This window comes from Rhinolophus hipposideros (genome assembly GCF_964194185.1).
Source record: "Rhinolophus hipposideros genome assembly, chromosome: 20".
NCBI lineage: Eukaryota > Metazoa > Chordata > Mammalia > Chiroptera > Rhinolophidae > Rhinolophus > Rhinolophus hipposideros.
The window spans coordinates 48,466,058-48,575,692 of record NC_138066.1 but is presented as its reverse complement, the minus strand read 5'-3'; the positions used below and the strand labels follow the sequence as shown (position 1 = coordinate 48,575,692).

Below are 109,635 nucleotides of genomic sequence, written 5' to 3'. Positions count from 1 at the left end.
CTCCCAAATTAGGGGAGGGAATAAATGTCTTTAAACCTTACATTATTTTTTCTTCCAAGTCTTATAGTAAAGGTGTGCTCCGTGCGTGTGTGTGGATTATTCTGAGGCAGGTGTTAGAATAGGCAACAATTTAATTTGGTGGGCTTAACAATGAGATGAGACCTAGCCTTTTTTTTCCTTTCACAGAAAACACTGAGTTTTTCTTTTGCAGTTACTCTCGACTTCGGGTCAGTGACTTGGCTAAGTTTGGAAACCAGAGGGCTAAGAATATGTGCTTGTTGGGAATTTCACAAATCAGTCAGCGAGTGAATCAGTCAAGCAATATCTAGGATATTGGATAATAATACACTAATTCTTGACACTTGAATGTGGAAAGTGCCCAGTTAATAGAGATAGGAGTGACCTGATTAATGGAGATGTTATTACAAATCAGTAGGAAAGGTAGACTCTTTAGTAAATGGTGATGGTAAAACTGGTTTTCTGTGTAGTTAAAATCAACCTCACCTAGTAACCATGGAAATGTAACATAAAACAGAATGCAATAACATGTTTCACCCATCAGTTTGGCAAATATTACAGTGAGGTGGTTATCAAATGGTGGATATGCAAAGATGTAAGGAGAGCAAATTCTGACATGGGTTGTGGGGTAGAAAGTGGCACAGCCAGTTGGGAGGGTGGTGTATAGTCTCTGTTCAAAATGAAGATGTGGCACACGTTCCAGTGTATATGTGTTACTGTGGGCACACGTTCCAGTGGACATGCGTCACTGTGGGCATACGTTCCAGTGTATATGCGTTAACCTGGGCACACGTTCCAATGTACGTGTATTACTGTGGGCATACGTTCCAGACTATATGCATTACCGTGGGCAAACGTTCCAGTGTACATGTATTACTGTGGGCATACGTTCCAGACTATATGCATTACTGTGGGCAAACGTTCCGGCGTATATGCATTACCGTGGGCAAACGTTCCAGTGTATGTGTTACAGCTTTGTTTGGAATGGTTGGGCTGGTTCCAATTTATTGCTATCAGTAGAAGATTGGAGAAATATATACAAATTATACACACACACACTATAAAGCAATTTAATTAAGAAAGGTGAATTGTGACCATGTGTATAAATATGGGTAATTTTGCAAAAGAGTGAAAAAAAGGAAGCTGATATCATTTATGTTAAATACAACAAAACAGTATTATATGTTATCTGTTGGAAATAAAATACACATAAAATATGCATAAAACAAATGGTCTAGAAGAATACACAACTAGCAGTTGGGGCCTCTGGGAATAGAAAGGAGAGACCCACATAGAGATGGGTTGGGGGATCACGGATCTAGAGCTTATCTGTAATGTTCCAATTTAAAATATTCATGTCTTCATATATTAGTGTAATCGAGAAAACATATACAGGTAAAGGTCTGGGGACAAATAATGGCAAAACATGAACAGTGGTTAAGTCTGGGTAGTGAGAACATGGTTGGTGACTGTTTTCTTTATATTTCTATTGTGTTTTGAACCATCCTCAAAAGAAAAAGCATCGATTCCATCTTCACACAAGGCAATAGTTACTAGCCTTAATTTCATTCTGTTTTCCTAGAAAATGTGGACACAGACTTGCAGGCTGGCCTGGGGCAGAGTGAGGACAAGCCCGTGCCCGCTGCCCCGGTGCCCAGCCCAGTGGCGCCAGCCCCAGTGCCGTCCCGAAGAAACCCCCCTGGTGGCAAGTCCAGCCTCGTCCTGGGTTAGCTGCGACTGTCCTGAACTGTCGTTTTGTCTGTTTGTTTTCTCCATGCTTGTGAACTGCACAACTTGAGCCTGACTGTACATCTTTTGGATTTGTTTCATTAAAAAAGAAGCACTTTATGTACTGCTGTCCTTTTTCTTTTCTTTTTGAGGAACAGGTTCTCTTTATCTGTCCTGATTCCTCTGGGTCTGTAGGCCACGGCATGAGTGTTTCTAGTACTAGTAGATTGGAGGGAAGGCTTTGTGACGCTTACTACCGTGTTTTGAAGAACAAATCATTTGGTTCCAAATGTGTTAGCGGCTCTTTTGTATTGAGGTTTTTAAAACCCTTTTCTTGTCAGCTTTACTTGGGTTTACCAAGCTTTGATTGGACGGGCCAGTAAAGAGGCCACAGGCACCATTCCTGCAGGCCCCCAACACGGGGTTGTCTTTACACTGAATCTCCTTGCCATTGCCCTCACTTGTCAGTGCCCTTTGCGAAAAGCGTCTTCCTGTGCCAAATGGAGTAATAGAGAGGCCTGTGCCTCATGCCTTGCTGCCTGCAAAGCAAAGAAACTGCCTTTTATTTTTGAATCTTAAGAAATAAGCCAGATGCTCACGTGACTGGCTGAGGTGCAAAGCCTGCTCTCGTGCAGGGGAAGCTCATGTACACGGCAGCTGGCCGGTTCCACATGGCGAAGCAAGCGGGGCGGTGACCACACAGAAGTGGGTCTTGGTCTGGAACGGACCCCGCAGGGGCCGTGCTCTTAGATAACCTGATGCCGTGTGCATGATGCTTGACCATGAAACAAACAGTCTCATCCTTACAATGTGTGTTGTACTTCACAATCCTGGACCTTTGCTTAAGTAAACAATGTACAAATTTTGAAACAGTGTGTCCTGTGTGGTCTTTTTGAGATTGTTTCAGTGTTCTAGCTGTTTAGTTGCTGTTTTCCTTTGTAACTAAATCCTGCTGCCCAGTGATTGCAAATCCTTAAAGTTAAAATTGACTAATGAAGGCCCAGAGACAAGTGGGCTTCTCTTAAAAGAATACAAGGTTAGAGTCATAGCGTGAGTTAAAATGCAAAATGATAACTGACTCTGACATCTGTGGTAATAAAATTCGGAAATATGAGTAATTGATATCCCAAATAGCTATTAGCCAGTGTATTTTAAACTCCTACCACCTACGCTTTGTGCTAGGTAGTAACATTTAAAATTTTAAATCCTTTTATACCTGTAAGGTGTTCTCATTGATGGGTGGTCAAAGAAGAGTGCTCCAAAGGAAAAAAGGGCCTACCTAATTAGATGGGGATGGGGGGGGGAACCTCAATCTGAGTCCCCTGAACTAATATGGACACAGAGGACAGGAGAAAGCTCTCTGGGTTCTAGGCAGAAAGTTCCAGATCAATATGCTATATGTCTTAATTGGGCATTATTAAGACCTGGTTCTGACGTCTAGCTGTGCTGCTGACCAGTTGTGTTCTGTTGCCTTGTCATTTGGTACTCAGTTTCCTAAATTAAAAACTAGGTCACCTCTAAAGCCCCTCCTTGACTGAGATGATTCAAGCTGAGTGTGTAACCACTGACTCATCTGAACTATTGGGCATCTTTGGGAAGAATAAGGGATTTATAGATTGTGGAGGTGTTAAGTTTTTCCTCCAGTGTAAAGCACTTTCAAAATGGAGACAACAGCTGTGGTATAGGATCCTTCTAATTTTACTGAAACAGGTTAGCCCTACAAATACATACTAGCCTGAGTTACAGTTTCTATTAGGACTCGTCGGAGTTAGGGAACCTGGGCCCTTCCCTCAGTGAAGGTGGGGCTCCTGGGAAAGAGCTGTCCTTGATTTGTGTCACGACTTGTAATTTGGGTTTCTTTTATTTTATGAAGATAAGTGCCTTGTCAAAATTAAGGTTTTCTGAGGGGAGGGACAGTTCTGCCTGTCATTTTGATACTATCAACAGATTTTTAGGAAATTCTATGTAAACATGTTTGCTCGGGGTGTTAAATTTTCCAGTTAGAAAGCTTAGGGTCTAGAAAGTGAAGTTGAATGATCTTAAAATATTGACGACGATAGAGTTGACAGTTTGAACGTTTTACCTAGTTTGTGTGACTTGGCTTAGTCACACAAAAAAAGGAGGGAAAAAAAGTAGTGAGGACAGCTGATTCTACCTGTTTTTTTTTTTTTTTTTAATAAATTTTATTGGGAACTATTTGGGGACAGTGTATTTCTCCAGGGCCCATCAGCTCCAAGTAGTTGTCCTTCAATCGAGTTGTGGAGGCCGCAGCTCAGCTCCAAGTCCAGTCGCCATATTCAATCTAGTTGCAGGGGGCGCAGCCCACCATCCCATGCGGGAAATGAACCGGTCAGTGGCAGCTCCTTCAATGTAGCCCACTGGCCCATGTGGGAATTGTACCAGCAGCCGTCGGAGTTAGGAGCACGGAGCTCCAACGCCGGCGCCCCCAGGCCGGCCCCATAACTGCTGATTGTAGAGGTCTCAGTTGCACGGGAAGAACAGCCCCGCTTACCTGGGCTTGATGGAAGTCTCTACCAGGTGGAAATGGATGCTCCCTCGTTTCAAGCCACCTGGTTTGTGGGTTCATCTCTTAGGAGCTCGACTCACACGAACCAGCTGCCTTCAACAGATTCATTCACTTCAGCTACTGGGAGCCTTCAGGATCCGGGTCTTGGGTTGGTGCTGCCTTCACAGGAGCTCTGGCCCCTCCGCCCCCTGTCCCCACGAGCAAGGAGGACAGAACCAGCCAGGCCTCGAGGTGTGGCTTCTAGGAAAGGCGGAGCGAGCCGCACAGGTTTAGGAGCCTGGACTCCTCGTGAGAAGGCTCTCCGTATTTTGGATCGCCCCTCTGTCGGTCCCCTGGGAGGTCTGCCCCTATTGACGTCTGCAGCAGCTGAAGACGAGAAAGACGACGTGCTAAGGCATCCCCACGCCGGGTCCTAGGTTAGGCCTCCTGGTCCCGCGTTCCGGTGGGCGGGGCTCCCCGGCGCCCATGCAAATTAGCCCGTGTGGCCCCGCCTCCCCGCGGCTCCGGAAGCGGCGCCCCGCGCACCCGCTCCACTCACTCCCAGCGCCCGTCTGCGCTTCCGCCGGTCCCAGCGCTTGATCGACGGCGATGGCGGCGCGGCGCGCGCGGCCGGTGAGGGTGCTGGTGGATATGGACGGCGTGCTGGCCGACTTCGAGGCCGGCCTCCTGCGGGGTTTCCAACGCCGTTTCCCCGGGGAGCCGCACGTGCCGCTGGAGGAGCGCCGCGGCTTCTTTGCTCGGGAGCAGTACCGAGCCCTGCGGCCGGACCTGGCGGTAGGGAGTGGGGGTGATGGGCGCCGCGCGGGGCTGCCCCGGGAGCGGGGAGCCCAACCCCATAGGAAGGACACCACCGAGTGAGGAGCCCTCCCTTGGGCAGCATGAGCTCTGTTCCATCTCCCAAGACACCCCTTACTGTTTCAAATTAACAAAACTCACTTCAGAATCCACAGTTCACCCCAGGACCAGAAGTCTCCCCAGGAACCTTACTTTGAGCCTTCCCTGGGGCCAAATCTGCTGGCGTCAGAAGCCAGGACCGGAACTCTGTGTCTTTCAGGACAAAGTGGCCAGTGTGTATGAAGCCCCAGGCTTTTTCCTAGACTTGGAGCCCATCCCTGGAGCCTTGGAAGCCATGCGGGAGATGAACGCCATGCAGGAGTGAGGAAGGGTGGGAGGGAGGGGCCGTGGGGCGCCAGGGCTGGCACCATCCGAACTGTCTAACCCGCCCCTTCCCTGCAGCACCGAGGTCTTCATCTGCACCAGCCCTCTGAAGAAGTATGACCACTGTGTGGGCGAGAAGGTGTGGCTGCCCCAGCACCTCCTAGGCAAACCTAGCTTCCTAAATCCTGGTTTTTAAAATAAACCAGCAGAAACAAAGGAAGTGCCCGCTGGGGAAGAGGGGAGGCCCACCTCGAGGGCTGCAGAACCCACTACACCTACTTCCTCATTGGTCTTGAATGCGGCCCCTTAGGCCCTACTGACAGACCTGTGCCCCCTCCACAGTTTCGCTGGGTGGAGAAGCACCTGGGGCCCCAGTTTGTGGAGCGCATTATCCTGACGAGGGACAAGACGGTGGTCTCGGGGGACCTGCTCATCGATGACAAAGACACCATTCGAGGTTGGATCTGTTTTCCTTGGCAACCTCTAGGCATCTGGCCTGCTGGGATTTTGGAGAGGGAGCAAAAATAACCAGACTATAGATTGCATATTCGCTGTCTTTTCCCCCCCGTGTCCTGTCCCAGGCCAAGAGGAGACCCCAAGCTGGGAGCACATCTTATTCACCTGCTGCCACAACCAGCACCTGACCTTGCCCCCGACAAGAAGACGGCTGCTCTCCTGGAGCGACAACTGGAGGGAAATCATAGGCAGCAAGCGGGGAGCCATGCAACGGGACAGATCGGGCCTAGGGCCTCTCCAGGAATAAGCCGAGGGGCCAGGGCCGTGGACAATAGCTGAGAAAGGGAAGGCAGGCCAGCAGGGAACCCCAACACAGCTGAGTGACAGGGCATCATTGTGGCGATGAGCCCTGGCACCAGGGTAATCTCTGCTCTCGCAGGCCAGCCCCCTGGCAGCTCCCAAGATGGCTGGCATGGAAACATGGTGGGACATTAGTCAGGAACCTTTTAATAAAACACTCTGGCTTGATGCTCTTTTCAGACCCTTTATTTGGGAAAGTCAAGGAACAGGAGTCCAAGCACAGCAGTTGGAAAGGTGGCTGATGAGGCCTTCCCTTTATCTCCAGTGGCCCCAGAACCTGCCCCACCTCCATGCCCACCTGGAAACCATTCCTCTTACATCTGCCTTTCCTTGGCCATGTAAGAGGTCAACCATAAACGAGTACAGATGGCCAGGACTCCCCATTGCTCCTGAACCCCAGCTTTCCATGGGGGTCCCACATCCCTACCCGTGCTGACCAGTGTATACTTGGACTCTGAGCCACACACTGTCAGTATCTGGTCCTCCGTCTCCCTTGAGCACATTCGTGTTGTGTCCCTGACGCCCTCCTGAGCCTGACGTATTTCCAGAGGCAGAGGAGGGCCAGGCTCTTGCGTGGGCGCCATGGGATGGGGAGGGGAGAAGATGCGGCTCCAAGGGTTTGTGCCTGTATTCTGATGTCATCACCCTCATGGCATTGGTATTAATGCCTAATGGCATCACTCAAGAGCAGGGACCACATCTTCATCTTTCAAGCCCTAACATGGTACCTGGCAGAATGGCCTGTGGGGATAAAGTTAATCCTGGGCCATAGCGTTCTCTAGGCCAGCATTCACTGTGCCCAGTGCCCAGCCTGGAGAGCTTGTGGGGCAGGTACCCAGCCTCCAGAGCCCTGGAGTGGGCAAGACAGCTTCCCAGCTTCCCACAGCTCTGAGATACTTTTAATGTGGCTTCTCACTTCTGTTCCTCAAAATGACTCCCCACCCTTGTGTTAAGGGATAATGCTCATTTCCTCAAGCTCGGGCAGCACTCCTAAGCCCCAGGCCCAGCTGCTCCTCAGAACCACCTTCTGCCAAGCCTCTGGATCTAGGGAACCGGTTGCTTCTTACAGGGGGTGACAGCCTGGCAGTGGGGTGGGTCAGGAAGCAGGACCTTCGCCTCCAGTTGATCAAGAGTGCCAGCCTATGAAAATGGCACTACCGCTGATTTCCTCCGTGTGTCTCAAAGTCTGGCTTCTTCAACTCATCTCCTAATGCCTTTCATAGTGTAAATACCTGTCCTGCTGAGAAAACTCACCTGTAAAATGGCTGAAAAGTCACCATGGGGGGAGAGTGCTCCGTGGGAGCTATGCTGCTCCTGCTTCCTCAGTCCCCACCAGGATTTTGGTCTTGGCTCTGGCAGCAATGGTGCCATGGCCTCGAGGTCTCCTTGGTTCAGGGCTGCTGTGGGACCTCGGTCTTTGGCAGTGGGATACCCAGGGCAGAGTGAGCCGGCCGGCGGCGGGCTTCAGCCACTTGGCTCGGGGAACAGAAGTCTTCCAGGAAGATCTGGGCCAGGTTCCGGAGCCTCGTGTTGGCTGAGAGAGAGAAGCGCAGCATGCACTGGACCACGGGCGTGGCAGTGAGCTCGGGGTGGGAGCCAGGGCCCGGTGAGCTCAGGTACATGATGGTGGTGACAGCGGACAGCACGGTCTCCTCGTTGGGACTGGACAGGCAGTTGATGATGAGCGGGAGGCCTCCTGTCTGCAGGATGTGTTCCTGGTTGGCCCTGTCTGAGCACAGGTTACAGAGGCCTCCTGGAACAGAGCAAGGGAAGTGATGCTTCAGCCGGGCCTCCTCCCGTCTCCCCTCCCAGCTTCTCTCTGCCCACTGAGTCCCAGGTAAGGGCCCAGGCCTGTGAGAAGGTGGCCCATAGATGGGATCCAAAGTGCATTCTGGTCTCCAGCCCTTCCTTTCAGGGTTCCAGAAAGGCCTGCCTGCTGCTGCCAGCTACCGCCTAGCCTTCTGGAAGTAGGAACTAATCCCTTCTCCTCTTGGCTCAGCCAGTTCAATGGTTGGTAACACTTCCCCCTTTTTTAAAGTCAGAAACAGAACCTACAATATAGCTTCACTTTAGAAGAATTTTAAAATATAGGTACGATGATGGTTTCGTGAGTATATACATATGTCAAGACTTAGCAAATTGTACCCTTGAAACGAACAGTTTATTATACCTCAATAAAGGTGTTAAAAATTAGAAAGCCAAAATGTAAACCATCTTAATCCATCTCGACATTTAACTTTTTTTTTTTTTAAAGGAGTGCAGCTCACTGGCCCATGTGGAAATCGAACTGGCAACTGTGGTGTTATGAGCACTGCACTCTAACCACTGAGCCAACCGGCCACCCCCCCGTTGGTTTTTGTTGTTGTTTTTTACTTTTGGTACATTATAGAAATAATTCTCTTTTTAAAAAAATCTTTATTTTTATGTATTTGTTTTAAGGAGGGTGCAGCTCACAGTGGCCCCTGTGGGCTATTGAACTGGCAACCCTGGTGTTATTAGCACCACGCTCTAACCAGCTGAGCTAACCGGCCACCCCCCAACATTTGCTTTTCATCCACAATTTAAATATGTGAATACATATATTAAAAAAAAAATCAGATACTCTCCTTACTGTTCTATAAGCCAGCTTTTCTCATTTTTCATTTAACAGTGTATTGTGAACATCCGTACGTGCCAAGAAACCTACAATCGCAGCATCATTTAATGGCTATGCAGTGTACCATTTTACACAGTATAATTTATTAAAGGGTTAGGTCATTGTAGCATCATTTCCACATCACTGTTACTAGGATTCTGGGAGCCAAAAAAAAAAATAAGCCAGAATGAGAAACCTGTGGTTCTGGATCAAAGTACCCATGGCTCAGGTAGTGTGGCCAGACCCCGCCCCCCATTCTCTCACATCAGACCCGTGAGCACCGCCCCCTCGATTTAGTGGTCTCTCGGCCCAGGGGACAGATGCTACTTGGCTTGGTGGTCACGGCCTAGCACTGGCTACCCGACGCAGGAAGGTGCCATTCTGTGCATCCACTGAGCTTCCTGCCCATGGCACCCGCACCCTGAGCTTCCAGCTCCGGGCACAGGAAGGGCTTCCAGCTCATTTGCATAACATGGCAGGATCAGTCCTGAGAGTCCAATCAAGAGTGAGTCTGCCCACCCACTTCCCCTGCTTCTCTAGAAATGAGAATTTCCCACAGACCCAGACCTAGCTAGGACATTTTCCCCAGCAAGAGGGGACAGGTGCCTACACGGTCCCTGTAGGGACACTTCTCCAGGATCAGGGGTCTGCCCAGGGTTGGCACTGCCGCCCCTTCCCTGGCAGTGCCTGGGTCAGTGTGAGGCCTGCTATAGGGAGACGTTTTTCAAGGTTTCATCCCTTCAGCCTCTGGGAACTCCCCACTGCCTTTGCCATAAAATCCACACTCCCTTCCGTGGTCTTCACGGCTCTACACCAAGTGGTCTGGTCTTTCTCCTCCCTGTCCCTCACGCCAGTCACCAACCTGGGACCTTCTGGCCCCCGATTTTCACAAGCTGCCCCCCTCTTGCTGGTAACCAGTACTTCACTGCTCCCTCACCAGTGAGAGCTCCCTGGAGCACCCCACTAGCCACTCCCCACACGTCCAGGCACTCCCCTCAGCACCCCGGTTCATTTTTTTTATATGCTCAGAACACAGAAATCATCTTCACGGATCTGTTTTCTTGCTCACTGCCCACTGCGCCCCACTAGAGAGGACGTGCCTGAGGCCGAGACCTCGACTGTCATTCCCACTACGTCTTTGGTGCCTGGCACAAGAAGCCTCCACAAATACTGGCTGGAAGGGTTTGAAAGCAGTGGTCAGGGGTCGGGGGGGCGAGGGTTGAACAGCAGAAGGTTGAGGGGCTACACGGGTGGGTCCTGAGACCGTGCCCACCTGGGACCTTTGCCTTTCTGGGACCGGGGCTGTGGCTCGCAGACGGTACAATCTGAGGGAGGGAAGGGGCTGAGCGGCATTCCTGAAGTCACAGGAGAGGGAGACACTAAGACTCTGACAGACAGGTACCCGGGCAGGTACCTCCCCACGGGACACTCACAGGCCTTCCCGGTCAGTCTTCCCTCAGCATCCAGTCGCCCCAGTGTGGCACTCAGCACAACCCCGGGCACCACAGGGCAGGGCCCTACTTTCTGGTTTTCCTCTGTGTCCCAGGCACCTGCAAGTGTGGCAACTCCCTGGATACATGCTGAACACACAACTGGACTATGGGGCCAGAGCCAGGGTGCAGTTTCCGGGCTCTCGGCCTCACGTGCGAAGGTGCTGGCTCAGGTAGTAGATGGCCATCAGCTGTGATTGCCGTCAGCTGTAACCAGTGAGCCATTGGCCACTCATATAACTGCCGTGGCTACGCTAGCAGAAAATGGGGGCTCGCAAGAAGATGGGGGCTGAGCTGGCAAGAGCGGGTTGTAGTTAGGACGGCGGGTTGCAGCTAGCAAGTGGGGGTCGGTCGGCTGGCAGAAAAGCGGACAGCAGGTTGCAGGCTGTGTGACTCCAGTGAGACTCCAGTGGTGTGACTCCCCTACCTATGGCTCGGTGTGTGTTCCTTTTTGGCCTAGCCACATCCTGCGATCTTATGTGGGGAGCAGGAGCAGAGACCCCGCAGGCTGCTCCTCACAACAAATGGCGCAGCGAGCAGGGTCTCCCGCATGACTCCCCGCACGACATGGACCCCACAGTGTTACCATTTTAGTGAAAGATGCCAAGGCTATTGAGTAACTTGCCCAAAGTCCCAGAAGATGGGGAGCCTTTGCCACTCCCATAGGAAAGGGTGTTCCTCTAGAATCAATAAGGACAACTAATCCTGCTGTGGGCAGATGCCAGGCTCAGCCAGGAACAGGGACAAAGGGAGACGCTCTGCGAGGCCCCTGGTTTCGCAGACACACTTATACCATCTCTTTGAAGCTGAGAGTGGTGGACCAGCCTCCTATCCACACAGACTCACGTTCAGTGGGGGATGGGAGATGGGACTTCGCTCTGCTGTGAAGTACAATAAAACGAAGACGAAATCATTCTCTAGTGAATTAGTCATCATCACAGGCAGGTGTGCCTGGGCGGGACCCTGCCAGCAAGGCCAGGGGATAATCAGATGGCAAGAGCTAGAGGGTGGGGGCAAGACAAGGCCACAGGGCAGAAGGCCCCACCTGTTCCCCTTGAGCAGGCCTGGGAAGCCTCCAAGGACAGATCAGGTACCTGCCAGGGCTCAGCAGCTGCCTGGGCCCTAACCGCAGGGAATTCTTGAAGCCCCTCTGCCTTGCTGGCAGTGACCCTCAAAGACAGAAAGGGGAGTGAGGGCCTGGAAAGAAAAGGGCTCCGGCGGTAAAAACGCTGAGCTGGAGCTCTCCAGATCAAGCCAGAGACCCATGAGAAGCCAATGCTGCAGCTGCCTTGAGCTCTCGTACCTGAGTCCGCCTCTGTAAATGTACCCCGAGAACTAGAGAGGGCTGCAGAAAAAGAGCAACACAAAACCCAGAAGCTTTCTCAATGATGCCCAGAAATAGCAAACTGGTTAAATAAATTACAGTAAATGTATACGATGGAAAATTGTACAGTTCTAAAAATCATGTTTTCAAAGAATATTTAATGTGGGAAAATGCTTGCAACATAAGGTTAAGAAGAAAAAATGGACATCAAATTGTATCTATAACTACAGTTTTAAAAAAGGGTGGGGGAAAAAAAGGTCCAAGAAGATGTCACCTCTGCTGAGAGCTTTCCATGATCCCCATAATCAGCTCTTCTCTCCAGCACGCCCTCCCCTCGTTGCCTGGTTTTGTTTCATTTCTTCCTATTTAAGTTATTTGTCAACATGTTCCTTGGCTACTGCCGAACTAAACGACAAAGTCCATGAGAATGGGGACTTTGTCTTCTCCCAGTCTGTATCCTTGCATATAGCAGGGTCTGGATAAATAACTGTTAAATTAATAGATACATTAAAAGACAGGCTATAAACACACCAACATGTTAATAACGGTAACTATCTCTGTGTTAATTTTAATGTTCTTGGCTAATTTTCATGTTCTTTATTCTTTTCTTTATTTTCCAAGTTTTTCTCAATGAAAATGTTATTTTTACAACCAGGAAAAAGAACGTATTACCTTTCAAAGCGGAATTTCACTCAGAAAGCAGTAGAATTCATCAATGGATACCATTTAAGAAAAGGAAAAATGAGAAAATATTCATAGAATATATGACAGAGGATTTGTATCTAGAATATATGAACCTCTGCACATCAATGAAAGATAAACAGCACCAAGAAATGAACAAAAGCACTTGAACAAGTCACCAAAGGGCAGATATATATGAAAATGTGCTCATCATTATGTATCAGAGAAATGAAAATTAAAACTACAGTAAGAAACACTCCCGTCATAATGGCTGAAACAAACAAAACTGACACTACTGGGTGTTGGCGGAGAGGCAGAGCTACTGGAACTTCCATGTGCTGGGAATGGGGAGTGTAACATGGTATAATTATGCTGGAAAACTATTTGGCAGCAGATAAAAGTTAAACATGTATCTACTCTGTAACTCAACCACTGCACTCCCACCTGGGAAAAATGAGTACCTACGTACATAAAGAATCTACCCAAGAGAAAGGAGTACGTCTGTCTGGATACAGGACTTGTACACAAATGATCTTAACACCTTTATTCATAAAGGCTCCAAACTAGAAACAACTCAAACCTCCTACAATAGGTGAATGGATGACAACATTGTGGCATATTCACACCAAAAACCATGAACTAATGATACTGCAACAATTTGGATTAATCTCAAAAACGTCACTGAGTGAAAGAAACTAGACATGAGAGAACATCTGTGTGATTTACATGAAGTTCAAGAACAGGCAAAACTAATCCCTAGGGGAGGGCTAGTGGTGACCTCATGCAGGGAGCTACTGACTGGGAAAGGGTCTGAGCGGCCTTTCTGGGGAAATGGGAACATTCTGTATCTTGATTTAGTTGCTGGTTGTAGAGATGTACACACACCCTAACGAACTTAAAAATACATCAAACTGACATTTAAGATATGTGCATTTCACTATATTAATCATGCTGTAATTTAAAAAATGGTTACCAAACAAAAAAAGAGAACAAGTTCTGACAGGCTGATGAACACGTTTTGGACAAACCAGACAGGACAGAGTAAAAGAGAACAAGAAGCAAAAGCAGGGCCCTTCTAGACACAGGGAACCACAGAAACCCCCGGGAGAGGCAAGGGAGACCCCCAAGTGCAGCCTGGCATGGGCGAGCTGGAGGCTCAGAGAGGTCAGGTACGTGACCTGGAGTCACATCAGCAAGTAGGGCATAGTTGCTGGGAGTGACAGGAGGGTCTAGGTATTGTCCCAGGGATTAAATGAGGTCATGCTGACAAGTGCTTAGCCAGCACCTGGCGCCTGGGGGCTGGGTGAGCCCAGGGTGAGAGTCGCCCAAGACTTTATGGAATCTGAGGACCCGCCCACCCCGAGCACTGGGCTGGCCAGACCATCCCATGTCCAAATCTTTTTTTGGGGGCTGTGTTCTTGGGTTTTACTTTAGCCTCCTGAAAATGGTTTTCTGAAGTTTCAAATTTGAGGGACAGAACAGTGTATTGAGAAAGCTACCATTATGTATAAGAGGAGGGGTGGGGGAACATATATGTATATGTACCCGCTCACATCTGCTGGCTCTACATGAGGGGGAGCAGTGTGGAAAGGGCAGGAATGGAAGTTGAGACTTCTCTAAAAATACCATACAATGTAGTTTTGACTTCAACTGATGGATGTTTCATATAATGAAAAACATCAAGTCAAGAGAAAAAACCATCTTGGCTTTTCATACTTGTGACCCAGATATTTCACTTCTAGAATTTATCCTATAGATACACTCTCAAAAGTGAAAAAAGAAAAAAAGACACACAAGTAAGGTTATTCACTGCAGCTCCGCTTGTGAGAGCAAAATGAACCAGCTAAATGTCCATCCCCAGGGGACCGGCTAAATGTCGTCCCTCCATGCCATGCAGTACCATACAGCACTTACAAAGAACGAGGCAGCTCTTTATGAACTGATACTTGCCTGTGTGTCCAGATATGTTACTAAGTTTAAAAAAAAAACAGCACAATATAGATATACCACCACATAGGTATAAGATGAAAAAAGTACTCATCTAAATATATACGTTTGTTTGTAAATCCAGAAACTATCTCTGGGAGGATACACAAGAAACTAGTAACAGTGTTTACCCCCAGAGATGGCTACAGAGGGAGTTACCTTTCACTTCACACCCTTTTGAATTTTGTACCATGTGAATCAATTGGCATGCACATAAATTAATAAAAGAAACACATGTACCCTGCTTGTGCCTAGAACTAAGAGGAAGGAGAATTGGTCTTTGCACGTCAGGGAGGGATGGCTGCGGCCACCCTGGTCCAGGGGAGAACAGCCGGGAGCCAGCCTTCTTTCTGAGACAGTGACGAAGGAAGTGACATCACCTCCTTCTTATAAAGGGAATCCTGCCACAGGTGGGCTGCTGAAGCATTTCTTTTTAAGCAGAAAGATGTATGACCCCAGGAAGCTAACTGATCAGGGGGAAGAGGTACAGGGGAGCCCCAGAGTATGGAGCGAAGGCTCTGTGGGGGGCAGATCCAATTAGTATGCCACTGAGGGCTTAGGGGACTAGAGTAAGCAACTCAATTTCTCTACATCTCAGTTTCTTCATCAGTAAAGTGGGCAGAGAATTAAGTAATGTGATTTAGGTTCCTTCCTGGCACACAGTAGATGTGGACCAAGCATGCACCTGTTTACAGCCCCAGAGGCTGGCACAGGGCCATACCAGCAACACATACACACACAGAAAAGGGCTGATACATACAGGTAGAGTTTAAGAACAACAAAGCCAATGTCTGTGGAACCAGCACCGACCTCAAGAACCGAACACTGACGGCAATGCAGAAGCCTTCTCCCTGTGTCCCTTCCTGATCCAATTCCCTCCCTCCCTCAGAGGTGAATACCTTCCTGATTTGTAATAATTTAATAACAATTTTAATAAGCAGAAACATTTAGATTTGAATTAAAAAACCATTTTTATGCACACATTCCTAAATACTATAGTTCATTTCTGCCTGCTTTTGGACTTGATAGAAATGGAATCACACCGTACCGTACGCATTATTATATGACTAGCATTATTTGCTTACCATTATGTCTGTACCATTACTGCATGCAGCTGAGCTGTAGATTGTTCATTTACCTAGCTAAATAGTATGTCCTACACTGTGGGTATTCATTCTACTGTTAACCGTTTCCGATTTGAGACTGTTACAATGTTGCTACCGTGTTTTCCCGAAAATAAGACCTAGCTGGACAATCAGCTCTACTGTGTCTTTTGGAGCAAAAATTAATATAAGACCCAGTCTTATATAACAACATTATATAATAATATAATACTGGGTCTTACATTAATTTTTGCTCCAAAAGACGCAGTAGAGCTGATTGTCCGGCTAGGTCTCATTTTCAGGGAAACAGGGTAGTGACATTTTTGCACGTGTCCAGATGTGCATGTGCCCTAACCTTATGAATGTACGCATAACTGCTGGGTCCTCGGAAGCTTCTTCAATTTTACTCAATAATGTTTTCCAAAGACAGGCTCTGAGGCTTTGTCTACCAGCCTTTTTCTGAGCACCACCACCATCTGGTGGCAGCTAAATGTATTACAGGAAATAGAACACAGGGAAAAGGATTTAACCTGAATGCTAGGAGGCAACCTACTTGAACCGTGTTTTTTTGTTTTGTGTTTTACTTTTATTAGCATTTATTTGATGCTGAATTTACTCCTGGGCCATAAGTTTTTGTTTCTTCAGTTCCCTCTGGGAGATCTTTTTCTTCTGCGCAACCTCCTCTTCTGGTTTCGGAACAATCTGCTCTTTTTTAGTGAGGATCCTCTCAATGTGGCAGGAGAAGCTCGTGTGCGGGTTACTCCGCCCGTGAGCTCTCTAAGTTCTGCGCCGCATCTTGGGAGCTCTGCTCACCTGGCTCTGCTCAATGACCAGAGAGTCGACATAGAAACCCTTAGGTTCAGCATTCCTCTCTGCATTTGTAAGCACGTGCAGTAAAAAGTCTGCTCTCTTTTTGGGCCACCGACCCTGAGTCCAACCCCACTGTTTGGCCTGGGCACAACCTCCCAAACTCCACCATTGTAACGATGGAATGGGACACACTGCTTCTTTGACGTGACATTCTTTAGCTACTCGGTGGCTTTTCGGATATGCATACCCTCGATGGCCTGGGCAGTTTCATGAGTGTTCTTAAAATGAACCTGTAGATCTGAACCTCTCAATTTACATGATTTTGTGGGGTTCTCTGGGTCAAGCGAACCATTTCCAGAGGTCGCCTCAGGCCGTTTTCGAGAAGAGCTTGAACCCTGTTTTAGTAACAAGACCGCCAAGTATTCTCTGATATTCTAGGATTCAACCAGCTTTCACAGAAGTCAGGAATTCTCTTCTGGTTCCTTTGTGTCTCCATGCAGCATGCAGGATGGGGCGGGTGTGCACAAGCAGCATACAGCACACCTGAGAGCCAACCAATGGCGCTTTGGACAAACATTTCCAAATTAATGCCAAAGGCTGCCAGAGTTTTTATTTGGGGCACGAGCTCCAAATACTCATTCAAGTATTTGCTGAGATTCTTGCTTTACATCTAGTTCCCCCAATTCACCCGCTTCCCACCCGTCTCAAACAAGGGCAGCCAGCGCCATCTCCCAGTGGGTTTCTCTTAGACACCAATGAAACGTGGCCCTGGGCCAGGGAGGACTTCTCACCAGAACCACCTCATGGATATTTTGCAGGTGGAAAGGTAACAGTGGAAACAAAGAACCAGGGAGGAAGACACATTGGACTCCGAGCCTTGGCTCTGCCAGCTGGGTCCCCTGGGCACTGAACCTGGATTCAGGCAGACTGCGGCCATCTCCTGGCTCCAACTGTCACTAACAGTGTGAGCTTCAGGCAATGGACCGAACCTCACTGAGGTGTTGTTTCCTTACATGTAGAGGGCTTAAGACTGACTACCTGCCTTGCAATAGACAACAGATCCAGAGACCTCGCAGGCAGCTCTGGTACAAGGTAGACCTGAGCTTGGTGAGTAGTGGGAACATGGTGGGCATGGGGCAGGCATCCAGAAGAGGTAGTTTTTATCATAACAGCTCCCAAACCACAGCCCTGGACCCTGAGGGGAGAAAGCAGCTAAGACTGCAACCAAAGGGTAAATAAAATAGTTCTAAACTTGTTCTAATGGGCAAATCCACAAAAGGCCAAAAAAGGGCCTCTGTACCTTCGCACAGAGGAGACTTGAAAACCCCTGTTTGTTATCTGTAATTAGGGTTGCCAGGCGGGAATTCCCACCCGTTCTCAGGAATTTGTTTCGCTTTCCTGTTCCCGAATCCTGAGAAAAGTTGGTCGGGAAATCAGGGAAAATTGGCTCCTTGAACCCAGTAATACCCACAATGGGAAATAAACGTACTATTCACAGTGTATCTCTTAGACATTTTTCCTATTTATCGCTAGGGTTTCCGGGCAGGAATTCACCCGTTCTCGGGAATTTATTTCGCTTTCCCGTTCCCGAATCCCGAGGAAAGTTAGTCGGGAAATCGGGGAAATCGGCTCCTTGAACCCAGGTGGTTGGTAGTATCGGCCGTCATTCTGTGGAAACGATTCATCATGGAGAACAGAAAACAGTTTGTATCTCGGGATTCAGGAAAGGGAAAGAGAAAAAAATTCCTGAGAATGGGCGGGAATTCCTGCCTGAAAATCCTATCTGTAATTGCTATAACTAGATTCTTCTTCAGGGCTGCAGCTATATAACCAGGGTGTTTCCTAGGTCACAGCAAGATGACCTCCACAGAGAGACAACCATCGGGGACACCAGCTCACCACTGGCAAGTGACTGCCGTGGCTTTCAGGCCAGCTGCCACAACGGACAGACATAATTGCAGCCAAACCCAAGTGCTTCAGCCCTCAGAGAGCAGGCAGAGCCGCTTGACAAGAGAAGTCCTACCTCAGAGCTGAACCATCAGCCACCATGGACGTAAGGAAGCCTGCGACAGTGGGGGGCTTCAGGGACAGATGGAAGGAAGCCTGCATTCTGACCTTGGCCTGCCATTAACCAGCCGAGGGGCAGCTGTCTGTGCCTCAGTTTCCTCATCAGTAAAATGAGGGGTGTAGAATTTTCTAGCTTTCACAGTCCACAACCCTAGAAATTAAGAACTCCTCTAAGGGCAGGAAAGTGGCCAAGAAAACAGCTTCTAGAATCTGACAGCCTTGGGTTTCAGTCTCAGGTCCCACACTCTTTATACGTTTGACCAACCCACTGACCCTTTCTAAGCCTCAGATTCCCGATTGGGAAATGCATGCTATGAGGATACCGCTTTTAATGCCATCTCAGGGTCAAAGGCGATAAGGCACAGGAAGTCGGGGCTGGCATACAGAGGGTGCCCCATAAGTGCAGCTATTGCTACAGGTCCTAGCAAGCGCGACAGCACCAGTGCACACCTGACAGTCAGGCTCACGTCACCTAACACCACCTGGACACCTGCAGAAGGCTAAGGATCAACTTTATCTTTTCCTTATTTGATGATGTTTTTCCAGGAGGAAGAACCCCTGGAAGACAGGTGGCTCGTGAAAAGACAGGATCTCATCCCACCTCACCTCTCTGGGAGAGCAGGGAACCGTTCTCCTCTAAGGGGCTCCGGATACCTGGGGATCTTGCAGCAGCAGACATTTTATCTCATTTAACTCTCAACAATTCTGTGAGGCAGGTACTGTTATTGCCCACCTAACAGATGATGGAAGAAGGGAAACCACGCACCCTGGGTTAAGTGGGGGAGCGAGGACTTGAATCCAGGCCTGCCTGACCCCAATGCCCAGCTCTTACCACACTCACTATGTTCCTTGCCAATAAACGGACATTGGTTTTGGCTCTGTGAGCCACGGCCACGGGCAATCTAACACAGCTCTCCTCTCTGCCAGTTATTCCGGAACCACCCCGACTCAGGGCTGCAGTGCCAGGTCAGGGCCAGTGCTCTGAACCTTGTGGGCCCTTCTCTCACCTTCCCCAGACCAAAAGGCCAGAGTAGTGAAGACATAAGAGATAAGCAAGGCTGGGCCCTGCCCTCAGAGAGATCACAATCTCAGGCCTGCCACCAGAGATAAAAGACTCCGAGCTACAAAGCACCACACAGAGCCTTGTAACAGCAGAACAAGTGCCTGACAGTGTTTTCCATTTCGTGCCAGAGACATTAAGAGGAAAGAAAATGACAGCAGTAACAAAATATGCTTCTAAGTACCACTGGGGCTCTCCTTTTAAGTTATGCACAATAAATGAAAGAGAAATTTAATCTGCAGATGATCCCACGGAGGGATTCAATGCTAAGAAAACTACTGCTCTTGAGATTAGGGACCTTGCTCTAGTGGGAAGAAAAAAGAAGAGAAAAAGAGAAAAAAAGTGGCTGGGAAAAGTAAAACTGGGAAGCTGCCCAGGAGAGCAAGAACCCAGGCCAGACCCAAGTCTCCCCCATAGCTCCCAGCTCAGTGGGCCAGGATCTCAGTGCTCTGCCTTAGGAAAGTTGCTTCCTGGTTCCATAAAAACTTTTCTTGGGTGACTGCTCTTTTTAGGCAACTTTTCTCCGGAGTCAAAAGCTTGTGTAGGAGGAACTCTATTACCCCCAGGTGACATTTCATGCCTCTGCAGGGGCCACCATCACCATTCAGATGGCAGAAGCTTTGGAGCCGAGGTACAAAAAGTGAGGGGATAGAGGACTTCCATTGGAGAAAATCTTAAAGGGACCCATTTTTGAGAATACTTATTTAGCATAATAATGTTCTGGAGGGGCACAGATATGAGCTGGCACCACTTTACTAGACCTGGGCAACTGGGGCTCCCATCTCTGGCACAGCTTTAGAGGGCTTCACTCTGGCCCTCTCCACAGGTTGAAAAATCCAAGGAGCCTTCCCAAAGCACATGCTCCCTTCCCCACACCTGGAGCTCCAGGCCTTGAACTTGCTCCCACAGCTGCATGGGCCCCTTTCCTAGATCCTGACTCCCAGGGCTGAACTCCATTATTGGTGTCTACACTCCTAAGTCCAAGGAATTGCCCCAGGGCAGGTGTGTGTGTGTGGGGGTGTGAACAGAGCTGGGATGTCCACACAATGTGTGAGACCTGTCATGGTTAGAAGAGAAGGAGGGGCGACCCCCATTGGTACGGTAGTACCAGGTAACACAAATGTTAGGGGCAGACCTGGATGGCTTTTTAAAAATTGAAATCACACTTATCTATGATGTACTCAGGGAAAAAAAAGTGTTACTTGATTCTATCAAGGCTTTTGATCTAATTTCTAAATTACAGGAAATAAAGGGGACAGAAGACAACAGAACAAACTAAATGACACCATAAAGAGGCAACTGTCTAGACAATTTGGGGAGGAGCTTCTGCAGAACCGGTCTGGATCCTTCAACAATTAGTCTTATGAAAAAAGGGTCTACTAATGAATAAAAGATAATTTATGCAGTGACTTATCTCTGAAGAGTCCCATATGGAAAGATAGGGAGTGGGGTAGAGTAACCTTACAGTAGAGAGACCTAACCGACACTACCTCAGCCGAGTGATCAAGGTCACCATCAACAGTAATAAGTCATGTTGGTAGCATGTCCCTTCGATATGATGTGAAGAGAATGGCGCTTTACCTCCACGGTCATCCTCCCCAAAACCCATAAGCCAGTCTAAGCATGAGAAAGAAAGAAAAATCAGGCAAATCCCAACTAAGGGACAATCTACAAAATACCTGACCTGTATTCCTCCAAACTGTCAAAAAAAAAAGGGAAGTCTAAGAAACTGGCACAGCCCAGAGGAGCCTAAGGAGATGTGACAACTGAATGTAATGTGGCATGAATGTAATGTCCCCTGGATGGGATCCTAGAACAGAAAATAGACAGGGGAAAACTAAGGAAATCTGAATAAAGTACGGGCTTTAGTTAATAAGAATGCATCAATATTTTGGTTTATTGATTATAACAAATGTACCATCCTAATGTAAGATGGTAATACCAGGCAAACTGGGTGTGGTATTTATGGGAATTCTCTGTATTATCTTTGCAATTTTTCTAAAACTGTTCTAAAATACAAAGTTTATTTAAAAGAGAGAGAGAGAGAGAGAGAGATTGAGATTTAAGGGTGCAACAGATTAAATGCATGGGTCCTGAATTGGATCCTGACTCATACAAACAACAACAAAAATGTCTCTTTGGGAACTATTAGAGAAATTTGCATAGGTGGGTGACAATGGAATTATTATCGGAGGTTTCTTTCCCTACATACATAAGATTCCTTTCACTATATAAAGAAATGTTATTTTTGAAAGATGCATGCTGAAAAAATAATTGTTGTTTGCCCTTCGAAGAATAAATTCCAAACTCTTTCCCATGGCCTAGATCTAAGACCCTATAAGTTCTGGTGCCGCCACCTCTCTAACCTCACTTTGTGCCACTCGCTGCTTCACTCACCGCAATCCTGCCCCAGCAGCCTTCCTTCTGGCTCCTTCTGCCTTAAGGTCCTCGCCTAAGATGCACCTCTGCCTAGAATGCCTTCCCATGACCGCCAAAACGGAAGTTGCACCTACCTCTGTCTCATCATCCTGTTTATTTCCTTAAAAGCCTCAGCCTTTTGGGTTGTTTGCTCACCACCTGTCCCTCCCTACTAGAATGTAAATTCTCCAGGGTAAAGACCTTTCTCAACTCGTTCACCATCTCTCCAGCATTTAGAACAGCACCTTGCTCACACAGTTCGGGCCCAGTAAATATATGTCCAGTTAATGATTCAACAGCTCTTAGACCATAACAAACACAAGAACCATAAGCCATTCCAAGTCACGTCTACTCCTCCTGATATTAAAACATTAAAATAAAGATGTTTAGGGCGGCCGGTTGGTTCAGTTTGTTAGAGCGCAGCGCTCATAACACCAAGGTCACTGGGCCAGTGAGCTGCGCCCTCCACAACTAGATGAAAAAACGACTTGACTTGGAGTTGATGGGTCCTGGAAAAACACACTGTTCCCCAATAAAAAAATTTTTTTTAAATGAATAAATAAAGATGTTTAAAAGAGCACTCAACTTTTTTCCCTCCGAGTGGCTTCAATCCATTCCCCCACTTATACTCTCATCACTCAGCCGGCAGGCGGGAAGGCAGACATGAAGAGGGAGTCCTGGGCTTAAGTTCCAGACCTGACTCCAGGTAGCTGTGACGTGTGCAATCTGTGCACCGCGAAGGTGGCACAGCTGTCGCCGAGGTCTGCCATCGCAGCAGCTGAGGGACTCCGAGATTCCTCTCCCAACTATTCATGTCTAAGTGACTTATGTCACCACAGCCCATCATCAGGCATCTGGGAGGCCGGTCCCATCCTTACCGATCGCAAACTCCACCAGGGTCTCGTTCTCCTCCGACAGCGAATCGAGGAATAAATCGAGGACCTGCAGCTGTCGCAGATACTGGTAGTTGCCGGGGTCGTAGGCGAAGTTGGCGAGGTTGGCCAGGACTTGCTCCTTGGCGTCTGCAAGGGAAAAGCGACACTGGAGCCAGGCCCGGGGTGCGGGCACGCCGAACCCCCGGCCCGTCGCCTGGCCCCCCGGCGCTCACGTGGGCTCTCCGTCTCCTGGAATTCCGTGACCAGCGCCTGCAGGTACCCCAGCCGTCCCACGTGGGGCTCCACCTTCGGCTTCTGGGACATGGTGGGGGCGGCGGGGTGTCCCCGAGGGACACGCAGGGGAGTGTGGCAGAGGAAGCCGGAAAGCCCGGCGAGACCCTCACTGGGCCTCCACGGGTGCGGGCAAGGGCGGACCGGGCCGGGAAATAGGTTCCCTTCCTGGCTTCGGGTTCTGCGGAAATTTGCAGCTGGAAGTGAGATGCGGGCAATGGGGCGGGTTATCAGGATCTTGTAAGAGTTGGGCGTGAAAACCGAAATTGGGGCGCGGGAGACTAGGACACGACTGCGCGCCGGCGGAGGGAGACCAGCCAGCCCCCGGGCGGTGGGCTCGACTCTCGGTTCGATTCCGGGTTTCCGGCGGAAGCGGCGCGCACCTCCGCCCGGAGGGCGGGAAGGGGCGGGGCCGGCGCCGAGCTCGCGCGTGCGCGCTGCGCTGCTGCCGCGCGGCTCCGGCTCGTGGGGGCTGCGTGTGTCTTGAGCAGCCCCTGTAGGACCCTTAGCGGCTCACAGGCGCCGGAGGGCGCCTATGTGGGGGCGAGCCATGCAGAAGCATCTCCAGACCCCCTTGCATCTGACAAGGGGACGCAGGCCAACCTCCTCCACGAAGGGACGCCCCTCCGGAGTGGGCGTCGGCTCCTGTGCCCCCATGTGGGTCCTTTGACGGTACCTTCTGGTCGGCTCTTCCAAAAAGCCGGGCGAACCTGGCACCCCCGGTTCCCCAACCCTGAGCTGAGTCCGCTATCTCTATCTCTGGCCAGAAACAGCGGGAACTGAGTAAAGCTCTTTGTCAGGCGGGCGAATGGAGAGCGCTGCGGCGGCACCGGCAGGCAGTAGGAGCTTCCGTTCACCTGAATATTCCGTTTTGGCGGCTTGCTGGGTCGCAGGGCCCTGACTGCTGAAGCCCTTTGGCCCAGTTCTCAGGAAGGTGGTGTGTGACTGAGGCCGCGTAGGCGCGGGGGATAAAGGACCAGGGAGGGAAGTGGCCCTGCGCACTCCCATCGTGCTTGAAATGAAGGGGTAAAGGGGGCTTGGGCTGTGAGCTTCCTGAAGGCAAGGACCATGTTCCTTTGGTCCTGGGCCTCGCCTGAGGACAGAGCGGCCACCATATTCCAGCTTGCTGTAGCCCCATTGGGAGCAGGCCCCACCTTCGTGGGCTCCGATCCCTGTGGTCAGCCCCTGCCCTATACACACCCCCTGGGGCAGGAGTTATGACCACGGTCTGGTGCTTGGGTACCATGGCTGCTTCGTGAGGGCGGTGGCCACTGATGGCCTCGCCTGGCCCTCCTGCTTCCTTGGGGAGCTGATGCAATCTGGGGAAGTACATCTCAGCCAGGGAGCTTCTCTGCCTCTGGATGGACAAAGGCTTGAGGACAGGATGGAAATGCTTTCCACCCTGTGCTGCGCAGGAACTGCTCCAGATCCTCTCTAGAGGATTCCCAGAAAATCAGCTGTGTGTTCTGGAATCAGATGGGCCACCCATCTCCCTCATTTGTTCCTAAGGGCCCTTCTCCTTGAGGGAGAATTCTCAGTCCTTGATTCTGTGCGCAGGGCAGCGACCAGTTCTTATTCCTCTCTGCCCAGTCCCTGGCACACAGTAGATGCTTCATAAATATCTGTTGAAGGAAGTTTGCCTAGAGAATATTGCGACTTTTGCCCAGAGGCAGATGAGGTCAAAATTCCCTATGCTGAATGTTCACGGATATAATTTTTCCTTAAAAGAAATCTGTTTTAAGTAAATGGGCTTCTAGGGGATGCCCATTTCGAAGCCTGGTACCTACTAGCATCAAAAGCATTCACCGACTCACCAGCCCCAACTACCTCCGTGTCCACACCACTAAGATGGAGGAGGTAGGACTTGGTAAAATAATGAAGCTTTCCCCCTTCAGTGCACAAGCTGTGGATGGTGGCCAAGCACAGGACTAGAAGAGACTAGCTTATCCATGTCAACCTCCTCCTTTTTCAAAGCCCAGACACGATGAACAATTTGCTCCAAGTCACATAGCGAATTGTGGCGGAATCAAATGCGGACACAGACAGGTCTCTCTGTCCCAGCCTAGAGCCCTTTGCTCCGCTTCTGCACTACGTTCTGTGGCCATAAGGGGGCACTCACGGCAGGGTCCTGCAGAAGACAGGACGTCCCCAAGGATGCTTACTCACGCCAGCTGGACCCGTGGAGGAAGGCTAGAGTTGGGTCATGAAAATAAAACCAACCCTCCTGATAAGGTTTTCTTGTTGGAGCCTGGTTGAGCCTGAATCAACAAGGCTCTGGGTGTGAGCAGCCTCTGCCAAGCTGGGAGAATTGAAGTGGGGGAGGGGACTGTTTTCCTGCTTCATTAGTTCTCAGGGTTTGTAACTTGCTGGAGGAAACATTTTTTGTGTATAATTCAAACTGTTTTTCCATTCCCTGGGTTGGTACCCTGCTAGAACAAACTGGGCTGATGACAGCTAGCCCCCAGGGGGTGACCTCGGGGAAGGGCACCAGCAGAGTGTGTGTGTGTGTGTGTGTGTGTGTGTGTGTGTGTGTAGCTCTGGCCTCCAGGCCACAGGCATAGGCCAACAGGGAGCAGGGGTGGACTGGCAGCTGGCCCAGACAGCTACTTACTCCACCCTAGGGTTGATACCTCTAACACAGCGGGGAGAACAGGGTGGCAGGAGAGGGGAATAGAAGGGCTTCTGTTGCAAAAGCAGCTCCATTTTCAGAGGTCCTTGGGCCCTGCCTAGCAATCCTTCTCACCTAGTCAGTCAAATGTCTGGTTTTCCCCATGCCCAGCATTAATCTTCCCAGCCAAGATATGGCGGGGGGGGGGGGGACAAAGGAGGGAGGGAGACCCTGGAGCAGGATCTGCTGGGGGCCCCTCGACTTCACTGATTCTAGGACCCAAGTCAGGGGCTCCCCTCCAGTTCTCTGCACAAATGACAGGACAAGTACTCCACCAGACATTTAATCTGTCTCAACCCTGGATCCAGGCCAACTCCTCAGCCTGGCCTTCCACCACTACAGGCCACAAGGCCCTTCTTTCCAAGGTTCCAGTCAATGTGAGACCCAGCAACCTGTCCTGGGGGCACCCTAAGGGCAAGGGCTGGACCACTGGGAAGAAGGGCAGCAGGAGGGCTTTGGAGGACAGGCAAGCTCTTTGGAACTATCTGGAGGTCGGAGAAGGGCAAACAGATCACATCAGAGGCGTATAGACTGAACTTGAGGGTCCAGTGTGTTAGTTGTAGCAGCAGCAGTGGGCAGCCAGCTGAGCAGAGCCGCCATGATGGACCCCAGCAGGGCTCAGACCCACTTTCATCGGCCCCAAGTACTCTGGTGCCCAAGGAAAAGTCAGGAGGACCTGCTCCTGAATTCTGCTCACTGGAAGGCTCCAAGGTCCCAGCTCCTGGCTGAGTCCCACAGTGCAGAGTCAGGATGGTCTTTGGTTCAGGCTTTCTGAGCAGGACTTCATCACCCCAGCTGCTGGAGAAGCAGCTGGAGATCCTATTCCCGGGCTGAGGCAGTGGTCACTCATTGACCTCGGGGCTCAGACGCTGGTCACATACATGATTTCGGTGCACGGCCGCTTCTCAGATCCATCTGTGCCCTCCACGGTGAGGGCCCGCTGTGGGGCAGCCTCCATGGTGGCTGCTTCCGCCTTAGCCTGCCTGTCCTGCTTCTCCTTTTTTTGCAAGGCACAGAAGCTGCCACCCATGAAGAGAGCAGCTGAGATGAGGAAGAAACTTGACATGTAGAAAACGTAGCTGAAGTTGTTGTTAGTCGTGTCCAGGAGAAAACCTGGAGGATAGAGAGCGAGTTAGGCCACTGTCTGGGGCCACCAGGCCTCCCCCTGCCACTAAACTGTGTGCTGTGAGAGAGCGGGGACTTTATTTTTGTCCCTGCTATATCCCCAGTTCTAGGAATTGTAGTAGGCACTCAATAAATAACGGTGAATGAAAGGAGGAGAGGAAACCCTAAACCTATTCTGGTCCAGGCAGAAAGAGTCCTTAGGCCAAAGGGAACTTAAGGCCATGTCTCTCTTCCCCTTGGTGGCAGGAAACCAAGGAGACAAGGGCCAGTGGAGTCTAGGATATCTGCTCGGCCACGCCCTGGGCCCACCCGTACCTCCTCCTGGAAAGCTCTCTCTGCTTGCTGGCTTAGAGAATGCCCTTGGAAACTGGCACTTCCAACTCCACACTCAGGGGAAGAGTCCCCATGGCCTTAGGGTACTAACCGCTGCCTCGTGTTGTCTGTTGACTGCCTCCCTCACACAAAAGGGAAGTGCTTCATAAACCTTCCCTTTTGCTCTGAATGTCACGCTCCCAGATGCCCAGCACGCCCTCTCATGTGGGGCTCTGCTTCCATAGCTGTGCATTTTCCACCCGGACCAGTCACCAGTGTGACCACCACTGTGTCTCTTTGCTTTAATTCCCGACTCTTTTTCCACAAGGTAAGTCTTTGCGTCCAGCTATGCGCACCCAGTAACTGGCACAGGTGAATCAACGACAGGTATTGTTTTCTGCATTTTGCAGATGACACTGGCTCAGAGAAGGAAAACCACTTCCCAGGTCCCACAGGCAGGAAGTGGGAGAACCAAGATGTTAACAACAGCGGACCCCGTGCATCACACCTACTCAGTGCCAGCTTCTCTACTAAGCTCTTTACTGTACAACTTAAGATCCTCACCACAAGCCTACCAGGTAGGTTCTATTAACATCCCCGCTTTGCTGATAAGAAAACAAAGCGACAGAGAGGAGGACGACAAACTCAGGTCAGTTTAGTACGCAAACCCCTACTTTCAACTGTTCATACCCTGCGCGCCAGCTGAGGAACACGCTGTAGCCAGTTCCCCGGGGTGCTTGGGAAAGTCACAGATTCCAAGCTCTGACCCCCGTGATGTTGGCCGGGGCCCACCCCTGTCCACCCCTGACCCTGCCTGCCCAGGCCATACTCACGCCCACCTGGCCGCCCTCCCTCCCGGGTCTCACCAGCCAGTGGAGGGGAGATGAGGATGGAGATACTCTCCAGGATGGTGCAGAGGCCCAGGGCCCTGGAGAACCGGTCCATGGGCACAACGTCCATGAGGACCTGGAAGAAGAGGGCACCAACTCCACTCATGGACACGCTGTACACCAGGCAGTAGCCTACCAGCACCCGGAAGTCGGCCGACACCACGCACACCAGGTTGGTGAGCCCGTTGAGCAGGACTGCCAGGCTGAACAGGTACTTGCGGTGGCTCGCAAAGTCCTGCCGTCCTGCCACCAGCCCGGCCATGGGTCGCAGGAAGATGTTGCTAAAGCCAATGATGGAGATGAGCAGGGCCGCCTTGTGCTCATCCACGCCGTGCCGCATGGCGTATGGCACCAGGAAGACGTGCGGCAGCGGGAAACCCAGGATCATCCACGCGACACCCAGTGTGAACACGCGGTAGCCTGCATTGTGCCACAGGATGTCAAAGGCCAGGTGGCGCTGGACGGCGCGGCCACACGCTGCCAGGCAGCTGGGCACAGGCGTCTTAGAAGGTGGAGGGGGGCCTTCTCTGGTTTCAGGAGGCACGCTGGTGGCCACAGGCCTCAGGATGGCCCCGCAGACACAGCAGTGGAGAAAAACCCCACCGAAGACAAGAAAGGTACCCCTCCAGCCCAGGTCCTCCAGGAGGTAGCGGGCGAGCAGCGGCCAGAGCGTGATGCCCAGGGAGACGCCCACCGAGGCCAGTGCGTTGGCCATTGCCTGCCGGCGGGTGAAGTAAAAGCCCAGCACGGTGATGGTCGACTGGAAGCTGAAGCACATGCCCAGGCCTGTGGGTGGAGAGGGGAGACCAGCTCGAGGGTGTTCTGGGATCTCCCATCGCACCCACAGTGGGGGTCATGGGACCATGTCCCATCTCTGTCCTCCCTTTCTAGCCCAGACCCTCCTCCAGGTCCCCAGGGATTAAGATGGAATCAGCCTGCCTTGCCCTCTCTGGAGAAGCGTCCCACCCCTCAGATCTGCCCTCTCAAAGCTGCCAGGGGCACAGCCGTCCTCTTGGCACAGCACCTGGGTGATCTTCAAAAACCTAAATCAAATAGTCTTTCCCCTGCTTAACACCTTGCAGGGACTTCCATCACACCTAGAAAAAAACCTAAGTATTTACTGTGCCCCGGAAGACTGTACAGTCTGGCTCCTGGCCACCTCTCGGGTGCATACCTCTCGGGTGCCATCTCAGGCCACTCTCCCTGTCACTCACCAGGATCCAGCCACATCAGCTTTTTCTCCTTGGGCTGGACACCTACCTAGGGACACTTGCAGTTGCCATTCCCTCTGCCTAGAATATGCTTCCCCAGGATTTTCCTCTCCTGACTCAGCTCAGATGCCACTTCCCCACCCACTCTTTGCCTGTCCCCACACAGCTGAACATGCTGGAGAGAAAGCTCACAACCCCCATGACCACTGACCACCTGGGTTGTCCGTGACGCCACTACGGGTCCCTCGTCCGTTTTCTCTCCCACCTCCTAGATGACCCCTGGGCTTTTTTCCTCTTTATAGTCTGACACCTAACCTCTCCTCACTCCCAGCTGACCGTCTGCCTTCCCGCCTATGACAATGGACTGTCCGTACTCCCAGTCAAGGCCAGCCCTGTATCTTGTCCACTCAAAGATATATCCCCCCAGCAATTTTCCTTTCTCCTGCATCATCCATTTTCTCCTCTTTTCTAGATCATTCTCCTTCATTGTTTTTTTCTCTCCACTGAAAACAAAACAAAACCCTCTCTTGACAGCACAGCCTGTTCTGGGTCCCGGCCCATTTCTCTGCTCCCCTTACATCAAAATTTCTCGGAAGTGTTGTTTATCTCAGCTGTCTCCCATTTCCCTCTTCCGTTCTCTGTTGAACCTATTCCAGTCAGACTTTCACTCCACCTCTGCTCCAGAATTACTCTTACCAAGGTCACCAACCTCAGCTTTGCCAAGTCCAAAGAGTCTGGTCCTCCCCTCCATCTGACCTTTCAGCAGCTTGAGAGTCAATCATTCTCTCCTCTCAAACTTTCTTCAGTCATTTTCTCGAGAAACGCCACCTTCTTGATTCTCCTTCCTCTGTCACTTCTTCCACTCTACACTACTAAACACTGGAGTGTCCTGGGGCTCAGTCTCCCTCCTTCCCTTAGTGACACCAGGGTGACACCTCATCTCAAGACTTGAAAACCAGCCCCCTCATGATACTCCAACTGCTCCTTCCAGCTCAGAGCCTGTTCCCTGAACTCCAGACTGGCTGCATCCAAACCTGACCTTCCCATCTTCCTGCAAACCTTCTCTCATCCACTCATTTCCCCATAGTACTTAGGGGCTATTTTATTGTTCCAGTGGCTCAGGGCAGAAAGCCCTGGTGTCACCCTTCTTGGCTCTTGGGGCCTCCTTAACTCTTTTCTGTCCCTCACGTGCATTCCTGAACCCAACCACTTCTCATCGCCACCCTGATTTCAGGTACAACCTCTTCATGTCTGCGTGATGACCACATCTCTACCTGTCCTCCTGTTTCTAGCTTAGCCCCCTACCGTGTATTCTTAACACCATGGTGGAGTGGTGCTTTCAAAATAGTGGTCAGATGATGTCACTCACCCACCGCCTGAACCCCTCAAATGACTTTCCATCTCACTCCAACGGAACCCCCACCCAGCCTCCACCCCGCCCACTGACCCCTGTCCATGCCCCTCTGCCCTGCTGGCCACTCACTGCTCCTGGACACCTCAGGGCCTTTACGCTCACTGTGCCCTCCGCCTGGAATGCTCTTCCCCAGATCCCTCACCTCCAAGCGCTCCCCGCCCAAACATCACGGTTTCTGCGAGGCCTTCCCTGACTGCCCTCCCGCAAATAGCAACCTCCCCCAACCCTGCTCTATCTGGAGCCTTGGCTGGTCTAGATAGTCTACCTTATCACTTGTTTAATCTCTGCCCACCACCACCCGAGCCAGCACGCGATCACATCAGCTCTCCTGTCGTCTCATGCACTTGTCACAATCAGAAATGACCCTGACTTATCTGTTCATGGTCCCTCTCCCTCACATAAACAGCCCCAGCAGACTAGGAGCCGTGCCTGTCCTGTTCACTGTGCCTGGCACTTTGTAGTAGGTGCCCAGTAATTCTCAGGATGGAATGACAGTCACCTGTGATGAATCCTGCTGCGAGGTAGAGCTGGCTGAGGGTGCGGCAGAAGGAGCTCGCCACCATGCCCAGGCAGGCCAGAATGCCCCCAACCATCACCGTCACTCGGCAGCCAAAGCGTCCCACCAGGACGCTGCACAGGGGGCCTGTGGGGTAGAGGCAGGGAGAAGGTGCCAGTCAGCAGGTGGCAGCTGACTGAGGAGGTCTGGAGGGAGGGGGACAGTGAGGCTGAGAGGGGTCCAGCAGGAACTAGCCAGGAGGATAGAGGGCATAAGCCCGGGAGCTCGCAGGCCTGGATCTGATGCCCACCCTGCCACGGACTGGCCACGTGGCCCGAGCAAGGCTGATCCCACTCTGTGCCTCAGTTTCCTCCCCTACAGAGGGATCAGACTGGGTGATGTGTGACCAGGTGTCAGGTGAGGTGCTACAAATGTTCAGTTTGACTCAGACAAGGCTCCCCAGAGGTGTTCCACAAGGCCCTTTGCTGCACTGACCTGAGGCTTCCATCCAGGTGAAACAGGATTGGCTAATGACCTAGGTGGGCACTCCTCACTGGGGGGTCTGTCTCCGAGGGCGGGGGCCCCAAGCATCTAAATCATGGTGAGCCCCTGCTCCTAGCCCATCCTCAAGACTGGCCACAGCCCTTTCTCCACCCTCCCACCTCTCTAGGGTGGGCAGCTGGGGCCCTGGGCCACTCTGCGCCCCCTGGCACTGGCCTCTGGAGAAAACTGGGTGGTTACCTTCTCCCCTCCATCACCTCCAGCCACCACCAGTCTTGCACCCAGATGTTTGGCTCCTCGTGGAGAGGGGCCTGTTCTCCTCCATCCCACCCCCCTGAACAGCTTTCTCAGCAGCCCAGACCCAGACAAGTAGAAACAGGCCAGTCCTGGCCAGCTGCTCCTCACCTTGCAAGGCCCCTTTCACTGAACGCCCTACCCCCAAGTACACACATGGAGTTGCTCCACAGTTACTCTCCCAGCCTGCAGCCACAGGGACAGGGAAAGTATGTGTGTGCAGGCAGTTTGTGGAGAGGGGTGGAGAGGGGATGTGTGGGTGTCAGCCAGTATGAGCATGCGAGTGACAGAGGAAGTGAGCAGCCCATCCTCAGAGATAATCAAGCAGAGGCAGCTGCAGAGGGAGGCAAGGCTTTGAAGGAGACATGACCACTGACCCACACATCTTCTCTACCCTCATACTTTGACCTGGGGAAAGCCCCAAGTCATCGAGTTGGGGGGGCTGGCTGGGATATGTGCCAGCTTAGCTAAAGTACTGGGGTGGAGCGCTGGAAGGCAGAGCTTTTCTTTGGCAGGGACACTAGTTCTGCCCTGAAATTACTGTGCAACCTTGGGCAAGCCATGTACTTTGTATTTGCCTGCTTTCCTCAGAGAGAGAGAAAGGCAGAGAGAGAGAGAGAGAGAGAGAGAGAGAGAGAGAGAGAGAGAGAGAGGAACACTTAGGATTAATGATACGAGGTCTGATAATTAAGTTCACGAACTTGTTACAATGCTGTTGCTAACCTTTTTTGGTATCAGAGGGATTATTCATTATGAATTTGTACCAACTGGACAAACAGTTAACCAAGTTTACTGTTTGAAGTGCTGAAAAGGCTGCATGAAAAAATCAGACGACCTGAACTTTTTGCCAACAATTCATGGCTCTCGCATCAGGACAATGCACCAGCTCACACGGCACTGTCTGTGAGGGAGATTTTAGCCAGTAAACAAATAACTGTATTGGAACACTCTCCGTACTCACCTGACCTGGCCCCCAATGACTTCTTTCTTTACCCGAAAATAAAGGAAATATTGAAAGGAAGACATTTTGATGACATTCAGGACATCAAGGGTAATATGACGACAGCTCTGATGGCCATTCCAGAAAAAGAGTTCCAAAATTGCTTTGAAGAGTGAACTAGGTGATGGTGTAGGTGCATACCTTCCCAAGGGGAGTACTTCGAAGGTGACGGTAGTGACATTCAGCAATGAGTTATGTAGCACTTTTTCCAGGATGAGTTTGCAAACTTAATTGTCATACCTCGTACTTTCAAGTTTCTACCATACTAACGTTAAAGGTGTGTGTGTACGTGAGACAGACAGATAAGACAGACAGGAGTCCCAAGCTGAGATATTATAGCGTGGAGCCTGAGTCTAAAGCTGGCTGGGGAGTGGAGGTCCCCACTGGATGCCTGGTTCCCAGCCCCTGGCCCAGACCCCTTTCTGGCTGCATGGAAGGAACTATCTGAGGGTGCCACTTCTGCCCCAACCTTGCAGGCCAAAGGTCATGAGGTCTGGACTGGGCCAGGCCTTTCCCCTTGCCCTGAGCCCACACCTCAGGTGGCAGGTTCAGGGGTCATCCCAGCAAGGATGGCACCTACCCCAATCTGACCACCCTCCTAATTCAAGGGAAGCACCTGAAATAACAAGTAGGCTGCTGGTGCCATGTGGAGGAGTGGTAGGAGATAAGCAGGGAGATGGGGTCAGCTAAGGCAAGCAAACCCCATGTGGAGAGCCCTGCGGCCCTGTCAGACCCTGTTCCAGTTGACTCGGCCCTCCTGGAGGCCTGTCTGTGGCGTCTCCCTGGAGCGCTCCCAGAAGCTAAGAAGAGGCCCCTGAGGCCCAGGCTGCTGTGAACTCTCCTGGGCAGCTTCTGACCTTCATCTATTGCTGGGGTCAGGGTGAGGTGGTCACATTTCTGGAGGCACCAACCAAGAAATGAGGAGGGCTGCCTTCCCTCCATCTCCACAGCCCTTGAAACCCACTCTCTGCTTCTTGGTGAGAGACGGGGCTCTTGCCTTGCCCCCATCTTGCTCCGGGTGTCTTCCTCAAGCCCCCTTTGCAGTCCCAAGCCCCTGATGGTCTCCAGAATACTAATACTTCACAGCTGCTTCCATTTCCCTCGCTCAGCTCTTGCGGAGTGTCCTGTGATCTTCCCTATGATCCCGTGTGGGAGGTGGGCAGGATATTGGGTGTTACCCCCATATTGCAGGGGAAGAAACTGAGGTTCAGAGTGATCGCCCAGCTGGATCCCACGCCGCTCCTCTGCCAGTCTTGGCTGAGCGTGACACTCCTACAATCTGGATGTGTCCCTCAGTAGTCACTGACAACTGGCTCTGCATCTTAGGCACCTCCCCGCCTCCCAGCTTTTACTCCTCTGCAGCGCAGCCCAGCCCAACCCAGACAAGTGGGATTCCAGCCATCAGGGCCGGGCCCTGCTGAAATCAGGTGAAATCTTAGCCTTTCAGCCTCTGAGAGAGGGACGGAGCAGGCCAGGTTCTTTCTCATCCCTCCCAGGGCCCGTCAGGCTGCTTACCCCCCGCGTGGAGCATGGCCGTCAGAATGGAGGGGAACCAGGAGGTCTCACTGTTGCTGGCCTGGAACTCATGCTGTAGCTCAGTAAAGAAGATGCCGATGCAGGTGGGGAAGCCCAGGGTGAGGCCCTGGGTCATCATGGAGGCCAGAAGGACCACCCAGGCCCAGCTGCCCTCTGCTCGCTCCAGGGCCTGGGGCATCCTCTGCTAGGAACGCTGCTGCCACGGTGTCAGGCCGCACCGCCACGGCTACCACTGAGTGGGCTGCCTGGGGAGGGGACAGAATGGAGCTGCTAGCCCTCTACCAGCCCATGTGCCACCTTTCCTGGGCGGCTGACACCATCCCTTCCTCTTGCCCCAGCACCAGGTATCCGAGGAGCACCACCCCCTGGGAGGTGGCCAGAGGCCCACATATTGGCCTTCTTATCTCCCTTCATGCACTTCTCAGAGCCAGCCGAACAGGAGGGGCAGGCAGGTGAGTGATCAGTGGGACAAGGCAGGGGAGTGGAATTCTCTCTAACCTAGCATCACTTGGTGGTCAGCAGATGGCACATCCTGGCCCAGCCTTGGCCCCCGACACAGCAAGCACTCAGTGATTGCTAGTGGAATGAGGCAGGTCTCTAGAGCCAGTGAAGTCCCACTGTCCCCAGAGGCACACACAGATACATTTTCAAACATTCACAAGCAGGCTTCCTGCACACAAACAGACTTTTGAAATACTACAATAAGAGCAAAGTTCACTGTCAGTATTGTTGTGAAAGCCAAGGTGAGCAGGTCCGTGCTAGGTACGGCCAAGGAGTGTACACCGAGCAGCTTAACAAGGGCATCAAACAGCTTTCAAGGAGAAGGCATGGGTCGCATCCAGAGGCCTCTGAAAGCACCTGAAAACACTCCTTTTACAAGGCGTCACGGCCAAAAATCAAGTTGTACAATCACGATGAATAACGACCTGTCACCTACAAGGGCTTTTCTGAGTACCCCCACCACACACACACACACACAGGCACACAAATACATACACTCACAGATACGACCAGTCACACATGGAGACATAGCAAGACAAACACTTACAGACACACACTTACACAGACACATGCAGGCAAGCCCAGAGACAGACAGACACATGCTACACAGACATACGGACACACACACCCTTACATTTTTGGCTCAGTTCCTGCCAGCACCAGACCACTTGCCCTCATCACAGAAGCTGCCATAACCAGGCCTTGAAGCCCCAAGGCCTCCTCCCCAAATGCAGACAGCCCTTTTCCAGACCCCTCCATCCTGGCTCTCCCGGTCCTGCGCCCTCAGACCTCACCCTCACTCAGGGCTCCAAGCTCGGCAGGCAAGGGGAGCAGCTTTCGTTTCTGTGAAGCCAAGGGTCCCATGAGCTACTGTTCCCACAGCCTTCCTCTGTTTAGCCCCAGGTCCAGGGAAGATCCACGGAAACTCAGGAAACTCTCAGAAATATGAAACCCCTTCTTCCTGCCAAGCCCAGCACCCACACCTTTCCCCCAGGCCCAGGAGCTTTAAAACAGCACCTAAGCTGGATCCACCCTAAAATGTTCCTTCACATGCTCCAACCCTTCTTTGGGGCATAGTCCTGCCAAGTGAGCAAATCCCATTCATCCCAGCCTCAAGTGTGAGTGTGTGTGTCCCTGAGCCCCTTGTGTGGACCAGGAGCGCCTCCTGACCACTCCTTCCCGCCCACCGCCCCGGGCTCCTCCGGTCAGTGACCCTAGAGATCCCGTCCCTGGCCTAGCTCCAAGCTCCGGCAAACCTCAGATACGGTGCCTCCAGCAAACTGGCTCTTCCCCTTCCAGGATTTCTGTTCCCTCAGCAAATGGAAAGGCCACCAACACCACCTGATCCTCTCTACAGTGACCTGAATGTCAAGTCTCCACACCCTTCTCCATAGCTCGCCCCTCCTCCCCAACACATCCCAGCCCCTCAACCTTCCAGGACCTGCCACGTTCCCCTCTTCCTCTAAGAAGGGCCACCAGCCTTCCTTTGCTGCCCTCACATCCTCCTGTGCTCCCTCCACTGCAGCCCCACCCTTGGCACTCCCAAGTCCCGGGAACCTGCAGGCTTCCCTTTAGAGCAGCAGGCTGTCACTGACTGAGAGGTGGCAGGGAGGAGGGGAGATGAGAAGAGACCTGCAGGAGGGCCTGGCAGCTGGACCCCAACCCCCTCTCCCCCCCAGCTCTGGTCCCCTGTGGTTCATCCTTGTGCTGCCCCTCTGTGGAGAGGTCTCTTTAGTGTCCTTGTCAGCAGCCACTTCTCTGGGTAGGAGCTTTGGGGACTTTCTCCAGGATTCTGACCTTCACTCTGCACCCATTTTCCCTCCAGAAACTCCCAGTGGGGCTAGAGCTTCACAGTTTCTCTTCCCTTAGGCCGCCTGGGACAATCAGAGCCCAGGAAACCCTAAGCACCTTTGCACGCTCTGCTTCCCAGGTCTGGGAGCCCCGCTCCCCTGCAGACTCAGCCTTCCATGAGAAGGCCACCCCCTCCCACACCCCAGCAACTCCCACGTCACACACACAGCTTTTATGTCCAGTTGGTCCTCCAGCCCCTTCCCCCACTAAGCTACCCCCACCACACACACACACACACCCAGGAACTTGGCTGCAGCCATGATTCTGAAATCTTTAGCCAGAGAGATGTCTGAATGGCCCTTCAAGATTCAGCCCTGGCAGAACTCCTAGGAAGCTACCCTAACCTCCAACCCAGGCTGGGCCCCCATCCTGTTTTTCTCTCCTTAATAATGGTTTTCACACCATACCGCAGTGATTTATTCCTTTATCTTATTGCCCAGTCCCTCCCCCCCCTTCCACACGATAAGCTGGGACTTGTCACCAGCCTCTGGCAGAGCTCAAGATAATATTAATGTGACCCACCTGTGTTCCCCAGTAGGCAGGCAAGCCCAGGAAGACCAAGGGTGACCCAGCTTCCTGGCAGGCCAGTCCATTCCAGAAGAGTTAAGCAGAGCAGAGAAGAGATGGGGTTGGGGGCTCCTGCCTTGCCTCTGCCCCAGGAGAGAAGTGGTCTTTCCTTCGTACTGGGAACCGTGAGTCATGATCACTGCCTGGTGTGTGGTTGGGGCAAGGAGGGAGATATGGCTGGAGACACTTCACTCACTTCCTGGGACTGGAGGTGAGCCACTTTCCACAGGAGCCACTGACCTCCGTCCTCAGGGACTCCTCCCGTCACCCCCAGAGTGAGACTATCTTCATGCCCAACTGACAAAACCAAGATGACATTTCGTGTCCTCCCATCATCACATAGCCCCTGGTCTGTTTTTAGGGCTTCCTAAAAATCTGATGACAGAGGCCTTGCTGGGCTCACAGAATGCTTTCCCTGCCCCGTCTAGCTTGCAGATAGGGTCAAAAGGGCGAGCAGATGCTCTCTCATGCACAGGTTTGGGATTACCGCGCTGGTGTGCAGGTGAGAAGAAAAGGAGGAACCACAAGCCCCCGAGTGGTGAAAGCAGGGGCAGGCCCTGGGGACCCGGTCCCTCACCAGACCCCGTATCAGGTGGGACCTGGCCCGGAGCGCAGGACACAGGACAGGCAGCAGCAGGGCTCCCGCTGGGCAGGAGAGCTGCAAGAGCCAGCTTGAGCTTGTGGCCTGACAAGCCCTCAAACCCCTGCACCTGGCAGGGGCCCGGGAAGGAAGGAGGCAGTTCCAGCGATCCGCGAGCGGGGGCAAATCACCGGCTCCCTTCTCTGCCCCGCAACGTGCCCCACATTCCCCGCAGGGGCCGGCTGACCGCAGCCTGGAAGGGGGATGGAACAGGCAACAGAACTTCATGACCTCTTGTCACCCTGGCCACGTCCCTGCCATCCAGGATTTAGTTTCCACTCAGCTTCCCACTTCAGCAGGAAGGATCTCCTCTGGGTAAGGCTTCGGGGACGTCCAGGCGGCGCCTGCGTACAGATCAGGCCAGGCCGTGGGTGGTGCCCGGCCCCTCACCCCCCAGGCCGTGGGGGGCCAGGAGTTGCTCTGGGGAGACCCCCTCCGTGGGACAGCTCAGAACAAGGACAGAAAGGCTTTTGCGGATCCTCACCCCCGACAGGCGGCAAGGGGCCCGGGAGGCCCCGGGCGAGGCGGGTCTGCGACGGCGCTGACGAGGACCCCGGCGGCAGGACCTTTGGGGGCCTGACGGGCCGGCGCACCGGCTCGCACAGGCCCAGCGGACCCGCGGCTCCACTCCCGCCGAGCGCGGCTTCCTGCGGCCCGGCCCGCCCGCGGTGGAGGCGCCGAGACGGCGGGGCAGGCGGCAAGGACTAGCCAGGAACCACAGCCGGGGGGAGGCGGGCCACAGGCGCCGGGGGGCGGAACCACCTCGGAGCCGCCTGCGAGTGGGGAAGGAGGCCTCGCTCCGAGGTGGGCGGGCGTGGCGAGGCGTGGCCAGGGCCCGCACCCCTCATCTCAGCCTGGTCCCTTCCTCTGAGTGACCTGGACGGTGCTGCAGCGGGGCCCCGCTGCGGACGCCGGCCGGGCGGGTGCATTTGCATGTCGTTAGCATGTCATTTGCATAGCCCCCAGGCACACTCTGGGGCTTCTCCATATTGGCGCCCGGGCTTCTAGGGCCCCAGGAGTGGGAGGGAGAAAGGTGATTAAGAGACTCCACCTCCCTGCGGGAGTGGGTGGGAGGCCAGGGTGGAGGATTCCTTCTTTGGGATCTTTAGCTGCCCAGAGGTCCTTCCAAAGAAAGCCTGGAGTATTGAGGGCCACACCCAGGGGAACCCAGGCAAGCAGCTGTGGGGAGCAGAGACGAGGGGCGACCCGTCAACCCTGGGAGCCCGTCAGAGGACGCCCACCACATCCGCACGCCCCCCTCAGAACCTGAGGCCCTTTCATGTTTCTTCCCAAGCTAGCCAGCCCTTGATATGCATTGTTTAAAATGTGTTCAATTACTACAAAGTTACAGTAATTAAGATAGGGTGGTACTGGCGTGAGGATAGACACATATATCAGTGGAATAGAATTGAGAATAAACCGTTACATTTATGGTCAATTGTTTTCCACAAGACAGTGCAGTGTGGGAAGAATAGTCTTTTCAGCAAATGATGCTGGAACAACTGAATATCCACGTGCTAAAGAAAAAGGTGTTGGACTTCTACATGCATCATTTAAATGAAAGAAAATGATCATAGGTGGAAATGTAAGAACTAAAACTATAAAACTCTTAGAAGAAAACACAGGAGTAAATCTTTATGACCATGGATTTGGGCAATGGATTCTTAGATACAACACTAAAAGCACGGGGACAAAGGAGAAAACGCATACATTGGACATCATCAAAATAAAAAACTTGCACCAAAATAAAAAACTTGCATCAGGAAAGTGAAAAAAGAACCCTCAAAATGGGAGAAAATATTTGCAAGTCGTATGTCTGTTAAGGGACTTGTATTGAGAACCCCTACAACTCAATAATAAAAAGACAACTCCATTCAAAACAGGCAAAGAATCTGAATAGACATTTCTCCAAAGAAGATATGTAACTGGCCAACAAGCACATGAAGAGATGCTCAACATCATTATTCGTCAGGGAAATGCAAATCAAACCACAATGAGATACCACTTCTCACCTACTAGGATGGCTTAACTTCTAGGTGAATCGTGTAGGAGATACTCATGTCAAATTGTAACGCGTGTCTTAGCCAAAAGTCATTGCTGTGCCTATAGTTCGTCTTTTTGCAACTGCCCCAGTGCTGGCATTGACTCTGACATGGGGATATTCAGCTTAGCCTGAGGTTCCCTGAATATAAACATTGGGAGGAAGGGATGGGATGCATTAAGCTTTATCCCATAGTCCTACAGAGATGGTACCAGGCCTTGGGAAGTCCTGTGTGGGAGACAGAGGGGATTGTACGTTGGGTCTGCACTGCACCATGTTGGCACTTCTTAGCGTGGCCCAGTGTGAGTGGCAGTACCTGCCCTGGGTACTCAGAACAAGCTGGATGCAGCCTTCCACCCCATCCCGAGGTACTCCGGCAGGAGCTCAATACTTAGGGTTTCCTGGAGGCTCCTACCCTCTGGAAAAATCAAACAGAGTTTCCTAGGACCCCACCGTCCTCTGGGGAGCCCCACCCTAATCTTCAACTTCTACTTCATCAAGATGAAATTGATAGAGTTGTGGGGACACCCCCTTCACCGTCCTGGACTCTCGGAATGAGGTTTCTATCGGCCTGGGGCATGGTCACCGTGGCTGTCATGGTCAGAGCCAGAGTCTGTGGCTCCCACAGGCCGTCCCCAGCCTTTCTCTGTGACTCTGTCGTCCCCCAGGAGCACCTCTGAGCACACAGCCTAGTCACCAGGCCCAATTTTGTTAGGGCCTATGACGGTGGACAGTGAGAGGTGGGTGCCCAGGAACCCAGAGTTGGAAGAAGTCGTCATCCTACAGATAAGGGAACTGAGGCATCTCCTCAAAGAGAGAGGGAGGCGCCTGCTGGAAATCATGTCTTTAGGAATTAATAGTACGGAATTTGTAGTTAATAGCACAGTTGCCATACATCATTAATAATAACCACCACCACGTTCTATTGCTGGTCTGCCGGGCCCCCTGAGATCTGCACATGCGTGGTTCTCTCTCCCTGGGACACTCTGTCCTGAGGACCCTGTTTACCTGGTTGGCCACTGGTTGTCTTTTACATGTCAGCTTAGAAGCCCCTTCTTCCAGAAAGGCCTCCCGTACCTCCCAAGTTGAGGCACTAATCCTGCTGAGTGTTGTGTGTCCCCCACTAAGCTCCCTAAGGCTTAGGAGCTTTCTTGACTTGTTAACCAATGTCTCCTCATTACTTAGCACAGTGTGTAGCACAGGATGGTAATAACTATAATAATCAGGGTCAGCAGGTCCAGAGTGTGGTTCTAAGTGTTGTCCAGGTACTGACTCATTGGCTCAATGAAGGAATGGAGTATTGCCCACCCAAGTCGCTCCCCCATTTCTGGGTCTTAACACCCCAAGCCTAGAGCCTGGGATCCTTTATAAATATTTAATGAATTAAATTAATATTAAATATTTACTATTCCAAATTACTTGAAAGTTCCAGGATAGGCTCCTGGTCCCTCTGTCCCTTTTCTCAGATTTTGGCCTTTGCTGTGATTCCCTGGTGTTGCTGGCACGGCCAGAGTGCCCTCTGCTGGGACAATGGAGACAAGGTCTATACTGGCTCTCCTGGATGCTGCTGGCAGCTGGGCCCTCAGCTTCCTTTTCACAGCGCCCTTCCTTCTCTGCCAGCTGAACAGCTTCTCTGTCCTTTCTCTATGTCGCCCCCCCTCTGCCTCTTTACCCTGCTCTGCCCAGGACAGGTGGTAGCTTGTCGGCTGGCCCCAGAGATCTAGGCTGAGCCACCCCGCTGGCTATTTTCCCCAAGATCCCCTTGGACTCAGACCTGATGGGCACAGTCTGTCCCAGGGCTGGCTGTAGATGCTGGCTGTGATGTTGGGGGACCCACTACTTCCACCCCCACTCCACTCCAGTCTCCACATCCTGGGGGGCAGAGATGTCCTGATCTCTCCCATTCGGGGGCAGCAGATTGCCTAATGCTGGGGCAGGGCTAGGGAGCAGCAAGAGAGAAACCGCAAGGTGACCTCATAGCCTCTGATTTGGGATTGTCCTCGTGCTGAGTCCTGCCCTGATTTCAGGTGTGCAGAGAGGGGCCATCCTAGAACTATAGCTTGGGCACAGCCCATGCTCCAAAGTCCCTTTTGCCCCATCCTAGCCCAAGAAGAGACTGTTGGAGTAGGACTTTGGGGCCACCCTTCATCTTGAGTCCCCTCTTCCTTATCCTGCTTCCTTCTTCTTACCTCTCTTACCCAGACTCTCTCCTTCAGCCCCCTCCCTCTGTATGAAGCGCCAGGTCCATCTGCTTGAGATTTTCTCGCTGTCACCCCAACTCAGCCTGCCCTTCCTCTTCCTCTTCAAACCAGGCCCCACCTCCATTCTCTGACTCAGACAGGGGCCTCATCTTCATATCCAGCTGGTTGTCAGTGCTTCCCTTTGCAGCCTTGCTCATGTCTTATCTCTTCCTGATGCTGGGGCCACTTCACGCCCACGTGGCCCAGTCGCTGAGCCCTGATAGGATCTCTCTGCTCGGCCTCCCTGCCTGGATCCCCAGACTCATCTTCCAAAAGCACCTGCTTTACAGGTGCTGCACTGGGAAACCTCCCTGGCTCTGAGCTCACAGACCATTCCGCCCACGCTTTGGCAGGGCTCTAGTCTGCACACCCATTTCTCAATTCTATCAGCCCACAAACCTGACAGCTCACCAGTGAGATTCTTCTCCCCACCCACTGCCCCCCCACATGTGTTCTTGCCCTTACCTCCCACCTTGTGCCCTCACCTCACCTGAAGCATCCTCTCTCTCACTCAGCCTGACCCTGGCTCTCAGACCACACATGGTCCTCCCCACTCCAGCTACCCTGATGCCCTTGAGACTGCCCCCAAATAAAGTGGATCGTGCCACTCCCCTAAGGGCCTCCCTCCATGGTGCCCAGAACACTCCAGAATCAAGTCCACCTTCCTCCAGTGCCCTGTCTCCTGCTGGTCTTTTCCCTTCCTCTGCTGAGTTTGGATCCACGTTCAGTCACCTCCCTGCTTTCACACAGGAGCTCCCTCAGCACCCTGATATCCCCCACTATTTGCAATGACAAAGGCCAACTGCCACCTCCTCTGGGCAGTCCTCCCTGGTGTCCCCTGGTGTCACAGCGTCCTGAGAGCCAGGACCACTCAGAGGATTATCTGCTTCGGTATCTCCAGCCCCTGGCAGAGTCCCAACACAAACATTCAGCAGGTGCTGTGGTGGGTTCCAGGGGCTGCCATAACGAAGCACCGCAAACCAGGGGGCTTAAGACAACAGACATTTTTTCTTTCACAATTCTTCAAGCCTGAAGTTCAAGATCAAAGTGTTGGTGGGGTGGGCTTCTTCTGGATGCTCAAAGGGAAAATCACGTTCCATGCCTCTCCCCTGGCTTCTGGTGACACTGGCAATCCTTGGCGTTCTTTGGCTGGTAGATACATCACTCCAATTTCTGCTCCACCTTCTTTCTGTGTATGTTTCTGTTTTCTTATAAGGACACCAGTCACTCGATTAGGATCCACTCTACTCCAGTATGACCTCATCTTAATTAATTACATCTGCAAAGACCCTATTTTCAAATAAGGTCATATTCTGAGGTTCCCAGATGGACATGAATTTAAGGAGGACACGATTCAACTCAGTGTAGGGGCCCAATGTGCACCTGTGGCCTGGTGGAGCCACCTGTCCTCAGAGTGCAGCTCCAGGCCTACCTCCTCTGAGGGGTCCTCTGTGGTGCTCTGACCAGCTTTCCCCCCCTGAGTCTCCTTCCTTAGGAGCTGTGAGGGTTTTGGCTTTTCCTGCTAAATCTAAAATTTCTGCTGGGCACAGATCTACCCAGAGGAATTCCAAATCATCATCCAAGCAGACAGTTGTATAAGATTGGCCTTTAAACAAGCTCAGGTCTCTCCTAAAATGAAACAAAAATGAAATCTACCCTCCTTCCTCTCATCTCCCCCTCCAGCTCCTGCCCCAGCCCCCTCCACAGGCTGACTTGCTGTGAGAGACGTTTCCTCTCACTGGGTCCACTTCCACACCGCCCGCCTCCCTCTACTCTCTAAAGCCAAACTTCTGTCTTTTCTGCTCATTCCCATGTCACCACATCCAATGGACACGTTTGGTCCTCATCTGCCTAAAGCTCTGACCCCATCCACCCCTCTCTCCTTGAAATTCGCTCTTTCCTTGGCTTGGAGGACACAATTCTCTCCTGCGTTTCCTCTCACGTGTCTGGCCCTTCTTGTTGTTTGCTCCTGACTTTTGAATGGCCGAGTTCCATAGGCTCTGACCTTCTCCTTCTCACTTCATACCCATGTCTGTTCAGCCTAGCTATCTAGCCTCACACCTTCACTTGTGTGCCTCCAAGGTCCCCACACCCAGCATTGCCATGGATGCTGTCCCCCACAGCCCCCTACCTCACTTCCGCTAAACCTGGTCTGCACTCAGTGCGCTGTTTCGGTCAATGGCAGTGCCAGCATCCATTTAGGTGCCTGAGCCAAATCCCCTGAGTTTCCTTGACCTTTCATTCCTCTCACGTCCCATGTCTGACCCATAACCAAGTCCTGCTCACTTGACCTCCGACTATTTCTCCAATCCGACCACTTACCCTCATCTCAACCACCACCCCACCAGACCAGCCACAGCCAAAGCATCATCCTGACCTTCTTTGCCTGAATACCCCTGTCATCTCAGATTGCAGCTCAAGTACCACTTCCTCCAGGAAGCCTTCCCTCATTTCCCTGCTGAGGCTGGTCCTTTCAGTTCTTCTCCTAGCACTCTACCTCTCCTCTTGGCCCTTTCCACTACTGTGTGTTTACATTGATTCAAATCAGGAGTTGGCACACTTTTTCTGTAAAGAGCCAAATGGTAGATTATAGGTTTCACAAGCCAGACAGTGTCTGTCATGATTACTCAACTCTGCCATCGTGGGCAAAAGCAGTCCCAGATAATATGTAAGCAAATGAGCATGGCTGTATTCCAATAGAGCTTTATTTATGAACACTGCCTTTTTTAAAAAAAAAATTGGGGGATATTGGGGGACAGTGTGTTTCTCCAGGGCCCATCAGCGTCAAGTCATTGTCCTTCAATCTAGTTGTGGAGGGCGCAGCTCAGCTCCAAGTCCAGTTGCCGTTTTCAATCTTTAGTTGCAGGGGGCGCAGCCCACCATCCCATGTGGGAATTGAACCGGCAACGTTGTTGTTGGGAGCTCACACTGTAACCAACTGAGCCATCCGGCCGCCCCAATGAACACTGACATTTAAAAGTCATATAAGTTTCATATGCCACCCACTATTCTTCTACTCTTGATCTTTTCCCCCCTTAAAAACGATGAAAACCTTTATTAGCTTACAAGCTGTACAAAAACAGACAGCAAGCCGTAGTTTAGTGACTCCTGACTTAAACGATCTGTTATTGGTCTCTGTCTCTTGCCATCACTAGATCATTAAGCTCCATGAGGCAGGGACTGAGTCTGTCTAGGCTCCCTATTGTGTCCCTACTGCCTGATATATGGGAAGAATCTTCTTCTCTCTTTTCTACCACCCACACCCCAGCTTAATGAATATTTGTCGAATGAGTAAAAATAAGCAGGTGCATAGGTTACTTCATGAATGAGGTGGATACTATTATTACTTTGCTTTTTTCAGATGAGGAATCTAAGGCACAGAGAGGTTAAGTAACTTGTCCAAGGTCACACAGTTGTAAGTGGCAGAGCCATAGTTTGAACCCAGGCAGTCTGGCTTTGGAGTCTATGTGCTTAACCACCACATGGTGTATATTGAGGACAGTCATGGTGGCCAGGTCAGTCTGATGTGGCAAAACAATTTGTCCCCACCCCAGCCAGCCACCACCCCCCTATCCTGCTGGCACACCCTCCATGTTTCAGGTCAACTTCTCTTCTTTAGAGACACCTGGTGTGGGATGGCTCCTTGGTCATCTCTCCCCTGAAGAGCCTTTATCTCAGTGTGTGGCTAGAAGTTAGGGTCTGTCCCCTGCACCCCCCAAGATACTCCGGGGTGGAGACTGGGTCTATCGTGCTTCCTACCACATCCCCCATGGGGAGCCCTGTGCCTGGCCCACAGCAGCCACTCAAGGGACATTTCTGGAACATTGGAGCATCTGCAATGTGTGCAAACCCCAAAAGCAACAAGGCACTTGTCCTCTAGCCATAAGTGAGGAAGATTCAGCTTCCAGAAACACTTGGCAGGGAACCAAAAGCCTTATTAATGGGTGCCCCTGGGCTTCTGACACTATGGTTTATCTTGACAAGGGTGAGCAGCTGAACAAACATCACTTAACTTTTCACTTGGAGTGTGGGTGAACATACACATTACTAACAACAGGGGCGTCTGGGGCATGACTGTTCTGAGCGTTGCAGGACTCTTGGCATCCCTGACACCTCCCCCTGGTCCAGCTCCTAAATTCTAGTAGTGCCCTCCCAACCTGTGACAGTCTCAGCTAAGGTGAGGTGAGTGACGCAGTTGTCTGGGGCTCAAATTTTACAGAGATGCCAACCAACCAGTAATCAAGACAAATGATCATTTAATGCAATATTTTTAGAAAATGGACTCAACAAACTATGGCCAGTGGAGCAGTCACCTGGTTTCATGAATAAAATTTTGTTGGAATCAGGGCCATCTTTAGCGCGAGGGGCATGGGACAGACAGTGCAAGCACCGAGTCAGATCTGGTCTTTATTTACAATTTTGATGTTCTGTCCCTTGTGGATTTTTACATTAATTTTGATTTTGTAAAATATTGCATTAAAATATGGTCTTGAATCCTAAGTTTTGTGGCATCGCCCCTTAAATGTTGTGCCCGAGGTGAATGCCTCCCTTGCCTCACCCTAATCCCGGTTCTACCTGAAACACATGACATTTCCTAACGAGATGGCTTGAGAAATACTGGGAGTGTATAATCTTCAGCAAATATGATATCCCTACCTACACCATTTTACAGATTAGGAAATGGGTTGAGAGAGGTCTGTGTCTCTCTCCTCACATACCTGCTGGAGGGTCCACAGCTTTAAAGAATCTTCAGGCTGGAGGGGAAGCCGAGATGGAAACAGAAGGAATAGGCAGGGCCTTTGCACTCACCTGGATACAGCGAACACACAGACTTAGCTTTAGGAGGCAGCGAAGGGAGAAGGAAGTAGATGAGCAGCCATGCTTGGGCCACAAGCACCAGACTGACCTGTCCTAGGAACAATCTGAGTGGCCTCTTGCCCTCCGATCTTTGGAGGGTTCCTGCAGTCCTTGGGTCAGTGTTTACTAAGCACCTGCTATGTGGCAGGCATGGAGACTGAGATGAAATACCCAGCCTGCCCATCAGATGGAGAATTCATATATGAAAAATATGAGTGCCTGGAGGGACGTATGCAGAGGGTGTTATGGGAGAAGAGAGGGGGCAACCCCACCTGGCATAGGGAGAGGAGCGTTCAAGACCTGCTTCCTGGAACACAGCCCACCTTAGCTGAGTCTTAAGGACTGAGTGGGAGGAAATAAGTAATGAATAGGAGTAAGGAAGGGGTGAGGGTGGGAGAATGCTCCAGGCGGAGGGGACGGCATGAGCAAAGGCCGGCAGGTGATAGAGCCACCCATCCTCAGGGTGCAACCTGAAGGGGGCAGAAAGAAGTGGGGGCTGGTAAAGTGGGCCCCTGAGAGCTCCTGGGGACTGTTTGTACAAAGGAGCTGGGGTGGGGTGGGGTGGGGGTGGGATAGGGCCAGCGGGGCGGGTTGAGATGGTCCACCGTGCCTTAGCTGGTAGGACTCTGCCCAGGTCACCATCAAGTGCCTTCCTCATAGGAAAAGCACAGAGTTGAGCTGATGCTGTCTTGGGTGAGACGCTCCTGACAGCCATCAGGTACCCACTATATGCCAGGCAGGGCCTCTGCCAGAGGCTCCCACAAACATCCTCTCCCACTTCCATCTGAGCACACCATCTTCTGGGGAGGGAAGGGTTAAGTCTCATTCCCTAGGCTCATTCCCTAGGCTCCTGCCATCTGGGCTGGCTTCCCCTCTCCCTGACCTGTAGGAGGAGATGATAAGGATGGAAACCACTGAGGCTGCCAGCATCCTTTGGCCCTTACTTTGACCCTCCTGAGTTTGAGTGGATCTTGGGAGTAGTGTGGAGGAAGCAACATCTGTGGCTTTAGCTGGGTTGCCACTTGCCACCCACCTCTAAGGGGAACCAGAGAAGGAATGCAGACAAAACAAAGCTATAGGACAGATTTGTAGGATATAATATTATGCAGCCAGTGAACAAGCCATTTTTGCATTTTGAAAAAGTAACTTTGGAAAATGAGCACAGCGTGAGATTGATGGCAAATGTGCAATGTGAGTTGTAATTCTATCTTCTAGCTATCTACATCTTCAGCTGATCTGTAGCTTTATCTGCATAAGAAGACTGGAAAGAAAAGGAGAGGTTATTTCTAGGAGGGTAGGATTGTGGGAGGTTTTATTTTCTTTGTTTCCATATTGTGTACATTTTTTATAATGAACGTATTGTAGGAGAGACTATACAGCATAGTGGTTAAAAAAAGCGACTACCTGGCTCCCCACAGTGTACAACTGCGTGACCTTGGACAAGTAATTTAACTTCTCGTCCTCAGTTTCCTTATCTATACGATAGGGAAAACTAATACCTGGTTATAGGGTTGTTATGAGGATTAAACGAGTTCCTGTTGCCAGGAACATTTTGCCATGAACGGTGGCTGCCACATAGGAGGCATTATGTATTTGTTAAATAAAAGCAAAATTACTTTTATAGAAAATGCAAAGACTAATTTTAAAAGTATCCAATATAGGAACACAATCTTTTTGTAAAGAATAACAAGGAAATTTTTAAGTGAAATAATCCACAGAGACAGATTAGGTTACAGCCTGTTTGGACTCATATTAAAGTATTCCTTGCAAGCTAAGGCAGGAGCAGGAAGGCTCTGGCAAGTGTGTGGGCGGCATTCCAGGGACAGTCCCCTCCCTGGTTTCTCTACAGTGGGGGAAAGGGGAGGGGTAGGGTTCAGTGATATGGTTTATCCAAGAGCACTGGCTGATCGTGCACCCAAAGGTCCCCCTGTATGATATTTTCCCCACGAAGCAAACGCTGAGTCATGAGCAAACAACCCTGACATTTCAGTTTGATGGCCGACCTTACTGACATGCCTGTTTGCCATTTGGCTTTTTGAAATACTAGAAAGTACTTGAGGCCCCTCAGGACTATCCTTGTGGCCCCCTACGGGCCTAGGAACTCTAAATGAGGAACTATTAAGAAAGTCAATGATATTCCTCTTACATTCCAATGTGGTTTTGTACCATGTGCCTGAGGGTGTCACAGTTCCAGAATCACACACCACCCCACTCTGGAACTGCATGTTCCTCAGAGCCAGGAGGAGCTGGCCAGGGTAGCCCCTCCTTGTCAGCTCCCCAATGGGGAAGCACTCTGAGCCCCACGCGCTAGCCAGAGCAGGTCCCTGTCCCCTTGGATCACACATTCACCCCCTCAGCATCATTACCTGCCTAGAAGCCTGCAGCCCCTCCAGCTGGGAAGAATGAAGATTGGGGGTGGGGTGCGGTGGGAAGGCAAGATTTAGGCATTTTGGCGTGAAAGTTTTCTCCTGAATATCAGGGAATGGTTTAGATTTCATTCCTAGTTATGAACACAGGTAGCAGCCCATGGGGAAAAGAGGTTGGGATTGCTGCTGGAGTCTGCAGGGAGGAGAGTCAGTGGGAGACCCCAGCCAAGGCTTGCTCAGAGGAGCCAAAGAGTGCCCCTGTTGTGTCCACCCAAAACACCACCTCCTGAACAAAAAAATGAGGGTTACTAATCCACCCAGAACGGTCCCCATGGGGATGGAATTCAGGCACACCTCCTTGGGGTGCTGTTTGGCCTGTGTCTGGGACTACGTTGCCCTAGGGATTTTCTCCCATGGTATCATTTCCTCATCAGAGCCAATCATTAACCTTACTGAGAGCCCCCAAATGAGAAGCCACAGGAACAAATGGCTGGTTGAGGCTGGAAATTCGGAGGCAGCTTCCCCAGAGGGGTGAGTCCACAGTTATGCTCCTGCCAGGGTGGCAGGGCAGTGGCCTGGCCAGGGTCCAGCCTCTCCCTCAGATTTCCACACCCCCTGCTGGGCAGGTGGAATAGGAGAGGCCTGGATGAGGATGAAGCCCCTTTGTCTTCCAGCAGTGTTACCCTCTGGGAGCTGAATGGGGTGGGCGTGTGGCTGGGGCAGGGAAAGCCGCTTTCAGGAACACTGAGGAGGGTACAGAGTGGTTTAAGGTTTGCCCACCCAGGATCGCCTCAGTTCCACAGCACCTCTGGACTGTAAAACCCCAGCTGTGTGAAAAGCTCAGCAATGGGCAGTAGGGCGCAGCTGCAGCCAGGGCCAGCACCTAGGCCCTCAGCCTTTCTCTTTTGGTCTGAAATTGGCCTGCGTTCTTCCACTTAACCTCTAGCCCCCAGTTAAACCAGTAACTCAGACCGAACACCCCCTACCCCAATCTGTAAGGTGCCACCTCTCAGTCTGGCCATCTGAGTGGGAGGAACCTGAGAGAAGCCACCTGGTCCAAGCCCCGTTTACTCTCAGATCACAAGACCTTAGGGGACAGGTATCTACCTGGTGCTGAGTGGCCAGGACCAGCCTGGATAACCAAGGCCAGTGGCCTCTGACTGGTTCTGGACAGTTGGGAATGGGGATGGGTTGTGCACCTGGGTCAGAAATGCCCCCTCCAGAGGCCACAGGACTGTCCCCAGTCCCAGGGAAAGTCCAGCGCCTTCTGTAGCTGTGGGGACAGACGGGCCTGCCTGTTTTCTGGGATTCCCAGGGCCACGGGGCAGGCAGGTGGGTACCGCAGGTGGAGTCTAGACAGCAGGTTGCATGGCAGGTTCATCGCCCACCCCTTCACCCCCAGCCAGGTGACCCGGAGGGCCGGCCACCCACACGGGTGCCCCTCCCCGCAGCGCCCCAGCCAGCTCTAAAGTCCAGCTTTTATTTGCCGCCGCCTCCACCTGCTTGAGTGTGACCATGACCGATGGGTCGAGAGGCTCCAGGAAGGAGGCGAGGAGGCGGTAGATGAGGCTGACGCCGTCGGCCACGCTGTAGAAAGACAGGCAGCGGGCGCTACAAGCGAGCACCAGGCCAAGCGTGCGGTGGCAGCCGCCATGCAGCACGTTGTGCCACACGGAGAACTTGAGCAAGTCCCACTCCAGGCACCAGGAGTAGGGCTTGCGGCCCAGCAGGTAGACGATGTTGCGGGGTGGGCGGCCGCTGCGGGGGGCTGCGGCGGTGGGTGACACCCAGGCACACCCACGAGTTGGCCACCTCGGCCTCCCAGTGGTGGCAGCGAGCACAGCACCCCCGGCCACTGCTGGAAGCTGGGGGAGGGGCTGCCCACGGCACAGGGCTCCAGGAGGAGGCCCAGGTTCAGCACCCAGTGGGTCTCCTGGAACAGGAAGAGCTCCTTCTTGGCCGTGGCAGGGTCGAAGTTCATATTGCAGTAAGCTGGGAGGGGGGAAAGGGACAGGGGAGGAAAGGGAGCCGCGTCACCGGCCCAGGGCAGAGCCTGGGGGCCTGGAGGAAGGAGGTGCCGAGTCTGATGGTATTTACATAGAGGGCTCCAAGTGCTTCCACCCTCAGCTCCTAGGAGTGGCCCCTCTACTCCCAAATGGGGATTGGGGAAGGGCCCTGCTAGAGTCCGGAAGAAGGATGAGTTGGGTGCTCCAAAGGTCCACTTTCCTAGAGAAGTTGAGGACCGAGTTCTCCTCCCTGACCTCACCAGATTATAACAGAGTCTCCCTTTTTTATTTATTCAGGATGCCAGATGGAGGGACTGAGGGAGAGTCGAGGGCAAAGGAGGACATCACTCAGAGGGTTCACCGAAGGCGATACCGCCTCGACCCTGGAGATCGCAGACAAGTCATTGGGATTTGGCCCCCAGTCCAGCCGGCAGAGGGGACACCAAATGAAAAGGGAGATTGTCTGAGGAAGAAATGGACAGGCTGCTGCAAGCTGGCTTGGCTAATGCCCAGGGGAGGCTGGCAGCCAGCCAGCGGAGGGCAGAGGTTGTGCCACACCCCAGTGCCTGGGAGGGCGCAGAGCCCACCTCTGGACAGTCGGTGGGGTCTTGCCCCATGCACAGTGGTAGGACAGGACAAGTCTTCTCCCTTTCCTGTCAGGGCCTTGGAGTCCCAGGCCAGGTCCTTTTGAGGTCTCCAGTCCCAAGGCAAGAGAGAGCTGGCATCTCTCTGGAGCCCTGACCTGAATGGAGGTGGAACTGGGGAAGAGGAGGCACCCAGGGGCTCTGCTCTTTCCTTCCTGCCCTGGGGGCCAGACCCCAGTACAGACGACTCACACCTGGGAAGTGTTTTCCTGTCCACAGCTGAGGGCAGCACCTCATAGGAGGTCATTTTAATGCCTGGGGGAGATGGAGGGGCTTTGCTGAGGACACTCTCACAGCCCAACAATCTTTCGGAGAACAGCACGGGCTTCCGGAGGCTGTGTCACTGGGGAAGGTGCACACGGGCAGGCAGGGCTCTCTACAAGTGCCCGGAACCGCAACCACTGCCCTGTAGGGCTGTCCCACCCCCAGAATCTCCAGTGGCCCCGGGCCACCAGGTACTGACCCCGCAGGAGGAGCTGGTTGACAAAGCTGAGCCCCACATCCATCAGCTGGCTCCGGAGCTTCTCCAGGGTCTCTGGCTGCTGGAAGCAGCTTGGCTTCTTCTCACAGTTGGTGCCCATCAGAGGTTCTATGCAGTCTGGGAAGTGCTTTAGCCTGGGGAACTCCAGGATACTTATGCCAGGGGCCTGGTAGTGTCCAGAACCATGGGGCAGGAGGAGAAGCTGCCCATTTTCAAACCTGGGTGTCATGTGAGGTGTCATGCAGAGTCTCTGGTCCCGCTCCCCACATAAGAACACAGGACATGGTGAGGCCAAAAAGGAACACCCACGGAGCCATAGATAGGGGAGTCAGACCACTATATTCTGGATGGCGGCATCCGCCTCTCACAATCTGAGGTTGCTAGCTCAGCCACCATCTTCTTGCTAGCCCCCATATTCTGCTAGCGAAGCCATGGCAGTTATATTAGTGGCCAATGGCTCACTGGTTACAGCTGACGGCCAACTAGCCACAGCTCATTATCCATCCAATCACAGTTGATGGCCATTTACTACCTGAGCCAGCACCTTTCTATGTGAGGCCGAGAGCCCCGAAACTGCTTTCTGGGGCTCTGTCCCCACATTGGGCATCTCTTCCCCCTGCTTCTGGTTGTTTGGACATCTTGGGTTAAGGCTTTGCTAAAACCACAGCCGAGCACATTAAGCAAAGTGGATTTTTAGAAAACTTTAATTGCGTAGTGAAAACCTTTGCCAAATGCTCCCTGTTGTGTGTGTGGGCCAAGGTGAGCAATAGCCCCAGAAATCTGCTCAAGGGTGTGATGGCCGCGGAAGAAAGGAGAGCTGTGCTAGGACTTCCAAGCACAGGGTTTAGGCAGCGGGGACCCACCCACAGAGCAGGCTGCTGCCACCACCCTCACCCTACCCCCGACCCCACCAGCCACCCTGCCTGGTACCCTCTGGCAGCAGCACCAGATCAGGCTGAGGGCCAGGCCAGGGCTGAGGAATGAAAAGGGATTTCAATCCAGGCTTCACAGATTGTTCTGATTTCACTTCCAGCCCTGCCTGGGCTAGTGTGGAGACTGTCATTTGCCCGGAATCCTAGGGTTCCAGGGAAATGGAGACAGGAAATTTAGGGTAAGGCTGAGCGCTGAGCTGGAGGAAGGGTGTTGGTGTAAGCTCAAGACGGAGGACCTGGCAGGGGGGGCTCCCCAAGGTAGGGAAGTGGACAAATGAAGCCACCCCAAACACTGATCACGGAGTCCCCGGTCTGGGCAGGTCTGGTATGTCAGTGGATAGGGGAGGAGTGGAGGTTGTGACAGCACCTAGGGCAGAGGTGGGGGTGGGGCGGGGCCTTGCCTGCAGAAATTGCTGGTCACTCTGGTTGGTGAGCAGGGTGCGCAGCCAGACGCTGTCCCCCGCCAGCTTTAGGAGCTGGTTGTGGCTCTGCTGGATGGAGCAACCCAGCTCCCCAGGGCTGCTGCCTCCTCTTTGTCCACAAAATCCAAGACCTTCACTTGCAGCTGTTTGACCTCCTGGGTGATCTCTGAGAAGCAGTAGTTCCCCTCATCCCGTGTCGTCTGGATCGATTTCTGGGGGGTTGGAGGGGAGGGGACATAAAGAGTCATCTCTGAGCCCCACTCCCGTGCCCTTATTGTCATGGCTCAGAGCCGGCCCAGACACCGTCAACCTGGCCCCACACCATCCACTCCAAGCCCTGAGCGTCCCCCCAGCCTGATGCGCTGGGGAAGCCTGGGTGGAGGGCGGGGTGGGCCACCCTTACCGAGAGGAAGGCCACCTGCCCCCGGTGCTTCTGGCTGTCAGAGGTGATTGTCAGCATCTGGTTCTCCACATTGGCCTGGACCTGCCGCACCTCCACCTGGGGTGAGAGGGTGAGGGGGGCGAGGAGAGGGCCCCTGATTGACAGATGACCTGGGAGGAGAAGCCCTTCTCTGAGCAGCCCCATGTTCAAGCCCACAAGAGACATATCTCTTACAGTCTTAAACGGTTTCAATGAGAATAAGAGCAGAGCTGAAGGGTAGCTGACTTAGGGTCCTCCCCTCTACTCTTGGTCTCTCACTCCCTGAGTACCTCTCTCCCCATTCTTAGGAGTCAGGTTCTCTGCTCTGATGACCATTGGTTTCCGATCACAAGAAGGGGCTTGAAAGGCCTACGAAACAGTGGGTCAAGGAGGGGCACCCCAGATATGGAGCCCTGGGCTCCCCGGGGCAGTTGCTGCCAGGCACAAGTCCTTCTCCACAAGCCTTTAGTCTCCACCTATCCCAGCAATGGGCATTTTCATGTTTTGCAATATATTATAGAACTGCGCTATTCCAAGTGCCTGTATGTGAACTGTCGCTGACCCACACCAAAATAAGAAGCTCGTGCCAGACGGTAAACAGCCGATGTCAACAGTGTGATGAGCTGGTTTCCATCCCAGCACAAGCCCTTGCCATGGGCTGTTAACGGGTGGCTCTATTGGAATAGGCCTGTTACAGAATATACATGCCAGAATGTCTAACATCTAAGTATTCCATTATAAAAAGCAATACAAGTATATTAAACAAAATTTGAAAATAGAGAAAAGGGGACTCGCCTAACCTAACATGACATGTTTGTGTTTTGATATGTTTTCTTTCCACCTTTTTCCTGTGCAAGAAACTGAACACAGGACTCACACGTGCCATTTTGGATCCTTATTCATTTCACATGCCAGCACTGTTTCATCGCCCAGCATGACCCTCACGACCATCACTTTCATGGCTCCAGAATTTTCCCCCAAGGAAAGGTGTGCCTGGGGCTTGCAAAAGGCTTTCGCCTTCAGTGAAAGACTCCAAACCACGAGATCCCAGGCTCCTTCCCCAACCCACCAGCCTTGCCTCCCTGCGGACTCGCTCCTCCCCTAGGGGGATGGTGTCATGGTTCTTATGCTCCGCCAGCAGGCAGGTCCCGCACACGCAGCAGCCTTCTGTGCGGCAGTATAGCCTCCACAGCTTGCAATGCTTCTGGCACAAGCAGCTCTTGAGATCCCACACGGGCTCCAGCAGCTGGTGGTCTTGGAACAGCTGGTCCTCAAAGTGGCTGCGCAGGTGCTTCTCCCACAGGCACAGGCCGTGCACTCCAGGCATGACTTGACTGACCTGAGCTTCTGAGGGGAACAGAAGTCACAGGGCACGTCCCTGGGCCCTGCCAGGTTGCAAGAGGGCCCCAAGGTCTTGGCTGAAGCAGGTCACCATCTCCTCCAGGACGACATTCTTGCAGAGGCGCGGCCTGGAGGGGAAGCTCTCCCGTCACTGGGGACAAGAGTCTCGCCCGCGGTAGCCTGGTGGTCCCAGAACGCTTGGAGGCAGGTCATATAGAAGTTGTGGCCACAGGCGGTGGTGACTGGGTTGTGGAACACCTCCAGGCAAATGGGACAGACGACTTGGTCCTTCAACTGTGCAGAAATTGCTGCTGGCACAGTTCGGGAGCTGGCCTTCAGGAGGGCTTGAGGGCTGGGACGTAGTCCCAGACTGGCCCTGGGAAGACAGAGCAAAACCACGCAGAAGCCAAGGCAGGAGCTGAGGGGACTTGCAGGGGTACACCAGTCCCTCTCTTAGAAGCAGCCGTCTGCCCGTGGGCCACAGGGACTGTGTCATTGGTCAACCCATGGGGGGCCATAAATTGGGGGTTGTGTTCTCCTTGTCCCGGCCCTAATTCCTGGAACAAAGCCTGGACAAGCCAGTGGATGGCAGAAAGCAGTCACATGACAAGGGAAAGGAGCCACACCTTGGCTTTTCAGAAGAAAGGTAGGAAGCACGGGTACTTCCGTGAAACTCTCTGCATGTCAGGGAGAGCCCGAGGCTTGGCTGCTCTGTGGCGGGAGGGAAGAGAATCCTTGGGCACTCAGGTGCAGGGGCCTCCCTCACCCCTAGCCCTTCACCAGCTGCTCGGAGGGTCCCCATCAATCCAGTGTGCCCCCGTCCATTCCTTTACATCTCTTGGGATCTGACAACCGCCTTCACACCTTTCCCTTTGGCTGCTGTTTTGCAGTCTCCCCATCAAGTTAGCCCCTCTCAAAATCTGCCAGCAATTTTGCTCCTTGATGTCATAATTCAAGCGTGACCAGGCCCAGTATTCTGCTTGTGATGTCAGCAGGGCAAAAAGTGTGCCACTGGATTTGCAGTGCTGATGCATTGTCGCTTGCTGGTTACTGGACTGTCACCTCACATTGCTTAACTCATCCTCCACCTTGCAGAGAAAATATGCACCTCATCACTCTCTTCCAGGAAGACTTTTCCTTTAAAAACCATCTCATACTCCTCCCCTTGTCTCTCTGCTGCATAGCCAGCCCATTTGTCCACCGTGTCTCACACTCTCCCATCCTTTCAGATTCAGTAAAATGACAGTGAGGAGGAAGAAGGCCCAACACCCTCTCAGGCAGTTTTAACAGCAGGAGAAATCAGGACTTTGTAAGAAGCCCGCTAGAAAAGATGCAGTGAAATTCCGCTCCAGAGAACAGTTTGAGAGTCATTAATGGTGCCCGTGGAAACCAAGGAGCTTGCACTACTGGAAAACATACAACAAAGGTTTCAAGATTCAGAAGTTTGTTTCATACCTTTATTGACCCCCCCCCCAAAAAAAAAGTCACAACATTTCAGACGTTACTCAAACACACAAACAAGAACAAAGGGTACCCACAAGTGACAGGCACGGTCCCTACCGTCTGGATCAAAGGCCATGCTGGAGGGTGTGGGTGTCCTCTGGGCCCCACTCCTACAGCATCTGTCCCTTCCTCCCCTACACCTCACAGACACCCCTGAGATCAGTTAAAGGTGAGCAGAAACGAAGTCAGTGTCGAGGAGGCCGGGCCCCACCACACTGCCAAGAGTAAAGAGCAGGTTTACCTGAGGAAAAGACAGAAGCATGCCACTGTGTTGTCACTCAGGAGATGCCAGCTGCTCCCGGGGTATGGCCTGCAGCCTCAGACTGGGCAGAGAATGAAGCAGGAAGACACCCCCCACTTGGCAGCACTGGGCAGCTGGAGAGTATGGGTCACTGGTCATGTGACACCCTCAAACTCATGGCCAGACCTCTCTGAAGATCAGCCAGACTCTGCTGGGGGATGAAGATTTTCAAGAAAATACTCCAATTTGGTTCATAAAGGGCTTGGGTAAAATACTCTTCCAGAAACCTTAAGAAATGAACCATCTTGAGATTTCTGGAAGATTGGAACAATTTAAATTGTCACTGGGTTGCCATGAGGAGGGAAGCGTGGTAAGACAGCCATCTGGGAGATAAGAAATATCCCTATGTCTGTTTCTCAGAGCACTTAGCAAGGGGCTCAGCAGTTTTTTTACAGGATCCAGTGAGGAATTCTGCATGGAGAAACCGAAGAGAGAGGGGCTTGCCCGTGTCTGCCTCCAGCCCTCCTCACTCGTTCCTGCTGGCCGGGCCCAGAGGCTGACTGAGGCACACCCACCGAGAGCACGCTGACTGGGCCTCTCCTTCCGGCCTGATGTCACTTACTCGCACTGGCCACAGAGCACCTCTCCCAACGCCCGCTGTCCTACTCTGGTCCGAGCAGCTTTTCCTTGACACACTCAAATCTTTTTCTCCCCCTGAAAGATGATGGGGGGGGGGATGCCTGCGACTTCTCTGAAAAGGTGACTGCTTCCCTTGTAGCAGAAGTTCCTCTAGTACTTTACAGATTAAAAAATCCCGGGCATCGGCCAGACTTCCGAGACGCCGCCACGTATGCTCACGTGGGTATGCAGACACACGCCTATCAGCAGACGCCCCTGCACTCGCATTTCTATCCCACTTTATACAAAGTGAGAATGCTGGGCACGGGCAGGCCTCAAGCTCAAGACATTGGCACAGTCTAGTCATTTCCAAACCTGAAGAGCCCAGACCCACTTTGTCAGCAGCTGAGCTGTGGAGCAGAGAACCTGTCTGCAAGGAACCCAGAGTGACTAGCTTGGTGGCTTGTACAGACGGAGCATTCGCCAGAGGCGTCCTCCCCTCTGAGCCATCTGCCACACTGAAGGTCAAGGGGACTAAGGGTTCTCAGGACCCTGTGCCTCCAATGACTGCTACCCAACAAGGGCCAGGGCCAGATTCTGTGGTCACAGCTTTGCTCCCCCTGGTCAACAAGCGTTTGATCCTTGCGGATGGCACTCCATAGAAAGAAGTGATGGGGAGGGGCGGGGCCAGGGGTTCGGGAAGTCCTCAGACTTCAATTCCACGAGTGGGGAAGGTGTGGGGTCACTGACACGGCTGTGGGGCACGTATGCCAAGGTTAGAAACCAAGGAGAGACACAAATATCACACGTTCAGTCAAGGCATTTTCAAGAGACAATCACAGAAATAACTTTTTTGGAAATTACAATGTGACACATTTGGCAACTCTTAAAGAAAACAGCCATCCCCACCCCAAGCCATCAGGGAGTTCAAAATCCCTTTATTCCAGTTCAAAAAGTCAGGGGAGGAAGATGGGCCAATGGAGGGTAGGAAAAGGCCGCAGGAAGCAGTTAAAGCAACTCCCTAAGGCTCCCATCTGTCTAATTCAGTACAGTATGCCACTTGCCCAAAACCTCCTCTTGGGGAGAAAACAAGCGACCTGGAGGGTCCCGGCTGCCAGAGACAAACGAGGCAAAGCCGAATGCCCCAAACCCGAGCAGCAATCCCCAATGTCCAACCACAAGCAACGATACCCGCCTCCCCTTCCTCAGAGGCTTTGTTCATAGGAATGTGGGGTCCTCTGGCAGCTCTACCCTTTATCCAAACCTCCATTCAGTTTGACAAATGGAAGCTAGAATTGTTTGTATCTGCTATATTAGTTTGGGGTGCATAGAAGGATGGGAAAGAGTGTTACAGAGCGTCTGCCAACATCCAATGTGGCACACTCAGATGAAAACATGAAACAGCTCAGGGACAGCCCTCTTTCATTTGCTCCAGCTCCCTTGAAGTACAGGCACATACAAGGAGCTAGGCCTTCGTTTTCCCCTCCCCAGACCTCCATAGGGCTCCAACTGGAACCCAGCCCAGATGCTGCTATAAAGATTTGTTATAACACTGGCTAAGAAAACAAAAGCAGGTTTCTGAAAAGGTATTCTGCAGCCGGAAGCTACATCTATCTTCAGGTTCCTGTGGGTGCGGTGGGGATTCCTTTGGTTTTGACCAGAATGCTCTCCACTGGGGGCCAGGCTCAGCTTTGCTTTGCAGTAGCTCGGTGACTGTACAGGAGCAAGATTTAACTTCACAGAGATGCTCTGCTGGGTTGCTCTCTTGACATTTCGGATTCTGGAGTTTACATCCGCGATCCTCTCTCTTGAAGAATCTAGAAGTGGAAGGTGGGGGAGAGGGCTGAGGCTTGTCTGGATGCAGGCTGAGGGTGCTAAGCAGACTGCTGAGGGAGAAGTAGACCAACAGCTGCTTCCCACTGGGTCCGTGAGAGCACCCCATTCCTTGTCAGGACTGGAGCCCCACCTATCCTGAAGCACTTTCATTATAAAAGACTTGCTGAACACAGCCAGGCCAACTGTGCTGCTGGAGCACTTCTCCCACGCTAAAGGAAATGGTTCAGGCACACTGCGTGTCGGTCATTTGCAAGTGTGTGTGTGTGTGTGTGTGTGTGTGTGTGTGTGTGTTTGTTTGAGGAAAAAGAATATGATAGTGTACAATTTTCCAGTAACTTAAGAATGGAAAAAGTCACAAAGGTAACCAAATACTTTTTCTCTTCAGGTAGAGGAGAGAGAGAGAGAGACAGAGAGAGAGAGAGAGAAAAGAGAGAACAGTTTCAAATAATAAAGGCAAAATACTTTCCAATTTTGAGTTTCAGAATTCTCACCTTGTAGTAACTAGTGGCAATAAGCTTTTCTTTTTCATTGATCTGAGAGAGGCTGGGAAAAGTCTACCCTATTTCAGATCATGTTTCCTAACTAAAAACTGTCACTTGCTCCACAAGTCTTGATTTAAATTACTAGAGGGAAAAGGTCAAAATGAAGGGGAAATGCAAAGCTGGCCTCAGAAGGAAAGGAAAAAAACTGATGAGTGTGAGTTCAGACAAAGCCCGTGGAAAGGCTGGGAACCAACAGTCAGAGACAAAATTCTGCTGAAGCCACGTCTTACCTTTGCCTTCTCACTCGGCTCTATGACAATGCCATTGGTAGAATTATTTAGCTCTCTGGAGACAACACAGAGGAATTCGGCCTGATCTTCATTTCCATAGTTATAGGAAGATCCAATGCTGATTAGCTGACAAAACAATACAGTGAACATACAGATCTTAAAATACTAAAGTGCCACACGAATTAAAGCCATCTCCTGACTGCACGTTGTAGTCTTGCTTCTCAATGGAGGAAGAATTCTCCAGGAGTATCGAGGCCCCAGGGGATAACTGGATCTGTTATTCATCAGGCGTCATCCGTGAGGGTTCCCCAAAGATAAAAGTCTGAGTTCTGCCACTGTCCCCTGAAATACCCCAAAGGCAGCTACCAGGATTAATGTTATCACATCCCCTCCAGTGAACACGGAGGGGAAACAATATTTCTGTGAATGAAAATGGACACTTGCTTCAGCCAAAACACCTACACAGAGCTGGCTCCTCTTTAAGCAGAAGTTCTAGACAGGAGACTGGCATTCGAATGCTCTGGAAAGCACCAAGCAAATTACTATATGTCGCTGGTACTTTTAACCTTTTTGGGGAATTGAATTCAGGATTTAATGCTAAGTAGGCAATACACATGCTGAGGGAGAATCTCAGCCCAAGGGTGAGGTCAGCCGGGTGTGCACATGGGGCCTCAAGTCAGGCGACGGTGGCCGACTGGCTGTCTGGCTGGGCTGAAGACACCTCAGCCTTGTGTCCTAACTTCCTCATCCGTATAATGGGCTCAATGGGAGCATACTTTGAATTCCTACAGGACATTAGTAAAATGAGAAAAATAAGATTAAAAAATATTCATTGGTTTCACAAAGAATACTTGAAAAAAGTTTTTCTACTATCCTGTGCAGGGAGAACTACTTCTGGGGTGACAGTATGATGTTTTGCACCCCACACCTGCACAGGGCAGACACACAAGCAGAACTGATTCTGAGTGAAGGTAAATGTGAGGAATAACCCAGTATTGGTTCTGGAGACAGAGACACAAAAATAACTTTCATGTGAGAAGGTAACTTTATGGTGACAGTTTCAACTGACCTCTGAAACTCTACATAAAAATAGGCAGGGTGCATATAAAATTAAATATATTCCTTGTATTCATGCTCAGCCGCCCTGTGTTTTGAAGACAATAGATGAACTGAACAAGTCTGCCATCTAATGGAAGAAAACAGTTAAAATTCTGACTTTTCTGGCTTTGTTTTGATACCTCAATCATAACCACAAAGCTAAGAGAACAGAAGTCGATAGCCTGATGGGAAATGACCAAGCCACGCTTCACATTACACTTGATTCCTTTCCCATCACACCAGCTCACTTGCTTTTTATGGTGCCTTACACATGCACTCAGAGTGATCAAGTTCTGACCCCGGGGTAAGGAAAGGAAGGATTATTGTTCAACCCTGGTCTTCTTTAGGTACTTATTCTAGAATGTGTCAACAGAGCACTTCTGACAAAAATCCCTCACAGGAAAATAAAACCAGAGAGAGACGCACTTTCAAGCCAGAACAAGCTGCCACCTCCCTCTGGGCACGATCAAGCTGAAACTGTGGCTATGAAGCTGGGAGACATGTTACCAGTCTCAGTTCTGCCCAACTCATCATACACTACTGAACACACAGTCCACACCAAGTGGCCTCTCTCTCCTCCCCAGGTTTCTGAACAGGAGCACGTGAGCCCAGCCTTACCGAACTCCCAGGGTCATTAACTGACTACAGCTGGTGATGTTCGAAAAGCGTGCATTCCTGGGCTAAGACACTGGCATTGCTTCTTCTCAAGGAACATACCTGTTCGAATTTCCAACCGTCAGACATGGTGGAGACCATCTGCGTGAGCTCCTCTTCTTGGCACTGCAGGACCCGGTACACGTGCTTCACGGGGCCCTGTGACAAGCACGGACAGACGTGGAAGAAGTTTGCAGGCCACAACGGTTTGCAGCAGCCTCGGGGAGGCGAAAGCACCACCACGGAAACGCAGCCCCCTTGGCATTTTCCTTCTCGGCAGCCACTCTCTACCCCCTTTTACAAGTAGCATTGTAGTTTTTCTTTCTTTCTTTCTTTTTTTTTTTTTTTCCAAAAAAGAATAGTTTATTAGAGACAGGAGAAGAGGATGCAGCTCCTGAGCAGGAGGGGGGTCCCGAATGGGGGTGCCCCCGCATTGTAGTTTTTCAATAAAAACTTATGCAAGGAAAGTAAGGGTTCAAGGATATGAATCAGTGGGGAAAATAATTCTGAAGTTTTCAGAAGGCTGAATTATGTGCTTAGAGTTCACCTAATCCCCTAAATAGAAAATAGAGTAAAATGACCTTGAACTCTGGGACAAGAAAGCCACATTTTAAGTTGTTCATATCTGACAGACGCACTGAAAATGTGGAGCCTATTTTGGTTGAGTGACACCTTATTATGGGAATCGTGTATTAAACAGGAGTCCCATAATATACAAACAGTTAAGCTACCTTTACCCTCGGCCTTTGCTACCTAAAAGTGAAAGTGTCTCAGTGTTAATTAAATGCTAACATTCCTGCTCCAGACAACTGTGGTGTAACAAAAAATAAATATTTGGTCTTTGTCCCTGGCTCCTGACACAGAGTTCCTAAATCCCTTAGAATCTTGAGTGACAGTGTCTATTACATGCTAATGATTGGTCACCAGAGAGACCAAGCACATATAATTACAGGGTTAGAACTTTCAGTCCTATCCAACCTCAGGGGGGAGGGGAGAGGGGCTGGAGGTTTCATTCAATAACCAAAAACCAACGGTTTAATCAATCATGACTATAATGACACATCCTAAAAAACCCCTAAACAATGAAGTTCAGGGAGATTCCAAGTCGGCAAACACAACCAGTGCTGGCCGGTGGCGTACCCCAACCGCTCAGGACCTCACCCTGTAAATCTCTTCACCTGGCAGTTCATTTGTACCCTTCAGAATAAACTCTAACAGTTAAGAACTCTTCCTGAGTTCTCTAAGTCATTCTAGCACATTGTCGAACCTGAGGAGGGGCATCGTGGGAACCGCTGAATTTGCAGCCCACTTGGACAGAAGGGCCGGTAGGTGGGACGTAGGACTGGCGCCTGAAATAAGGGCAGTTTTGTGAGACTGAGCCCTAAAACCTATGGGAATAGTTACTACTTCCAGGTAGTTGGTGTCAGACATTCAGAGAGGTCATCTGCTAGCCAGACTCAATGCTCCAGAACGTAAGTTAGATATAGAAGCCAAAAGGCTGAGCAACTGAGTGGCTGCCCCACAGCTGCAGCACTGAGGCCCCTAGACTTAACCACAGCAGAAGCCTCACACTTACACTGGGCCTGTGCGGGATGAGAAGCCAAAGTCAGGGGAGGACAAAGGTTGCTACAGGGAGGCATGCTTGCCAGATGAAAGCTCCTGTTCCACAAGGACAGTTAAAGCCACACTGGAGCACTCAGTGTCTAGCAATCTGGGACCAATCAGCTGTCCATCTACTGGCCGTCCCAGAGGGCTTGGGCCATTTGCTAGAGCATACACAGCAACCAAGGTTCCTAACGATGACGCTCGCTCACGGAGAGAGGTATCTTTTATGTTATGTTCAATCACAATTTTAAGAAAATGTGGACTGTCTCCTTAAGAACGATGAAAATTTAGTTCTAGTATTTTTTCGAAAGGACGAGTGGGCTTCAGTTAGCTGGAAAATTAGTTGTGGAACAACTTAGTACTTGGGGAATTCCAGATAAACAACAGCAGCCACTGATGAGGGACGGCTCCAAGCCCAAAGTGTTCTTCCCTTTCCTCTCGTCTCCACTGCAGTCCTGAAAGGAAGGTCTTGGCTGCCTACTGCGCATGGGACACTGGTGCCAGAGTATGCTATCTTGCCAGCTGTAGAGCCATGATGTGGATGAGAGGTAGAGCTGGGACTTGGACCCAGGTCAGTGTGACAACACTGTATTCTCTGTCCTTCTAAACGAACTATCGCTTTCATTAACCAAGGGACTGAGATATTTAAAAATTTCCTTCCATACAAAACATAGGACAAATCTTCTAAAGATTTCAATCGACTCTAACCACACACTTTAGAAACAACCAGGTGTCTTACGTTACAAAACTCAGAGCATCAGAAGATCTATGATATTGGCCACAGTTGTCAAAGTCCCAGGTATTTCAGACATCTATATTGCTTCTTTATTCTTTTTATCTTCCAAAGTAAATCACTGGTGTTCTCAAATGCACCAGGATTAATCACCTAGCAAAAAATAATATCAGAGACAGCAAAGTAGTAGAATGGTGGCACCACCAAAAGAGAGATCACTAAAAACAAGGTGGGGTAGGACGCCATATCTTGGGCTTTGCCAGAATGTCTGCCATGTGGGTCTCCTTTAAACAGAGACAAGTTAAAGGATGTAATGTGTTTGAAGGGACAACCACGGAAATCCATGCATGACCAGCTTCACCTAAGAGTCACGTGCAACAAATGCAAAAGAGGGCATCTTTGAACAACACCAAATCATTGCTTAGATTTTCACTAAATAAAAAGGACACACGGAAAGATCAATTAACATCAAAAAGGTCTTGACATGCCTAGAATAAAAAAACTTCCAACTGGGTATAAATCCACAAGCGTTCAGAATCTAGAGGGCTCAGTAACTTAACTGCCATCATCAAACAGAAATCTTAGGATGCTCTCAAGGAATGAACCAATGGCAAAGAACCAGAATGTTCAGGTACTATGATAAGAATAGTCTCAAACTGCACAATTCATGGTATCATCAAAATGTATACTAAGAGATCAAAAGCTTTTTTGGAATGTGGAAAATTGAGGATAAGGTTAGATTTTCAGAATGTCTGAGGTATTAAATATCTGCAATAGTGAAAAATTCCACGTAAATATAACGAGATGGCAGAAAGATTGGTGACACGAGATATTTCATGAGGTAATCTGCAAACCAACTACAGATTCATCTCTGAACATAAAAGGAGCCTTTCAGCCCTCCGCCAGATGAAAGAGAGCTAAACGAATAGGCCCTTCTTTCTACCTTTGCAAAGTGCTGGAGATAAAGTGGTAAGAGAGTTCATTTTTTATCATAGGTGTCAGTTATTCAACCAGATAATTCCATTTAGCGCCAGAAAACGTTGATATATGAAGTCTAACACAGAAAGAGCAAGGAACTATTTTTTTAGTTTGGAAAAGAAACATATTGCCTTCCTCTTAATCACAGGAAAATTCTATGTCACAACAGATTAGATCTCAAGAAAGCACCCACCAGCAGTATCTGATGGGACCAGAGGCAAGTCACGCTACAAGACAGATGGTCACAGTGGAGTCTGCCTCTCTCCTGTGACTCTAGTTGTACTTTCTTAAAGTAGAGCCCAAATACAGGACAGGGAGTGTCTGTTTTTCTTGCTAGACTTCAAGCTTCTTGAGGGCATGAACTTCTCCTAGTAATCATAGAGTCCCAAGGACCTAACAGACGCTACGTGGCCACTTAAGACACGCGATGGGGGGATGTGACGTGAAGTGAGCTGAGTATGCCCCATTGGCTCTCCTTCTCAAACCAGGTGGCAAATTGTGTTTCATTTTTGTTACTATGTATACTGAGTTAATATCAAAATCCAGACTTCATAATAAAAAAGAGAAACTTGATATTATTTCCTCAGAAGCATGACTCACAAGCAGCTTCTGAAGTCTACACCATGAGACTGGTTTCGAGTGGCTGGCAGGAGCCAGATGTGCCATGGTCGCATATTCAAGTCTGGTCCTAATGAAGAGCAGCCAATAGGTGTAAGCAAGACCTCGCCTGGTCTTTATGCAGAGGGAGAGACACTGTCAGAGAGAACATGTTTTGCACCTAAATTGCTGTGGGTTCCTCCCAATGGCACACAGTGAGCAGCTACAAGCTCCCCATTCTTCTAAAGGGCCACGAGGCTGGTTTGTTTTCTCTGTTATTTCTTCTTCTCTACGTCCTTGTTCTGAATAAGTCTGGTGGAGTATGTGCTGTCTGCCTGGCAGATGGACAGTGTTCCTACGCAGACCCCTGACTCTGAGGGTACATCATCCTTTCCAAGTCACACCCAGACACATGGACAGAGAGAGCCACTGAGAGAGTTTTCCCTTAAAAGTTCAAAAGCCATTACTTGTGAAGTTCTGTTCTCATTGTCCCGTATCCTTTCCTTAACCAGTCGCACAAGAGATGCGATGTTATAAAACTCCGCCTCTTCCAGCACACCTAGAACAAAGAGAAAACTTTAGTTAATGATGTGTATGAATTCCCCAGAGAACAGTAAGAAAGGCTGAAGTTTACCGGATTGCTAAGAACTGCATTTTTCAAATGCTAGTCTAGTCTCTCCCCCTCAATCTGGGAAATGTCTCTTTGCTGTTTAGGGTGTACTCACTACCTTTTTCCTAACATAAATGAGTTAAGCACCAGGCCTGCCGTGTTTCAACCCTACAGTTTTCCATCTGGCACCTTCCCTGACTCTCCCTGCACCTGCCATTAGCTGCAGGATAACTTTCCCATATATCACTTAGTTCCTGGAACTAGTCACATTGGATATCTCCTGAGCTTGCACTTTTTACCTGAGCTTCTCATTTGTCCTGAAAATGACCAGGGGTGGGTTATATGTGTAAATATACATGGACCAAATCTCATAGGATGCTTATTATTTGAACAACATAAAAGTAATCATGGAAAGAATCCTATGTGGAACGAAATCAAAGGTCCTAGACAGGACAACTAAGTGGGATGTGTGATCCTGTACCAGAAAGAAAACTTGCTACAAAGGCCTTTATGGGAATAGTTGACATAACTGGAATATAAGCTATAGATAAAAGTATTTATCAATATTAAATTTCCTCAATTGGATAACTGTACTGTGGTTATGTAAGAGAATATCCTTGTTCTTGGGAAATACACATTGAAGTATTAAGGGGTAAAGTTTGGAATCTATTCTCAAATAGTTCAGAAATAAAAACTGGGAGGTGGAGGGAAGCAGGAGGAGAGAGAAAATGAATTAATGATAATGTAAATATGACCAAAAAAACGTTAAAAGTTGGTGAATTTGGGTAAAGAGAGTTCTTTGTACTATTCTTGCCCTTTTCTCGAAGTTTGAAATTATTTCAAATAAGTTTTTCAAAAGGCATTAGAAAAAGATGCTTAAGATTCCTCTTTTTAAGAAACAAGATTACCCATGAGTTGATCACTGTTGAAGCTGGATGGTGGGTTCATGGGACTTATGGTACTAGTCCCATTACTTTTGCATGCATTTCAAATGTTTAAAAAGAGAAAGGGGCCGCTCTGGTGGCTCAGGTGGTTGGAGCGCCATGCTGTTAACGCCGAGGTCGCCGGTTCGATTCCCACATGGGCCAGGGAGCTGTGCCCTGTACAGCTAACACTGTGAACAGCTCTCCCTGGAGCTGGGCTGCTGTGAGTAGCTGGAGGTTGGCGTGAGCTGCCGCGGGCTGCTGTGTGCCACCGTGAGTGGCCGGCAGCTGGCGAGAGCTGCCATGAGCTGCTGTGAGCAGCCGACTGGTGACCGACTGCTTCAGCTGGGGGGAGCGCAAGGCTCCTAATACCAGCATGGGCCAGGGAGCTGTGTCCTATACAACTAGACTGAGAAACAATGGCTTGAACTGGAGAGGTAAGGGGGAGGCAGAAGGAAAAAAAAAAAAAAAGAAAGGGCATTAAAAAAAGACAGAGTGAGTCCTCTTTTTACTGGTTGAAACAGAGGTGTTTTGCAGCCTCTTAATTAACTAGCACAGCCATTACAGCGTTCTTACTCAGAGCTAACAGTCCCAGGTCAGGACGTCCTGGATTCAGGAACAGGCCCCAATCTTCAACTGAATGCCTTCAGTGAGACCAAGCCCAGCCTTTTAGAAAGATGTCTCACCCACTTACAGTTCAAATGCCCCCAAAACCAAAACGATGAGGCCACTGCCGGTGCACCTGACAATGGACTGGAGAATGAATTAGGTCAGCTGCAAAAATTTATACGGAGGCAGGAGACCAGTCTTAAAAAAAAATGAGGCCAAGCCTTTATTACTTTTTTACAGCTGTAAGTTCAAACTAAAATTGAAAATATAAATAACTGAACGTCAGAGAGATGTGTTGCTTCAGGCTATGGACATTCACTGCTAGCACATAAGTAAAAGTAAAAAGGGATCCTGACAATTCGGCAGGTTCAGAAAAAACTGCCGAAGCTGTCCACAAAGCTGGGCTACCCATTTTCCTTCCCATTAAGGAAGCTAAACAGAGCCCGATGGGGCTCTGGCAAACAAGACTCCCTTGTACGACACTAGGTGACTGGAGACTCCCTGCTCACTTTCATAAACCTTTACTCCACTTGCACGAGCTCGATATACATTTCAAACAAAAGTCAAAATTGTGAAACAGATTCAACCTGAATTTTGAAAATGCCCAGTTCAAACACTGTTCTTACCTTCTTCTGCCAACTCCTTTGTAATGATGAGCTTCCCATGGCGGAGGTAGTTTAGGATAGGGCCAAAGTAGGTGGGGTCCCTGTCAATCAGATAGGCTCCTGTCTCATCCTGCCAACCAAACACAAGGGTATCGCAGTGGAACTTTCAGACCAAGTCAGGGCAGGGTTTCAACCTCTGTCACATTCAATAGCGAGAGCGCAAGTTTTGCTACACATTTGCTTATCAAAAACTACTGGCAAGAAGGCTAGCTTTATGTATCTTATATTTTAAGATCATTTATGCATGTACAGGCGTTATCATCTAGTGTTTACTTGCCCTTCTAAAATCTTTACTTGGACACATTACCAATACTCTTCTGTGGGCTATTTGTTATAAAGAAAGAGGAAGAAAATGTCATAGTTGCATGACTTAAATCTTTGCTTGAGATGGACATTCTGACTTCTCTATTGCCCCCGAATCACATTCCGAATTCTAAGAAAACCTCTGTTCAGTTGGCAAGGCTCCTGAGCTCAAGGCCAACATCAGTGGGAGCCTGCATTGCCAGCTGTAACTCACACACCCCAGCTCTGTGCCCAGAGGAAGCTTGGCACTGTCAGGACTTGGCTCTGAGCAGCTTTCGTCCTACTCATCTTTACAGTAAAAGGAATGAGAATAAACTGGCTCCTACTACAATAAGGAAAACTTAGGGTAGATCAAAACGATTCCTTTATAAGCAAGTGTTTTGGAATCTCTTTAAAGTTAGGTAGGATACGTTTCCACCAATCTGAGATTTATTAGAGGAGAGGTAAGAGATGAATAAATGAAATCAACCCATGTTTACCCAAACCCAAGGCTGTTTCAAGGTAACAGGCTGCGTGCTATATGGGTATAAGGTGGTGTAAAATATGGTCAATTCCTGTAAGTTGGGAACTAAAAGATGAACACATAAACTTAAAAAAAAATTCAGACAACAGTTCAAACTGGAAATGGGTTAAGTGCCTTGGCTCCTCTCACCCTTGGTTAGCAGCCATGCATCTTGTCCAACAGCATTCTTGTTTTCATTTTTCCCTGGGTCTTAATCAATCATCTTAGGTTTGCCCTGGCGAATGGTAACCTCTTTCCAAGGAATGCATTTGATCTCAAATATGGTCCTAAAACAGCGACTGTTACCAGACAGGAGACCGGGGGCCATGACCACAGGAAAGAAGCGTGATATCACGAGAAGCACTTCCTGCAGCGGCCGAAGCCATCCTCTAAGCCAAGCTTTCACCCAACTTGGCAGAAGGGTCCGAGAAGTCTGAGAAAGCTACAAAGATGCCTCAACTCAATCTGACCCAGTTCTGGGTCTATCTGGCACAGGCAGTGAGGGGCTGACCAGCAGCCAGGGACAAACTCATGCAGATCCGAGGGGCTGGAAGACGGAGAAGGGCACAGTGTGGGGAGCGAGTCCCTGGGAACGAAACGGAGGGCGGGGTCAGAGAGAACGCGGGGATGCGCCTGGGGATGGGGGAGAACAGCTCCGGGGTCAGCCCGGCCGGGGAAGGGGAGGGGGCCCCGGGCCGAGAAGCCCGTCTGTGAGGAGCGTGTCACAGGAATCTGGGGGACAAGCCTAAGGCGAACGAGAGGGTCCGAAGGCCCGGGGCGCGCCCGAGGGCGGGGCGCACCTTGTCTGAGTCCAGCTCCGGGTCCTCCTGGCAGCAGAGGCGGCAGAGGAAGGACTTGGGCTCCCGGCCTAGGGTCTGTCTGGTGGTCACGAAGTAGGTGCCGCCCACGTTCAGCCGGACCCAGCGGGCCGCGCCGCCGCCCCCTGCCCGCTCGGGCGGTCCGGGACCCGGCTCCAGCGGCTGCGCGGCGGCGGGAGGGCGACCGGGCCCGCGGGGCGTAGGGCCAGCGGGGCGAGGGCTGGGGGGCCCGCGGCAAGGGCCGCCCCCATCGCCCAGTCCGCTCCCGCCACCCCCTCCCAGCCCGGCCACCGCCGGGTCCAGTTGCAGCTCCGCCATCTTGGGCCGCCGCCGCCGCCGCTGCCCGCGCGCCGCCGGGCCGGCCCATCTCTCGGCAGGGAGAGTCGGGTCGGCCCATCGGCGGGGGTGGGGCCGGGCAGAGGGATGGGAGCGCCCCCAACCAGAGCTCGGGGACCCGCGCGATGGAGGTGCTGTGCCCGCCCTCGGGGGCGGGACTTCCGGAACTAGACTTCATCTCTATTGGCTGAGCTGCAAAGCCTGGCTCGCCCCTTTGGACTTGGGGTTGGCTGAAGGGAGGTTTCCGGTGACCCACTTCCGTTACTTGCTGCTGTGAACTGTGGGCCGCCGGGGTCGGTGAAGGTGAGTGGGGTTTGGGAGGTTGCGTCCGACGCCAGTGGGTTCCTCTGCTCTTTCGCTTCCAAACTTCGCGCTGACCCTCGTTGCAACCCTGTCAAGGACGCCAGGCCCTCCGGTTGCTCCACTGACAGAGTGCCCCGGGTATAGCTGCTGCTGCCGCTTTGCTCCGTACTCCCTCTCCCCTCCCCCGCGCGCGAAGTCGCGGGGTCCCGGCTGTAACCTGGGCCGCTTTTAAGTTAGACGCTCCCACCATCTTGGTGTCGTCCAGTGCGGCCGACTTCAGTAGGCCGGTGTGGTGGCTCGAGAAGGGTTACCCGGAGATCGTACAGCTTGATGTCTCCCCGCTCCCCCCGCGTCCCGGCATTCGAGCGTCCAGAGCTTCTCAAGCACAGGGTTCATTTATCCCTTCAAAAACTATTCATTGAGCACCTCCTGTGTGCCTGACTTTTTTCTAGGTGCTGAGGATTCAGCAGTAAATAAAAGGCAAAATCCCTTCATTTATGAAGGTTTCCTGTTACCGGTACGTGAGAAGGTCTCCGTAAGGGCGTTTGTTTCTCTGGCGTCTTTAAAAGTCACCAGCCCCTCACCCCCATTCCAGGAAACAAGCGCTCCGAGAGGGCAGGAAAGGAAGCGCCAGCTGTTGGACAAGCTGTTTTTTCTTTTTTTAAGGTCCTACGGAAGATTTCTTCCCCCTCCCTTGTGATCCACCCCGTAGCTTGTAAAGACGTTTGACATTTCAGTCTTTCTCCGAATGTCTGGCACGGATCTCATTTAAAGTTAACTGTTTTACTGTAGTCTATGTTGGTTTAAAAAAAAACAGCTGTAGTCGCTCTCCGTCGTCTCTCACATTCACATATGTATTGACTACCTCTTAGAAGGGTGTTGCTACTAAGTATGTGCTGGTGCGGAGGGGAACAATCAGACATGAATAAGAACTGCAGCTGTGTTACCAGTCTGATCGGGAGGAAGTAAAGAGCCCATTAAGTTTGTATAGACACAGAGCCAATTGATGAGCACTGTTTCATTTGGTACTTTTAACAGCTTTCTGATGGAAGCAGGGCTGATGTCCCCATTTGTCAGATGAGGACCTTCTGGCCTAGAGCCTGCTCTGTTTAATCCCTGTTGAAACTTAGGTATGTGTCAGGTTCTGGGCACTGAAGAATCAGTTAATAAAACACGATCTTCAAATGTATGGTGATGGAAGGAGAACTGACTCTGGGTGGTGAACACACAATGGGATTTATAGACGATGTAATACAGAATTGTATACCTGAAATCTATGTAAATTTACTAACAATTGTCACCCCAATAAATTTAGTAAAAAAAAAAAAAACACGATCTGAATGGAAATGTATTTAAATTATTAACTTTTATAATTAACTTTTTTAATGCGTGAGTATTTAGCGATTTTTCTGTAGGTACATGAACAAGCACTGGACTTTTAAGGATGACTTAGGAATTGGGAAATAGAGGGAGGACCATTTAGGGGGAGAGAATATATTTATATGCCAGGTTGCAAACCTTGAATTTGAAAAGCTAAACTGTCCTCCTTTTCTGATTTAATAATCTTAATTTCTTTAGTTGATAAACATAGCCACCAAGCGCTGAGAGGATGCGGATCTGTTTCTTAAAGACTTGTAAGTTTCTAAGATGACCTTTAGAAGATTCTCTCCAAGAGCCCTGTTTTAATCTGACCTATTTTATCTTCCAGGATCTCAAGATGGCTGGGCGAAAACTTGCTCTAAAAGCCATTGACTGGGTGGCTTTTGGGGAGATAATACCCCGAAACCAGAAGGCCATTGCTAACTCCCTGAAATCCTGGAATGAGACCCTCACCTCCAGGTCAGTACCCTTCTGAGAGGGCGCCTCTTAACTTGTCATTGAATGTGGAAACAAAACAGTGCTTTAGAATGATGTATGAAATTTCTAATGCTCTTGTGACAGCAAGCGTAAAGAAACCCGTGTGTTTTCCAAATGAAAGTAATTTTTTGCATTCCTATGAGCTCCCTGTTAGAGAAAAGTGTGATGGTAGCTCCAGGCCATAGGAATAAGGAACAGGGAAATTACTGTGTGAATTTTCTGCCACTCATAAAGCACTCTTCTGCTTTTCCGTGTGAGCAGGTTGGCCACTCTACCTGAGAAACCACCTGCTATTGACTGGGCTTACTACAAGGCCAATGTTGCGAAGGCCGGCTTGGTAGATGACTTTGAGAAGAAGGTGAGACTTCAGCTACAGCAGTGGTGTTGGAACGTGGCTTATGGGTGGGTTGTAGGATGGTAATAATTACATGTGCAGGGTGAGAGTGAGGAAAGAAGGGTAGTATTACCACTCAGATCCCAAGGGAAGCTCAGAAGACATTGGTATTGCCGAAGGTCTTGTGTTGGTAAATTTAAATGATAAATGCATGCAGAAAATTCAAAGTGTGTTCATTCAGTGAGTTTTTATCCAAAGAAACAGTATAGTATAGCCTTAATCAGGGAGCCAGATGGCTGTCCAGTTAAATGTTTCCATCCAGCTCTTGCTGAATTATTTCTTAGTCCCCCACCTGTCTCCATTAGGAACAAACGAATATCTTTTCTTCCCTTTTACTGTTTTCTTCCTTTTACTGGCTCTTAGAGCTGTAATTTCTTGCCCACCTATCAAAGGCCTACTTTGTGCAAGGTACAGTGCTAAATGCTGGGGTATAACACAAAGCAATCTTCTCAGGAGAACATCTCCGTCTCCGTTATGCAAACATTACTTCCACCAAGTCCACTAGGGTTTCATTTAAAAGAAATCAAAACTTCTTTAGAACTACAAGTTGTGGGGTTTTTCCCTGATTAGTTTACTCATTTATTCTATTCTTTAGAATCCACATATAAGTGAGATCACATGGTACTTATCTTTCTCCGTCTGACTTATTGCACTTAATATAACGTTCTCTAGGTCCATCCGTATCGTTGCAAATGGTAAGATTTCATTCTTTTTTATGGCCGAGTAATACTCCATTGTATAAATGTACCACCGTTTCCTAATCCAGTCGTCTACCAATGGGCATTTCGGTTGTTTCCATGTCTTGGCTATTATGAATAGTGCTGCAATGAACATAGGGGTACATCGATGTTTTTCAAATTAGAGTTTTGGATTTCTCTGGATAGATATCTAAGAGGAATTGCTGGGTCATAAGGTTAGAACTACAAGGTTCTAAAAGGCCATTTTCGAGGCCATCCGGTCCACCTGTCCTTTTCAGATGATAAACTGAAGCTCGTCGTAATAAAGAATGTGCCAGGTCTCGTTAGTTAGTGACAGGACTGAGAAGAACCTTGAGCCCGTTTTTTTTCCGGTCTAATTTTCTTTCCACTGCAACACCCTAGGTTCGTACTGGTTTCCTCTGGGAAGGGAGATGTGTTTTTATATGATCTATGAGGATTAGCAGCTTTGAGCCCTCTGTTTGGGCTCCTGGGGGTGTTGATGACAACTCACTGTCCCTGTGTTTGCAGTTTAATGCACTGAAGGTTCCCGTGCCGGAGGATAAATACAGTAACCTGGTAGATGCAGAAGAAAAAGAAGATGTAAGTAGCTGAGATTCTTACTTTGTCTAATAGTCTCTTAATTCCTGACGGTTCTATATTTTGTAGTCGTTAGATGGAGGTAGAGTGAACTAAAAGGAGCAATAAAAGGAAATTCTAGAAAACGCAACTAATCTGTGGTGACAGCCCATCAGTAGTTGCCTAGGAATGGGGGCAGGGGGGCTGATACATCTGTTCACTCTTGGTTGTGGTGGTGATTTGTTTCAAAGGTGGATACGCACATCAGAACTGCTGGAGTGGTACCCTTTAAATATGGAACGTTTTATTGTACCTCAACAAAGCTGTTAAAAAATAGTGCAGGAGTTGGGGGTGGGTCCGGAAATCATGCGTGGTAGTATTCACATACCAGGCTGTTTGCTTGGCGGTACGGAGGCCAGATGTGGGAGCTGAGATGGCCCCACGGAAGAAGTTTGGCTTGGTAGTCAGGCGGCTGCTCTTGACTGTACTTTAACCGGCCCCTATGAAACAGGCATTTTGCAGGTTGCTGGGACGAGTAACTTGCTGAAGAACCCCGGTTCTGCCATCATAAGCTGGTTCTCCTGTACGGGCTTCTTTGTGTGTTTAGGAAAAGCTGTAGTTTGCCTCCTAAAGCGAGCTCCCCACAGTAGTCAGGGTGGCCATGTATTCTCTAGAGAGTGGTAGGGGAAGAGTGGGCTGGTCTGGGACTTCGCCTACCACGGGAGCCTTGGGGTCAGGACAAGACAGCTTGGCCTCAAAATTGAATTGTTTCCTTCTCTTAAAGGTGAAAAGTTGTGCTGAGTTTCTGTCTATGTCGAAGACCAGGATTGAGCAGTACGAGAAAGAGGTGAGGGAGTGCCTTGGCCGCTGCCTGCAATGTTTTCTCCCCTGCACCTAGTGGCAGTAACCTGCCCGGGCTTCTTGTGTGCATCTCTCCAGCCTTATTTACCTTAACGCATTTCCCCTCCTTCCAGCTGGAGAAGTTGAGGAACATAATTCCATTCGATCAGATGACCATTGAGGATTTGAATGAAGTCTTCCCAGAAACCAAGTTAGACAAGAAGAAGTATCCCTACTGGCCTCACAAACCAATTGAGAATTTATAAACTTGAGTCGGGGAGAAAGCTCTGGCCCTCGTATTATAAACTCAACATTAAAACTAATTACCTAGTGCTGTGTGTGTGCTCCTTTGTGGTTGAGATACTTACACCCCTGAAGTGACCTCACTGGAAGTGGGCTTTTTGTTAAAATGAAAAGGGGAGCCTCCAGGTGTGTGCTGGTCCAGTGGTCTAATGATTAGGATGTATAGGAGCCAATTACCGAGCCCTCAGAGCTGCTGAAATCTTACAAATGCAGTATGTCACTGGTATGTGGTGAAGTGGAATCACCTGTTCCCTTGAACTTCGACTGCTTTCAGACCACTGGTTGCGAGGGAGTGCTTCCTTCTACTTGGCCAGTAGGTGGTTGAAATTGTGGGTGGAACAGCAGGGCGAGTAGCAGCAGGGATCTGCTTTTCTGTGCTTCAGCTCTTCAGCATACATGTGGCAGGAAAGAAAATTTTGTCACGAAGTTAAGACCTGTTACAGCATTATAAATTAGTACTCTCACATTAAGTATCACAAAAAGCTAAAAAAAATTAGGTCAGTGGAACAACAGAATGTTCTGAAAAGTCCATAACTATATGCATTTAAGTATTCGCTGTATAATCAAGTAGCATTTTGAATCAAGGGGGAAAGACACTGGTGTCAGTGCTTAAATATTTGTATAACAGTAAGAACATCCTTTTACACTAAAAATCAGAATAAATTTCAGTTACAGATTTAAGTGTTAAAAAATATTCAACAAGAAACAGCAGGAAAAATTGTAGGTGAATATTTGTATAATCTCCAGGTGGGAGAGTTTCTCTAAGCATAACACCAAAGCAGACACTAGAAACTATGATGAAAAAGTAGGTGGATTTGGGGGAAAATAAAGCAGGCACTGGGGAGCCTACAGTTATCTTTGACTTAAGCCCCGTACTCATCCCATCCCCACCTGTCCCCAAGTGTGACACCACTGTCTCCCAAATCCTGGGCACCATCTTGGGCTCCTCGTCTCCCTGATGCCACAGAGGTCAGGTCAGGTACTATGTCCTACAGATTCCATTTCCTGAATCTATCTTCTCGTGTCACTGTTCTATTTACATTCAAGGTAATTGATTCCTCTCTAAGCCACATGAGTACGTCTCTCCCTAAGCTGTCTCACTGTCTGGACTGTCACCCACCTCCAAACCATTCTTTACGTTGCTGTCACGGGAATCTTCAAAACGCAAATATGGGCATTTTACTCCTCTACTTAAAACCCTCCGGTGGATTCTCACTGGCCACAAGATCAGATGCAGTCTCCTTCCCCAGCCTGCATGGCTGTGGGATTCTCTGTTGGTACACAGTTCTTTCCCTGTTCCAGCCACAGCGAATTGTTAGCTGCACCTCCCACACCACCCTTACCATCAGGCATTTGCTATACCAGCTCCTAACCCCAGAAGATAAAGAAGATCTAGAGGTTTCTAGAAGATTCTTTGTTGAGTGCCAGCACTATATTTCTATTGCCCAGGCCTTTGCACTTTGCTTGCCATTTCCTAGAGTCAATCTGAATTCACGATGCATGGAAGAGAAGAAATGTGAGCCTTCAGGGTTTACATGCATTTAGCTAGGAGATTATCACACATAAACCTTGAATAATAGGGCAAGCTAGTATGTTAGTAAGTGATCATGAATTATAGACCACATATTATGTTCCAGGAACTGTTCTAATCACTTTACATAAATATCTCATTTACTCCTCACAACAACTGTATGAGGTAGAAGGTGTATCAGCCAAATCATTAAAGAAGTCCTCTGAAGGTGACGAAATTACCAGTGACACTTTTGCTGTTCCCTACCCAGAGCCCTCTGACTGCTCAATAGTTTCTCATCACAGTGGGGTTGATGGCATGCAGTTGGGCGGCACCTCTACCACCCCTGCCCATTCCTGTGGGAAGCTTGGGGGGCAGGGAGTAACGGGCTGCAGTTGTCCTGCTTTTAACTTGATAGTGGTGGACTCACAAAATGTACTGGCTTCCTTTGCAAGAGGATTTGTAGCTTGCAGTTATTTTCACGAGATGAATGGATACCAATTCAGAGGCAACATGAAGTGCGGCCCCATTTGCCCTCATATCGGTTTTCCTTTCAAAGTGTAGTCCAATTGGATTAAAAAGGAAGGGCAAATTAATTGCAGCCGAGACATACACACACACAAAATACTATTAAAAAGTCCCCCCTGTTTTACACATTGCCAGTGGTATAGACACAGTACTGCACGTTTAAATCACTTGACTCCAGGGGGGACTCGATCTCCCCACCCCTGCATTAGGAGGCCAGAGCTTTAGCCATTAGGCCACTGGGGTTTCGCGCGACCAGCGCCGAACCATGTGCCTCTTGAATTGTGGCACCGTGATGACGTCAAACCCGGAAGCTCCCAGATGTAGCGTCCCTATTGGGAAGGGTCCAAGGTCCCCATTTCGGGTGAGGGGGACACCGTATGGGTAGGGTCTGGAGGCTTCCCGTCTGGGGCGAGGGAAGGGGTCTGGGCTTCGGTTGCCTCCGTCACGGAGGGACTCAGACCGTCAATCTCCTGATCCGAGGTTCGAGGCCTTGTTTATTGACCCACGCGGACCCCTGCGTGCCCGGGGACACCGCGATGCTTCCTTAGGGGTCTATAGACGCAGCAGCGCCCACGCCGGCCTTAGAGCCTGCACCCCGGCTCCGCCTTCTCCGCACACATCGCGCACCCTGTGGCCCAGCACGCGCGACCCTCCCGCTCCGGGTCGCTGGCGCCGCCACCTCCGAGAGGAAGTCACCTGACGCGTGGCCCAACAAATAAGGCGTGCGACTGGGGAGGAGGAGGTTGTTCGCGTCCCTTCGTAGTCGGCCTCATTTTGAGCGAGTGCCTCGCGCCTTTCTGTGAAATCCCTCGGCTTCTTTCGCGGGTCCGTAGCGCAGCGCTCTCCCGCCTCGTCCTCGCCTTCCGGAGCCCGCTCCTCCACGGCCTGCCAGCCGCCGGGCGCCCTTGGGTGTCAGCGGGCACGGCCCAGTCCCCTCGCCTTGCAGCCCAGCGTTTCACGTAGCATGGCGGGTGGACCCTCTGGTTGTCCGCGGGCTCCCAGGATCGTACTACTTCCTGGGCGCCGGGTACGCGGTCCAGCCGTTCTCCTGCCGGGAACGCGAGGGCTGAGTGCGCGCGGCTGCGCGTTATCAGGGACCACGTGGAGCAGTAACCCTGTCGTGCCCCAGTGGCCTAATGGATAAGGCACTGGCCTCCTAAGCCAGGGATTGTGGGTTCGAGTCCCACCTGGGGTGGTGCGCGTGGGCTCCCACCACGGTCATTTTTGGTGCGGGGCCACGCAGCCCGGGGCTGCACAGGGAGCCCTGGGCTCTGTGCCGCCTCCCTAGCCCTGGCCGTCTTCCCGCGGGGGCCTTGTGTGTGATCAGGGAGTCTGCGCGACTTGTATCCCGGGCCCTGGTTCACATCTCGCGGCCCTGGCACACCCTGCACCCTAAGCCTGCATGACAAATCCTGCGCTCTAACGTCGGCCTGTAAGCTGTACAAACTTGGGGGGAAGGGGCGTGCCGTTCAGCGAATCCTGTCTTCCGCCTACGGGATCCAGCGCATTCGGGGGTCTTTGATACCATCGAACTGCAGCGGAGTGGATTTTCCAGTGTGCCAAAAAGGTCACCTCTACCCCAGGTGGGACTCGAACCCACAATCCCTGGCTTAGGAGGCCAGTGCCTTATCCATTAGGCCACTGGGGCCTGCGGCTCGCACAGGCAGCATCTTTTTCCCTAGTAGGCAGTAGGACTCCAGGTCTTATTTTAATTTTTGCTCCTAAAGACGCATTAGAGCTGATTGTCCGCTAGGTCTTATTTTCGGGGAAACACGGTCTCTAACATTATAATACATTTTATATATACAATGTATTACATGTACAAATGTATAATATATAGAAAATAAATATATCAGCCAAATAGATTCACCCCAATATTTTCACCTTAAAAAACATAGAAAAGTAGTAATACAAATCAAGAATAAGCACATTTTTCAACTGACATACATTTAAAATCCACTATTAGAATCCATGCACATCTGAGAGACGTAGACCAGACGCTGCAGCCCAGGGCAGCAGGAGACCTTGCCTGCCCGTCCCCCGGATCCCAGGGCACAGGGATCCCAGGGATCTTGGACCCCTCCTTGTTTCTCTCTCTAACATGTAGAGTCTGCAGAAACCCCCCCTTCTTCCCCCATTCACTTCACCAATTCGGAAGGGTTTAACCCACCTGGCTCATCTCCTGCCTTGAGGATGCCCTCCTTGAAGTTAATCAGTCTGCCTGTTGAAGTGTAACATTCATGCAGTGAAATGTACAGGTCACAAGTGACAACTGGATGAGGTACAGAACATTCCCAGTACCCCAGAAGGCTGGGCTCCCTTGTGCCTCACTCCAGTCAATCACCACCTCCCCCAAGTACTTCCCTGGCTTCTGTTACCATAAGCAGTTTTGCCTTGTTTTGAACTATTAGGTTGGTGCAAAAATAATTGCGATTTTTGCAATTTTTAACCTTTTAAACCGCAATTACTTTTGCACCAACTTAATACATATAAATGGAATCATACTCTTCGGTACTCTGGCCTCTTTTGCTCAACATTGTGTCTTTGAGATTCACCTAAGTTCATTCTTTTGCCTCAGCTTTTTTAAAGGGTGGGTCCGACCCCTGTGCTCTCCTCTCTGTCTCCCAGCCCCTTCTGTTTCTCTCTCTCGTTCCCCTCGTGTCTTGAATGCTTTTCCAGGCCCCTTCACACGCCACCATTGTCTTCTGAGGGCCTCAGGCTTCAGCACGTTGCTCAGGGTCAACCCACAAGAATGCCTTCTCTGGTTTTCCCGCCAGAGCCTCCCTGGGTTCTGCTTTGCCTCATCCTCCCATCCATTCCCAAAACTCCACTTGTCCCCCTCCATCCTGCACCTCCCAACTGCTCCCAGACCCCAGCCCTGGGGCTCCATTCCCTGTCCTGGCATCAGCAACTCCTCGCAGGTAAAACCATCCTCACCAACCAACCACCCTCCCCAGCCTGCTCCCTGTGACTCTCCTGTCTTGATGCACGGCATCACCCATATCACACACCTACTTCCACTCCAGGTGGGCCAATCTTCTGTCCCCATAATCCTTTTGTATCTGCGATTTTCTCTCCATCCCTGTTGCCACTGCCCTCGTTCCAGGACGGGTCCCTGACTGCTTATGTGGGTCCATCCACCAACCTGTGCTCACTTTCCTTTGGGCTTTCCTCATCCATTCACAGTCAGATTAATCTTCCCGACAGCCTCTGTAGGGGTAGAGGCTAACTGTCTTAGCTGCCATGTTTAAGGACTTTCTAGACCTGGCTCCCACTCAGTGTGGCAGATGTGTCTTCCACAGCTCGTCTCCTGGGTTCCAGCCCAACTGGACTATTAATCATGGCTGCAATACCCTGAGTACAGGCTCAGAGCCATTAACCACACATTCATTTAAATCCCACCACAGCCCAAGGAGACAGGCGCTGATAACATCATCCCTAGTTTACAGCTGGGCACCCCAAGGCTCACAGAGGCTAAATAGTTTGCCCAAGGCCCGAGCTGGGGGTGGTGGAGGGCAGCTGACCGGGGCAGTCTGGCTTCAGAACCAGTTCTCTCAGAACTATAGTTCACTGTCCCAGAAAGGGGCACGGCCCTTGGCCACACTGGAGCAGCCACGTGACAAGCTCTTACCTTGATCGCATGGCCAGCCCCTCCCATCCTTCAGGCCCACCTCAAATACGTCTCTTCTCACCCTCCAGCTGGAACTACTTTCTCTGCCTCCCACAATCTATTTAGACCTTTCTTATGTTGTTCACCATACAGGGATCATGTTACCATACAGGGATCCATTTTTCTTCTCAGTGATTGAATATGAATTCTCCAGAAGAAAGGCCTTTGTTCCCTGCTGACTCCCCAGGACCTCACTCAGTGCCTAATGAACTAACCAACAGGGCACTGCCTTGCTCCCTGCGAGGCTCTGAGTGCCTTCACTGTAAGAGTCCTCTATCGATGCCTTTCCCTCCCCTGATGATGAGGTCCGTGCTCACATAAAGTCTATACACTACTGCCGTTCATTACTATCCTGCATGTAGAGAATCACAATGCAGTATCTGTCAAATGAATGAACTAGATCAAAACAATAGAGAACATTCTATGAAATCCATACATGCCAGAGTAATCTGCTACTGGAATGCTGGCCTGGGTACTCCACACCATGGGATTGCAAAAACCTTTTTCCAGTCCCAACTCAATCTTTTCCTGCCCCCATGACCCCACAGCCTGTGACAGCACCTAACACATGATACTCCCTCCCACTCCAGTGATTCCCTATTACCTATGTTTCCTAAAATCTTCTATCTCCCTCTCACGACCTCCCATTCAGATGGCTTCCTCATCATTTCCTCCCCCGCCAACCACAGCCTTTTCTTTGGTCTCCTTTAGCCACACTGTTCCCTTCAGCTGGCATACCCTCTTCCCTTCTCCACTGATTAAGACCCTGTACCATTATCGAGGCCCGGCTCAGATGCCCACTCGCCTGTCCCAGTCCTTCTATCTGACTGTGGGTTCCTAGAGGGCAGACAGCACGCTCATTCCTGTTTCCCCCAGGTTGGGACAACTAGTCAGTGACAGTCAGTAACTGTTAGACAGATGTCAACTGAGAGAAAAGGAAGGAATTCTGTTCTGAAGCATTCTGAAGGAAAAGAGATGCCCACCGCATTTAGGATTTTATTACAGCAAAACATTAAGTGGATAATTAAGGTCTGACCACCTAGAATGGCCCATAAAGACCTCTGCAACCAGTGCCTGCAACCCTCATCTGAACGAAGGTTCTCTGGTGGCTCCAATGTTACAGTCAAGCCTTAACAACCACAAACAACAGATCAGTCTCCTGACGGCCTAACGGCTCTCTTGGCCGCAGCTGCCTGGACGCCCAAGGGCGGGTCTCTGCCAGCTCTGGAGGATGATTCAGTCCATATCTACCCTTCTGCTTGTCTTTATGGCAGAATTGATTCTCTTTTGTCTCAGCCTTTCCCGATTCATGTTTTCTATCCTGAAAACAAAAAGAGACCTCAGTTAGGCCCAGATGCCCAATCAGTGATTTTCAAAGTGGTGACAGGAGCTGGCAGCTCAGCAGGAAGCACAGCAGCCCCAGCAGCAGGTGCCAACGCACCAGCCTCCACTCCAGGGCCGAGTGTTCTCCCACTCCCCGGGCTTTTCCACGTGTCTGCTGGGAGCTCGTGAACTTGGCCTTGCCCTCTGTCTTCCCTGTGCCATCCCTCCTTCACGTGACTCAGCTGGTAGAAGCTTGGGGCGTTTTCTGGTACCTGATTCTCTTTAGTACGGCATCTTCTTTGGATGGCTCCTTGGCTGTCTGGCTAGCCTCTGCGATCATATCTCGAATTTTCTGTAGGCAATCTGCCAGATTTCGGAACTGATAGCGGCTGCATTCAGAGGTGAGTATCAACTCTCCTGACTTGTTGATCTTATTTTTATGCTGCAGGGAATAAAGGCAAAACCAGAGTACTACAGAGGAAAGGTTAAAAGCAACTGAGGGGTTACAGCAAAAGAGAGGGGCCGGTGGTTACCGCGATGGCCATCTTCTGCCGCACAGGCTCCGCGATCCAGTCGGCAGTTGCCAAATGGAACCTGACTTCAGCCTTGGAATTCACTGTAGAGAAAGGGACGAGGGAGTACGGGTCACCGAGACTCTAGGCAGGCTTAGCACCAGGGGGGCTGGTGACCATCCTGAGACAAAGGGAGGTGACACACACCCAACCAAGAACGTTTCTATCCTGTGTCAACTTGGGGATACAGACGTGGCCATAGAATGGGCCTGCAAAGATAGTGAGCATTTTGGACAAAAACAAACTTCCAGGTACTAAATGCCCAGTGCTCCTCTTATAGTTTATTGGGTCTGGAAAGAGTGGGGGGATGGGTTCCACAAGAATGAAGGAAACCTGTTCTTGGAGCTGCCTGCCAACTCACACTGTGAGTTCCCTTTGTTTAGCCTCACAAGCCAATCCTAGTCCTCGCAGCCCGCAGCTGAAAGGCTGAGACTCAGACCACATTCGAAAGAATCAAGAGGATTATTATAAAGTGGCAGTATTTAAGCTTCTGCTAAAAATAAATGAATAAATAAATAAAATAAATCCCTTTATTTGACATGAATGTAAACACAGGGCCCTCAAGTCCATCTTCCAACTTTTAAAGTAAAAGAAAACAAGGTGCCCTGTACCTTTGTTAACGTTCTGGCCTCCAGGACCACTACTCCGACAATAAGATATTGTCAAGCGATCTGTAAAACAGAACATACACCAAAAAATGGATTGTCTCCTGGCCAAATGTGCAAACTTAATTTATTATCAACATAACTATCCCTATTCCACATGTCTCTCTTTCACTGACTTTGACATAAATAAACTAACATCCAGATCAGTAGAGTAAGAGATTATTTACAGATGTCAAAACTAAAACCAAGAGGAAGTGACTTTCCCAAGGTCACACAGACAGTAGAGGATGTAAAATTATGACCCGGTTTTCTGCTTCTGGTCTCGTACGTTCCACCAGATTCAGCTGCCCTAGCTTTTTGTTGCTCATTTGTTTTAAAGCAAGGATTCTTTCAAAAGCTCAACCGAAGGGACAAACTTAGTTTAATGTTGCATTTCAAAACGTGCTGAATGTGGATCCCAACAGACTAAAGCGCCAGGTGGACTCCCAGTGCCTAGCGCTTGGCCAGTGTTTAAAAACATGTGCCGGATAAACGAGCACTCGATTTGGAGCTGGGAGGCCTTGCTTCTAACGCTGGCACAGCCAACGACTATGGGATCTTGGCCGAGTCCCACTGCTTCTCTGGGTCTGTTTGGTGTTTGGAATCTCTAAATGAGGTTCCTTCCCTCTATGTTCAGCATTCATGAAAAGCAGCTCCCTAGTGTGTGAAGAAAGGAGGGAAGTGGGAAAAGTCAGACGACTAGGAGGTGAGCTACAAGAGGTTTGGGTGGCGAAGAACTCTGGCACCGCGGTGGCGGAGAGCAGGCCTCCCCGGGCAGTGGTGACCCATCTCGGGACTGCTTCTGAGAGGCTTTCCTCCTTTGGGCAAACAAACTCATTTTGCTGACCAGCATGCACGTGGTACAGTAGGGAGCCAATTCCAGCATGGTGTCGGCGACCTGGCCTGTGTCCACACAGGCCACTAGGCCTGGCTTGCTGCAGCCGACTCTGTCCTGGCAGGGACACCTGTGATCCTCCCAGAGCACAGGAGGGAGGTGAGGAGCTGCGACACCGCCATCTCCCACCGCCTCCCTGTCTGCCCCGGAGGCTGTCTTGAGAGTTTCTTAGCCTCCCGTTCTGGGAGACAGGCTTGCTGCCTTCTTCAGGCACATGCGCACCTCAAGGCTCAGCGGAAGGCTATCAAATCGGCCACATGGTGCCCTCTCCCTTGTGTTACCATCACCTCGCCTCTTTGTTTCAGTGTCACCCTGAGCAAGGGCCACGGGGAGCCGGCACCTTTGGTTCTCTTCCTTCCCTGGTGTGTGGAGTCACAAAGTCTCTGTATCTGAAAAAGGATGGATTGTTTCTTTCCAGGCCATGCCTGTCAGGCCCTGCCTTATGCTTGATGGGTACACAATTCTAAAGTTACGCAAACAGTTTACAGGGAGTGGTCCCCTCAAGTTCGTCCTTTCCTCTCCACTTCCCAAGGCAGTCCTCATGTCCAATTTCTTGTACATCCTTTCAGATCTATGTACACATGTAGAAATATGTATCTTTTAGGTGTATATGTAATGCACAAATGGTAGCTTACTATACCTATTCTTCTGCACCTTACTTTCTTCACATGACAATTAATTCATGTACTACAAAGATTAGTCCGTGTCACAAGAACATCAAGCGCTCTCCATTCATGCTGCACACCACAGCACTACAGAACGGCTACAGCATTTTGTTTTTGCTCTTCAAAATAATGTTGAAAGGACTCCACTTTTGCACACCCAAAGACAGTTTCTTTACTTTCATTAGGCTGGAGAGATCTGGAAGGAAGATGTGAGGGGCGGGAAAATGGATGATTCTTTTTCATAAAACAAAATTACTTACCTAGAGGAATGTCCCTGTTGGCTTGCTTTGCATCATCCTGTAAGATAATGTACGCAGTGTCACATAAACAGTCCCTGCCGGGCGACTCTTACTGGTCCAGCCCAACCAAAGAAACGATGTAAAGCCACGACGCAAACGTAGTAACAACTATTTTCAGGTCCCCAGCAAAATCGTATCACACGACAGAAAAAGGTTCCCCAGACTCCAGAGGTACCATCTCAGAAACACTCTTCCAGGAAACTGGAACTGACCTCTCCAGCCTTCCCTGCCACCACCTTAGCTACTGTTGGGCACCATCAGAGGTTCCTTTCCACCCCTCCTGGGAGGGGTGGAAAGCACCAGGATACACAGACATCAGGGAGACTCCAAAAGGAAGACCCTCTGCCAACCTGGTGGGCCACCTTGTTCCTTCCGCTCACCTGGAAGGCTGTCTGCCTTGAACAGTGACTAGCACATCTGCCTTGAGGGTTTCTGTCAAACTGAACTACTCACTCCAGACCTCTCACCTGCATGTCTCTCCCACGCTGTTCCTCTAGCAATGGCCCTCAGCCTTAGGCCCTCATGTCCACAGGCCCAGGGCCAACACTACCCCTCTGAGACTCTTCTGCCCAACCAAGCTCAAAGCATCTTCACCTGCCCTCCCCCCACTTTCACTCCTTTTCATCTTAGAATTATGTAGGGGTGGAATCCTCATCTTGCTCCACCTCTCTGCAGCACTGAAGACCATGGACCACGCCCTCCCTGACATACGTTCTTCCCCTTCCTTCTGAGCTATCCTCGTTTTTCCTCTTATCTGCCTAGGACGTTCTCAATCTCTTTTGCTTGCTCCTTGCAACCTTTAAACACTGACAGGTCCCTGAAATCCTATCTCTTCTCCATCTTACTCTTTCCCCAGAACATTTTATCCATCTGTGTTGATGAAAATATCATCTATGTTGGTGACTCCCAACTTTCTGGCTCAAACTTAAACCTCTTTCTTCAATTCCAGATCCACAGAGCCAACCGCTATTCGGTGTCTCTTCTCAGATGCCCAATGGATGCCTCAAGCCTCAAACCTCCTCACAGAGGACTTCCCTTACAATCTCAGGTAGCTCCCCAGCAAATCTATGACAGCACCCTGATCTATTCATTACTTCTCACTACCTGATATGTTTTCTCTATTTGTTTACTGTCTGCTCCTTCCACTAGAACAGAAGCTGTATCTGCAATGCTTGAAACAGTGTCTGACACAGTAATAACACAATAAATTTATGGCTAAGTGAAAAAACAAATGAATATTATCGCCACATTCTAATCTCGATTAATGGCAAATCAATCCTTCCGCTGCTCAAGTCCCCAGACTTCAATTCCTCGCTTATTGTCACTTCTCGTAGAAAATCCATTAGTAGATCCTAGAGGCTTTCCCTTCAGAGTATAGGTTCAGAATCCAGAACCCGACCCATTCTCGTTATTCCTGTTGCTTTTGCCCTGCTTCTCATCTCTTGCCTGTATTAGTGCAATCTCCAACCTGGTTTTCCTGTTCTTGCCATTCTACAGTCTATTCTTTATAAGGCTCTATATGAGTGATCCCTATAAAACCAAGGTGGGTCATTCTACTTGTCTCCCTCAGACCCTCGACTAAGTCCCCATCACCTTCAGAGTAGAGCTAAAGGCCAGTAAGCCCTATAAACAGGCCTGCCCCCACCCCTCTCCTCTTTAGCTCCATCTCCTCTGACCCTCCTGGGCAGCCAACTGGCCTGCTTTCTGTTCCCTGAACAAGTCCAGCATGTGATTGCTCTGAGGTGGTTGCACCTCCTGTTCCCTCTGCAGGGATGCTCATCTCTCCACCATTCCCGTGGCTCTCCGCCTTGCTTCTTCCAGGTCCTTACTCAAATGTCACCTTCTCAGAGGCCTTTCCAGACCATCCTACTTAAAACTGCAACCCTAGTCCCTACCTTAGCACTCCTTCTTCCTCCGGGCTTTATTGTCTCCAAAGTACTTACCACTGTCTCACATACCCTGTACTAATTTCTTATTGCCTGTCTCCTTCCATTAGAAGACAACCTCCACAAGCATTAGGATTTTGGTGTTTTGTTCACTCCTCTATCCCCATGCCTAGCAACAGTGCACAGAGCATGTTTTCAATAGAAGTTTGTTGAATGAGTGAATAAAGCAATGAACCTTTCCTTCCAGTCCTGTGGGTAGAAACTCATCAGAATTGGCGGGGTCCTACCGCTCCTGCTCCGGGACCTGATACAGAGCCTGCACCGAGCGGGCTGTCATTAAATGCATCCTGACAAAACGAACGAGAAGCCCTGTTTCCCAGTCGTGCTGGGGTTATGAGAGGCTAAGGACAGCGTAACTTTCTAAAACATTCCAGAAAGGAACAAACAACTTGGCATCCTACTGCCTTTATTGTCCACTCTGAGGGGCCAGAATACCCCCATTTTCCGTTGGGATAAGAATCTGTGCCTAAGGGCCGGGGAACTAATGCAGAAAAGCAACGCTGGTGGTCTTGTAGGAAGCACATCACAACCAGCGTGCACACCTCAAGCCAGCCCGGGCTCCAAGAAAGACCCTCCCTGTGGCCCCAGTCCCCGGTTGCTCGGGCAACCAGCTCCCTTAGATTAGCGGTGCGCCTGGCCAATGGGGCCCCGGCTTCCTGACGTCACCCAGCAAAGACAAAGAAACGCCCCTTCCGGCTCACCGGGACCTTCCAGGCAGTATCCAAACCCCGCGACTCCGGGTAGAGTTTGTCCAGGCTGTAAATGCTCTGGAACTCGGTGCCGTCTACCTGCTTGTGCAAATCGCGGCGGGGGCAATGCCGGGGCGGCGGCAGCAGCCAGGGTCTAGCTCGGCTCAGGCCCCAGCGCAGGCACCAGGCGACCGCCATGATTGCGTCTTGGAGTCGCTTCCGGTGTCGCTTACTTCCGCGGTCCGCGAGCTCGCGTTTCCCGCTGGACTTTTGTTCCCTGCGTTTGTTAGCGTCCGCCGCGGCTCTTCCGCGGAGCCTATTAGAGGCTCTCCATCCGCCGCCTCTGGGGAGGTCTGGTTGGTCCTCTGAGGTCCGCTGCTGCGGTGGGGGAGACGTTGGCCAGACAGTGAGCTTTCAGGGGGCCTTCCTGGTACAAGGACCCTCGGATTGTCCCCCAGAAACACCACTATTCAATTCAGAGTCTGTGCCCCGCTGGACCACTTTCCCCGCAAGTCTCACACCATCATCCATGAGGCCCACCCTGCCTGGCCTAGTTCATCTCCATCCTGTGTACCCTGCGCTTTTTTTTTTAACCCTTTCACATCATTCAGTGTTATTGTTGTAGTTTATTTCTTGTCTTCCAGCCAGAATGTAAGAAGCTCCAGGAGTGCATTGGCTCAGATCCCCAGCACCCAGAACCCGGCGCATCATACGTAATGAATATTTGTCAAGGTTGAAACATGTAGAGAATTTTTTAAGTTTATTTGAGTCAAACTGACGACATATGCTGGGGAGCAAGATCTAAAAGGCTCCCCCGAATAAGTTTTGCGGCTTCCGTTATGCATTTGCAATTAAGGGGACATAAGGCAGATTGGAGAGAGCAAGGTGGGGATTGGATTACAGGATAGTTAACAAGGTTATGTGCTCACTTCAGGGTTAACACCCTCTCCGAGGGGTATCACTTCTGGTATTTCAAGGTCAGTTAACCTGGATGCCCAAGAACAATGGTTAGGGATGGCTTAAAACCTTCAGCCAAAGAAGTTGCAGGCCTGGCATGTGACTTCTCACCATGACCTGCCCTGTTAGGAGTTTATGGTTATATCACCCTGTGAGTTTACTTTCCATACAACCCCCTTTTTTCATCCACATATTGATAAGACGAATTCTTTGGGAACGTGGTTTTGAAAGTTGAGTTCCACTAGAGCTGAATTTTAGTAACTTCAGGCCCATTCACAAGACAGCCTATGAGTAAATACTTTCTGAGCACGTGTGTGAAAGTCTACAGGACAAATACCAGCTGAGAGGAGAGGCAGGCAAGTGGAGAAAAATGTTTTAGAAATGGACCACCCCCAGCCCCTTTGTGGGGGGGAAAGCAGTTTTGTGGAGCATGATGGCAATTTCTCTTAGGAGACAAAGGGAGGCTGAGGAGGTATGTAAAGATTCAGACAGCCAAAGCCAGTTTAAGCAGAGCCCTTTTACAGGGCTGTTAAGCCATGAACTCCAAAACCGATAAGTTCTTACTCGGAGAAACTCAAAAGTAGAGCAAACAGTGTTTGGAAACAGCTAAATGTTGGCTAAGTTACTTCGTTGAGAGACAATGTGGTAAATGGAAACACAGCTCAAAGAAAGTGATTATTTGTAAGATTAGTGGTTGTTTCTTAATGAAGATTTCTATGTTTAGGAAAAACATACTTAGCTAGAAAGATATGCCCCTGGGGATGTTGGCTGTTTGAACCGAGATTGTCATCAAATCAAGTCTTTACCGTCTTAGCCTAATGGATACAGGCAAAGTCTGTGGGAGGGAATAAACCACTTCCCAGACACTGGCTTTGTAAACCCAAACTAGAAAGGGAAGGGCAATTGACATTGTGCCTTTTGGGCTCTACGTTGGAAGGGGAGTCTCCTGGGTCCCTCCCTGACTTAGTCCCAAGACCTCAGAGGGAACAGAGGTGTCTCTATGGTGACTGGAATAAGCTGCTCAGTAAAGGCAGGGAATCACCCAGTCGAGGGCTCTGGGATTATGAATAATGAAGTCAGCAATGGCACCATTGCTCTGAGGCTGGGTTCCAGCTCTGTGCCTGACCCAGAATGATAGGAAGAGGAAGCTGCAGGTTTCCATGGCCCCAAATAAACAGCCTGCTTGGGCCATCTGGTGCCCTGGATTCCGGGAGAGGAAGGGGGTAGTGGAGAGAAGAGCAGCTGACAAGCTCCTTTCACCTGCTGCTGCTGTGAACCATCCAGAATAGAGTCCCTTCGGGGAGAAAGAGGCCTGAGAGGTTGCCACCTGTTCCCTTGAAAAGGTGGGCACTGAAGGCTGAGGCCAGCCTCCTTCCCCTGCTTGGTCCTTCATAGGCTGAGATGGTGCTTCAGGAAGAGGACATTCACAGGGGAGAGAAGAAAGGAGAAGAAAAGGTAAAGAACCACCAAGCGTTTCCTGGTAGCTTACAGGCACCAGCCCTTCTCTATGGACTGTGAATTGGGGTACCACTTCTATGTAGGGGGTCCACAGGATTTTCCTTTCTTTTCTGAAGCACCCTGGGCAAGACTGACTCTTAAAACTCAACATTATGTGGAGCTAGGGAATGTGCAGTATTGCATAATGGAATTGGGTCAAGCCTGGGTTCAACTATGTCTATGTGACTTTGAATTACAAACTTAACCTCTAAGCCTCAGGGTCCCCATTAGTAAAATGGAGATTTTTTAGCTGCCTGTCAGCAGGCAAAAAAAGTTAGCTGCTACTAAGGGGTTCTAAATGTGTGCAAGTTCCTTGAAGGAAATTCCTTTTATTTTCCAAGAGCAGATGACTTTTATCTTTTTTACTCTGCAGTCTAGCTCTCCAGATCTTCTTTCCTTCTCCCCTGAGGGGAGAAGGCAGCACAGAGCAAGCCCCTGGCATGAGTGGGCAAAGCTGCCCACTCCTACCTGGAAGTGACTTCCTTCACTACCACTTCTCTGCCTAGTTCCCCGAAAACATCCCAGGCTTTCTGCTCAGGGTTTGCGGGGAGGGCAGAGGCAGGTCTGTTTGCTGGAGCAGTGGGAGGAGGGACCAATTCCCCTTACCACAGAGGGATCTTGGGATGGGGAAGAAAGGGGGGGCAGGGGAGTAAAGGTGAAATGGTGCAGGAAGGAAGAAGGCAGGAAAAAACATATCCAGAGGGCAATTCAAAAGGCAAGAGAGAAAGGTGGCTGGATACGGGCCACAATTTCCTTTGCTCCTGAGGTGTGACTGACTGCTCTGGGTGTCACACTCACATGTTCTCCATCCCACTGGACACACAGGTCATAACAAGATGGGAAAATCTGACAGCCACTTGTGTGCAGTGCACGTAAAATCCCCTCGCAGCTCAGTTGATGTAAAAAGCATAGACACCACCAATTCGGGGTCCAGCTCTGGGTTCCCACCACACTGAGCTCACCTCCTGGGTCCAGGGGAAGTTGCTTCTGGCTCCTTCAGGAACATGGGAGAAGGGGGTTGGGGGGAGGTCCCTGGGCCCACCTCCCAGGGGAGACTTTGGAGGCTTTGCCACGTGGGACTGGGATCTACAGAGCCGGTTGTATTTTCTGTCTGGGAAAAGGAGTGGAGGAGGTAGCAACAAACTGATCTCCAGGGATTGAGGAGACTTTTCTTCAGCTTCTGAAGTCATCTGTTGGCACAGGTGGTTGGGAGGGAGGGAACTGCAAAATCCTTACACAAGGATAGTCCGCCAGCATGGGGCACCCTACAAGGTGACATGCCCAGCACAGCAGGCACTCATTACGCAGGGCAGCTTCCCAGACCTACTATTTAGAGCTAATAGGCCGCCAATGGACGGGCAGTGAGGCTCAGGACGGCCCCGTACCCACAGCTGTGTGATGGGAGGTGGCTGAGTGAGACGCAGAGACTGGACCATGGCTCTGAGGTCATTTCTGCTTTTAGAATACTGGTACGTCTTTTATTAAAGAAGAGAATAAAGCATTTGTAAATATATTTCTCTCATATACTTCAAAGGTGATGCTGGTCGGCTGCTACCTAACTGGGGAGCAAACAGGCAGGAGCCCTTACCCACCCCGTCCCACCCCATCCCCTCCACCCTAGATAACAGAGACACAAGGAGGGCTGGGAGCTACCCAGCTCCAAAGGACAAAAGATTCCAAGATGTGCAGACGGAAGGACCGGATGGAAGGACCAGCCGACAGCTCTCATCACAGTGCCGCCCGGAGAGTAGGGTGGCACCTCCGGGGAGGTCGGGCATGCTTGTTAAGAAAACCCCTTTACCCCTTAGAAACAAATAAGGCAGGAAGGTTCCCCACTGGGCTCCCAGCACAGAGGCCAGGGCCATTGCCTTCCACGGGGCTATATGGCTCCTCCAATTTATTTCTTGGGTCTCAGGATGGGCGGCAGGAACTGGAAGCCCTGAAGAAGTGCTCAGGGCAAGCTGAGGACCTGGCATCTCTTAGTTGAAGTTGGACTTCCTGAAGACTTAACAAAAGATTAAACCCCGGACCCAGGTGGGTCCTCAAGAGCCCCCCACAAAGGCGGGAGGTTAAGAGCAGGCATTTTATGGGAGGAAGGAAACACGATCCCCATTCCGGTCCCATTTCAATACTGTTCAGTGTAGGGAGAGTCTTGGGCTGTCCCCGGTGAAGGAGGGCAAGAACGGATGCTGGGATCACAGTCTCGTGGTGCATGCCTGGGACATTCTGGGGGCAGCAGGCATGACCTGCAGGGGGTCGGCCTGTGGGGGGCATGGGAGTGAATGAGACACATCATGGTCCCTGAGGCGGGGACAGGCAGAGGCCAAACTTGGTGAGTCGCAGGCGGCGTGCAAAGATGGGGGGCTCCCCACTGCCCAGGCCCCTGGAAGGAAGGCTAATGCCCAGAAGGCCTTTGTGGAGTTGGAACCCGAGGAGGCTGGCTCAGAGGGAAACAGGGTATACCACTTGTGTATGGCTGCCAAGGGGCTCCCTGTTCCCCTCTTCTGATTGGCTACAGACCTGCAGTGGGCAGAGGGTCTCTGGAGAGAAGCCCACCCTCACCAGGGCTGGAGTGGGGGGCACTTGAGGCCTGGCTGAGGCCTGCTTTGCATGGCAGGAGCCACCTCTGACCTGGTGAGGACCCTGGGGGTGGGACAGCTGGTGCTACGGGAATGACAGTGAGTCACAGCTGGGGAGAAGCAGTGGGTGGTCCAGGAGACCCCCAGAACCTGCAACAGGTGGCTCTGGGGGTCCCCTTTCAAGTGTTTCCAGTTGTTGGCAAGGGGTCAGGGAGACCTTGCATTTCAAATCTCTCTCTCAAAAATAAAAAAAGAACTTTGAAAAAAAAAAGCCAGCTGGTCCAGAATGGCTTTCAGAAGCCTGGCTACAAATCTGAGAACAAGGCCCAGGGTCAGAAGCTGGGGAATCTGGGACTCCCCAGGGGAGTGGGGACGTTTGGCTTTGAAACTCAGCTGCACCTTTGGGCTGACACAGGATGGTGGAGGGTCCTGGGAGGCCTGATGCGTTGACCTTCTCCCACATGGGCAGGGAACAAGCTGAGTCCTCCCACACGCTCCCTGGGTCAGAGAGCCGCCTCTACCGGCATACATTGCTGCTAAAAGGCTTCCTCACTCACCAGGGGCTGCACAGGGACCCACGGCCTGAGCCTGGGGGTGGCTGCAGGCGGGAAAAGGGTCACTTGCTGCTGTGGGTCTTGACCTTGGTGGCGTTGATATCGGCCTTGGTCTTCTGAATCCTGGAGAAGATCTCCTGGAAAAGCGCCTTGTACTCAGGCTGGCTCTGCTCCAGCCGCTTGTCCACCGCCTCCACATGCTGGCTCAGGCTCTTCTCACCAGCTCTGGCCTCCCCTTGGCCCTCCTCGCCCCCGCGCAGGTCCCTCCACGAGCTGTCCCGGGAGATGGGCCGCGAGGTCTGCACGCCAGCATGTCGCACCCCGGCGCGGTGCTGCCGGCACTTGCTTAGCAGCTCCTCGTACTTCTCGAGCAGCGCGTGGTACTGCTCGTCCACCTCCCGCAGGATGGACATGCCCCGCTTGCGCACGCTGTTGGCGTGCAGCGTGAGGTTGCCTGCGTGCCGGCTGGCTGGGTCTTTGGCCACAATGGCGTTGAGCGCCGTGTCACTGCAGCTCTTGCGAACGGCGTGGCTCGGGGAGGTGGCCGGGGAGGAGACGCCATCCTGGGTGCCCAAGTCGTCCCCGCTGCCTGGCTGAGGGTCATCGGCTTCAGGGGCCTGGGTGAGCGGCGCCAGCAGGGCCTCGGCCAGGTGGTCCTCCCGGCCCAGCAGGTACGTCTTCGCCTGCTTCATCTGCTGCAGCTCCAGCAGCTCGGCCTCCAGCTCCTGCACGCGGAGGCGGCAGCCCTCCATCTCACACAGCTGCTGCTCCAGCTCCGAGTACTCCTGGAGCACAGCTGCAAACTCACGCTCTGCCCGTTCCTTGCGCTGCCGCTCCTGGCTCACATGGGAACGCAGCACTCCCACCAAGGTCTGCAGCCGCTCATTCTCCTGCTCCAGGGGCCTGGGGCCCAGCTCCAGCGAGGAACTGTGCAGGCGGAAGGCATCCTCGCACCTGGGAGACAGTGCGGGGAGAGGAGGTCCGACGGGCAGGTCGTGGTCATGGCCAAGGCCCACCAGCCCCGTCCTAGACACTTAGGCCTATGTAGTCCACTGGACCCGATATTCTGTTTGCCCCTCTGGATCTACTCTCAGCTCGTTCCCCTCTGCCCTCTGCCCTGGGAGGCTGACCTCATTGCACCACTTCAGCCAGGCTTCCTGGCTCTCTCCTGAGCTCAGCCAATGGGAAGCACTGGCAGAAGGTCGGAGGGTGGCAGCAGACCCAGGTGCTGGGAATGTCTTCTTCAGGCTCCTTCCCTGGTCACTGTGGGCCAGGCAGCACTTCATGCCCTCTAGTTCCAGTAACCTCCCCGCCCCTAGGCCCTCTGGGCCTCCAGATGGTAATAGCTCCTCACTATTGCAACCCTGAGGCACTGCAGAGTCCTTCCCCACCCGTTTTCCTATTCCTTGTCGACACCTCTTTATTAATCGCTCCTCAATTACTCTGTGCAAGGCACTGTCTATCTCTTGCCAAGACCCTCATTGAAACACCCATTAAATATACCACGTGTACTCTTACATTGACAAGTCTCCCCATTAAGAAGGTGTAACAGGAACTGAAAGGTAGAGTGGCTAACCCCTCCTGGGTTAGAGTTCTGGCTTACTAAACAGGTGACCTTGGATAAGACACAAAACCTCTGAGCTTCAATTTCCTCATCTGAGTGGTCGAGATGATAAAACATACCTCATGGTATCACTATGATTATTAAGACAATTAGCAGAGTGGGCACACGGTGGTGCTCAGAAAATGCCAGCAGCTATTGTTAGCAACAGGACCAGCCTCTCTGATAGCCTTGACAACGTACCGACTCTCTTGTTCCTACCTGCTGCCTGGTGCCCACCCTCTCCTTCCTCCCCTGGCTGGCAGTCCTGGGCACTCAGAGACACTGTCCAGGGTCCAGGCTGCTCCGCCCATGAGTGGCACCCTCACCTACCGGGCACTGGTGCACAGCTCCTTGAGGCAAGGGAAGGTGTGGATGGTGCGTCTTCGTTCCCGCTTCTCCCGGCGCACACGCAGCTGTTCCAGGCCCCGAAGCTGCTCCACCTGGGCCTGCAGCTCCTCTACCTGGGCCTGCAGGTGCTCAATGGTCTCTGTCAGCCTGGGTGGGGTGGGGGACGTGCATGGGAAAGAATTTAAGGGGACGAGCCAGCCCTCCTCTTTGTAGCCCTGGAGGGCTGAGGTTGGGGACAGATGGGCAACCTTGAGCCATGCTGCCTGGTGCTGAGATCGGACAGGGAACTCTAAGTACCCACCCCTCCCCCATGCCTCCTAGGCCGAATTAACCATATCTCCTCTGTGCCACCTCCATTCCTTGTACAACCCTCTATCACTTATCACCCTGCATCACAATAAAATATTTACCTGCCTGCCTTCCCTCCCAGGCTGTGAGCTCCCAAAGAGAAGGGCGATGTCTTTGTAGCCCCATCACTGTATCCCCGGTGCAGAGTTGGTGCTTAAAGGGCTGTGACCCGAATGTTAAACCACTCCCGATCAAGGAGGGCAAACGCCCTACCATCCCAGGTTCCCAGGCCTGGGCTTCTGGGAGAAGGAGCAGGAGTTCCACCCGTGTGCACACCCAGCCCCGGGCCTCTCCCTCGCCCACCCTCCTCCCCCCATCCCTCCACCCTGCCCTCACCCATGGATCTTCTGCTGGGCAGCCTTACTCTCCAGCACTAGCTTCTGGTTGGTCAGCTCCAGGTCTCGGGCTGTCAAGTCCAATTGCTCGTACACTTTGGCATGCTGCTCATTTACGTGCCGCAGCGTGTCCAGCTGCTTGGTCAGGTACTGGGGGCGGGGTGAGTAACCTTTCAGAACACGGTGGGGGAAAATGTCTCCTCCTGGACCCTCCTCCCACTTCTAGGAACAGGTTTGCTTTGGGGAATTAATCTGAAGCAGACTAAGGGGTCAAGACAACGGTGCAATAGGGCTGCCTGGGACAGTTGCGCAGGTTGTAAACTGACAAGGCTGTTCATTGGGCCAGGGGCCTGGACGGAAGTGGGAGCGTGTGCAGGGCCTGTGGCCCCTCACCTCGATCTCCTGCACTTGCTCCTCATTGGTGGCATACATCTGTTGTAGAGACTCCTCCAGCTCCTTGTTTCTCTCCAGAAGCGTCTTTCCCAGCTCCGCAGCCAAGTGCAAGTCTAGAGGCAGGGAGAAAAAGGAGTAGTGTGAGACAGAAGCCAGAGGACCCCCATTCATGTTCTGAGCATTCATTCTGAGCTGCGCCTCAGGGACCCCAAGATGAGCAGGGCACAGGGGCTGCCAGTGGGGAACCTCCAGGCCTGGGAGGGAATGGAAACCAGGAGCTAAGCCTTTGCACTGGCTGTCCTTTCTGCCTGGAATGTCCTCTCCCCAGACACTCCCAGGGCTCATCCTTCTCCCCCTTCAAGGCTGTGCTTAAATGTCACCGTCTCCAGGAGGTCTTCCCCCAACCATTGATTCAAAATCACACCCTCCCCCGCCCTGCACTCCCTCTGCTTGGTTTTCTCTCCTTGGAGTGAATCACCATCTAACTAATCAAACAACTTGCTCATTTATCTTGTTTGTCTCCCCTGACTAATTGTAAGCTTACAAGGGTAGGCTTTGCCTGCTTCGTGCACTGATATCCCCACGACCTAGACCAGTACTTGGCACAAAGCAGGTGCATAAATCTTTTTTTAAAAGAATGAGGGGAATGTTATAAGACATAGGGACAAAGTGCCCTGAACGATAGGTAAGGGAGAATTCACTTCCGGGACAGCGTGAGGCTCAGACAATGAGCAGCCTTGAGGTTGGGTTTGGGTGACCAGTAACTCACTGAGAGGCGGAGGGGGCAGCAGGGCTTGCTGAGTATTAGAACTAGATGAGGCTTTAGAGCTCTTTGGCCCAACCTCCTTATTCTATGGATGACAGGCCAGGGAGGGAAGAATGGGAAGAATGACTTGCCCAAGGTCATCAGCTGGGTTATGGCCATGTTGAAAGCAGAATTCAGGTCTCCTTGTTCCAGTCCAGTAGCATTTGGTGCTAGTGACACACACCCCTCTCCAAAATTGCCTTTCCCTGGGCAGCAAAACCATCTTCTTCCCTCCAGCAGCCCTGATTCTTGTACCCTGTAGGACTGGAACCTCCTCTCCCCATCCCAGTCCAAGGTACATGAATACCTGTCAGAAAGGCTGGGAGGGGACCGGGGCTGTGTGATACGGAGGGGATAAAAGGAAGTGGCAGGTGCTGGAATACCTGAAAACTCTATCAGGTCTGGAGTTGTATGGGGGTACCTAGACATGGGGGGTGGATATTCTCCTAGGTATATGCCTATCTCTTTTTAGAAACAAAGGGAATCATCTGTTACTTATATAGATGTATTTACATATAAATGTAGGACTCCATTTCTAAAAAGAGTTAGGCAGAGTGATGAGAATGTTCTAAAATTGATAGTGGTGATGATTGCACAACTCTGTGAATCTACTAAACACTGTTGAGTTGTTGTGCACTTTAAAGGAATTATAGCTCAATAAAGCAGTTAAAAAAAAAAAAAAGATTTAGGCAGCTTAATTCAGAGACCAGGACTGGTGGCAGGCAGCAAGAGGTTATTACTTAGTTCACAAGGCTGTTTGCTGTTTAAAAGAGCTTTAAAAAAAAAAAGAGAGAGAGAGAGAGCTTTAAGGTTTGTGTTACGGGGCACTTGATGTAACAAATCAAACAGTACAGAGAGGTTAAAAAACGGTGATAAAAAATTATTTGAAAATGTACCTCATAGATATTCTTAGATCTGAAACTGGGAATGCCATAAACAAATAAACATGGCCCCAAACAGTTAAGAAGGAACAATGCCATTTGTAAGTAATTAAAGTTCCACTCTGTGTGTGGAGTTTGGAAAAGGGGGGAGAGATGGGGCAGAAGAAAGAAAACACCATCTAGAGAAAGGGGCTGTCGACACGTGGGTGAAGTCCTTCTAAGCAGCCTTCTGTGCTTAAAACAGCTGTGGATACAATTTTCTGTAAATAGAGTCACATTTTTCTGTATCTGCTTTTTTCATTTAATAACATGGCACAGATAGCTTTCTTTGCCAATGCAGACCTACAGGATCATTTTTAGTGGATGTGAACTTTTTATTGTATACAGATCCCTAAATAGTCCTGATCATTGGACTTTTAGGGCGCTTTCAATTTTTTTTTTCTTTCTTAAAAATGAAACTGTAACTTGGGAGTACAAAAATCTTTGTGCAAATCGACACCTATTTCCTGAGGGTAGAAGATACTTTCCTAGAAACAGAATTCTGGGGGCAAAGTGCAGGCCTAGTTGATTCATTCTGCCAAAATGCTGTCCAGGAAAACTTGGGTCCTTTGGCCATGACAAGGCCCTCAATCCAGACTGATGGGGTAAATCCAGATTAAGGGGCGTAAAGGCAGCTCTGCTAGGGCCGCCATGATGCGGTCTAGGGCCTGAGCTCGGTACCACTTTCCCTTTTCAGACCTCTAGAGGATGGATAGTTTCTATACTTCCTCCTGGCACGTTTCATAAATACAGTTGTTTCAGCTGAGCTGCTTGCTTGGTACTAAATGGCTCTCAGAGAATAGTGACTCCCGGTGGACATTTGAGAGCAGAGCCTCCGGCTTTCTTCCGGCCAGCGGGTAGGACTGACATCCCCTTATGAAAGCCTGAGGGCCCTGACCAGCCACCAGGCCTGGACCAAAGGCCAAGCCGTCCATCAGGAGGAACAAACCTGGAGTCTGCTCCCACGCAGAGACGTAAGGTTTTGAAGCTGCCAGAGTACAGCCTGCAGGCTGGAACTACACGTGGAGGGGGGCCCTGTGCCCAGAGGTCACCCGGAGGAGCTCACTGGTTGAGGAGTCCAAAGCTGCTATCCTAGAGCAAGGCTGCAGTAACTTAGCCTGGGCAAACAGAAGCTGCTTTCCCGAACTCCTACCTCAGCCATCAAACAAAATACTATTAAGAGACATGTACATCACAGATAAGAACCTTTTACCTTAAGCAATTAACTTTCTGACAATGATGATGCCAAGAAAAACTAGTTACCTGACACACACATACCGGGGGAATAAGGACGCGTGTGGCATGAGGTTATTAACTAGAAGTGGCAGTGTCTATCTACAAGGTGTGGAGTCTGATATTAGGACGTGGAACTGCCACCCTGTGTTATGCTGAGTGCTCGGTGGAAATTCGGGAGCCCAGCAAGACCACCCCTAGTTCTGATGAGGGGAGCCACACCATCTCCCCATTCTCTGTAATGGGATGGCGAGCATTCAGCTCATCCCCAAACACGATCAAATAATTCATGGACGGATGAGAATGATAAACAGAGGGCCACACTCATCAGTGTTTTCTACCTTGGGAACTGTCAGGTGGTCTGTGAAGAGGCCATCGCTATGGATGTCACCTTCTATGCTGGCGTCAGGGGACAGGCTCCGTGGGTGGCCTGCATAGATTGACTGCAGCTTAGCCTAGAAGCCAAGGCCACGGGCTCAGAGGTGGAGTGAGGAATGGTCATGAACTTTTTGCTCTTCCTCCCAGGTGAATGTCTGAGCTGTGTGGATTCCTACTGCCGGCAGGCTGGGGCAGCTGCAAGTCACACTGCAAAAGCAGGGACATCGCCCTACAAAGGCAGTGACTGTGACCTGCGCCGCACAGTGATTCAGGAATGGGGAAGAAGGGAACACAATAGAAGCTGTTTGGGGTAGGCAAGACTCTCTGGGACTGTCTCAGAGAAGCCAGATTACAATGCAAGCGAAGCCGGTCAAAGCTGCCAGGAGGGGTCACGAGAAAAATCTAGAAGCTGCACAGCCGAGGACTGAGTGGGGCCAAGTGTTGGGGAAAGGACACCAGCTAACTGAGGGCTCCAGGGAGGGTGCACCTGCCCATAGAGTAGAGCCGGAGGGAGGCCTGGCAGTGGGAGAATGGGTGAGCTGGCTAAGCTGGAAGTAGAAGCTGGAGAAATAAACAGCCTGTCCCAGCAAGGTTAATGGTCACACAGGACCAAGCTGGGGAAGGTAATGAGTCTGAACTGGCCCCTTCCTCGCCTGGACCCTAGAATTTTCTGGGGTCTCCTGCAGTGGGCTTCAGCAGTTTTACTGAGGTGCAGCCCAGGAACAACGCCCCAGAAGCCTGAGAGGGAAGTGTCCGGAGCCAAGGGGATGTCTTTGAAAAGAAATGCTGAAATCCCACTGCCCCTCACTGGTTGGGGTCTGGTGGGCACCACAGACTCCAGAGCAGAGAGATGGGAAAGGGACTGGACGGGCACAGGGAAGAAGAGACAAAGATAAAGGGGTGGGGGGCATCTACCACGTGGCAGGGCGGTGGGGGACCTGCTCACAGCCTGCAGGGCATGAATGTCAGGAACTCTGCATCCACAGAATTGGGATCCAGTCACCTCCCTCCCCTTGCCACGCGGAGCTCTTGGCCAAGGCTGAGATTCAAGGTCAGGTGCCCAGGACTTGAAATCTGTGACTCAGCAGCCATGTCTCAGCCTGGAAAGAGGTACCCACAGGACTCACCAAGCCTGGTCCAAGGTGGGGAGGGAGGCGGCAGAGAGAAAATGCCCGTGCTTAATAATTGATGGCTTCTTCTATTTTTACAAGTGCTGTAGCAGTGGGCAGAGGGAACACAGTGAGAATCGAGGACCTTGTTTGTCTCAAATGCCCCCCTCTACTAGAACAGAAGAGCATCAAAGTCAAACAGGATCTCAGTGGCCAAGCTTCTGAAAGTGAAGTCAGGGCCGGCCCTAGGGGCAGAGGAAACAGACATGAAAGGGAGACTAGGTTGGCTGGGCAAACCACTTCCTGGGCCACTCAGAGGCAACTGGGGAGCAGCTGGGCAGGAGAGAAGTTTAGGGATTGGGCGTAGGGAAGGGGGACACAACAGGTGCCTGATCCCCATTGTGGTTGGCCTTTGGCCCACGCTCACCTCATCCTCCATCTCTCCATGCAGGGGTAGTGCTTCAGTACCTGTGCTGGGTGGGACTTCCTCCAACCCCCACCCTTCCGCAGCAGATAACTCCTACATTCCAGTAACTTTCTAGAATGTCTGCATGCCTTCCTGTACCCAGAGAGCACCTATTCACCCAGCAGCTCAGAGGTGCGTTTGCATAAACCTTTCTGAGTCTCACAGCAGAATGTTCTCTAGTCTCTTCTTGCTACAGAACCCCTGTAGCTCTATCACAGTTGTTTGATCCCCTTTCTGTTTCCTCTGCTGGAATGTGGAGTCCCCTGAGAGCAGCGAGCTCATCCCCAGGCAGAGGCAGAGCACAACACTCGTCCATGGCAGCAGACATTTGGTTTTTGATTAAAAGCTCCAGTTTCTTTTGGGACTGTCTCATTTTTGGTTTCCCTCCTTGTTCCCGGGCTCTGGCGACTACTGGGGTATGAGGGGAAGCCAACTACTGCAGACCAGCAAGGACAGAGAAGGGGGACAGCTGGGCCCACCCCCCCATCCTGGCCCAGAGCAGGGTCGCCCAGCTCAGTGGGAATCTCGACACTTCTCCCTCTCTGGAAGCAGCACAACTCCCACCCCTACTCCCTGGCTTCTTCCTTCCACATCTGGGCTGGGAACAGTGCCAGACACTTTCAGAGTTAAGGATGCGGGAATGAAATGAGACAGCAACAATATCAGCATCTGCCTCCCAGGAGGCCATCTTCCCAGGCACTCAGTTTCCAATTTTTCTTTCTAGGCCCACCGCTTCCATGAAGCCCTCTCACTGCATCCTACCACCCAGACTCAATTACAGGCCCACCTCCACCTGCCCAGGGCCACCTAGTGGGCCAGGGCTGGGACTATTCCCAGCTCCCAGGATAGTGTCTGACACTTCAGTACAGCCTGATAGATGTTTGTGGGATGCAAAATTTGGGGGGAGGGGGAGTGCCCAATGTGGGGGAGGGGCTGTTGAAGCCAGTATTGGGCCTCTCACTCCAGGCAGGGAGGCTGACCATAGACTCCGGGGGGAGTATGGCAGGGTGCAGCCCAACACACCCGGTTCCACACTAGTCCTCCAGAGGCTCTGATTACCCCACATTCCTGAGCACAAGGACAGACAGAGCCTCATCTACCAGCAAATCGGGCCATGTGGGGATGTGGGTCAGGGCCAGGAAACAAAGGCTCCAGGATCAGGGTAGATGCCTCCCATGAAGGCAATGCCAGCAGTCGAGGGGGCCCTGGGGATGGAGCCCCAGAGCAGGAGTGTGTCCACACCCAGGCTTGCTGGGGGACTGGGGTTACTTCTCCTGGACATGTTCTCTTGCCCCTCCAGCTCTGACCATCCAAGAATGTGGCGTTCTCCGGGAGGAGAGGGTGGATTTGACTCGGCTCCAGCAGGCCTTGGCCCTCACCCTCTAAGGCCTCCGTCTCTTTCCTGTCCTAACAGCCCGCCCCCTACTCGGAGTGATGTCACTTCGGCCACCTCATCACTAGCTTCTAACCCCCTTCTAGTCACTTTCTCTGCCTTCAGATAGAAGGGGGACGTGGCTCCCTCTTTACGCAGGACCTCATCTGGGACCTTGCTCAAAATTCTCAAATCTGATCCCCTCCAGACCATGAGCCATTAGGAAGGGGGCCAGGAGGGCAAGGGCCAGGGGACTGCTCCCTCAGTCAGACAGATTGGAGACTCCAAGTCTCCCTTTCTCCCCCGACAGGGTCCTGCACCCCCATCCCCTCCCTGGTTAAGGTCAAAGGAGTTGGGGAAACTTTCTGGGAGTCTTAAAGCTCAGGAATCCTGGCAGGGAAGGGTGTTGCAGGATTTTAGGGGATAACTCCTCCCCACCACACACACACCCCACCCCTCCCAGCAAAACATAACCAAGGAGCCATCTCCCAGCCTCCAAAGACTTCCAGCTGGGAGATGGAAGTTTTTCCATCTCTCAGGCACCCCAACAATATCAGGGGCCCCTGGGCAGTTCCTGCCTCTAAGTTGGGGTGGGCAAGCTGGGTGAAGTGTGCCCCTGTCCTTCGGGGGAGAAGGAAGTCCGTTCCCCCGACTTTTGCAGGTCTCTGCGGGTCCGGTCCAGGTCTCCCGGGCAGCGCCCCTTCCCTCCAAGGCCCCATTCTCTACACGCATCACCCCTCGGAGTCCGGCGCGCGGGGTCCAGTCCAACCCTCCCGGGGGTGATACCGCCCAACAATGGAGAAGCGAACAGGGTCGCAGGGCGCACCCCGCTTTCCCGCCCCCCTCCGGCGTGCTCACCCTGCTCCAGGTCCTGCTGGTCGTACCAAGGCTCCTCTTCCTCTGCGGAGAAGTCCTCCATCCCGGCTGCCCTCCGCATGGCCCGTGGGCTGCGGGCGGGCGCTGCGGCGGCGCGGCTCAGGGCCGGGGCGCGGGGCCCGGGACAATGCGGCGGTGGTGGGCCGGGTCTCCTGCGTCGCGGACTCGGGCTACAGAACCCCGGCTCGCGCTGCGCCCCTTCGCCATCGGCCGCTGACACGGCGCCCACACGGGGCTGGAGCGCCGCCGCGGTCTGGTCCGGCCGGGGTCCTACCTAGCCCGGGACACCGAGCGGCGGCGGCACAAAGGGTGGAGGGGAGGGGAAGGCGGGCGGGATCGCGGCAAGGAGGGTCGGGGCCGGCCGGCAGGTCTAAGGCACTAGGAGCGCGCGGCTGCCGCGGCGGGCGCCCCCTGCCCGGTTGCGGCCCGCGCTGCCCCCACCCGCCCGAGAAACACCCGGAGCCGCGGCTGCATCTCGGCTGGGTCCACCCTGCGCTCTTCCAGCCACCCGCTCCGCGGGGTGGGGCCGGCCGCCGGCGACCAATCAAAAGACGTATGCAAAGATGGAGGCGGGGCCGAGGGCGGGATCTCCCTGGTGCTTTGGGCTGACTGCCGCTGAATCAACGCCCCCACCCCACTTCCCTCCACGCTGGGCTCTTTCAGTTTAGGGCTCACTGTGTGGAAATTATTTTCTTTTGTTTACCTGTTGTGTTTCCCTCTAGGTCTCCTGAAAGCAAAGATCTTGTCTCTTGTTCCACCTGGCTCTCCAGTGCCTGGAATAGACTGGTCTGTTGATATCTTCCACAAACACTTTAAATGAATGATTATTTGACTATACATTTACAATTACCTTTAAGAAGCTGTTTAAATGTCGTGGCCAGAAACCTCAGCACAGGAGTGGCGAAGTTTGAGGGTGTGTTACCTGCATTTTGGGCCTTTCTCTTGAAGGTCCTTTTTCCCTCTCCTTGGGAACCACATCCTATATCCAATTATATTCATTAAAACCAAACACACTTTCACCTGGTCAAGCATTCTTTCCTTAAAGGCGTTTTCAGGCTCAATCCTTCATGATTTTTATTAGGACTCACCATGTGCTGATACTGTTGAAGCACGCTGAGTATATCCAACTCTGAAAATATGTGGCAAATATATCCAACAAAGGACTTGTGTCCAGAATGTAGAAAGAACACCCTCAAATCCACAAGAAAAAGAAAGACAGTCCAGTAGAAAAGTGTATAAAAGACTTGACTAGGCACTTCACAAGTGACTGAAATGACCCAATAAACATGTGACAAGGTGTTCATCTTCCTTAGAAGGATCAAAATCTGTAGGGGAAGAGAACAAAGCAGGGTTGGAAGAGGCAAAAGCTGAGCTGGTATGTGGTCTTGACAAAGCCTTCCATGATTCCTGGAGAGATCTGAATCTGGGGTGACCCTTCAAAGTTATTCCAAGTGGCAGTGGGAAGAGGGTCTTTATATATGCCCCCAATACACACACACATATCAGCCAGTCATTGAATGAATGCAAGCTGCCCCTGGGAAGTGGGTGTGACCTTGGGCAAAGGAGCTCTTTTTATCTTCTCTCTTTTAGATAGGGCTGACAGTGGAGGACTGTCAGCCAGCAACCCTCCCAGCAGCTGGGGCACAGGTTTGTCAGTCCTGAAGGGTAATCTGGGGGAAGCATCACAGAATTCACTATATATGCATACGCTATTACCCAGCAATTCTGTTCCTATATATGTGCAACAGAAATATGGACATGTTAACTGAAAGACATACACAAAAATGTTCACAGCAGCACTGCTAATAGCCCAAAATGAAAGCAAGCGAAATGTCCATCAATAGTCGATGGATAAAATGTGGTGTATTCACGCAATGTACTATTATAGAGGACAAATAAAACATTGAGTGAAAGATGCCAGACACAAAGAGTAAACACTTGTATTAGTTTCCTATTGTTTCTGTAACAAATTGCCCCAAATTTAGCATCTTGAAACAACACAAATTTATTATCTTACAGTTTTGTGCATAGGTTAGAAGTCTGACACAGTCTCATTGGCTGAAATCTAGGTATCTGCAAGGCTGAGTTCCTTCTGGAGGCTCCAGAGGAGAGTCTGTTTCCTTGCCTCTTCCCCCTTCTAGAGGTTGCCTACATTCCTTAGCTCATGGCTCCCTTCTTCCATCTTCAAGGCCATCAACAGCAGGTTGAGTCCTTCTCACATTGTATCACTCTGACCTCTTCTGCCTCCCTCCTCCACTTTCAAAGACCCTTGGGATTACATTGGGTCCACCCAGTTGACCCAGCATAATTTCTCCATCTCAAGGTCCTACACTTAATCACGTCTGCAAAGTCCTTTTGCCATACAATATAACATGTTCAAAGATTCTGGGGATTGGGATGTGGACATCTTTGGGGATCATGATTCCATTTATATAAAGTCTAAAACTGACTAAAATGAATCTAATCAGGATAGTGTTTGGCCTTGGGGAGATAGCAAGGTCAAAGGCACTAAGGCAGAAAGAGCTTGACCTATATTACGAACTGATCAAAGCTCAGTATAGCTGGAGTGGAGTGGATAGAGGAGTGACGAAATTGGAATTAGGGCCTTGGGAAGGAGTTGGGATTTTTGTTTCCCAAGTAGACAAAGAAACAATAAAAAGCTTTCAATTTTGAAGCTTCTATGATAGTCTAGAAGGGAGGTGATGGTGGGATGGGCAAGGTTGGAGGCAGTGAAGATGAAGCAAAATGAAAAACATATTGGGTATAGAACTGAGATGTGCAGATGAATTGACTAAAGAATTGGAGTGACGCCTTAGACTTCTGAATCCAGTGAGTAGGTGATGGTGACACCATTTATTGAGATGGGGATAAAATGAATCTAAGGGACAAGCAGGTTGGGGGTGGGGGTGGGGTGTTGAGGTCCAGAAGGATCTGGTCAGGACCCCAAACCAACAAAGTTCTCCTCCCCATTTATTTGTTTCTTCATTCTTCAGCTCTGTGAAAATATAATTACAGGAGCCAGGGCTGTCCCTAGGGAGCATAGAAAGTCCCCAGAGGAAAGCAGGGGCAGAGGATGAGGGCCAGGGCCTGGGCAGTGAGGATGTCCACAGGGCCCTCCTCTTGCCAGAACAATGAAAGGCAGCCCCCAACCTAAAGAGTCACTTCCACTCCCTGGAGCTAAGGATGTTTTTTCAGTGATGACCTAGATGAACATCTATCTCTTGGGTCATCTCTCAGCCTTTGGCCTTTACCACACTGGCCACACCTTTAGCATGCCTCTATCCAAATACTCTCCTTTCCTGTAGCCATCCACTAGTGCCCCAGTCCCAGGAGTAATGCCTGGCAGGGTCAAGCATATCACAAAGGCTGGATTCTCATTGTCCACAGAGCACTGGGCAGGGTTTCAGGCTGGATTTCCTTGAGTCTCATAAGGAGTACCGGGTGGGGGTGGGCTGAAGCTGAGCAACCAACTGCCAAGTTGGTGGAGCCCTCCCCCCCCAGCCTCTGCAGGGGACAGACGGTGGAGGCCCAGGTGACCCACAGAGCTGTGACTGGCTGAGGGATGGGGTGCCTGCTGTGTCCTAGGCTTGTGCTGGGCCTTTGCCTGATTTGGTTCTTCCATCCCCAGGCTCCTTACCCAGTGGGATCACTCCCTGTGCCTTCAGGGCAGGCTTAGTATTTTCTAAATTATTCCATGAGGAGGAAAATCAGATCTGCTTTTGAAAAAGGAAATTAGTCTCCCTGAGCTACCAGCCAACAAAGCAGGGTAGAGGGTAGTGAGCCGTGCCCGCGGGTGGGACATATAAACAATCTGACCTAGGGAACCCCCAGAGCCTGGTGCTTCCTCTGTGTGTCAGGCAGACCTATTTAATGGTGTTTCTTTTCGGGGGCATCAAGACGGGGCACTGATAGACTGGATGTTCCCCAAACCTTGGGCATTTTAATTCCCCTGGGGTCGCTTTCACACTCTGGCGACCAGGAGCACTTCCCGAGTTCCCACCCGAGCTCCCCGGAAATGCAAAGCCAGATCCTGGAGGCGGGGCCAGGGTACAGATACGGACCCCTGGGGCAGGTCGGTGCCGCGACGCGACGAGAAGATGCAAACGCCCTCCCCGCGGGGCGAGCTAGGGAACGTGACACGACAGCCTGCGGGCACAGTCGACACAGCCCACCCCCCACCCCCCACCCAACCTACCGGAAATGACGGCGCTTGCGCGGGCAGCGCTGACGTTGAGGGTCCCGGCCACTCCTAGTCACGCGAGTCACGCTTGGGGAGGGCCAGGATTCCCAGTCCGCCTCTGGACCCTTGGGTTTTCCAAGGACCCCACACATTGTGCATCTTGGGTCTAGGTCAAGAGATCAGGCAACACCAGGACACCTTCCTCGGGCACCCCCACCCCTGCAGGCGGAGCTGCCTCCCTGTCCCCAGACTTTCCAGCGTTGGACACACATTGCACTGAATGCTCTCACCCCATCTGTCCCTTCCACCAGTGTGAGATCAGCGCCTGGCAGGGTAAGGCGCTCAATACATTTGAATGAATGAGGTCATCTGGTATCCCCTCCCTCCTTCCCCTATAAACCATCGGAATGTAAGCCTAGACAAGTGTCTGCCCTGAACCTGGAAGTAGTTTAGATTCTCACAGCCCCTGTGGTCAGAAAGTGCTTCCATATGTCTACTTCGCATCCCTGCAGTGTAAACCCTCCCAGGGTGGCATCAGGGCACAGGCGTGACCTGAGTGTCCCCCTGTGGCCTCACCCTTACTTCTTTTTTTTTTTTTTTTAAAAGATTTTATTGGGGAAGGGGAACAGGACTTTATTGGGGGACAGTGTCTACTTCCAGGACTTTTTCCAAGTCAAGTTGTTATCCTTTCAGTCTTAGTTGTGGAGGGCGCAGCTCAGCTCCAGGTCCAGTTGCCAATGTTGGTTGTAGGCAACCTGTGGTTGAGAGCCCACTGGCCCATGTGGGAATCAAACCCGCAGCCGTCAGCGTTAGGAGCACGGAGCT

At 51.1% G+C, this 109,635-nt stretch overlaps 8 protein-coding genes and 2 pseudogenes across 25 annotated transcripts in view; 3 read left to right on the top strand and 7 right to left on the bottom strand.

Annotated features, from left to right (window-relative positions):
• Window positions 1-1,866, top strand: part of JPT1 (Jupiter microtubule associated homolog 1) — a 12,251-nt gene extending 10,385 nt beyond the window's left edge. Inside the window, exon 5 of the mRNA XM_081027980.1 lies at window positions 1,601-1,866. Coding sequence (XP_080884106.1) covers window positions 1,601-1,749 — 149 coding nt within the window. The 3' untranslated portion in view covers window positions 1,750-1,866. The remainder of the gene's footprint in view (window positions 1-1,600) is intronic.
• A 2,061-nt stretch (window positions 1,867-3,927) lies between these two features.
• On the top strand, window positions 3,928-6,414 carry NT5C (5', 3'-nucleotidase, cytosolic). Of its 3 annotated transcripts, none has more exons than XM_081028444.1 (5): window positions 4,835-5,047; window positions 5,328-5,428; window positions 5,510-5,570; window positions 5,774-5,888; window positions 6,013-6,414. In XM_081028444.1, the coding sequence occupies exons 1-5, from the start codon at window positions 4,862-4,864 to the stop codon at window positions 6,192-6,194; spliced, it is 645 nt and encodes a 214-aa protein (XP_080884570.1). In that variant the 5' UTR covers window positions 4,835-4,861; the 3' UTR covers window positions 6,195-6,414. The 3 variants fall into 3 exon arrangements, with proteins under 3 accessions (XP_080884569.1, XP_080884570.1, XP_080884571.1); XM_081028445.1 differs by having other exon boundaries at window positions 4,842-5,047; window positions 5,964-6,357; XM_081028443.1 differs by having other exon boundaries at window positions 3,928-5,428; window positions 6,013-6,312.
• ARMC7 (armadillo repeat containing 7) lies at window positions 6,414-24,183 on the bottom strand. 3 transcript variants are annotated; one of them, XM_081028446.1, is made up of 3 exons: window positions 22,930-24,183; window positions 22,700-22,843; window positions 6,414-8,000 (listed from the first exon to the last, which is right to left on the bottom strand). In XM_081028446.1, the coding sequence occupies exons 1-3, from the start codon at window positions 23,018-23,020 to the stop codon at window positions 7,639-7,641; spliced, it is 597 nt and encodes a 198-aa protein (XP_080884572.1). In that variant the 5' UTR covers window positions 23,021-24,183; the 3' UTR covers window positions 6,414-7,638. The 3 variants fall into 3 exon arrangements, 2 of the variants coding, with proteins under 2 accessions (XP_080884572.1, XP_080884573.1); XR_013991910.1 differs by having other exon boundaries at window positions 6,417-8,000; window positions 22,408-22,843; window positions 22,930-23,338; XM_081028447.1 differs by having other exon boundaries at window positions 6,423-8,000; window positions 22,764-22,843; window positions 22,930-23,154.
• LOC308488722 (large ribosomal subunit protein uL22-like) lies at window positions 16,079-16,617 on the bottom strand (annotated as a pseudogene). Its single transcript has one exon. The product of its transcript is annotated as a large ribosomal subunit protein uL22-like (transcript).
• Window positions 24,184-25,923: 1,740 nt separating the features above from the next.
• SLC16A5 (solute carrier family 16 member 5) lies at window positions 25,924-38,604 on the bottom strand. Its single transcript, XM_081029618.1, has 6 exons — window positions 38,478-38,604; window positions 37,309-37,496; window positions 34,414-34,679; window positions 31,107-31,250; window positions 27,959-28,768; window positions 25,924-26,768 (listed from the first exon to the last, which is right to left on the bottom strand). The coding sequence occupies exons 3-6, from the start codon at window positions 34,610-34,612 to the stop codon at window positions 26,518-26,520; spliced, it is 1,404 nt and encodes a 467-aa protein (XP_080885744.1). The 5' UTR covers window positions 34,613-34,679; window positions 37,309-37,496; window positions 38,478-38,604; the 3' UTR covers window positions 25,924-26,517.
• Window positions 38,605-50,849: 12,245 nt separating this feature from the next.
• On the bottom strand, window positions 50,850-57,323 carry LOC308488381 (E3 ubiquitin-protein ligase TRIM47-like; annotated as a pseudogene). The gene is made up of 7 exons: window positions 57,305-57,323; window positions 55,482-56,196; window positions 54,386-54,481; window positions 53,962-54,194; window positions 52,611-52,773; window positions 52,340-52,402; window positions 50,850-51,489 (listed from the first exon to the last, which is right to left on the bottom strand). The product of its transcript is annotated as an E3 ubiquitin-protein ligase TRIM47-like (transcript).
• On the bottom strand, window positions 56,127-71,278 carry KCTD2 (potassium channel tetramerization domain containing 2). Its single transcript, XM_081027178.1, has 6 exons — window positions 70,792-71,278; window positions 69,148-69,256; window positions 66,847-66,938; window positions 62,530-62,625; window positions 60,715-60,840; window positions 56,127-59,923 (listed from the first exon to the last, which is right to left on the bottom strand). Exons 1-6 carry the CDS (start codon window positions 71,125-71,127, stop codon window positions 59,894-59,896), a joined length of 789 nt encoding a protein of 262 aa, XP_080883304.1. The 5' UTR covers window positions 71,128-71,278; the 3' UTR covers window positions 56,127-59,893.
• Window positions 71,279-71,370: 92 nt separating this feature from the next.
• On the top strand, window positions 71,371-79,195 carry ATP5PD (ATP synthase peripheral stalk subunit d). 11 transcript variants are annotated; one of them, XM_081027186.1, is made up of 8 exons: window positions 71,438-71,586; window positions 71,901-71,965; window positions 73,027-73,082; window positions 73,157-73,287; window positions 73,567-73,663; window positions 74,926-74,997; window positions 75,758-75,820; window positions 75,948-76,155. In XM_081027186.1, the coding sequence occupies exons 4-8, from the start codon at window positions 73,166-73,168 to the stop codon at window positions 76,077-76,079; spliced, it is 486 nt and encodes a 161-aa protein (XP_080883312.1). In that variant the 5' UTR covers window positions 71,438-71,586; window positions 71,901-71,965; window positions 73,027-73,082; window positions 73,157-73,165; the 3' UTR covers window positions 76,080-76,155. The 11 variants fall into 11 exon arrangements, with proteins under 11 accessions (XP_080883305.1, XP_080883306.1, XP_080883312.1 ...); XM_081027189.1 differs by lacking the exon at window positions 71,901-71,965 and adding an exon at window positions 72,487-72,578 and having other exon boundaries at window positions 71,445-71,586; XM_081027187.1 differs by adding an exon at window positions 72,487-72,578 and having other exon boundaries at window positions 71,445-71,965.
• A 3,607-nt stretch (window positions 79,196-82,802) lies between these two features.
• Window positions 82,803-89,095, bottom strand: MRPL58 (mitochondrial ribosomal protein L58). 2 transcript variants are annotated; one of them, XM_081028257.1, is made up of 6 exons: window positions 88,870-89,095; window positions 86,184-86,220; window positions 84,331-84,390; window positions 83,681-83,763; window positions 83,420-83,589; window positions 82,803-83,145 (listed from the first exon to the last, which is right to left on the bottom strand). In XM_081028257.1, the coding sequence occupies exons 1-6, from the start codon at window positions 89,053-89,055 to the stop codon at window positions 83,061-83,063; spliced, it is 621 nt and encodes a 206-aa protein (XP_080884383.1). In that variant the 5' UTR covers window positions 89,056-89,095; the 3' UTR covers window positions 82,803-83,060. The 2 variants fall into 2 exon arrangements, with proteins under 2 accessions (XP_080884383.1, XP_080884384.1); XM_081028258.1 differs by having other exon boundaries at window positions 88,957-89,075.
• Window positions 89,096-92,759: 3,664 nt separating this feature from the next.
• Window positions 92,760-109,099, bottom strand: CDR2L (cerebellar degeneration related protein 2 like). The gene is made up of 8 exons (XM_081028003.1): window positions 108,826-109,099; window positions 105,719-105,955; window positions 105,481-105,609; window positions 104,613-105,403; window positions 97,472-97,584; window positions 97,080-97,228; window positions 96,378-96,542; window positions 92,760-95,398 (listed from the first exon to the last, which is right to left on the bottom strand). Exons 4-8 carry the CDS (start codon window positions 104,689-104,691, stop codon window positions 94,507-94,509), a joined length of 1,398 nt encoding a protein of 465 aa, XP_080884129.1. The 5' UTR covers window positions 104,692-105,403; window positions 105,481-105,609; window positions 105,719-105,955; window positions 108,826-109,099; the 3' UTR covers window positions 92,760-94,506.
• Between the last annotated feature and the right edge of the window lie 536 nt (window positions 109,100-109,635).

Excerpts from the sequence above, each read along its gene's own strand:
- KCTD2 (XM_081027178.1), bottom strand. The coding sequence starts at position 71,127 with ATGGCGGAGCTGCAACTGGACCCGGCGGTGGCCGGGCTGGGAGGGGGT. Across the intron at positions 69,257-70,791 it reads CGGAGCTGGACTCAGACAAG|GATGAGACAGGAGCCTATCT; the intron begins GTGCGCCCCGCC and ends TTTGGTTGGCAG. Across the intron at positions 60,841-62,529 it reads ACGGTTGGAAATTCGAACAG|CTAATCAGCATTGGATCTTC; the intron begins GTATGTTCCTTG and ends TTGTTTTGTCAG.
- ARMC7 (XM_081028446.1), bottom strand. The coding sequence starts at position 23,020 with ATGTCCCAGAAGCCGAAGGTGGAGCCCCACGTGGGACGGCTGGGGTAC. Across the intron at positions 22,844-22,929 it reads CCAGGAGACGGAGAGCCCAC|ACGCCAAGGAGCAAGTCCTG; the intron begins GTGAGCGCCGGG and ends TTTCCCTTGCAG. Across the intron at positions 8,001-22,699 it reads CCTGGTGGAGTTTGCGATCG|GAGGCCTCTGTAACCTGTGC; the intron begins GTAAGGATGGGA and ends GCTCTGTTCCAG.
- MRPL58 (XM_081028257.1), bottom strand. The coding sequence starts at position 89,055 with ATGGCGGTCGCCTGGTGCCTGCGCTGGGGCCTGAGCCGAGCTAGACCC. Across the intron at positions 84,391-86,183 it reads CAACAGGGACATTCCTCTAG|ATCGCTTGACAATATCTTAT; the intron begins GTAAGTAATTTT and ends TCTGTTTTACAG. Across the intron at positions 83,764-84,330 it reads AGGCCAGAACGTTAACAAAG|TGAATTCCAAGGCTGAAGTC; the intron begins GTACAGGGCACC and ends CTTTCTCTACAG.
- CDR2L (XM_081028003.1), bottom strand. The coding sequence starts at position 104,691 with ATGCGGAGGGCAGCCGGGATGGAGGACTTCTCCGCAGAGGAAGAGGAG. Across the intron at positions 97,229-97,471 it reads AGCAAGTGCAGGAGATCGAG|TACCTGACCAAGCAGCTGGA; the intron begins GTGAGGGGCCAC and ends CCCCGCCCCCAG. Across the intron at positions 95,399-96,377 it reads GAGCTGTGCACCAGTGCCCG|GTGCGAGGATGCCTTCCGCC; the intron begins GTAGGTGAGGGT and ends ACTGTCTCCCAG.
- SLC16A5 (XM_081029618.1), bottom strand. The coding sequence starts at position 34,612 with ATGCCCCAGGCCCTGGAGCGAGCAGAGGGCAGCTGGGCCTGGGTGGTC. Across the intron at positions 31,251-34,413 it reads GGCCATGCTCCACGCGGGGG|GCCCCCTGTGCAGCGTCCTG; the intron begins GTAAGCAGCCTG and ends TCTACCCCACAG. Across the intron at positions 26,769-27,958 it reads CATCTCCCCTCCACTGGCTG|GTTTTCTCCTGGACACGACT; the intron begins GTGAGACCCGGG and ends TCTATCCTCCAG.
- NT5C (XM_081028445.1), top strand. The coding sequence starts at position 4,862 with ATGGCGGCGCGGCGCGCGCGGCCGGTGAGGGTGCTGGTGGATATGGAC. Across the intron at positions 5,429-5,509 it reads GAGATGAACGCCATGCAGGA|CACCGAGGTCTTCATCTGCA; the intron begins GTGAGGAAGGGT and ends CCTTCCCTGCAG. Across the intron at positions 5,889-5,963 it reads TGACAAAGACACCATTCGAG|ACTATAGATTGCATATTCGC; the intron begins GTTGGATCTGTT and ends AAAAATAACCAG.
- ATP5PD (XM_081027179.1), top strand. The coding sequence starts at position 73,166 with ATGGCTGGGCGAAAACTTGCTCTAAAAGCCATTGACTGGGTGGCTTTT. Across the intron at positions 73,288-73,566 it reads AATGAGACCCTCACCTCCAG|GTTGGCCACTCTACCTGAGA; the intron begins GTCAGTACCCTT and ends CCGTGTGAGCAG. Across the intron at positions 75,821-75,947 it reads TTGAGCAGTACGAGAAAGAG|CTGGAGAAGTTGAGGAACAT; the intron begins GTGAGGGAGTGC and ends CCCTCCTTCCAG.